Source organism: Mangifera indica, unplaced genomic scaffold (genome assembly GCF_011075055.1).
Source record: "Mangifera indica cultivar Alphonso unplaced genomic scaffold, CATAS_Mindica_2.1 Un_0003, whole genome shotgun sequence".
In the NCBI taxonomy this organism is placed as follows: Eukaryota; Viridiplantae; Streptophyta; class Magnoliopsida; order Sapindales; family Anacardiaceae; genus Mangifera; species Mangifera indica.
The window spans coordinates 1,087,596-1,231,774 of record NW_025401095.1 but is presented as its reverse complement, the minus strand read 5'-3'; the positions used below and the strand labels follow the sequence as shown (position 1 = coordinate 1,231,774).

The 144,179-nt window shown below is 32.3% G+C and overlaps 5 protein-coding genes across 13 annotated transcripts; 1 reads left to right on the top strand and 4 right to left on the bottom strand.

Moving 5' to 3' along the window:
- The first annotated feature begins 45,506 nt into the window (after nt 1-45,506).
- On the top strand, nt 45,507-51,894 carry LOC123205311 (heat shock 70 kDa protein 16-like). Of its 9 annotated transcripts, none has more exons than XM_044622249.1 (11): nt 45,507-45,699; nt 46,006-47,211; nt 47,749-47,961; nt 49,367-49,462; nt 49,614-49,721; nt 50,035-50,235; nt 50,321-50,467; nt 50,546-50,674; nt 50,739-50,890; nt 51,187-51,266; nt 51,541-51,894. In XM_044622249.1, the coding sequence occupies exons 2-11, from the start codon at nt 46,042-46,044 to the stop codon at nt 51,555-51,557; spliced, it is 2,313 nt and encodes a 770-aa protein (XP_044478184.1). In that variant the 5' UTR covers nt 45,507-45,699; nt 46,006-46,041; the 3' UTR covers nt 51,558-51,894. The 9 variants fall into 9 exon arrangements, 8 of the variants coding, with proteins under 8 accessions (XP_044478184.1, XP_044478183.1, XP_044478182.1 ...); XM_044622248.1 differs by having other exon boundaries at nt 45,507-45,910; XM_044622247.1 differs by having other exon boundaries at nt 45,508-45,699; nt 45,911-47,211.
- Nucleotides 51,895-56,999: 5,105 nt separating this feature from the next.
- Nucleotides 57,000-61,587, bottom strand: LOC123205293 (protein DETOXIFICATION 40-like). The gene is made up of 7 exons (XM_044622218.1): nt 61,216-61,587; nt 60,477-61,108; nt 58,974-59,030; nt 58,658-58,896; nt 57,785-57,903; nt 57,615-57,701; nt 57,000-57,437 (listed from the first exon to the last, which is right to left on the bottom strand). Exons 1-7 carry the CDS (start codon nt 61,516-61,518, stop codon nt 57,375-57,377), a joined length of 1,500 nt encoding a protein of 499 aa, XP_044478153.1. The 5' UTR covers nt 61,519-61,587; the 3' UTR covers nt 57,000-57,374.
- Nucleotides 61,588-64,121: 2,534 nt separating this feature from the next.
- On the bottom strand, nt 64,122-74,531 carry LOC123205292 (DNA damage-binding protein 1a-like). The gene is made up of 19 exons (XM_044622217.1): nt 74,264-74,531; nt 73,887-73,935; nt 73,606-73,665; nt 73,424-73,515; nt 73,091-73,142; nt 72,894-72,956; nt 72,704-72,753; nt 71,488-71,563; nt 70,731-70,940; nt 70,499-70,605; nt 70,169-70,277; nt 69,708-69,908; nt 69,388-69,603; nt 67,587-67,697; nt 66,687-66,962; nt 66,105-66,379; nt 65,410-65,758; nt 65,034-65,318; nt 64,122-64,861 (listed from the first exon to the last, which is right to left on the bottom strand). The coding sequence occupies exons 1-19, from the start codon at nt 74,365-74,367 to the stop codon at nt 64,280-64,282; spliced, it is 3,267 nt and encodes a 1,088-aa protein (XP_044478152.1). The 5' UTR covers nt 74,368-74,531; the 3' UTR covers nt 64,122-64,279.
- Nucleotides 74,532-92,450: 17,919 nt separating this feature from the next.
- LOC123205284 (photosystem I reaction center subunit psaK, chloroplastic-like) lies at nt 92,451-93,178 on the bottom strand. Its single transcript, XM_044622208.1, has 3 exons — nt 92,989-93,178; nt 92,819-92,899; nt 92,451-92,732 (listed from the first exon to the last, which is right to left on the bottom strand). Exons 1-3 carry the CDS (start codon nt 93,067-93,069, stop codon nt 92,505-92,507), a joined length of 390 nt encoding a protein of 129 aa, XP_044478143.1. The 5' UTR covers nt 93,070-93,178; the 3' UTR covers nt 92,451-92,504.
- Nucleotides 93,179-98,742: 5,564 nt separating this feature from the next.
- Nucleotides 98,743-100,293, bottom strand: LOC123205278 (small nuclear ribonucleoprotein-associated protein B'-like). Its single transcript, XM_044622200.1, has 2 exons — nt 99,338-100,293; nt 98,743-99,079 (listed from the first exon to the last, which is right to left on the bottom strand). The coding sequence occupies exon 1, from the start codon at nt 100,175-100,177 to the stop codon at nt 99,341-99,343; it is 837 nt and encodes a 278-aa protein (XP_044478135.1). The 5' UTR covers nt 100,178-100,293; the 3' UTR covers nt 98,743-99,079; nt 99,338-99,340.
- Between the last annotated feature and the right edge of the window lie 43,886 nt (nt 100,294-144,179).

Below are 144,179 nucleotides of genomic sequence, written 5' to 3'. Positions count from 1 at the left end.
CACTCCTTTGGAATATGGTTATGGTCAAGCGTCTTCTTAGCCTCTTGGAATGTTTCGATGTAAAGTTAAATGGACAATCTTGAGCAAGGTATTCTATAAACATAAGCAAAAAAAAAGCCATAGTTTTCACTTGCTACATCTTGTTTTGACACATCATGAACACACCTATATTATAACATTAGTGGAGTCTCTAGCGGTTAGATTTTCTTTGATGAATAAAAATTATTTTCCTTCATTAGGTATGTTAGTGTCCTCTATGGCATCATCAATTTCTTCATTCTTTCCAAGCTAATGGTATATTCGGTGAAGTCGTATATATACAATTTTCAATCGTTGATATCTAATACATCATAAACACATTATTGGTTGTTGAAGTTGATGGGAATAAATATCTACAAACCAATAAAGAGAAATAAGTACAATTATCGATAACCGTACATCCTAAACGACTTATGTTTCTAAACCACCTTATTCACACTACTTCATGGCTGAAAGTATTTATTGGATTTTACAATATGAGACACCATTAATTTGATCTAGGAAAAACAAGGGCCACTTTATATTTGTACCCAAACTTTTGAACTCATTGTAGCATAATGGGAAATCATTGCTCCTGAGTTATAATTTGGGTCCACCAAGGTTTGCTCACATTAGCTGTCATTTTGTTTGGTTCCCTAAGGAAGACACGTCAGCTATCATTATTTGAAGTACCATAGTACTACAATAAGAACTCTAAGTGGATCTTAACTAATCATAAGTCAAGAGGAATATCCTCAGGTATGGGTTATTTGTTCTTTCGTGACTTTATTGGATCTGTGAAAAGCCTTACCAACTATTTTCCTTTTCGTAGCACAAGTGCAAATGCTGAAATTTTTTTAGCTGTTAGTGGTTTCTCAATAGTTATCTGTTGGTCTTTTTATTATTGCACATCATTATTTAATGAGTCATCCAATTAAAAAAAAAATTACGGTTCTCATTATTCTATAACACAACTAATTGAAATAATTAAAAAATATAATGGATAATAACTTGTACTGATCTTGATCCTTGAACATATGAATCTTCAACTCTTGTAATTTGATGCTTTAACGAGGGCTAGAGTTCCTATATGTCCCCACAAAGCATCGATGCCTATTGTTGTCATTGCTTCTGTATCTCCCTACAAAATATTGATGTTTGCTACTGCCACTGCTTCTATATCTCCCCACGAAAAATCGATACTTATTGTTACCATTACTCTTCCATCTTTTCATAAAGCATCAATATTTGGCCTAAAATCTCGCCATAAATCGTCAATGCATGTTGCTTCCACTCTACTCATATCATCAAAGTGTGATAGTCAGGTTACTATTACATATGAAAGCTGATGGCTCTTCTATGGTCCATTAAAATTTATTAAAGATGGTCATATGATACACCACTATATGAAGTTTCGTGAATTAAGTGTCTTATAGGGGAAACCTTTTGATGCTTTCGAAGGATAGGAGGCATGGGAGATAAACATCTATAGAGGAGATACACATACATTATAAGAGGCCCTATATGACTTTCGGGGGTACACGGTGTGAGAAGATGACACTTGTGGAAAGGATGACTATCTAATACGAGAAGTGCTAGGAACAATAGGTTAGAACCTTCATTATGAAAATATCTATACAAAAGCAATGGAAACCTGAGGGTTAGCTATATAGGTAGGGAAAACTTGTATTGGAGGGATGCCATAAAGATATGAGGGATTAGAGACCTAGCAGTTGAAAATCGTGAAAACCCTTTAGAGGTTGTCTGAAAGGTAATAAAATGAATCGATTGGGTATCATTATCATCTTTGAATCTGTAGACTCATAATCTGATGATGCTTATGGTACCTCTTCTCTCATAAACTTCAGAACTTGTATGTACCATTCAAAGTTAAACTCAGTCTCATTAGATGCAATACAGTTGTAATCCACTTTTGGGACATGAAGGTAATTTATAAAAATTAATGAAATGAAAGATGAAATGATAAAATATAAATCTACCAATAAGCAACTTACCAAAGGAGCATTCCAAAATATTGATATATCATCCTAGGTCAGTAGTACAATGGTCTTTCACTTCAGGATATGAGAGACTTGATCATTTGCTTCTAGACGAACATAAGATGATAGATTGTGAATCATCTTATAAATCTAATATTGCACAATGTACAACATTTATGGTAAGTATTATAATCATCAATATGAATGTTAACTTTATCTTTTATGCAATACTTACCTAAAAATTATTGGAAGTGGACTCATGTAAAGTAGGTAATGTTAAACACAATATTGATATTTGTTATAGATACTCTTCTACATCAATTCAACTATTTTATTTCATGTCACCATCCCCCATGAGTATCGACTAAATGCATCTAAATTGTCAACTAAATGCAAAAAACAATTAGATATTTTTGTTTTGTTATGTGTCCCTAATAATCTCGTAAATACAAAATACAATACCGTGAACTTCATTGCATCCTCGTCATTGTCTCCCCAAATTTGCTCACCAACTGCTTGCTCAATCTCCTTATAGGATAACAACCTATTAATACCTAGGAAGTATTCCTCTCTTAATTGAGATGTCCTCATACAATCAATTTAGTTGGACCCCTCCATGTCCTCTCTGAAAATCAAATCAGTGACTAGCGTAAACTAAATAGGACTAAATCAAAATTTAAGACCATTTAATCTGAACCACATTTCTCTCATTGGGTTCTTGCGGTTAATCATACGAAATAACATTGCATGCATAAAAGTGACACTAAACTGTGGTTCCGCCAAATCTAATAAGTGTCTGAAACAGGTTGTCTAAAAAATAGCTCTTTGTGTAAGTGTAAATTTGTTCCTAATTATATTCACGGTGTCATCGTTGTTCGAAGCGACATGTGCACTTGAAATCTGTATGCAACATGAAATTTGTACGCCTTTTCTTTGTATTTAATTGCAAATGCGTGAAAATATATTAATTTGTTTATTATAGTAATGAAAGATTAATAAATTTTTAATTAAAGATTAATTAAACAAACTGGATTATCATTAAATTAATATGGTTGGGATCAACTTTATTTTAAAATGAATTTTTTCATGAAAACTATTAAATTTGATATGACATATCATTTATCTTCCTAATGAGTGTTTACAATATTTTCACATAACTAATTACAGTCTTAGTTTTTGATTACCATACTTAAGTATTAAATGTCATTTCAATTATGCTAATCTAAATAATTTAAAACTCAATCCCCTATACTTGATAAATTTCAGTCACTAGCATACATAAAATAAATCCTACTAAACTAACAAGCTTGAATAACATTTAAAAAAAAAATGGATAGGTGAGATGTAAAAAAATTGGATAAAAAAAGATTGATATTTCAAATTGATTGAACAAAAGAATAGATACAAAGTGGTAGAGGTTAGTGGTAGATAAGATTGGAAGTAACGCCAAGCCTTGGTGTTGCTACCAACCCCTGGCATCTCCACAAAGCCTTGGTGTTTCTGCTACCAACCCAACAACAAATTTCTATTTCAAATTAATTCATTCAAAATCAAATCGAGATTTACATTGAATTACTTAATTAAATTCAGACCAAGTAAAATTTGGTATGATACAATAATGCTTTCGTTTTTATAAGGAAACCTTACCTGTCATCCTACCATTATGTGGACACTGCTGATGATTAATGAAGCTATTCACTAAATTTTCTTCGTGTATAAGAAAGCAATCTGATGATCTATGTTATATATGTTTAATACTCTTATGTTATATGGAAGCAAGCAAACAAATACTTTTGCAAAAGCATGCACATATATAAAAGGAAGCAAGCAAATACTTTCACGTGAATGAAAAATGGAAGCAAACAGGTAAAGTCTACTGCATATTCATTAAATTCTCTATAAGAGTTCGTGCATTATATTCATATATATTCATGATAATATTCTTTGCTTGTTGAGTACATTGCATTATATTCATATTATATACAATCTCTACAAGATTCTATGCAATATTCTATGTTTTATGTCTCACATCAAGACCTTCACTGTATGTTCTTCATGGGTGGATTATTGGATTAGTTTTTCATATACTGCTTCAATATGAGATTAAAGTCAACCATAATTTAGAGAGATAAGATCAAATGAGTTTAAAATTTTATAAATTTAATATAAAAAATTTAAACTCCAAAATTTTTAAATTCATTTGATCTTATCTAACACATATAAATCTTGTTTCAAATATTGATACCAAATATCTATATATGTTCTCTCTCTCTAATGCATAAAAAGAGAGAAATAATATTGTTTCCTTTGTTTGGTTTCTCAAGGTTAAAGATAAAGGCGATTTAGGTACTCCAACATATAAAGTGGTAAAAATGTTTAGGATATCAAAAGTGTAGTATAAATGTATACGTAGGCCCAAATTAGGGTAAAAAAATTAATATCCCTTTTTTTTAGTCTTTCAAGTTTTGCATAATTGTATTTCAACCCCAAAATCAACAAAATCTCAATTTAGTCTTAGTTCAACATAACATAACCAAATTAATGGGTGTGTAGATAAAATGTTTAGCCATGCATTTGAAATTCAACAAAATTTCATAAGCATGCACAACTCAAAGTTGTGGGCACGCCTAGAAATCATGCAAAGGCATGGTTGGACTTGTACAAGGGCACGACTTGGACATGAGATATATAGTCATGCCAAGCAACACTATGTCAGGGTAGTGTCGAGGAAGGTACCACCTAGCCACCCCATGAATAGCTTAGAGCCAACCGTGCATGACATTTTCCAAGTTGAATTCTCCAAAAAAATTTTCGTGATGGAGAAACCTAAAAAATTCCCAATATTTGGCAAGCCACATCGTTAGGGTGAGGGAATATGACACATAAACCATCTTTGCACGAACAACAACCTTTGAAACACGTAACAATGCAATTCAAAGGCAATTTCATGCAACTATATGAAATCAATAGTCAATCAACTGAATTTTAAATAATTTGCATAACTCAACAATATCAAACAAAAACTCTAGAAATTAAAAATCAATAAATTTAACAAAAATTCACATTCTTTATATGACCTTAAACGTATTGCAACAACAGAATATCAACCAATAATTTTAAATTAATGATAGCATCAATCATAAAATTGCAATAATAATTTTATTGTTGACTCAATGAGTCATTATGCTTTAATTTTGATGATAACAAACTAATATGTCCCTAAGCATATTAACTAATGATTTTACTTGAGTGTGTGTTTAGATTGCAAGAATTTATCTAATGCACTTGAAGGAGTTTAAAGATAGAAATGAAAGATAAGGCACAAGTGAAGAATTCTTGAAGATTTGAAGTAAAACTCAAGTTTAGGTAGACATGTTTGTAATTTGGAGCATTCGGTTTGATTAGAATATCTATTTGCATGGGATAGCTCACTTGAAAACTTATTTTTATATCTTTTACATTTTGGGTTAAAATGTCATTTTTCAAACGTATTGGGTTAAGCCAATTTTTTCACTAAAGTTTATTAATTCATTTAAAATGATGAAGTTTTGTGAACTACATTTTCATATCTTAAAGTTGGTGTTGAAAGAATTTTCAAAAATGGGTTAAATTGTCACTTTTCAAAGTTTTAGGGGTCAAAACGATTTTTGAAAATTCAGGGGGTAAACTACAATAAAATTTGGTCGACCAAATTTTACCGACCGAATTAGCTTCCGAATTATCCAGAAGCCATGATTTTGGCTTCCAAAAATTCGGTCAACCAAATTAAATTCGGTCGACCAAATTTTGGTTTGAACTTTTCCAACGGCTAGTGCCACGTAAGCTCCACGGAACTGCCACGTCACATCCATTGATCGAATTACATCCAGTCGGCCGAATTGTGCGTTTTCTGGAAAATTAAAACGGCTATTCTTTGTGCACAACGATAACTTTTCTTATTTTCCCCTATATAAACCCAATGGAATTCGTTCTAAAAGAACTTTTGCCACCAAAAACTTTCATATATTTAAGAGCAAATTAGATTTGAGCTATTCACTTGCAAATTCTCTTCTCTAATCAAAACCCTTGCCTATACACTTTGTAATTTCATTTGTATTGGGTTGTATTAAGCTTTAACTTTCATATACATTCTTGAGAGAGATCATATTTTAATTTCGTACTAAAATTCGTGCTATAAAGGAGTGAGGTTCACTCTTGGAGAGATTAGAAAATTTCTTGTGAGAGAAATTGAGTTTCAACATTTGTAAAGGTTAATAGCACCTTGGAAGCTATTTTGGTTCTGAAGAAAAGCTTGGTTGAGGTTTAGGTCAACCAAGGATTAGTGGAATACTCTAAGGGAGAAAGCTTGGAGGAGTGGACGTAGGCCGGGTTGAGCCGAACCACTATACATCGCGTGTTTGATTTTCTCTTCCCTTAAACTCATACTTTATGTTATGTTATTTTGATTGTATTGATTATTTGGAATATTTTAGTTATTCTCATAAATTGGATTAAAAATAGGCAACATTCATTGATTTGAATAAATTGCTTTAATTCTCAAATTCGGTAAAGATTGTTTTAAAATTGCCTAATTCACCCCCCCTCTTAGGCCATTCGATCCTACAATTGGTATCAGAGCTTGGTTGCTCATTCTCATGAACTTAACCGTTTAGAGCAATGGCCATGAACCTAGGAAAATCACATACCGTTAGTGAAGGGTTTGCCCCTAATAGACTGCCATTGTTTGATGGCACCGGTTATGCCCATTGGAAAAATCGTATGTCGATTTTTCTTTAAAGTGATTATGAATTGTGGGATGTAGTGCAAGATGGACCTTTTGTTCCTATGAAAGAAGTAGATGGAAAACAAGTCCCTAAAACTAGGGAAGAAATGACCCCTCAAGATAAGAAGAATATTGCCATTAATGCTAGAGCTATGAATGTGTTATATTGTGCATTAAATGAATATAACTTTAATAAGGTACAAGCTTGTACCTTGGCTAAAGAAATTTGGGAATTATTGATGGCGTCAAATGAGGGGACTTCACAAGTCAAGGAGACCAAAATTAGCATGCTTACACACTCATACGAGTTATTTAAGATGAATGAAAATGAAACTATTAGTGACATGTTTGATAGATTTATTATTATTGTGAATGAATTGAAAAATCTTGGTAAAGTTTATACTAACCAAGAAAATGTCAAGAAACTTCTTAGATGTTTGCCTCACTCTTGGGATCCCAAAGTGACGGCAATCGAAGAAGCAAAAGATGTCAAAAGTCTACCTCTTGAAGAGCTTTTAGGTTCACTTCTCACTCATAAGCTTACTATGAAGCAACGACAAATTGAAAAAGTGGAGAAGAAGAAAAAGAGTATCACCTTCAAATCATCCATCAAAGAGAAAGAAAAGTTCCTAGAAGAGGAAGAGGAGACATCAAATGATGAAGATGAAGACATTGCACTCTTGAGTAGAAAGATTGGAAAGCTTCTAAGGAATAGAAAGCTAAGAAGAAATGAAAACTTCATAAAAAATGATGCTTCTAAAGGTGAAAGGGGAGAAAGACAAAGGAGAGAACAAGTTATGTGCTATGAATGCAAGAAGCCGAGACACATCAAATATGATTGCCCTCTCCTCAAAATTGGTAGATCGAAAAAGAAAGCAATGAAGGCTACGTGGGATGATAACAATGAAAGTGAATCCGAAAAGGAGGATAATGAAGTGGCCAACATGTGTTTCATGGCAATTACAAATAATGAGGAACCGAAAAATAAAAGGAAGAAAAGCAAATGGTTCCTCGATAGTGCTTGCTCAAGACACATGATCGGAGATATTTCACTTTTCTCGACAATAAGAAAGAAAGATGGAGGACATGTCACCTTTGGAGACAATGCGAAGGGTAAAATTATTAGCATTGGAGATATTGGTAACAACTCTCATATTATCATTGAAAATGTTCTTTTGGTAGATAGTCTTAAGCATAATCTCTTTAGCATTAGTCAACTATGTGATAAAGGATTTAAAGTCATTTTTAAGCCAAATAGTTGAACTATAGAAAATATGAATGATGGAAAAACAAGTTGTGTAGGAAATAGAGATGGAAATGTTTACACTATAGATGTAGAAAATGCATCTCATGAAAATCTATATTTCTCCGCATTGTATGAAAATAGTTGGTTATGGCATAGAAGATTAGGTCATGCTAGCATGGACTTGATTTCAAAAATCTCCAAGAAGGGGCTTGTAAAAGGTCTTCTGAAAATAGATTTTATTAAAGATAAAATTTGTGGTGCATGTCAATTTGGTAAATAAACAAAAAATTCTTTTAAAAGTAAAACTCATATTTCTATATCTAGACCTTTACAACTTCTTCATATTGATCTTTTTGGTCCTTCAAGAACCGCAAGCCTAAGTGGAAAACATTATGCTTTTGTTATTGTTGATGATTTTTCAAGATTCACTTGGGTACTTTTTCTTGCATCAAAAGATGAAGCCCTCCATGCATTTTCAAAATTTGTCAAGAAAACACAAAAAGAAAAAGAAATGCATATATCTTGCATTAGAAGTGATCATGGGGGAGAATTTGAAAATCATTTATTCGAAAACTTTTGTGATGAGCATGGTATTGAACATCAATTCTCTTGTCCTAGAACTCCCCAACAAAATGGTGTTGTTGAAAGAAAGAATAGGACAATTCAAGAGATGGCTAGAACAATGTTAAATAAAAAAACTTTACCTCAATATTTTTGGGCAGAAACCGTAAACACTGCATACTATGTTTTAAATCGTGTTTTACTAAGACCATCTTTAGATAAAACTCCATATGAACTTTGGAAAAACAAAAAACCAAATATTGGTTATTTTAAAGTTTTTGGATGCAAATGCTTTATTTTGAACACAAAAGAAAACTTAGGAAAATTTGATTCAAAATCGGACATTGGCATTTTTCTTGGATATTCATCATCTAGCAAAGCATATAGAGTGTTTAACAAAAGGACACTAGTAGTTGAGGAATCCATGCATGTTATTTTTTATAAATCTAATCCTTCAACTAGTGTGCAAGTTGATATTGATGATGATCAAGTTAAAAATGGAAACCAAATGGAAATTCATGATTCACCAAATGATGATAAGGATGAAGCAAACCAAGAGCTAAAACATGATGAAGATAAAGATAAAGATCTTCCTAAGGCTTGGAGGTATGCAAATGCTCATCCTAAAGAATTAATTATTAGTGAGGAAAATCAAGGTGTTAAAACTAGATCAACTTTTAATCTTTGCAATAATTTAGCATTTCTTTCACAATTTGAACCAAAAACATTTCATGATGCATTAAATGATGAATTTTGGATTTTAGCCATGCAAGAGGAACTAAATCAATTCGAAAGAAATAATGTTTGGAAACTAGTCCCTCGTCCGGATCATCAATCCGTTATTGGCACAAAATGGGTTTTTAGAAACAAAATGGATGAGTCCGGAGTGGTTGTTAGAAATAAAGCTAGATTAGTGGCTTAAGGCTACAACCAAGAAGAGGGAATAGATTTTGAAGAAACTTTTGCACCGGTAGCTAGACTAGAATCCATTAGGATGCTTTTGGCATTTGCATGTTCTAAAAATTTTATTTTATATCAAATGGATGTCAAAAGTGCTTTCTTAAATGGATTTATCATGGAGGAAGTTTATGTTGAACAACCTCCCGGGTTTGAAAGTCATGATTTCCCAAACCATGTTTTTAAACTTCAAAAAGCTCTTTATGGTTTAAAACAAGCACCTCGTGCATGGTATGAACGTTTGAGTAAATTCTTGCTTGAAAAAGATTTTTGCATTGGAAAAATAGATACTACATTGTTTATTAAGAGAAAAGAAAATGATATACTTTTGGTTCAAATTTATGTTGATGATATCATCTTTGGATCTACTAATGTCTCCTTGTGTGAAGAATTTTCTAACCTCATAAGCAAAGAATTTGAAATGAGCATGATGGGAGAACTCAAGTATTTTCTAGGACTTAATATCAAGCAAAGCAAAGAGGGTATCTTTATCAACCAATCTTCATACATCAAGGACTTATTAAAGAAGTTTGGCATGGAAGGACTGAAAGCTTCAAGCACACCAATGAGTTCAACTATCAAACTCATCAAAGATAAGAGTGGGCCAAATGTTGATGTTAAAATGTATAAAGATATGATTGGCTCTCTTTTATATTTAACTGCTAGTAGACCCGATATTATGTTTAGTGTGTGCTTGTGTGCTCGATTCCAATCATGTCCCAAGGAATCTCATTTAAAAGCCCTTAAAAGAATCTTCAAATATTTACATGGTACTAGATTTTTAGGGTTGTGGTATCCTAGAGAAACATTTTTTGTCCTAGTGAGCTATTCGGATGCCGACTTTGTCAGAAGCCAAGTCGATAGAAAAAGTACCAGTGGTACTTATCATTTTCTAGGTCATGCATTAGTTTCATGGTTTTCAAGGAAACAAAACTCCGTAGCTTTATCAATCGCGGAAGCGGAATATATTACCGCCGATAGTTTTTGTGCTCAAGCCTTGTGGATGCAACAAACCCTTAGAGATTATGGAGTTAGCCTATCTAAAACTCCAATCTTGTGTGACAACACAAGTGTTATTAGCTTATCCAAAAATCTCATTCAACACTCTCAAACCAAGCATATAGAAATTAAATATCATTTTATTCGAGACCATGTTCAAAAGGGTGATATTTGTCTAGACTTTGTATCCACTGAAAATCAACTTGCGGATATTTTTACAAAACCTCTTGGGGAATAACGTTTTTGCAAAATTAGAGGTGAACTTAGGATCATGGAATCACCATATTAGCATTTGCACTTACATATCATTGTGGTTATGGTGTTTTTGGATTAATTGAGAATGTCAATATATGCTTTATGCATCATTTCATGTTTGACCATCCTTGATAGTTTTCTTGTACCAATTATTCTTGCATTGATTTTTAATGTGTTTGATTTAATATTCCTCATATTTAGCATCAAATTTCATTGTACTTTATACTATTGAGTCAAAATTGCATAGTTGAATCATTTTAGCTTGTTTATACTCAATATGGGACAACAAAGTGCATAAAATATACACCAGAATTTTGCAGAATTCGACTGATGAATTGGAAAATTCGGTTGACCTAATTTGTCAAAATTCGGTTGACCGAATTTCAAAATTCGGTTGACCGTTTTCTACAGTGTTCTGCAATGTATAAGGGCAAATGTTTCTCTACGTTTTTACATCATGTTTCTTCAACTTTTTTTAATCAAATTGGTTCCTAACATATTTTCTACACTTTCTAACCAAAATTATCTTTCAAAAACATCATAGTTCACCTAAATTTTCAACAAAATCTCTAAAGACTTTAGACCCTAAAAAATTTGAATTTTGCTCCAATTCATCCAATATTCACTTTTTTGTCTTAAAATACCTTTTTTGGTCATTCTTTTTGGATTTCAACTATACCATTGGATTTCTCTCACCATTTTTAACTTGGGTGTGTATTCACATTTCAAATGTGTGAATGTTCATGTAGATTTACATTTTTTGCCCTTGTACATACATTCGAAGCCATGGTGCATTTCCTCACATTTTATTGCACTCAATATGGCATTTATACTTCTTCTCTATTTTCTATTTGAAAACTTACTCTTGTGCTTCATTTTTTTTTTTTAAGTTGATAATTATGTGATTAGTTTGTGCATAGTTAAGCACTTGTTAGTTTATGTGATATATTCGTGTATTTTACTTGAACTTACACATTATATTGTCTAAGCATTAGTACTCTTACTTGGATGATTATGATTGTTTGGACTTCTTTTTGTCATTAGTTTAGCCTTGATAATCATATCTTCTATATATATGTTAAGGTATTTTAGTCTTTCTTTTCCTTGTGGATATATATCTTGCTTATTTTCTTTTTTATAATGACAAAGGGGGAGAAGTTATACATGTTATATTATATATTTAATTACGGATGTATTTGGTTATGATTATGGATGTAATATTTAATGTATATGGACTTTCCACATGCTTTGATGTTTTATCTTGTTTGAATTGTTAATGCTCTTATTTTGATGCTCATACTTATTTAGACATTATATTTATGCACTAAGCCTTGATTATTTTTTTTGGGCCATTTTGGTGGTCATTTGCTTTTACATTATTTTGTCTCCTTGATTATATCATTTTATCCATTGCTTTATTCTTTTTGATAATGACAAAGGGGGAGAAAAGTTTGATTGACGATTGATGCTTTGATGTTGTGGATATTGTGTATATTTTGATGAGGATATATGTTGTGGATATTTTGATGAGAATATATTTGATTGATGAGATTAATGTTGAACATATTATTATTTGCATATATTCAGGGGAGGAAACTTGATTTTTTAAGGTGAACTCTTGCAAATTTTTTTAAAGATCAAGTGTTTCTTAACTTCAAGGAAATACATTCATTGATACATTTTATAAAATTCCTTGAAGTGCATATGTGTTTGTCATCATCAAAAAGGGGGAGATTGTTGACTCAAGGAGTCATTATGCTCTAATTTTGATGATAACAAACTAATATGTCCCTAAGCGTATTAACTAATGATTTTACTTGAGTGTGTGTTTAGATTGCAATAATTTATCTAATGCACTTGAAGGAGTTTAAAGATGGAAATGAAAGACAAGACTCAAGTGAAGAATTCTTGAAGATTTGAAGTAAAACTCAAGTTTAGGTAGACATGTTTGTAATTTGGAGCATTAGTTTTGATTAGAATATCTATTTGCATGGGATAGCTCACTTGAAAACTCATTTTTATATCTTTTACATTTTGGATTAAAATGTCGTTTTTCAAACTTATTGGGTTAAGCCAATTTTTCACTAAAGTTTATTAATTCATTTAAAATGATGAAGTTTTGTGAACTACATTTTCATATCTTAAAGTTGGTGTTGAAAGAATTTTCAAAAAAGGGTTAAATTATCACTTTTCAAAGTTTTAGGGGTCAAATTGTGATTTTTGAAAATTTAAGGGGTAAACTGTATTAAAATTCGGTCGACCAAATTTTACCACCGAATTAGCTTCCGAATTATCCAGAAGCCATGATTTTGGCTTCCAAAAATTTGGTCAACCGAATTAAATTCGGTCGACCGAATTTTGGTTTGAATTTTTTCAATGGCTAGTGCCACGTAAGCTCCATGGAAGTGCCACGTCACATCCGGTTGACCGAATTACATCCGGTCAACTGAATTATGCATTTTCTGAAAAACTAAAATGGCTATTCTTTGTGCACAACGGTAACTTTCCTTATTTCCCCCTATATAAACCCAATGGAATTCGTTCGAAAAGAACTTTTACCACCAAAAACTTTCATATATTTGAGAGCAAATTAGATTTGAGCTATTCACTTGCAAATTCTCTTCTCTAATCAAAACCCTTGCTTATACACTTTGTAATTTCATTTGTATTAAGTTGTATTAAACTTTAACTTTCATATACATTCTTGAGAGAGATCATATTTTAATTTCGTACTAAAATTCGTGCTATAAAGGAGTGAGGTTCACTCTTAGAGAGATTAGAAAATTTCTTGTAAGAAAAATTGAGTTTCAACATTTGTAAAGGTTAATAGCACCTTGGAAGCTATTTTGGTTGTGAAGAAAAACTTGGTTGAGGTTTAGGTCAACCGGATTAATTTATAAACATGTTATTAATATACCACAAAAACCCTTTATGGATTGCCCTTACAAGATAATTAATTTATAAACATGTTATTAATATTCATAGGATATTTATACAATGTGCCTGTGTAAAAATAGTTTCTTTGAATTTTATTGATTGAGACATATTATTAAATCACTTTTAGAACCAAATGTCAATATAACTCCATATTCATATAGAACAAAAATTGAATTAGAGTTTAAAATAATGCTCAAAGATCTACTAAAATCGAGAGAATGGTATGTGACTTTTAATGACGCCCACAGGCGGAATAATTTTTTTAAAGTAAAAGAGGTGACTTAATTTTTGTGCCTAGCCTTCTCTGCATATAATAGATAGGGAAATTATAATAAAAGGCCAAAATTAAGGGGGTCTAAGCGAAATTGCCCAAAACAACCAAGTTAAAGCAAAAATGCCCAACTTTTGTGAAATGACCAAACTACCCCTATATATAAATATGGCAAATTTTCATATTTTCCATGATAAAACTGCCACGGTACACTATGCAAATCCAAAGAAAAATCGCACTCTCTCCACTGTCCCACTGTCAAGTAGATTTTTGATGATTTTCTTGCTTTTCGACGACCAAAAATGGTCAAGAAGGTTAGTATATCTTTCGTAATCTTGTTTGAATCAAGTTATTGTTCATATTATTGAGATTTGAGTGAGATTTTGCGGTTTGAAACTTTAGGGTTTCGATTTTGAACAATGCTTAAAATGTTTTGATTTTTGGTTGTTTTCGTTGAATTTGTTAAGGGATTTTGTGTTATAGCCTATGTAGATTTGATTTGTGTTGAAATTGGAGGTTGAAATGATGAATTTTTGGTCGAAAAATGCATCTAAAGCAATTGGCAGTCCGATCGTGGGAACAATAGATCCCACGGTCATGACGAATACTCCCACTGTCAAGAGACATTAACTGTGGGTTAGGGGTTAAGTGGTTTTTTTAAAACATTAAGGAGCTAGCCGTTATAGATTAGTCCACTATGGGCGTTTCTGAAATTTGCCATGTGACAGTGGGTTGCTGCCATGAATACCATAGGTTAGGGGGAAAAGTTACTTTTTTGAAACTGCAAGGGCGGTAATAGATTCGAAAATTATTGAGGGGGCAAGGGATAAATATTGGACTTGTTTGCAATAGAAATTTTCTCAGGGGGTAAATTGATATTTTTCACATCTAAGGTTTCTCAACATGTAGTTTTCGAATTTTATATCTGTTTTTTCTGTTTTAGGGCTTTAAATATGTAGTTTTCAAGTTTGCAATGTACAACGGGTCATTATTGAAATCAATCAAGTTTTCCAAATCGTATTTTTTTTTTTACCGTACTAATTTCTTTTTCATCTTCATCTTCATCTTCATCTTCTTCCTCTTCCTCCTACCCTTCAATTGGGGTACATGTAACAAAAACAAGAATACATTCCTGTAAGTACTGAGACATATCAATAAGACCTTGACATCTTCATCATTTTGGATCTATACGGGGCAGTCGAGCTCAATTATTCTTGACTTCATTGATAGTTAAAGGCAGTTTTTCATTAGATCAATACCACACAACTCCTTCAAAAACTGAATAAATCCCTCGAATATTGTTCCATAAGGAATTTTAATCAATTGTTTGGATTCTCCAACATATTTCATTGTGTTGTTGCCACCTTGAATCCATTCTTCTTGGTAACGAACCAATGTATAACTATCCATTTTAATTATCAATCCTGCAATGACAAGTTTTTGAAAATAATTATTCATTTATAACAAAAAAATCTGTAATAACTATATAAAATAGTCTTACAATTATTAATATAAAAAAACTCATATTTTATTTAACCCCCTATAATTATTTAACAATTTATATAACACCCTCGTATGTTATTTTATATTAAAATACATCTATTTATTCTTAACGTTCCATTTAAAATGTTTTTATAATGTTTAATACCAAAATACCCCCTATATTTTTTAAAAATTTTATTTAACCCCTATATTTATATAATATTTTATTAAACATCTTTGTATAATATCTTGTATCAAAACATATCTATCTATTTTTAATATTTCATTAAAATGTTCTTACAATGTTTAATATAAAAAAACCCTTATGTTTTTCTAATATTTTTTTAAACTTCTATATTTATCTAACAATTTGTTAACAATCTTTTATGTAACATTGTATCAAAATGTATCTATATATTCTTAACATTTCATTTAAAACGTTCTTATAATGTTTAATATCAAAATACCCCCTATATTTTTTAATATTTTTTTAGCCCCCCATACTTATCTAATATTTCATGTAATACCCTCGTATGTTTCTTATTATCAAAATACATCTATTCATTCTTAACATGTTTTTAAATCCTTCATGAAATTATGAAATATCAAAAACCCCCATGTTTTTCTTAACATTTCATATAACCCCCTATAATTATCTAAACTTTCATTCGACACTATTTTATGTTCTCTTGTATCAAAAAACATCTATCCACTCTTAATCTATTATTTATTTGCTTCATGTATTATGTAATTTCAAAATACCCCTTATATTTTTTAAATATTTTTACCCCCTACAATTACCTAATATTTATTTACCCCCTATTTCAATAACATTTTATTTGACCCCTCATAATTATCTCTTTATTTATTTAACATCCTTGTATGTTGTCTTGTATCAAAGTATACATATCTATTCTAAACATGTTATTTAAATCTTTTATATATTGTATAATATCAAAATACCCTCATATTTATCTAACATTACCTTTAACCCCTCATATTTATCTAACATTGCATTTAACCCCTATATTATGACATATAAACTAGATTTAACAAATAAAATTAAGTTTTTAGGCTAAGATTAGTATAGATACTTTTTTTCCCACGAACAATCTTTTTTTGAGTTGAATTCAGACATGTGAACTTCTTTTGTCCGAACAAACCCTTACTAATTGATCTTGAATAAAAATGAGAGTAAGAGTGAGTGTTTGAGTGATATGAGAAGTGTGTGTAATAAGAGTGAGTGAGGAGAGTTTATATAGATGAAGTGAAGGGTAATGTTGGTATTTTAGAAAAAGCTATGGGCATTTTTGCTTAGGAATAGGGAATTTGGGCATTTTTACTTAAAAATAGTGAATTTGGGCATTTTTGCTTAATGGAGGAGTATTTTGGCTAATTTTTATAATTTCCCTAATATATATGTGTCCTACCGCTTGCTTCTTCTGTAAGGAAGACAAAATCGTGCGCCTCACTTTTTTTTTCCATAAAATCCACGTGAGAAAGGGTGTGTGTGTGTATACACACACAAAAAAACAACACACACACACACACACATATGAACAAACACACTTTTATGGGCCGATAATACTTGTTATGTATTATTATTATAATGTAAATTTGCTTTATTTATTTAATTTAACTTTTATTTTATTTTAAGCCCACATAAAATTATTAACAGGTTTTGAATTTCTCTAATCCAATCCAATGTTGTACTTTTTTATATACAACTTTAATCATTTGAGATTATTTCACTTTAGTTTTTAAATATCATAAAATATACTTTTAGGTCTAAAGGTCTTTTCAAGACTCAAAACTCTCAATCCAAAATCTAGATTAGATCCAATTCAAATTTAATTCAAAAACTCCTATGCCTTTAGAGTTCACTTAACTCCATTTTGTTTATGACCTATAGGTTCTCCATTAAGTCGGTAGTGACTGAACTTGCATCAAGCTCCTAACCCAGCATTTGTCTATACACAAATCAAAAGTAGCTTTTAGCAAGACATCATGACCATCCGATTAGTAGAGTGTCAACATATAACTTTTTAACCTGTCAGTGATACTATTATTCATACAATTAGTTCTTTTTGTTATAGATATCTTTTCGAGACTGAGATATAGATTAAGTGTCTCCCTTAGAGATCCTCGAGTTACATAGACTGAGTTCTATCAACGACCAAAGAAATATCGGATCAAATATCAACTCAATCCCACTATAGTCATAGATTTAATTAGTTAGTGTCATCCGTTAGAAAGACCTTAACTGAGATATTAGCTCCCATACTCGGGAGTGACGAATCCTTTGTCTATCCATCATAGCATTCGTATAGATCTCGATATAGTTAATAACCACTTTTCTAGTAATCTTCTAACTAAACTATTTTGAGTTGGTGTTAAACCATATCGATCATTGCACAAGATGGTCTAGTAACCTTAAGTCTAAGAATCGCATGTACCACTATTCATTAAGAGGATATATTTCATAGACACTAATGTAACCATCCATATAAAATCTTTTTGATGGGTTAGTCCAGTGAACAAGTCTACCTCGTGCACCCATGGGTTACACCAAGCTATCAACAAACAACTTTAACATGTGAGAATTGTCATCATTTTTTGATGAGGGCATTCAACATTATGATAACTCTATCACTATTACTTGTGCCCTTGGTCATGGCAATATCAAAGTTACAGATGTTTTAAGAATAACCATCCAATATGCATATAGAGTTCTCACAATCAGGTGTCAAACATTGATCCCCTTGTCATGGTTGAACCATTCTTAGAACATTTGTCCAAGCATATATTAATATGTTTTATAGACAAAGAATGCCACAAAAAATTACAAATATAACCTTTATTAATGAATTTATATTATTATGAAGATTAGTTTTAAGGCACCAACCCCAACAATATCATCATGTTATGTCACCAAATATGCTGCCATGTCATCCTTTATTGCCATATCATATGCCATGTCACCTTTTTGCTCTTAGCTCATTTCTTCAATGTTTTTAATGTTTTTCACCTTATCACCCTTTTATCATGGTTTTTCATTAGTCTCATCTTCATTCGCCGTTTTCACCCAACCTCCCTCTTACATCAGAACATATTTTGACATTTTTTCTCTTAATGTTTCAACCTTGTTTTCCTTCCACGAATCGAATGCCTTGGTCCCTTATTATTCACCCCTACTTAGAAAAAAAAAAAAGACTCACTTTTGAGTCGTTATCATGTAATAAACTAGCTAAATAAGGATCATACCAAGGTTTGAATCTTACCTTCCTTCAAGGAAAAAAAATTTGTTTCCAAAGATGTAACAATTCCATAATATACTTGTTAAGTTCATTGGCGGCCACATAATTGTGTTTAAGAGTTATCACAGAGTTACCATGATTAACTTTAAGATATCTTTATCAACAATGATTTTGATTTCAAAATTCTTGTGAAGGGAATGAAGATTTTCTTAAACTGAAGGTATTTTGCTCATCTTTTTGATTTTTCCATCATCCCCTATTTGCTCTTTTTCACTTAATGTAGTAAACGTAATGCCCGCCTTATTATCTTCTTTAATTGTGCAACTCTATAGATTAAACAAAACGTCATTTTCTTTTGAGTTTTTCTCTATTTCATTAACTTTTTTATCATCTTCAAATTTTACTTCATTCCCCTTCAGTGGTATAGAAATCAAAACTCTTTCTTCTTGCTTTGGAGTGTGATCTTCAACCTTGTTATATACAATGACTTGTTTTTTCCCCTACATGAAAGAGTAAGTATTGTCATCACCCTTATATGTAGCATCTACATCATATTGTCATGGATGTCTAACAAGAACATGACAAGCATCCATTTTAACTACATCACAAAAGATCTCAAATTTGTAAGTTTTACCTAAAGATAAGGGAATCCTACATTATTCAATTACTCTAACACTCAGACCATTTTTAATCCAACTAATACTATATGAAATAGGATGAGGTTCGGTTTTTAGCTTGAAGTACTCTACCAATCTTTTTGCTACAAAATTTTCACAACTTTAATTCTCAATCACGAGCTTGCACACTTTACTATTAACTGTGCACTCTCTCTGAAAGGTTCTCTTACATTGTAATTCATCAAGTTATCTAGGTGTGTAAAACAAACTCTTCTCCATATCTTCTTCATGCCTAACCATCTCAAGACAAGACTTTAACACCACTTGATGCAAGACAAGTATTGATGAGGTTATAATATTGTTCACGAAGACGCTTAGGGTTGATATCGTTCAATAGACACAAAGAGATAATAAGAATTCTTGCAACCTTTGCAAAGGAATTCTTAAAAAACTCAAATAAGAATTTTTTTTGATATCTTGAAGTGTCTTTTATATAGACTAATGACTCTCCTAATTAAAATAGAAATCCTAACTCTACTAAAATAGAAAATTATTAAATTAGGATATTAATTTAACTAGAATTAGAAATATTAATTAATTTCAAATTCTAGGGATCTATGATTATAGGAAATAATATTAATCGAACCCTAATTTAAAATTAAGTTTTCCTAAACAAATAATCCTTTGCAAAGCTCTTTATTCCTTAAATTAAAATGAGACTCTTAAAATATTAGAAAAATAACAAATAATAAAAGACTCAATTAAATAAATTGAATTGAGAAATTTGTTTTAAACCAAATTCCATAAGGAAAATTGATTTAAACCAAATTCTATTCAACTAAGAATCCTTTTCCTATATGCATAAGCCTTCCTACATGGCTCCATATTATCTTGCATGCCCATATCATCATGCCATGTCATCCTTGGTTGCTATATCATGTGTCGTGTCACCTTTTGCTCTTGGCTAATTTTTTCCATGTTTTTAATGCTTTCCACCTTACCACCCTCTTGCCATGGTCCTCAATTAATCTTCTTTTCATTTCTCTCTTCCACCCAACCTCGTTTTTACCTCGAATCATCCTTTAACATCTTTTCTCTCTATGTTTCAGCCTTGTTTTCCTTCCACAAGTCGAATGCCTTGGTCCCCCATTAAAAGCCCTCAAAGAGATACACCAACCAAGCAAAAACACAAGCCCAAGAGTTGTCCTAATAGGTGACTTGAGAGGTGAATATCTCCCAAGAAGTAACCCAAAAGATGTATTTAAAAAGAAGGGAGAGCTTTTCTTTTAGTGAGAGAATTTTTTGTTCAAATGAACTAAAAGCCTACTTTATAGTAATGGCTAATTGACAATTTTATATTTGTTATTTGGTCCCTTTAAATTCTTAATTTAGACTATGTCCATGCAAGTATGTCAAACATATATTTTAGCCACCTTAATTCAATCTCACTAACATCTTAAATTTTAAAATGTTACTTCTGCACCCAATAACACTTTATATGATTTTAATTTCATTATCCTTCAGAAGGTGCTAGCTAACCCAAATAATCAATCCGTACTTTCAAAATGTTTGGTTTATTAGTGTGACTCTTTAGGTTTAATGTGGCTAATCTTAAACCCTTTTTGGATGATTCAAAATGTATCTAGAAAACTTAATGATTATGATAAACATCTAACAATTTGTCATAGTCCCTAAACCACGATGAAGAAATACTCTATCAAACCTAATTTCTCAATTGTATGTTTCATGTAAGAAAGATCCTTTTGTTGTCTCATCCTAATTAATTTCAAGCTCATTGTTTGTCAAAACCTTAATTTTGATTCTTTATGAATTGTAGATCGATATATTCAGAACACGTCATTACGAACACCCTTCGTATGACTTATATTATACTTTGACCAGAGATTTTGGTTTCTAATATTTGTTGACATTCATTCTAGAGCTCATATCCAAGTTGAATTAGTAGATATTTTGAACCCAATATTTTTGAGTCAATGGATCCCATCTTGACCATCATTTATCTCCGCATACAAACAACATATGACCAATTTTCATACAGAATATGATTAACCTTGTATTTATACAACATATGAACCACACGCATTTGTATTGGATCCGATCATGATGTCTCAAGTTAAAGGATTACTTCATACACTAGTATAGTCATAGAACAAACCATTTGTTAGATTTAATAACCATGTGACTTATCGCGTTATTGGTCATATATGAAAAATGGTTCACTAACTGTTAATCTATACTAATGCCCTAATAACATGACCATCATCTTCACCCATACTAATATCATCTCATGATATTCAATGAGGTATTCAGTATGTCTATTATGTGATATTATTGCCTAACTCATATCACATCTATAGGGAAAATTTTGATAATTTTGTTTTATATATTAAGTGAATTATCTAGACAATTCATACATACTTTATTTTATTTCAAATAAAGGAAATAGTTTATGTATATGAATAAAAGAATTCTTTATTTTATTAATAAATCATTATATATACATACACAAAAAAAAAAAGATAAAATGTCCTGAAATCGATAACACGAATAGTTTCTAAGGCATACACTAACAATTATAAACTGTTTATAATGAATTATAACTTGAAAAAAAAAATCAAAAACACTCTTTTGGAGCTTCTAAATAAGATTTAGTAGTTCTACAAGCAAGGGGAAGGGCATGAGGAAGTCAATATTGCCTCCATTAGTGGAACAAAGAAGAAACTTGTAACCTCTCCTAACCATTGGGTGTGTTACAGAAAAACGGCATGAGTTCCCCTATTTTAGAGGGCCCGGGGAATTTTTTCTCTTTTTTTTTATTATGCCCTGTAACATTCCCAATTTGCAATTCACACAAACCAGTCCTACCAATCGACTGGATTTCCATCAACTTAATCACAATTAGTAAAATAAATACATAATAATAATAATTATAAAAATTATCACCCACAGAAACTTTATAATCAATTTTCATAACTAGCTGTATATATATATATACATATCCATCAATATCTACATCAAGTATATATATATATATATATATATATATATATATATATATATATATATATATATATATATATATATATATATATATATATATATATATATATATATATATATATATAGGCATATATTCACATATACATCAAAACATATATATATCAATAAAAATATGGTGCCTTCCTCCCTTAGCCTCATGTCTCATTAGTGCTCCCCGGGAACCTTTGCTACATTTCTTTACCTGTAAAATATTAAATTAAACGGAGTGAGCGACTATGGCTCAGTAAGAAAATCATACTAAACACTTAAAGTATTTCATGCCAGTATTAATCTCTTTTATACTCAGCGTGTCTGAGCTATTTACAACAACATAATTGACACAGAACACGCATTTAACACGTATCATAATTCTTTTCTTTCACACATTTATTCATTTTCTTACTATACAGATATGATTCACTCGTTATGATTTATGCATGTATGAGTGCCATGACATTTCTATTTTCTAATCGTACATCTTTCTCAACTCTTTATCAGCCACACAGGCTTGTATGCATAATTCTAATGCAAATGACTTTCATAAAATATTTACTAATTTGTTTCTCTCTTTTTCTTATTGACTGGTCTAGACTACATATGATAGTACTTGCAGTCACCATACAAAGTATAATTCTCTCTTACATGCATATTTTTTCTTTGCTGTCCACACAGTACAGCTAATATTTTTCTTTTGCTGTCCACACAGTACAACTGATATTTTTCTTTGTTGTCCACACAGTACAGCTGATTGTCCACACAGTACAACCGATTATTTTATTTGCTGTCCACACAGTACAGCTGATATTTTTTCTTTGCTGTCCACACAGTACAGCTGGTTGTCCACACAGTACAACCGATTATTTTATTTGCTGTCCACACAGTACAACTGATATTTTTTCTTTGCTGTCCACACAGTACAGCTGGTTGTCCACACAGTACAACCGATTATTTTATTTGCTGTCCACACAGTACAGTTCGCGTGTAAAGATTGTAAGTATGTTTTCTGCTTTCCTGTATCATATGAGTCATTATGAAACCAAAAGTACTTATTTTCCATTTTCTGAAAGCATGCATGACTTAGAAAATATCTTTCCTCTTTCTTTATTTTTTTCTAAATCATGCATATGTTATGATTCCTCATGTATGCATATATAACCATAATATGAAATATGCACATTTGTTATTTTCCCTTATTCTTTTCATTCCTTCTCAAACATTATATTATTTTCTCATGCATTTATATATATATATATATATATATATATATATATATATATGTATCCTGCCTCAAATTAATTTCAATTATACAATATAGGCTTAATATAAGGGTTATTTCACACATTTTATGCACATAATTAAGCAAAATTAACCTATATCACATAAAATGACATTTTTACCCTTATGGCCAAAATTACCTTTTTACCCTTATGACCAAAAATTACATCTCCTAATGAATTTCTTTATCCTTTTAAGCATAAATCACTCTAATTCTAATACCTTACACACTTACATAAGTAAAGGTTATTTAAATAACCTAACTCAAATTTACTTCAAGTATGTAAAGTATGAAATTCTTACCTTTTATTGGCTATATAGATGATTTAAGCTTATTCACCTTCTTTTCTTCTTTCTGGCAACCGTAATCAACCAAAAATATGATCATCCATCAAACTCCCAAATTTCACATATCTTAAAAATTAAATTTCTTACCTTAGAACTGATCAGAATTGACAGATCTACACTTTTTATAACTGGGGCCTCTGGAAATTAGGTGGTTTAGCTAGGTTTTTGGATGAATTTTGGTTAAAGGAAAAAGCTTAGCTATAAAGAATGGAGGTCTCGGCTAAAAATGGTGAAGAATGAATAGGGTATATGTTTTATAAACCTTTTGGACTATTTTGCCCTTAATCTTTTCCATAAATTACTATTTTATCCTTAGCCAATTACCAAAAACCCTTAGCACCACCATATAATTTCAAGTGTGCCCTTCAATTTTAATTCCCACTTTGTCCCTTGAATCTTTATAAAATGACCATTTTACCCCCTTTGAAAAATATTGCTCATTTAGTAGTTTTCTATAATTCTTTTGCCATTTCTTTACACAACAAGTTATAAAATCAACTCTAGGGGTAATTTTAGAAGTGGAGTTTACTGACACACCTGAATTTGGATGTTACATTTCTTCCCCCCTTAAAAGAATTTCGTCCTCGAAATTTAAACAAATAAGTTGGGAAATCTCTCTCTCATTTATTGCTCAACCTCCCATGTGGCTTCTTCCACCTTATGATTCCTCCATAATACTTTCACTAATGGAATTGTTTTATTTCGGAGCTCTTTTATTTTTCTGTCTAGTATCTGCACCGGTTGCTCCTCATAAGCTAAATTTTCTTTTAATTCCACATCATCTGGTTTCAAGACATGCAAAGGATCGCTAATGTACTTTCTCAATAAAGAAATATGAAATACATTATGAACTCGATCCATACTAGGTGGAAGTGCAAGTCTATAAGCCACCTTGCCCACTCTTTCTAAAATTTCAAATGGGCCAATAAATCTTGGAGAAAGTTTCCCTTTTCTTCCAAATCTCATCACGTGCTTGTAAGGCGCTACTTTCACAAAAACTTTATCACCCGATTGAAACTCTACTTCTTTCCTTTTCAAATCTGCATAACTCTTTTGTCTGTCCTGAGCTTGCTTTAATCTAGTTTTGATAGTCTTTATATCTTCCACCATCCTTTGGGTTAACTCAGGCCCAAGAACTTGACTCAAATCATCTCGCTCTCCTATATCATCCCAATGTAATGGGGATCTACACTTTCGTCCATAAAGAGCCTCATATGAGGCCATTTTAATGGTGGACTGGTAACTATTATTATATGCAAATTCGATCAATGGAATCATTTCATGCCAAGTCATTTTGTAATCTAAACAACAGGCCCTCAACATATCCTCTAGTATTTGATTCACCCTCTCTGTTTGGCCATCTGTTTGAGGATGATATGTTGTGCTAAATGTCAGCCTCGTACCCAATGCTCTTTGTAAACTACCCCAAAAAGCTGAAACAAATTTGGGGTCTCTATCTGACACAATAGTTTTGGGTACACCATGTAATCTCACAATCTCCCGTATATAAATCTGGACCAGTTGATCTGAAGCAAAACTATCTTTCACTGGAATAAAATGGGTCGATTTAGTCAATCTATCTATAATCACCCATAATGCATTATAGCCTTTTTGTACTCGAGGTAAACCAATGATGAAATCCATTGAAATATCTTCCCATTTCCATTTAGGAATACTAAGTGGGTGAAGCAAACCTGAAGGTCTCTGATGCTCGGCCTTGACCTGTTGACATACCAAGCACTTAGCTACATAGTCACCAATATCTTTCTTCATACCTATCCACCAATAAGTTTTCTTTAAATCCTGATACATCTTTACTCCCCCAGGATGAGCAGTGTAAAGTGTATCATGTGCTTCACTTAGGATTTTCTTTCTCAACTCCAGATTTCGGGGAATACACACCCTGTTTCTGAACTTGAGCACTCCATCTATCATTTGAAACTCAGTTGTTTTCCCTTCGCATATCTGTTGACTTATTTTCTGGCACCATAAATCTTCTATTTGCTTTTCTTTTATTTCATTGAAGAGATTAGGTTGAATTTCCAATCTGGCCACTTGACTTCTTATCACCTCAATCTGTTCCCTCTGAAACTCTTTTTGTAACTCTATCTGAATGGTGAGATGAGTTATGGCAATCTTTCTACTCAAGGCATCGGTTACCACATTTGCTTTACCCGGCTGATATTTAATATCACATTCATAATCTTTGACTAGCTGCAACCATCTCCTTTGTCTCATATTCAAGTCTTTCTGAGTGAAGAAATATTTTAGACTTTTATGGTCGGTGTAGATATTGCATTTAACTCCATATAAATAATGCCTCCAAATTTTTAAAGCAAAAACCACTGCTGCTAACTCTAAATCATGGGTAGGGTAGCGTGTTTCATAATCTTTTAACTGCCGAGAGGCATACGCTATCACTTTACCCCTTTGCATTAGCACGGCTCCCAGGCCATTATGCGAGGCATCACAATAAATATCATAATCTACACCTTCCTCTGGTAATACTAAAATAGGAGTTGTAGTCAACCGTCTTTTTAGCTCTTGGAAACTTTTCTCACAAGCTTCAGTCCATAGAAAAGGAGTTCCTTGTCTGGTAAGAGTTGTAAGTGGTTTGGCCAATCGAGCAAAACCTTGTACAAATCTTCTGTAATAGCCCGCTAGCCCTAAAAAGCTTCTAATCTCTTTCACAGTCTTCGGCCTCACCCATTCAAGTATTGTTTCCACTTTACTGGGGTCTACAGCTATACCTTCCTTAGTAACCACATGTCCCAAAAATACTACTCGATCCAACCAGAATTCACACTTAGAGAATTTGGCATACAATTTCTTTTCTCTCAATCTTTGTAGCACAAATCTCAAGTGTTCAGCATGTTCTTCTTCTGATTTAGAATATATCAAGATATCATCAATAAATACCACCAGGAATTTCTCAAGGCAATCATGAAATACTCGATTCATTAAATCCATAAAGATTGCTGGAGCATTAGTCAATCCAAAGGGCATCACCACAAACTCGTAGTGCCCGTAGCGAGTCTGAAAAGCTGTCTTTGGAATATCTTACTCTGCAATCCTCACCTGGTGATAACCCGATCTCAAATCATTTTTGGAGAACATAGAAGCTCATTTCAATTGATCAAATAAATCATCAATTCGAGGCAACGGGTATTTATTCTTCACTGTTAATTTATTCAACTCTCTGTAATCTATGCACATACAGAGCAACCCATCTTTCTTTTTGACAAATAGTATGGGTGCTCCCCAAGGAGAGTGGCTAAGTCTACTAAAACCCTTATCTAAAAGTTCTTGCAACTGTTTCTTTAATTCTTGCAATTCAACTGGAGCCATTCGGTAAGGGGCTTTTGAAATTGGGGCTGAGCCAGGTTCTAACTCGATACTAAACTCTAACTCTCTCTCTGGAGGTAAACCTGGTAGTTCATCAGGAAAGATATCTGGGAAATCTTGTACTATTGGGACATCTTGAACACCCAATCTTTGAACATCATGCTCATGCACCATATGAGCTAAATATCCCGTACACCCCTTTTTCAATAATTTTTTCGCCTTTACACTACTGATCATCATACTAGGCTGATAACCCTCTCCGAAATTAAAGTAATCCCCATTGTCAAGTTGGAATCGAGCCTTTTTCTTTCTACAGTCAATCTCAACTCCATATCTTTCTAAGAAATCCATGCCTAAAATAACATCAAAATCAGGCATATCAAAGACAATCAAGTCCACCTTTAACTCTCTCTTATGTATCACTACCCTCTGGTCTTTTAACATCTTATCAGTAATCACACTCCCACCATCTGGCATTTCAATTTTAATGGAATGGGTAGATCTAACAGGCACTAAACCTACCCTTTCAATAACCCCTGGTACAATAAAGGAGTGTGTAGCTCCTGAATCAATCAATGCATATAAAGAAACAGAGTGGAAAAAGAGCTGACCAGTAACTGCAGATGGACTAGCCTCCGCCTGACTATGGGTAGCTGTATAGACCCGTGCATTAGTACCTCTACCTGGTTGCACTGGTGGAATTAGGCTTTGTTATGGTTGTATCTGAACTGGCACTTCGGTACTTTGGCAATCCTTTGCTATATGCCCTGGCTGTCGGCATCTATAACAAATCACCTGTTTTTGCTGGTACCAACATTCCCCACTATGACGTCTCCCACAAATCTGACATTGGGGAATATTTTCTTTTCTAGGCTTCTTGTCACTCTTCCAGCCTTTTCTACTTGCTTTTGACTGGAATTTTCTTTTTCCTCTATTGTTTCTAAAACTGGAGCCAATTGAGCTACCCCCTGATGCTGTAGCAGGTGCTGAAATAGTCAATGAAGCAGGTAAAGCTGACTGACTTGGCATCACTATCTGGGGTATTGTCACTGATGGAGGTGTTGACATGGAAGGTGCATTCCTGGGTAGCTTATTAACATATACCTCCAACCTTAATGCTCTCTCCAATGCCTCTTCATAAGTTTGAGGAGGTTGTGGTCCAGCTAGCACATGCAAGGCTATCTCCGGTCTAAGGCCCTGAAGAAATCTGTCCAGCCGGAGACTAGGGGTACTCACCATACCTGGAGCAAAACTGGCTAAGACATCAAAACGGGTAGAGTAATCCTTTACTGAACTCTCTCCTTGTTGTAAAGAAATGAACTCCTGAACTTTGACTGCTACCACATCAGCTGTTCTGTATTGGGCCTCAAATACCCTTCTAAAGTCTTTCCAGGTCATCAGATCCACATTTCTGGTTTCTTTAACTAGGTCCCACCATACGCGGGCCTCTCCCCTCATCAAGAAACTGGCGTACCGAACTTTTTCTCTATCAGTCATAGAAAATAAATCCATAGTACTTTCCACCTGCTTGATCCATTCATCAGCCACTAAAGGATCTTTAGTACCTTTAAATTCAGGAGGGGTATGCTGATTAGGTAAGGAATAAATGGGCTCAAGTCGCCTTTGAGCTCTAATTTCTCCTCTCCCTTCATTCCTCATTTCATTTCTGATTTCTTCTATGACTTCCTCACGAATCTCACTTCTAATCTCATCTCGGATGGCATCTCTGGCTATATTTTCAGGTGTGGGTCTATCTTGACTCTCAGTCAACACCTGACGGATTATATCTCTTATTTCTGCTAGCCCAAATCTTGAACCAATTGACGGGACAGGGTTAGACGGTTCTCCCGTCTCTCTCTAAATACCTCTTCCACGACCCCGTCCTCGTCCTCGTCCTCGTCTTGTGGTACTCATCATCTAATAACTGCATAAGTGTAATTACATAATATTCTATTATTTGAATACAGGTAAAGAAAACAACTTACTGCAGTCGATTCTCGGGAGCTGATCTGTGAGACATGAGGGGCACCTGTGCAATATTAGAATGCAAAACCATAGATATATTGTACTATATTATCACACATTATATTATATCTTCCTTTAAGCGCCCAAAATCGCGCTCTGATACCAAAAATGTAACCTCTCCTAACCATTGGGTGTGTTACAAAAAAACGGCATGAGTTCCCCTATTTTAGAGGGCCCGGGGAATTTTTTCTCTTTTTTTTTATTATGCCCTGTAACATTCCCAATTTGCAATTCACACAAACCAGTCCTACCAATCAACTGGATTTCCATCAACTTAATCACAATTAGTAAAATAAATACATAATAATAATAATTATAAAAATTATCACCCACAGAAACTTTATAATCAATTTTCATAACTAGCTGTATATATATATATACATATCCATCAATATCTACATCAAGTATATATATATATATATATATATATATATATATAGGCATATATTCACATATACATCAAAACATATATATATCAATAAAAATATGGTGCCTTCCTCCCTTAGCCTCATGTCTCATTAGTGCTCCCCGGGAACCTTTGCTACATTTCTTTACCTGTAAAATATTAAATTAAACGGAGTGAGCGACTATGGCTCAGTAAGAAAATCATACTAAACACTTAAAGTATTTCATGCCAGTATTAATCTCTTTTATACTCAGCGTGTCTGAGCTATTTACAACAACATAATTGACACAGAACACGCATTTAACACGTATCATAATTCTTTTCTTTCACACATTTATTCATTTTCTTACTTTACAGATATGATTCACTCGTTATGATTTATGCATGTATGAGTGCCATGACATTTCTATTTTCTAATCGTACATCTTTCTCAACTTTTTATCAGCCACACAGGCTTGTATGCATAATTCTAATGCAAATAACTTTCACAAAATATTTACTAATTTGTTTCTCTCTCTTTCTCATTGACTGGTCTAGACTACATATGATAGTACTTGCAGTCACCATACAAAGTATAATTCTCTCTTACACGCATATTTTTTCTTTGCTGTCCACACAGTACAACTAATATTTTTCTTTTGCTGTCCACACAGTACAACTGATATTTTTCTTTGCTGTCCACACAGTACAGCTGGTTGTCCACACAGTACAACCGATTATTTTATTTGCTGTCCACACAGTACAGCTGATATTTTTTCTTTGCTGTCCACACAGTACAGCTGGTTGTCCACACAGTACAACCGATTATTTTATTTGTTGTCCACACAGTACAGCTGATATTTTTTCTTTGCTGTCCACACAGTACAACCGATTATTTTATTTGCTGTCCACACAGTACAGCTCGCGTGTAAGGATTGTAAGTATGTTTTCTGCTTTCCTGTATCATATGAGTCATTATGAAACCAAAAGTACTTATTTTCCATTTTCTGAAAGCATGCATGACTTAGAAAATATCTTTCCTCTTTCTTTATTTTTTTCTAAATCATGCATATGTTATGATTCCTCATGTATGCATATATAACCATAATATGAAATATGCACATTTGTTATTTTCCCTTATTCTTTTCATTCCTTCTCAAACATCATATTATTTTCTCATGCATTTATATATATATATATATATATATATATATATATATATATATATATATATATATATATATATATATATATATCCTGCCTCAAATTAATTTCAATTATACAATATAGGCTTAATATAAGGGTTATTTCACACATTTTATGCACATAATTAAGCAAAATTAACCTATATCACATAAAATGACATTTTTACCCTTATGGCCAAAATTACCTTTTTACCCTTATGACCAAAAATTACATCTCCTAATGAATTTCTTTATCCTTTTAAGCATAAATAACTCTAATTCTAATACCTTACACACTTATATAAGTAAAGGTTATTTAAATAACCTAACTCAAATTTACTTCAAGTATGTAAAGTATAAAATTCTTACCTTTTATTGGCTATATAGATGATTTAAGCTTATTCACCTTCTTTTCTTCTTTCTGACAACCGTAATCAACCAAAAATATGATCATTCATTAAACTCCCAAATTTCACATATCTTAAAAATTAAATTTCTTACCTTAGAACTGATCAGAATTAACAGATCTACACTTTTTATAACTGGGGCCTCTGGAAATTAGGTGGTTTAGCTAGATTTTTGGACGAATTTTGGTTAAGGGAAAAAGCTTAGCTATAAAGAATGGAGGTCTCGGCTAAAAATGGTGAAGAATGAATAGGGTATATGTTTTATAAACCTTTTGGACTATTTTGCCCTTAATCTTTTCCATAAATTACTATTTTATCCTTAGCCAATTACCAAAAACCCTTAGCACCACCATATAATTTCAAGTGTGCCCTTCAATTTTAATTCCCACTTTGTCCCTTGAATCTTTATAAAATGACCATTTTACCCCTTTTGAAAAATATTGCTCATTTAGTAGTTTTCTATAATTCTTTTGCCATTTCTTTACACAACAAGTTATAAAATCAACTCTAGGGGTAATTTTAGAAGTGGAGTTTACTGACACACCTGAATTTGGATGTTACAAAACTGAAACAACCTTGGAAAGATCCAAAGGTTGGACCAAAGAAAAAAAATATCAAGAAAAGTGAAACCAATATAGAGAAGGCTAGGGCCAAAGGGCAATGCTTCCACTATAAGAGGAACATACATTGAAAGAGGAATTAAAATCTTTACCTTTAGAACTTGAAGGAAAAGAAAGCAAGTATAATTTCTTTATTTGTGATAGAATTTGAGTTAAATGTTAATTCAAATGATCAATCTTGGATATTAGATTCAACAACTACATCTCACATTAGTGTATCATTGCAAGACCTGCAAAATAGTTATGTATTGTCCAGTGAACTCATTTTGAAGATAGCAAACAAAGCAAGAGTTACAATTGAAATCATGGGAAACTATTCTCTGACACTCTCATTTGGACATGTTTTATGACTGTAAAGAGTTCTTCATTTTACTAAAGCCACTAGAAATATAATTTACATATTTGTCTTATGTAAAAATGGTTATAATATACAGTTTAATGAAAATGAATGTTTAATTCATTTTGAAAAATCTTTAGTTGGCAAAGTAGTAAATATAAATGGTTTATATGTTTTAAAGCTGAATGGTCTAAGTATTATGAATGCTATCACAAATAAATGATTTTGAGAAGAAATCAACCCAAGGTTACTTTGGCATTGTCGATTAGGTCATATAAGAGACAATAGAATAATAAGATTGGAAACAAATAAAATTTTGAATTCATTGGAATTTGAACCTTATCCCACTTATGAATCATGTCTTTAAGGAAAGATGATCAAATTGCCCTCTAAAAATAAAGACAAAGATCTAAAGAACTACTAGAACTGGTACATCAGATGCATGTAAGTCATTTACTGAAATGACAAAAGGTGGTTTCCAAAACTTCATCACCTTTACCAACAATTATTCAAGGAATAGATATCTGTATTTAATGAAATACAACTCTAAATCCTTCAAAAAGTTCAAGGAATTTAAGAATAAAGTAGAGAAACAATCTAAAAAGAATACTAAGACCCTACAATCAGATTATAAAGGCAAATATTTAAGTATGAAATTTTGAGATTATGTTAAAAAAGTAAAATCATATCCAAAATGACTCATTCGTATACACCACAACACAATGGTGTATTAGAAATGAGGAATTATACCCTATTAGATATGGTACGGTCTATGGTAAGTTTTATAAACCTACCAATGTCATTATGGGGATATGCATTGCTTACTACTACACATGTTTTGAATAGAGCACCATCCAAATCTATTAAAAAAACACCATATGAGATGTGGTATGGCAAGCCTCCCAGTATTAATTATCTTAAAATTTGGGAATGTCCAACTTATGTTAAATTAGTTAAAACTAATAAATTAGATTTTAAGTCTAAAAAGGGTTGATTCATAAGATATCATAAAGATTTTTTGAGATATTATTTCTACTTTCTAGCTGATCAAAGAATTTTGATCAACAGAAATACGTACTTTTTGGAGAAAGAGTTTTTGCAAGAAAGAGGTACGAAAAAAATAATAGAACTCAAAAAAGAGTTTGATAAGCCTCAGATCAAATGAGTTAAGCCAAAAGAGTCCTCTTAGTAGACCTTTGCATATGATGTACCAATTCGAGTTCAAAGATCTTCTAGAATATCGAAACCTCCAAATTAATATGGATTTCATCATGAGCAGAGCTTTGAATCATTCTTAGTAAGAGAAATAGATCATGAGAATGATCCTAGAAGTTATGAAGAAGCTATATTAGATATTGATTTAGGCAAATGGTTGGAAGCAATGAATTATGAAGAAAAATAGATGCATGCTAATCAAGTATGGACACTTGTTGATCCAACAAAAGGAATTGTTCCTATAAGCTGTAAGTGGGTCTTCAAGAGAAACATTGATAAGGATGGACAAGTAGAGACCTATAAAGTTTGGCTGGTAGCAAAAGTCTATACTTAGGAACAAGAGTTGGATTATGAGGAAACCTTTTTACCCATAGCTATGAACAAATCCATCTACATAATGTTAGCCATTACTGTATGCCATAATTATGAGATTTGAGAAATGATGTCAAGATTGCATTCCTCAATTGATTCATTGAGAAAACAAATATATAGAACAACCCATAGATTTTGTATTCGTTATCAAAAGACATAAGGTATGTAAGTTACATTGATTTATTTATGGATTGAAACAAGCTTCAAGGAGCTAAAACATTCGATTTGATAAAATAATCAAATTGTTTAGTTTCATAAAGAATCTAGATGAATTTTGTGTTTACAAATGGGTAAAGGATCATGTTATTACTTTTCTGATATTGTATGTAGATAACATACTTTTGATGATTAATAATGATATTGACATGATGAATGAGGTTAAGATTTGGTTATCTAGAACATTTTCAATGAAATATTTGAGAGATGTTACATACGTCCTTGGAATTCATATTTATAGAAAAAGAACAAAAAAGATAATTGGATTATCCTAGAAATTGTATATAGAAAAATTTTTGAAAATGTTCGACATGGAAAACTCAAAGAAGGGACTTTTGTCCTTCACTCATGGTCTTCATCTTTCTTATATTATATGTAGATGACACTCGCAAATGCATAATGTGCCTTATGCTTTAGTTATAGGTGAACTTATATACATAATGCTCTATACATGACTTGATATAACATATGTTGGAAGTGTTATGAGTAGATATTAGGCTAATCCAGAGGAAAAAAATTAGTCGATTGTAAAATCAATCCTTAAGAACTTGAGAAGGATTGATAATCTTGTTTTGAGTTATTGATGGTTATAGTTAAACATTCAAGGATACTTAGACTCTGATTTCCAGTCAAATGTTATATCAAGGTTCATTTTTATTTGTAATGGGGGTGCAGTTAGTTAGAAGAGTTTCAAACAATCAAACACAACTAACTCCACTATAAAGGCTAAATATATCACTACTTCAGAAGTAGTAAATGAGGTTGTACGGATACACAAGTTTGCATTCGAACTCGATATGACTCCAAATATGGTTTATCTAATAATATTCTATAACAATACTAGTGTTATTGCACAGATAAAGGAACCAAGGTAGCATTAGAAGTCTAAACATATTCAATAAAAATATTACATTTTAAGAGAATTTATTGGAATTGGAAAGATATTAGTATAAAAGATACTGTCAATAGAGAATGTTGTTGACTTACTGATTAAGGCGATGACACTAAAATGGTTAAACCATCATTTTGAGAAGATGGGTATGAGATATAACAATGAATGACTTTAGTACAAGTGATAGTTTTGTTAGTGTATACCTTAGGAACCATTTGTGTTGTTGGTTACAAGGTATTTTATCTAGTATATATATATGTGTGTAATAACTCATTAATAAAAGAAAGAGTTTTTTTTTTTATATACATAAACTACTTCCTTTATTTGTATTAATATATGTATGTAGACTGTCTGAATAATTCATTCAATCTATAAAACTAAATTATCGAATTGTTTCATATGAACGTGGCACAAGTTGGACAATAATATCACATAATAGACATATTGAATGCCTTTGTTAAATATCATGAGATAATATTAGTGTAGTGACAATAATGGTCACGCCATTAGAGCATTAGTGTGGATTAACAGTTAGTGAACCGTTTTTCTAATATGGCCATTAACTAGACATGTCAAATAGGTTGCGCTAGCTCATAGCCTGACATAAAGCACATAAATTAAGAATAGGCCTGTGGGCCTATCGAGTTGGGTTATGGACTTGGGCATCAGGCTTGCAGGTCGGTTTAGCACTATTTAGACATAATTAAAAAGATTATAATATAATTAATTAATTAATAATTATAATATAAAAATTATAAATATTTATAAGAAAATGAATTTAGACTTAAAAAAAGAGTTGAGTTCTTTGGATAAATCTCATATGTATGAGATAACCAAAATTTTAGTTTGGTTGAAACATATTGCTTAACCTTTAATTATAGTAGGTGCAGAAAGTGAATGATTTTATTTTTTTAGATGTAAGGCTCTTTGCAAAGTGTAAAAATGTCATACATCTAAAAGAATACAATCACTCACTTCCATTCATCCACTATAAATAAAGGCAAAGCAAAGTAGAAAGTTTAACAAAATTCAAGTTTTGGATCTCACATTAGTGAAATTGATCATAAGAATTCAACTCACCTATTATAAATAAATTTACCTTCTTTTTAATCACAATTTAATTTCCCAACATGTTTTCTTTTATTAGAAAACATAATTTTAAAAAATTATTTTTAATTAAAATTAATGGCCCGGTCTGGTATTGTAATAGCTCGATACAACCCTATATACATAGTCATGGGCCTTATATTTCTTTTGGGTTGGCTCAGCCCAAAAGGCCTAACTTATTGATGCCTTTACCAATAATGATAAGTCATGTGGTCATTAAATCATAGTCAATGACTTATCGTATAATTATACTAGCGTATGAAATAATCTTTTGACCTAAGACATCACAATCGAATCTGATGTGGGTGTGGATGATTCATATGGTATTAAATATGGGGCCAACCACGTTCCATACGAAAAACCCTATTGGTTATACATTGTTTGCATAAGGAAACAAATGATAATCAAGATGAGATATGTTAACTCAGAAATATTGGATTTATAATATTCCCTAATTCTACCTAAATCTGAGTTTTGGAACTAATGTTGATAAATATTGGAAACTGAAATCTCTAGGCAGAGTATAATATAAGTCATACAAACGGTGATCGTGATGACATGTTTCGAATATATCGATTGCCAATTTGTAGAGAATTGAAGTTAGGGTTTTAATGAACTATGAGTTCGAAGTCGATTAAGATTAGAAAATATAAGGATCTTACCTATACGAAAAGTACAATTAGGAAATTAGGTTTGATGGAGTATTTCTTTACCATGGTTTTGGGGTTATAACACATTACTAGATATTTACTATAGTTATTAAGTTTTCGAATGTAGTTTTGGATCGTCCAAAAAGGGCTCACAACTATGACACAGTAAATCTAAAGGGTCACACCAATAAACTAAACATTTATATAGACGAGATTAATTATTCGGGGTTAGCTAGCACCTTTCAAAGAATAATGAAAATTAAGATCATATAAAGTGTTATATGGGTGAAAAAGTAACATTTTAAAAGTTAAGATGTTAGTACTAAAGTATATGTTTGATATACTTGCATGGTCATATTTTAAATCAAAAATTTAAAAAGAACAAATAACAATTACAGAATTGTTAATTAACCATTACTATATAAATGGACATTTAGTTCATTTCAGAGGTATTATCTCATTTTAAACCAAACTAATTCTCTTACAAACATAAAAAACTCTCCCTTCTCTCTACATCTCATGGGTTTAGTAGGCTTTTGGCTTAGTGGTGCAATCTTTTGAGGTTCTTTCATGTGAGAGGCTTTCTTCATCATCCTACATCAAAGAAAGTAAGGAGTAGGTAATACATTAAACCTCTTTATACTTGTTTTTTTGTTGCATTAATTTGTTCTTGATTTTAACATGCATGACATCGTTGCTTCATTTTCTTCCCTATTCTCTTTCACAGCTTTTACCATTTCTTTAATTTTTATATAATTAGCTACTCATATATTGACTTGCAGTTTATGTTTTATGGATTGGATATTTTTTGTACGCTTTCGACTTTTGTTTTCATAAGGGTATTTTAATAAGTTTGCAAAGATTAATAAATGAGTTTTTATTTAAATATTTTACAAGTTTTATTATATGTTTTTAAAATAATGCATACTCTAATAATCAATCTAATGACATCTTCCATTGGAGGACAGTACCTTTGGTAAGGGATGTTACAAGTTAGTATAAAAGAATGGTTTTGGTACCTAAAAGATGTCCTATGTTTTTTCAAATAAAGTGGAATGTAAGTCTCTCATGTCATGATGACTGCATTTACAGTTAATCATTGTAAGTAAAAATTTTATTATGCCTCCTAAGTTTATATGGAGACTCATAGTTGTGGGTTTTTCAAGAAAAATGAGATGAACCAAAATTAGCACCAAAAACAATCAGACTAAGAACTCATAAGGGACTCATAGTAAGGGGGTAGTACCCTAAGTTCTTCAAGTAAGTTTAAGTGCTAATGACATCAAAAACATATTCAAAGTGAAGTTCAAAGAGTAGGGAAATGCCCTAACTCAGGTTAATGAGTCAATTAAAACGGTATCTGCACAAGCTGAAGCCTCAATTGAAGTGACTTTAACACCAATGGCAGCACCAATAAAGACTCAGCTTCATCTTGTCTTTAATCTACCCAATATGCACTAACCTTAGAAATTTGATGGTGCAAAGGACCCAATTATAGTTGAGGATTGGTTAGAATCGTTAGAGAGTGTAATAACCCTATTTGACATGATAGATCAGGAGAGAATCAGATATGTCACCTATTTCTTCAAGTCTAGTGTCAGAACATGGTGGAACCTAGTCTTGGAGACAACAAAGATTTTAGAGATGTCTTGGTTAGAATTTAGGAAAGATTTGAGGTTGAGTACAAAGGAATAGATATGGTATGCATTAAGGCTTAAGAGTTCCTCACCTTGACTTAGGACATAGACTTCGTAGAGGAGTACTATAACAAGTTCAACCATTTGGCATGATATGCTCCTAAGATAGGGCTAATGAAAACGTTTGTGTAGAAGTTCGATCTAGCCATAGCTTAAGATGTCATAACAGGTACATAACCATCCCAAACTTATAGTGAGGTCCTAAGTAGACTCTTAAAGGTTGAGGTTTTTGTTAAAAAGATGTATGGCCAAACCCTGACTTATTTAGCACTAATACCAGTATAAACCCTAGGACTATAGTCAAGCGACAACAATGCCTTGATTTAAATGGGCTTTTTTTTAGAAAAAGAGGAAAGAGGTCATTTTAGCCCAAAGGGAACAGAAGGGTTGAAAGAGTAGTAAGAAGCAAAGAGGGCCAGAGAATCTAACTATTAGAGGCATGGCCAGCATCATAAAGGAGAGTGTCAACTAGGCAAGGTAATTTGTTACAAGTGTTGTCAACCAAGGCAAATGGTAAGAAAAATGTTAAGTAAGGGGTGTATAAGTTTCTTAGCTTATATGGTAAGTAAGGTGGAGCTAGGCTCGAGTATAGATGAGATGCTAGTCATTTAGGAGTTTCCAAATGTATTCTTGAAGGATTTACAGGGATTTGCTCTTAAGCAAAAGATCAAGTTCAACAAAGAACTGGTGTCAAACATAACACTTATTTTTAGGACACCTTACAGAATGACCCTAACCAAATTATAAGAATTAAAGAAGTGGTTCTAGGAGTTACTTGAAAATGGTTTCATCTAATTAAGTTACTCTTCTTAGGGTGCTCTCATCTTGTTCATAAAAAAGAAAGATATGTTTATAAGAATGTGTATAAATTATAGAGAGTTGATCAAAGTAATAGTAAAAAACATATACTTGTTTTAAATTAACGGTATTTTAGTCTTTTTTCTAGTTTTAAATTCCATGCTTAATGTTTTTTAGAAGTATACATTCATGTATGGAAGCATATATGGTCATATTTGGTCAACAATAAGTCAAATTAATGGATCTGATTGCAATCGTGATGAACTAGGAAGTTACCTTAGTTATGTAACTAGATACACGGTTGTGTATGGCCTATACATGCCCATGTGTCGTATCTTGGAATTAAAATAAAAGGATGATAACTCTAATTCTCTAACATTATCATTCATAATCATAAAAAGTAGAGAGAGTGAGAGAAAGAGAAAAAGGTAATTTCATCTCCTGATGAGTTGTTGATGATCAATGAAATCATCGTAGCTACACAAGGAAAGCATTTTTGTTGGAATCCAAGTAAGTGGCATGACTTCCCTTGCTTGATCATGAAATCTTAGAAGTTTTTCTTGTTATTCACATGATCTAGAGTTGTTTAGATATGATAATAATGATATATGTGATGTATTTGACTTCATATACAAATATGATGAGCCATTTGCATGTATAGTCTTTTGAGTGTATGAATTGGCAAAAATTAGGGTTTATATTAATATGAGCTATGAGTTGGGCATATGTCCTTGCATGTGTGTGATGGATGTTAAGAGAGTTGGTGCCAAATAGACTGTTTGATTAATGTATACATATCAAAGAATAGAAACAACATGATTATGGCATGGATGTGATGTGTTTTGGTTGATAATATGATAATGCGTAAAAGCAATTGTGTATAAATCGTATTACATGTTTTTCCAATGTGCATACCTATCTAAGACTTTTTAAAGATATGGTCGGAATTGGTTGGTATGGTTCTAGTGCTTATGTTGCGTCTTTACAATGTAAAAAACCCTTAGGACATGATTTCCAAATCATGACACATGGTTATGTATAATCTTATACATATCTTTATGTTGTTCCAGAAATTTCAAAAGCCTGAAAATCTCATGCTTATTTTAAAGGAAGGTATGCATAGTTGTGTGGTATAAGACACACGCCCGTGTATGGCTTTCCAAAAGTGGACAATGTGTAGCAAATGACCTGTGGTAGGTGCACGTGGATCTCTGCCCATAGGGGTGCGTCTAGGTTAACTCCCCGTGTACACCTGTTCTATGCATGACCATGTCATAATTGTCACACGTCTGTGTATATGGGTCAGAAGGCACATAGGCATAGATAGAAAAATACATAACTGTGTACCCTTGGACAAAGACAAAAGATAATTATACCCTTAAGCTGTGTGCATAGAAAGAGAGAGTTAAGCAAGAAGAATAAAGAGCCATTAGAGGATAAAAAATTCAAGAAAGGCATAAATTAGGTGTCCGACTATATGAATGACAACGTAACCTTGGACGAAGTTAAATTTGGGTCAAAAGTTAGCAACCTTAAGGCTAGAGTCACACCTTTAGATAATTACCAGCTATGTGCATAAATGATGATAATTGTGAAAGCAATAAGGCTAGATACCAATAAGATACATCACACACTTGGTGCCAAGGTTCATAGCCACCCAATTTAGTTTAGGTGTGCGTGGTAAGAATATGACTTTTAGATGTTCCTCATGTGATCAACAAGATGCACCATATATATACCCGAGGTAGGGGTCATCTTCAGATAGTTAGTTAGCAGTTTTGATCAGTTTATGTGATAAAGAAATGAGCTACTATTAGAGATTTTCCTATATGATCAAGGTGTCCCAGTTAGTTAGCTCAATAGACCATTTGACATATGTGTAAGGCACAATAATAACTTTTACCAAAATATTAAATATGTTGATTCCAGTTTGGATCTCCCTACGTTTCGTGGAGGATCTATGTTAGGGCACCGAGGTGTCGTATTATGACCTTATTTAGATTACTAATGAACACAAGTTTTATGGCCAGTTATTTTAATAACTAGGGATGTCGAAAGGTCTCCACTTATTAAGTTTTACTCGTGTTTCCTTTCATTTGTTTTATAGGTAGGTATGAGTAGTGGGGTAGACGAGAGATCTAGTGGTCCAATGAGCAACTATACGATATTAGACATGTAGTTATTATTATTATTATTGTACTATTTTCAAACACCTGTCATTTTATGAGTATTGATTTATAAAACAGTTATTTTAATTATATTGCTTTTTTGCACGTTTTATAATTATGATCATGCATTAAAATTTTTAAATAGTATAACTATGCATGTCTCTTTAAGTATATTCCTTTTATGGGTATGCATCTGAAAAAAGGTGCTATAATATCCAAAACAACTTTTCATACAACGTATGGTCACTTTGAGTTTGCTATTATGTCATTCATATTGACAAATGCCCCTATAGTATTCATGGATTTGATTAACCAAGTATTCCATGATTGCTTAGATAAGTTCATTGTGGTCTTCATAGGTGACATTCTAGTGTATTCTATGAGTCATGAGGAATATGAGCAACACCTAAGATTTACCTTGTAGAGCCTAAAAGAGAAGCAGTTGTATGTAAAGTTCATGAAATGTGAATTTTGGCTTGATAAAGTGACTTTCTTGGAGGTATGTATTCTCAGCAAAGGGTGAATCAGTTGACCTAAGCAAAATTGAAGTAATGTTAAACCAGTAAAGGCCAAAAACTATCAAAAAGATTCATAGTTTTCTAGGCTTAGCAAGGTACTATACAAAATTTGTTAAGGGGTTTGCTAAGTTAGCAAGGCCTCTCACAACTCTCATGAAGAAGAAAATTCACTGAGTGATCAAATGCATGCGAAAAAGGTTTCTAGGAATTAAAGAAAATATTAATTCAACTCTAATATTGACCCTACTAAAAAAAGGGGTTGGTATAATTTGTATACCGATGCATCTCATAGTGGTTTGAGAGCCATATTAATGTAATGAGATAAGGTAATAACATATGCCTCGAGAATGTTAAAGGATTTCAAGACCAGATATCTCTTGCATGATTTGGAGTTTGCAATGGTGGTGTTTGCCCTTAAAATTTAAAGGCACTACTTGTATAGATTGAGATGTATACATTTACAATGATAAGAAGAGCTTTAGGTGCGTTTTCACTTAGAAGGAGCTAAATATAAGACAGAGGAGTTGACTCGAGCTAGTGAAAGACTATAACTATGACATTAAGTACCCTCTAGGTAAGACAAATGTAGTAACAGATACCCTTAGTAGAAAGGTATTTCTATCACAGTTGACAGTTTAGAGAGAAATCTAGACATATTTGGACCAAGAGCAAAATAAGTTAGTGATTGGGGCTCTAGCTAGATTAGAGATAAAATCCATGTCAATAGAGGAGATCAAGACAGCTTATATAATACCTACAAGTATGTCCAAGGTTATCTTCATCTTTTGGCTTTGTTTATGTGTAATTATGCTCAAGTAATTAAACATGTATGAATTTGGTGATGCATGATTGTGTAGGAAGGCCATATGCTCATGTATGGGATGAAAAAGGGCAAAATAGCCTTTGATACGTGAAAATTAGTTAAGTTTGGATAACATGCACACTTGTGCATGAGGGTGTACATGCCCAAGCATGGTCAGCATGTTTGAATATTTATAAGGATGCATTTCGTTAGGATTTTGAAAAATGTCTTTAATGTTTAATGACATGCACAATTGTATATGAATAATTCTTACCCATGTGTGTCGTTATTTTTGAAAAATAAAAATAGTTATGAACGCATATGGAATATGATTATAATGACTACCTGATGAATTTAAAGAGATGTTAGGAGTATGGAATTTGATTTGTTAATATATCTAAAGTTGTTATTGTGTTTGGTTGATTTTTATTAAGATTGGTAATCTAAGAGCTAATGTAGAGTGAAGTTGTGCCTTTAGGACCTCTTTCACATATTAGATTAATTGTTATTGAAATTCCAATGTTTATGAGGTCGATAAGGTGATGTTGTTTTGTTTGGTTATATGTTTTATGTTCATGATTGTGTTAGGGCTAAGTAGAATGCAAAAATTAGGTCTTCCGCCTTGTTATCTAGGAATGTCACACGATTGTATGGTATGAGACACATGCTCATGTACACAGGTTTTAGAATTCAAGTTAAGTTTCTAGCATTTGGTGATCGTTGGATGTAGTTGACTGGTAAGCTGTCAACTAGGACACATGCACTATCCATGTGTAGCTTTAGCATGACTACGTGTGAAGGTGAAATGATTGAAATACTCTTGCAAAGTGGCATGGTTGATATGAATTTTAGTAAGGAAAGTGCAATAAATATCTAAAGGGGCACACACTTGTGTGTCTAAGACACACCCCTGTGTGTATAAGAAAAATACCACACAGGGAAAAGCTACAAAGAAAGTTGGCTATAAGCAAGTGATATGAGGAAACACCACCATCTGTTAAGAAACACATACCTTTGTGTTTAAAACATAATAAAGAATGGAGAACGAGAATTAGTCTAAGGATCTATGGGTTGTCTTAAGAGTCAGTATAGAGATCTCAGGTACGTAGTAGTATCCTATATGCCTAAGAAATAAGTTTTAATGGGCACAAGGTGTATATTTAAGTAGAAGCAAGAACGAGTCGAGTTAAGTGAAGACTTGAGATACGTGCATGCTAGACATCATAGGATTGTTACGAGAGGGCATCGTGAGTACATATTCCTTACATCATACCTGTAATGGGGTACATGCTCATAATATAGCCTAATTGAGATATACTTTGTGTAGTGGAACTGAGAGATAGCTCACACGACTAAGCTGTCAAATCTCTATATTTGATTTAGTTTGATTGGCCTAGTATACAGTTTTAGTTTAGCTTCTAGATATAGATGCTTGCATCGAGTAAAATTATGGTCATGTTAGATAAGGATCCGAGGAATGGTTTCTGAGTGATTGAGTAGAATATAGTTCGATCCGAGAATTAAGATATGTAGCCTAGACATTTCCTAAGTTGAGCATGGAGTTGATAAATCGAACCCATTATCATCTTTATGGGAGTTTAATGTCGACTTTGGATGACAAAAATAGTATAGGTCAAGATCAAAGGTAGTTTGGAGATTTAAATAAAAGTTAACAAGAAAGTCTCCTACTTACTAAGTGTTTTAGCACTCACTCTCATACTTTCATATGTGTAGGTGAAAATGATCATGACGGCTACAGGATAAACGATAGTTAACAGGCGTAGAGTAGCAAGGGTGTTTCTGTCATTTTTATTTATTCAATTTTACCCTTTTTTTTATTTGTAAGTAATTGGCTACTCATATATTGACTAGCAATTTATGTTTTATGGATTGGATATCTTTTGCACGCTTTCGACTTTTGCTTTCATAAGGGTATTTTAATAAGTTTGTAAAGATTAATAAATGAATTTTTATTTAAAGACTAACGCTATGTGTACAATTTTTGTGCATAACTACTCAATCACATGATGACACATCATTATTTATGCACAAAATTATGTACATAGTATTAATGTTATTTAAATATTTTATGAGTTTTATTATATATTTTTAAAATAATGCATGCTTAAATAGTCAATCTAATGATATTTTCCTTTAGAGGATAATACTTCTAGTAGGGAGTGTTATAGATAGGGGTTGACAATAGTGATATTATGGTGTTGGTGAAGTAGCAATGTCAACAGTTAGTGTTTCAAAAAAATTTCAAAGATGATTTGTGATTTTTTAAAGGTTTTTAAAGACTAAACTATAATGTTTAAAACGTTTGTGTCTAAACAAATCACTTTATTTTTAATTTTTATCAAAATTAATAGATGAAAAATTACTATTTTACCCTTACACTTTCATTTTTTTTAAATAGAGTTTAATTTTGAGTGAAAAAGTGTTATTTATGAGATCTAAGGATAGAAATGTGTTTTTAGGTCAAACATTCTATGGGAAGAGTTTGATTTTGGATAAAAAGTGGTATTATTGCCATTTAGGGTTGGAAAAGGTTTTCAAGTCAAACCTTGGGTGGAAAAATGTGATTTACTTTTTTTAAAAATTACTAATTTTGCATTGAAGCTCCAGAAGTTTGATTTTTAATATCATTTCCTTAATTTAAAAAAAAAAAAAAAGAAATCCAGTGAAACGTCCAAGAAACCTCTCTCTCTTAAGTTCCTCGTTGGTAACGTGGGTATCTTCGTTGCAAAAACCCGCTTTTAAAAGCACTAGCACTATTCGTCAAATAATCTTATTACATAAAAAATCATGTCTTCTCTTCTTAAATGAACATTGGCAATTGATAGATACAACCTTGGTTTACTACCAGAGTGAGGCAGATCTTCCAAAACTCTCCTTTTCCCATCATTTAATGAGGTTGGTTTTCAATCTCTTAAGTTTCTCTTACCTCTTTGTTTGGTTCCCGAGAAACCCTGAAGAAAATTTTGGTGGGCTTTGGCTTATTTTAACTGAGATCATTATATCTGCCTCCTTATAGTCGTTTTAATTTGAGGCTGTATAGTCTAACGATTTCGCTCATATTGATTCTTTTACACTTGGGATAACTTAGTCCTTTGAATCGCTGTAGGTGGGTTCATTTTGATGCCAAAAGTTAAAGCTTGGTTTCTGCGATTTTTACATTGAAGTTTTGAAAATGGGTACTTATGTATGCTTTTTTAACAGTTAATCTTCGGGGGAATTTGCCTTGAATTAGTGAAAATGAGTGTGCTGGGGTTTGATATTGGAAATGAGAATTGTGTGATTGCCGTTGTAAAGGAACGTGGGGTTGATGTTTTGTTGAATGATGAATCAAAGCGTGAGACTCTGGCTGTGGTGTCATTTAGTGAGAAGCAGAGGTTACTGGGCTCAGCTGGAGCTGCTTCTGCTTTGATGAACCCAAGATCAACAATTTCTCAGGTTAAGAGATTGATTGGTAGGAAATTTAGGGAAGTTGATGTGCAAAAGGACCTAAAACTTTTACCTTTTGAAACTTGTGATAGTTGTGATGGCGGAATTTTGATTAGGTTGGAGTACTTGGGGGAAACTCATATGTTTACTCCAGTTCAATTATTAGGAATGCTGCTTTCAAATTTGAAGCAAATAGCGGCGAAGAATACACATATGCCTGCATCAGATTGTGTGATTGGTATACCGTGCTACTTCACAGATCAGCAGAGACGTGCTTATCTGGATGCAGCAACAATTGCTGGGTTGAAGCCATTGAGATTGATGCATGACTGTACCGCCACTGCCCTTGGATATGGTATTTACAAGGCTGATTTTCCCAACACAGATCCAACTTATGTTGTTTTTGTTGACATTGGTCATTGTGACAGTCAGGTTTGCATTGCATCATTTGAGAGTGGGCAAATGAAGATACTTTCTCATGCTTTTGACAGTAGCTTGGGAGGGAGAGACTTCGATGAGGTTTTGTTTAGTTATTTTGCGGCACAGTTCAAGGAACAGTATAACATAGATGTTTATACAAATATCAAGGCAACCATTCGGCTGAGGGCATATTGTGAGAAAATGAAGAAGGTCTTGAGTGCAAATGCAGGAGCACCATTAAATATAGAGTGCTTGATGAATGGGAAAGATGTTAATGGCTTTATTAAGAGGGAAGAGTTTGAGAAGCTGTCTTCAGTTTTGCTGGAGAGGATAAGAATTCCATGTCAGAAGGCTTTGGCTGATTCTCATCTGTCTGTGGACAAAATCCATTCGGTTGAGCTTGTTGGTTCAGGTTCTCGGATACCTTCTATTACTAGGATGCTAGCTTCACTGTTCAATAGGGAGCCAAGCAGGACAATAAATGCTAGTGAGTGTGTGGCTCGTGGTTGTGCTCTTCAGTGTGCAATGCTGAGTTCCGTATTTCGTGTTAGAGAGTATGAGGTTTGTGTTTTTCTTTCAGAAAGTACACATTGTTTTTGCACAGTTTTTGGTTCTTCTCTTTTTACTCGCATGATAATTTGTATTTTGGTTGCTTTTTTTCTTTTTGCAATTTCTGCTTCCATTGCTTCTCCTTGAGCAGATACAGATAGGTATTCCTGGTAATTGATTGCCAGTTACGACAATCTAGGTAATTCATTTACCTACAGAGGTTGAGAGTTTATTGTCAGTCCTTTTTTTCCTTTTTATTTTCTGTTAGAAAATAATTAAGAATCTTTACATCATTAAATAAATAGATGTCATTAAATCCATTCAACTTTTGGTTCTACGTAAGTGCATGTGAGTGTTAGTGTTTAGTTATAAAAACCAGTTGGCTTTAATGTGATGCAATATTCTTTTCACCAAAATAAATTTGTTGTGAAAGTGCCTGCTGCAACAATCACTAAGTTCGTCTTTCTGTTCTTATTCCTGCCTTGTTTATACATGCATGGTGGTATTTTCTTTACAGGACTTAATGTTATCAAAACTTATCATTTTCAGGTTCAAGATTCATTCCCTTTCTCCATTGGATTCTCTTCTGATAAAGGTCCAATTTGCACAGAGTCAAATGCTACACTTTTCTGCAAAGGCCAACCATTTCCCAGTCTTAAGATACTTACTTTTAATAGGACTAATGACTTCCATCTAGAAGCCTTCTATGTAGATCAACATGGATTACCATCTGGCGTATCTCCTCAAATCAGTAGTTGTATGGTATGTTTTTGTTCATACATGCTTCTTTTCCTAGATATGTGCAGATCATGTAAATGTATTTCTTAATGCATGTTGATTTAACTTATGCATTGTAGTGGTTTGGACATACAGTCTCTCTCTTTTGGGCCTTCATAGTGCTCAGCTTTTTGTTCTGAATAATGCAAGATGTTGATTTTGTAATACAACTTCTTGAAATTTTATTTATAACAAACCAAGCTAATACAATTTTACGCCCATCTTCTCTCTCTCACTCTAATGTTTATGATATTGATCATACATTCATGTATTTATATACATTAAATCTTCCTTTCTATTAATGTTAGGAAGTAACGTGGAACCATATAAACATTGCTTTTAAAAAAATACATGAAATAAATTTATATCACAAAAAAGAAAATAATCTCATGTGATTCTGCCTCAAATAACATGGTATCAAACATGAAATGTGAAAGAGTTAAGAGATTATTCCTCCTTTTATCACTCAACCCAAGTGTTTAAACCACTCTTCTCACATCTAGATAGAGAACACAGCTTAAGTAATCCTTTATTCTCCCATATCCTATGTATGATTCTCATCCCTATATTAATAGTTACTTTAAGATATCTTTTGTTCCTAATAGAGGTAGTACGTCTACTCTCAGTACGAGCCATATTCCTATTCCTTGTAAAGTGTTAAACTTGGAAGGAAACAAACAAAAGAAGAAAAAGAAAAAGGTGCCACCAGATCTCAACTAATTGTAAATAATTAATATGATTTTTTTTTCTTTTACAACTGTGTACATTGAACTTCCTGCAACAACCTGCTTGCAGACTTGGTTAATTGGTGACTATTATGAAAATTCTCTAGATTGTTGCTAGCATTGAGATAGGAAAGTAAAGTATGTCTAATAAATGTATGGGGGAATACCAATTAGGTATTCTTTTGAGTCATAATATCTTTATGTGTAGTTTTGTCGGAGTGCATAGCTGCACAAGATCTAGGTAGATTGTTTGATGCTAGAAAATGTGAGTGGCGATATACGTTCTCATCTCATGGCTTTTTAGTAAATTTACAAAAATTTTGAAGTTTATCTATCTATAATGCTTAAGGACGGTGTCCAAGAAAACTTTGATCATGTGCATTATAATGCCATAACTGGAGCTAACTGTTATATTTCTACTGCTGTTGGGATAGGCTTTGGTTTATAGGTGTAGCTAACTTTAAGCAGCAGAAAGGAAAAGAAAAAAATAAAAGAGAGGAGCTTTTGTATCTTTCTAAGTCAATGATTAAGGGCATGAAACGTGTTATCTTTTCTTGCCCATTGTATGCCTTTGTATTTCAGTTGTATTTTCTCCTTTGGCTTTCTGACTTTGAGTTTCAAATTTGGTTTTATATTATTGAATTTATTATTTAATGTTCCTGTAGATCGGGCCTTTCCAAACTTCTCATAATGAAACAGCTAAAGTAAAGGTCAAAGTACTGCTAGATCTTCATGGGGTGGTGAATATACAGTCAGCATCTGTAAGTACATAATCTTATTGATTCTTGTGTCAGACTATTTGCTGTTTGTTATTTTTCTGGTCATTGAGCCATTTTACTTTCCTTTTTCTCTCTTTTTGGATGCTATAAGTAATTATACAAATTTGTTCCTAATGTTTTCTAATGGATTCAGTTAATAGAAGAATACTTGGATGTTGTTGAGACGAGGAGAGATGCTCATTCACCTTCAGAAGTAGAGGCCAAACTTGATGATGTGCCTGCAGAAGGAAGTGATACTGAAGTCTGTAATCTTGTGCATTATGCACTCTTCAGTTACCTTATTATAAGTGTTGCATCTCAACACATGTTTACATTTACATCCATGTTAAAGCAAACAAATAAAAGGGAAAAATAAGTTAGGGGGAAACAGAAAAGAATATCAAGAAATTCTTGCCCTAACTACAATTGTCCTAACTAGGAGTGTTTTTCTGTATTGTATTCTGGATCAATTAATCACTTGTATCTTATGTTGTTGAGAACTGATTTTTTTTTTAAACACAGAATTATGTGTTACGTTGTTAGGTTTAGATGATGGGATTAACTTCCTTATGCAGATAAATAAAGTGAGAAATGGCAAAGTCATCAAAAGGCTTGATATTCCAATTCATCAGAGCTGCTATGGTGGAATAACTAAGAGTGAGCTTATGGAATCCGTTGAGAAAGAAAATCAGTTGGCCCAACAGGATTTGAAGATGGAGCGAACCAAAGATAAGAAAAATGCCCTGGAGTCCTATGTCTATGAGATGCGTGATAAGGTACATTTCACATTTAATTGCTTTATTATCCTCCCAATATTACAAGCTCTAAGGACACAGCTGAATAACACTATTATGCAAGCAGATTCTGAGTATGTACCAGAGTTTTGCTTCTGTGGAAGACAGGGAAGAAATCTCTAGAATTCTTCAAGAAACTGAGGACTGGCTTTATGAGGATGGAGTTGATGAATCTGAAAATATTTATGTTGAGAAACTAAAGGATCTTAAAAAGGTGATTATGAAGAACTTTGGGAAATCACTTGGTTAAGTTCTTAACCAAAACAACTAACTAATTTGAAAGGTTTAATAGTTTGTTGATCCTATTGAAAATCGATACAAAGAGGAAGGGGCCAGAGCACAAGCAACTGGGGATCTCCTGAGGTGTTCATCGGATTACAGGAAGGTTGTAGGATCACTTCCATCTAATGTGAGAGATGCGGTAAGATCCTTATGTACTTAAGTGATGTAACAGGGATGGTGATGATTTGTAAATCAGTTTGTAGTATGCCTTCTCTCCTTTTCAGATCATTGATGAGTGCAATAAAGCAGAGCAGTGGCTACAAGAGAAAACCAGACAGCAGGACTTGCTACCAAAGGATGCTGATCCAATATTATGGTCAAGTGAAATCATGAGAAAATCAGAGGCACTTGACTTGTAATGTTTACCTATCTCTAACCTCTACTAGGATATTTATCATTCAAGTATTCACAAATATATAATCCATACTGGCTGTTCAAAGAGCAGACTTCTTTCTACTTTGAATGTCCAGTTTACCATAATAAACTCTGATTTTTGCACTCAGAACCTATTTTTAAATCTGATTACATGAGACAAAAAATCACTATACTGGGCAGTTTATACGCATAGCCAAAAAGTTACTTGTCTTTTTAAAATCCAGCATTGACCAATCCAAGCTTGGAATAAACCTTTGGATATGATGTGCTTCGTAGGCGATCCACAGGATCTCAGCTCACCTTGTTGACAACTGGACCCATAACATTCAACTCACCCTTTAAGCTTACTGTTACCGGTAAATTGTTGCATCAGCTCTTTGCTATTGAGATTCAGATAGGATTTTGCATCCACAGCTTATGATGTCAAATCCTATGCGTAGAAGGTTCCCATGGTTTTTTTTTTTTTTAACTTTTTAACTAGTGTGCATGAATCTATGTTAGCTATGTACCCTGGAAATGTAAAACAGATGATATTGATTGGATCTTTTTGTTTCTTTTTATTTCCTATTTCAAATATATACTATGGTCTTTTCTTTTTGGTTCACTAAGATTATGTGAATTGTATGTCAGGACTTGCAAATACATGATGAGATCCAACCCATCTCCCTCAGAAAGAGAAGATTCAAAAGACTTGGAGGCAGACATGCAGTTAGATTGATGTGGCTTTGCATAGATTTGTGACATTAAAGACCAACAGCAGGAGGAAACCTCACCTTGTTTGAATTACATAGATTTTCACTGACCCATTCAAAATTTTGTTAACTCTTATTCATTTGTATAATCTCAGACTTTAAGTAGCAGTATGAACATCTTTCCACAAGGTGAATGCCAGTTTCCGTTATTTCCTACCCAGTCTTCACTATATTGTCTGATGATTATTTGGTACTATGATAATGATCAGGTATGACCATTGTGTTCCTCTAATTTTTAGCTCATTTCTTTGATTTCCAATCTTCCAACATAAAATTTTGTTTGTTTTTATTGTGTTGCGATTTACTTGATCTGTATAGACACTCAGAAAGATGTTATTATTCTGATTTCTGTTGGTAAATGGAAAGTACTTTAGTGTGTGATGCCCTCTATCTTGTCATTTGTATCCTCCCCTCAGGTTTCGGGTTTTGTTAGTCATACCCTATAGTCGTGCATAATTACCAAGTGTTTTAAGAATTTTAGATTTTAAGGCGTAAGGTTGGTAAACATCGTTTTCGTTCCCAGATAGAAAGTTCAACCATGTCAAACCGGTTGAATAGTGGTCGAATTGGTGAACTCTTTGAATATATGTTAGAAATAATATTCAAAATAATATATATAATTAATCATTAAATATAAAATTTGAATTGTATATATATCAAATGAATTTAACTTGACTACTCACATGTTATGTCAATTGATAGAGTGTGTGGATTCAATTCAAGTCTTAGCAAATATAAAATTTTTTATTAAAGTGGTACTTTCCGATTTATGTAAAGCCCTAACAATTAAAAAATTGCAATTTTTATGTTCATGGCAGCATAGGGGTTTGATAAGGTAGATCATTGGCTGAATTGTGAATGGCCAAAGTATTCTCTATTTTCAAATTTTCATTCTTTAATTAAGAAAATCTTAAATACCTACTCATAGAAAGTTAAATCTGTTAATTTTAAGAGTAAAATTATCATTTTATTTACAATAATAAAAATGAATTAAAACTTAATCTTCTTTTCATCACAAAACTTTAAAAACTAAAAGTTTGTCATTCTAAGTAAAATTTTAAAAAATAACATTTCTCTTCTTAGGATTCAGTTTTCAAACTCTGGCGTTATCTCTAGTGTTATTGCTAGTGGTCTTTCCCTCCTGAAGTTTTCTCTCCCTCCAGTTATCTCTCTTCATTCAGCTGGACACTTGATCGACATTGAATGAAGCTTGAGAAACAAAGAGCTTCGTCAAGAGATCGTCAGAGAGAGAGGAAACTTTGAAAAGAAAAGGTTACCGATAATAGTGCTAAAGTTTGAAAACTAAACTCTATGAGAGAAATATTATTTTTTAAAACTTGGTATATAGGAAAAATAGTTAGCTTTTACAGTTTAAGAGGGTGGGAGAGAGATAAAATTTTAAAGAGTTAGGATTCTGTTAAATTTAACTGTTTATAAGTAGGTAAATAAGATTTCAAAATTAAAATATGAAAACTTGAGATTAGAATACATTTTTGGGTGGGAAATACTCCTTTGGCCATTGTGAATCAGTGGGTTTGGGTTGGTTTAAAGTCTATTCGCTTTCAATTCACAGTCATTCTAAATGGTTTTTAAAACCATGGCAGTGAATGTTATTTATTTAATTAGTATAATACTAAAATAAAACCTTAAAGGAGTGTTCGGCTCATGATAATATTTAATTATGTTAGTAATCTATATTTTATTATTAACATTATATTATTTGATTTGTTAGTTAATAATTATAGTAATATTAAGATAATTCTAATTTTATTACAAATTTTGCCTTCATTTACAAAATTTTTAGGGCAAAACTATTTTTATTTTCAATTAAAATAATATACAACATGACAACCAAATTTAATTAATTCCATTATTTGATAATACAGTTTTAATAATAACAGATTACCCAATTCAAAGGCGAAATTGACCCTATTTTATCACGCTTAAGCTGTAGGATTTTTGGCCATGAAGTCACGCTCTTGTTACTGATCCATTTTATGTCTAATTGAAAGTACTACAATCGAATACTTTAGTCCAATTCCTCTTAAGAACACAACGATGTAAAGCTTGGCGGCTAGAATAATGCTTAACACCGATTCACTGTTGGGTTTTCATTGATTACAGTCCACCTTAGGATTACCTTGTACAATTATAACAGATATTTAGAAAACAATAAAACTATATCTTATATTTAAATAATATACTATCATACAATTGAGTAATTTTAAATTAAAGATAAACTAACATATAATATAACACATAATCTAAACATATAATGGAATACTTAATTTGTTGCACATAGCATTGTTGTTTATTAATTATGTTTGTGCACAAGAATCTCTTGGGCAAAGTCTAAAATACATGCACAATCTTTCTATAGGAAGACTTAAATAGCCCTAAACTCTCACTTTCTCTCCATCTTTCATCTCAAGCAACTTGATACAGATATACGTAATATTTTTCTGAAAATTATTATTATTTTCTTAGAAAACAAGGAGTATAAATTACAGTTTCGCATAATTCATGGGTCTTTGTGATTTAGGTTTAGAGATTTGGTATATTGTATTTATGTATAATAATAGGTTTTTCCATGTTTTAGTAACTTGAAGATACAAGCAAAGCAATTATTGGTTGATGATGTTTTAATTGATTTGATTGAAAATGTCTTTACATATTATATTCTTGTGGAGTGACAAATTTTATAAACTAATGTTAGTGCATTTGTTGTGTTCACTTGTAAAATAAATGAAATATTAAAAAATAAGCAATTTTTAATGTAATTGAAAAAGTAGATGAATGAACATTTACCATTTTCTTTTTGGGATAACAATACTCTAAAATGTCAAACTATCACTTTTTTTTTATTGAAATGAGCAATTTTTTTTTTTTCTAATTGAAGAGTCTCAGATTTTTCTATTGAATGAATTAAAATTTTAAATTAATCTATTAAAAAGACCAAACTTTTAATATTTCTTATTAAATGTACTAGACAAATACAATTAAAATAGTTTATTTTGTTTTGTTTTAAAGATAAAGTAATTAGTTTAATGTATTCAATAGAAAATATTAAAAGTTTAGTATTTTTTTATTAAAAAACAATCTAAAAGTTGGTCTATTTAATAGGATAATTTGAAATTTTAAGTTAGAATTTTTAATTTAGAAAAAAGTGATAGCTCAATAACTGTGGTTGTTATTATTATTATTATTTTTAATACATAAATGCCTCTTAAGTCTCTTGTGTAAGAGAAAAAATTATGTTCATGTTGAAATAGTAATTAATTTTGAAAATATTTTTTTATGCATTTTCTTCCTATCAATGAGTAGGAAAATTATTAATCATAAATTGATTGTAATGGTTGTATTTTAGGAATCCTGTTCTTATATTTTGGATGTACACCATTCAATAAATATATGTGAAAAAATAAAATAAAATTTTCCGTGAAAATTTATGTTGGAATCAGAGTCTGCGATACCTTGAGCACCCATTTGAGAAGCCAAAAATTATTTTCTGACGTAGTATTGTGCCAACAAACACTATAAGCTTATTGGTAATGACCACCAGAGCTAAGAACTTGTCAATTTATGTATTTACGTGTATTCTTCAAAAGGCGTATAAGTGCTGTCATCCCCCAACTCATCAAATATTTATCACAATAGATGTGACATTTCATGAAAGTTTAATGTATTTTTCCTTTGAGGTTGAAGTTGAAGGGAAGTATCATGGGGAGATTCAGACTCTAGAAAATGAAACTCATCACATCTGTAAGGAAATAAAATCTTAAAAAATGATTAATCAAAATGTGAATACATTGAATGAATATGGTATAACTTTGTACCACTCAAATGGCCATGAACATTTTGAAGTAGAGGACCTAATTTCTTCTCCAACAACTACTGAATCTTCTAAGTCAAAGGCTCTCACAGATACACCAGCCAAACCAATCATCTATAAAGAATGCTTTGATTAACTTCTTGTGTCATCTAAAAGACATTACCATAATATCATACATACTAGGGGTATTCCTAATACCATATATGAGGCTAATCTTTTTAAAAAAGTTAAATATTCTATAAATAATTTTGTGTCATATCAGCGTTTGTCTAAATTAAAGAAGTCATTTTAAAACAATTATTTACTATAGCTAAAACTAACAGTGTGCATGCCCAAGTGGAAAGTTGCTATGCATGAAGAGATGATGTCAGTACATAAATTCCGAACCTAACTTTTTAGATGTTAGTATTTAAATCCTTGAATTGAGATCTAAAACTCTTAATATTTCCTCGCAACAAATAGTACTTGTTCATTTACTGCCAAAAATAAAATATGTTCATCATCACTTATGTCATTTTCACTGCATCTTCATTGGATTTGTCAAATCTTCACCAAGTTTCCGTATTTGATAGTTAATAGAAATCTATGAATAGCCAAACCTCGTCTTCAACACTTAAAATCATCTAAACTCATTTTTTCATAACTACGATCTCTAATGGATATTTATGTATATGAGTGATTAATATTGGCTGCTTAAATTAGCTTTGGGATGATGATGTTGATAACTGAAGATTTTTGAAAGGTTAGGATTACATATTGGCTGAATTTGCCTAGATTTGATTGTTTTGGCAACCCAAAATTGAAGACGAGGAAAAATGGTTAAAATTAGGCAAAAATTAAAAAGTTGATTGAATACTATGTTGTAGTCAAATTTAACCTAGAGGAAGATGAAGTTGGTTAAAATATATGATTTGATTAGATTTGACCAAAAAAAAAGTTGACTGAAACTGTGAAGTTATTTGGAATTCCACCAAACTGGAATAATCAACAAATAGGATATCAAATGTTTTTTTTTTAATTATTGCCAAAAGGGGGTATTTGTAATTTATTTAACTAACACTACTTTGGATGTAAGGAAATATTATAATTTTATCTATTTGGCACCTCATTTGGACAGTATAAAATTATCTTTATGCAAAATTACCTTATCCATTATATGCATGAAAAGTGTCCAATACCCCCTATCGGTTAGTTTGGGTTGATTTTAGGTATTTACGTCGTCTACAACCTTAGACTCATAAACATGCCAAATTTGGCTAATATGTACTCTTAGCTTTTGAAAAAAAAATATCAAAATCTCTCAATTTTCAACATTCCTCCAAAAAGTTAATCCACAAAACTAATATAAAGCACTCGTTTACATAAATATCATTAGAGCTTGTAGTTATGGAGAATAAATTAGATAAGTTTTAAGTGTTGAAGATGAGTTTTACTAGTCATAGTATTCAAAAATACCAAAAATAAATTGGAGAAAACTTGATGAATTCAACGAATATGAAGACAAGTGAAGATAAAAATTGTCTATATTAGTAGATCCAAAAGGTATATTAAAAATACAACTACCTGAAGGTAGAAAAGTGTTATTCACTCATAGGAAAAATTACAAATGCTGATTTTCAATTCAAAAGTAATCTAATATGGTTCCTCAAAATCATTTTGAAGTCAAATTAGCTACATTATTTTGTGAGTTGTGACAATTAAAACAATTGAAAGGCAGCACTGATTTAAAATGGACCCAGGCCGGCATAGTTTTGATCATTAGGGTTTTTTATTTTATTTTATTTATTGTTTATGGCAGAAAGTTGGTGGGCGAAAAGTCTTGGCGTTTATGGCTCATCTATAACAAAACTACTTCGACCCAGAATTTGTCGCCTCTCCAGCTAGAATTCATCTGGCTCTTTTTTGTCCTCCCATTTATCCAACCGCATCTTTGCTTTCTCCACCTGAAAGTCCAACCTCCTCGTTAATGCTTATTTATAATATATATATTGAAGTGTTTGGCATTTGTTCTGGCTCATCACATGCTTGAAAGGCATATACGTGAATTCAGGATTCTCAACAACTTTGAGAATTAAAGCAGCACATGCATCTAAGGTTGTTAATTCATATATAGAACTTGCCTCTGCGTTCCAGTCGGTGCGAAACGTTACCCACAGCAAAATGATAGTCTGCATGGCAGTTCCTCCAATCATCCCAGACCATATTCCCTGCTTATTTGGTTTCATTAATCAGCTAGTTTTCTGGGAAAAAAAAATGTTGGTGGCAAGAGAAGGATTTAATATTATTGTACCTGTACGCCCAGTTGGAACTTGAAGCCAAGAAGACAGCCCAATGGAATCCCAACAACGTAATAACATCCTATGTTCACCCGTGCCACAAAAGCTTGCCATCCACATCCAACCGCCACCCCTTTGTCAATATAAATTATTAAGATATGATATGAATGTACAAGGCTTAATGATTTGTATTAGTTAATTAATTGTGTCTCTGATCTGATGTGAAATTGTTATGGAAAATAATTAATTTATGATGGCAGTCCAAATACATAAACCTTGTACAACTCATGCAAAGACAACCTAAGCATGCACTTATAATTAGGGTTTGACAGCATAAAACAGTATTAGGTTACCTACTTTTCTTGGCATTTAATTATAAATAAATAAAATTTAAGTTTCTTAGTCTTGATCTTCTTACACTAAAACAAGAAAACACAGCCTTAGATCTGAAAAAGAGTTGATTTTCTCCTCTACTTTCTTCAAATAATAAATTACCCCTTTTGTATAGCAAAAACAATAAAATTATGTACAGTCTATTTTATATGCATAATTATATATTTAAATAATATTTTATTATGTAATTGAATAATTTTAAATTAAAAATAAAGTCACATCCAATCACATAAAGATATATTATTTGAGTACTTAATTGAATACTTAAAACTAGATATACATATCATTATTCTATCATAAATAATAATTTTCCTCTTTTACAACTATTCTCATAAGCTTGTAACACACTTTACATTTTAGGGAGTAAATTGTTATTTCTGACACTTAAGAAGCCCTTAAAAAATTGCATGAAAGGGGGATTCAAGTAGGTTTCTGAAACAAAAACCAGAAGAGCAGAGCCTTGGATTTAATAATGAGAGTAGTTAATTACATACCTGACAAGACTGGTTGAACACCATTAAGAATAAGAGTAATAGCCAAGTAAGGGCAGAGGCGTGAAACTGCGTCGGCCACTGTCTCGCCACTTGTGAAGGCGTAGCTGATGACATGACGTAGAGCAAGAACCACCACAGCTTCTATTACAGCAATTATCAAAGAGACCAAGTTCACCATTACCACTGAAAATGCTGCTGACTTGGGGTTCCCAGCTCCCAGCTCGTTGCTCACTCTCACACTAGTGTTACATCATTACTTATTATTATCAAATTCAAGTTAACTAATAAAAGAAACACATTCAATTAATTAATTAACCTTGCCGCAGCATTGAACCCAACTGAAACCATGAACAACAACCCCATCACCGCCATGCTGCAGATGCATCCAATATTTAATCAATTTGCTTAGCTCAACCATAAGAATTTGCTATATTCACTTGTACAAAAAAGATTGAATTTATTTGATAACAGAAAATCATCAAATGTAAGATAATTAAACAATATTTACTAAATAATTTCTTTAGTCATTATGAGCCAGCCAGGTAGATAGAGAATATTTACATGATTTTCTTTTGGTTTAACATTTACACTGTTATAAACAAATAAGTAATTAATTAAGAAATAATTAAACAGATTTATAAGGTTGATAAATTTGAAACTGTTTTTTAAATAAAAAGAACAAATAAGTTTGTATACGAATAATAATATATCATTGTATAATCAGTTATTGTAAATTCAAATCTAAGGTTTACATAATAAGCCTGAGTTTTTTGGGCAGAACCCATGAATTCTATCAAACTTTGAGTTTCGGTCATAAAATATAGAAAGGGTAAGAAGAAGGTTGGTTGATAGGGTGGTGTCGATCCATTTTTATATCCAATCGCAGATCAAACTTGGCACCATGAACATGACTCAATTTGCGATTGGGTGGACTAACCTAGTGTCCTTGAATTCTACTTTGTCTTCTACCATGTGAATTAGTCTCCTGTAAAAGACTAAGTTTGAAGATTAAAAGATATTCAGGAACACTAGTGAGTCCGTCCATTCACTCAACAAGAAGTCGTAAACAAAGATGCTCTTGTGAGATTAAATTTGGTGACATGGAACGCAACTGTCTCATTGCTCATGGAACATTAGTTAATTTACATTAACAACTTTTTACAGTAAGCAATTACTTTGAGGTGAATTTTTGTCTTAAATGAAAAAAATTTGGCAAACGTGATCCAATTTACCTAAAATATAGGAATGTTCAATTACTCTAAGCAAATTGGACAATCAAGAGGATCTACACTACTCCTTCATAAGGGATGCGGAGGTTTGGATAGGTCTAATTACGTGTCACTATAAGAATTCTCTACTCAACACAAGAATAGAATTTGATACCTCTAGTCATGTGTCAATCTATGCAACATAGGTCGTACCCATTCAAAAGAATTTGTCTAAGTGGATGAATTTTTAAGATACAATTGCACCAATTTGGCCAAAAAATGGTGATAATACAGCAATTTCGGGAGAGAATTTCTTGGTACAGAGTGACTAATTTGGATACAATTGACACCTCCTTATATCCAAAAAAACTCACTTGATACCAAGAAATTTTCTTCAGAAACAGTTGACCTCTTCTTATATGCTCTTTGCTAATGACTAAAATTTAAAGGTGTTTGCAGTAGTGTTTAGCATAAGATTGTATGTAACCCCTTACTCTTCTGGAAAAAAATATATGTAATAATGCATAAGGATGAGATTAAGGATTTGATGTGGTTTCAAATATATGTGCAGTGAAATTAAAGAAGGAAAAAGTAATATAATGAATTGTTACCAAACGGCAAGAGAGTCCAATGCAAGCTGAGGATTGTCGAGCAGGCCAGCAATCAAAACTAGTATTTGAAAGTACCATGTTTCTAAGCATAACATAACAGCCGATCCAGCTGAGAGTTTGAGAAATTCCCAAAGCCCAGAAAATGCCATCACATTAAACCCAGTCCACGTGTGCTTACACTCACCGCTTATCAGGATGTATCCAAATTGAGCTCCCACAATTATCCACCATGATAAGCTCAACACCAGTGATGCGCCTATCAATCCCAATCCCAACTTGTAAATAGCCACCCAGCTAAGCAACAAGTGCACCACAAGAGTTGCAGCTGATATGTATGAACTTGGAGCCACAATGCGTTGTGCTTGCAGGAACTTTTGTATGGGAAAGTTGACAGCATATGCAAAGATTTGTGGGATCAGACCCCAAACAAACACTGCAGCTGCAGATGCCAACTCCTCCGTTTGACCAAGTAGGATCAAGATGGGTTTACAAAATATGTAAATCATCATCAGTGGGAGGCCAGTTAGGACAAGGATGATTGTTGCTCTTTGGAGATATATCCCTAGCATTTCATACCTCTGAGCACCATAGGCTTGCCCACATAGAGTCTCCACTGCACTTCCCATGCCAAGCTGCGCGCATCAGTTTAGCCACATAAGTGAAATATGAATACATACGGTATTAACTTCTCACACCCAATTAGATCGATTAGTATGATTTTCCTAGTTTTAGTTATTACCATGAGGCCATAGGATAAGAGTTGAATTCCACTGTTGCCAAGGGAAGCAGCAGCAAGCTGAAGATTCCCAAGATGACCACAGAAGACACGGGTAGAAAGGGACATGAAGTTGTTGATTAAGTAAACCAGGACGGCTGGTGCAGCCAACGGGAAGAGTAGCTTTAATTCCAGCCATGAAGCCAACTGCAGACGCTTAAAATATGACAACTGGGGGTCAGATAACACCTTCTCAAGTCTATGGTTCAATCCAGGATGCCCTTCAATCAAGATGGGTTCATGGACACCTTCTTCTCCAGACTCCATGGCTTAGTCTGCACTAGCACTACTGGTTGTTCTGGTATTGATGGAGTTTTTGTTTTTTTCTTAATTGCAAGAGATAATATCTATCTTTCACTCAGAATATATATATATATGTGTGTGTGTGTGTGTGTGTGTGTGTATCTATGTATGTATGTATGTATGTATGTATGTATGTATCAAACTTTTGCTTCCCATGTTGATTGGATGTCATGCCTTGGTTTGTGCACTCAAGGACCTTTCGTGCAAACTCATTAATTTTGTTTCTTAACATAGAAGAGACCTTTTCTGAGACTGAAATAAAAAAAATTATAGCTAAAGGTCTGATTGTTGTAAAATTTAAACGCAATTTTTTGTTTTTGGAAATAAGTATTAAAAAAAAAAAGGCCCTTGGGAGTTAGTTAGAATGTCAATATTAGAGTGTCCAAGCAATAAATTATGAGTTGGAAACTCCCTCAAGAGACAATCAAGTTAAATTCTTAAATTATTTGATAATTGTGAAATTAATCACCAAATCCATAAAACAATCCGACCGTAAAAATGCTTTTGGTAGAGATGAATCAAGTAAAACAGTTCTACAAATTATGTGAAACACATTTTCAAATGTTAAAAACATTAAAATATACACATCTAAAATATTTTGAAAACATTTTAATAATAAAGAAATATGATTGCCTAAGTGGATCATTTTCAAGGATATTATAGCACGGGATATTATGTTTTAGGAATATTAATATTTTTTTGTGTAATAAAAATAAAGTTGTATAAATAATACTTGACTAAATTAATGATAGGAATGTAAGACCTTAAATAAAGGGGAAAAAAAGTGTTCATCTATTGAAAATTTATGATTTATTAAAGTCTAAAGTTAGTTCACAACTCATTAATATGTTAGGATGTTTTATATCCCAAATAATTAGTAGCAGAATTGACATAATTTATTTGTTCTCCATTATAGGTTGATTAATAAATGGATAAATTTTTGTTTTTGTATCAAAATCTCGCAATTAAATCTTGGGATATTAATTAAAATCGGTAAAAAAATTTTCGCATAAACTTTTTTAGATAAATGTGCAGCGATTTTATCTTTATGGGCAAATTTACTTTTAATTCTAAAAATACCCTCTTCCAGCTTATTACGTCACTCTCAGCGATTTACGTCACGTTCGGCTGCTTAAAATTTTTTTAACATATTTGATAATTTCTTATTTGAACTATCACTAATTCACGTTCTAAAGATTAAAAACATACTTAAAAATTGATAAATTTTTGTTTAGGTTTCAAATATAGATAGTAACGAAAAAATAGCATAAATGAGGAGAATGATAAATGCAAACCGACGTTGTATCATAGTGCGTATAGGGCGTAAAGGGTGCGTAGAGTACGTATAGGGTGCGAAGGATGCATAGAGTGCGTAAATGGTGCAGGGTGCGTAAAAAGTGCAAGGTGCGTAAAACTCATTTTAAAATCTAACACATAGGGGTGCGAAGAGAGTGCGCACCCTCATCGCACCTCTGTCTTATATATATTTATATATAATAATATAATATAATATTTAAAAAATATAATAAATATATATTTTATTATTATATATATTTATTATATTTTTTAAATATTATATTATATTATTATATATAAATATATATATAAAAGAGTGGTGCGATGAGCGTGCGCACTCTTTGCACCCCCCATATATATATATATATAAATTTTAAAATGAGTTTTACGCACCCCGCACCTTTTACGCATCCCACACCCTTTACGCATTTTACACATCCTGCACGTACCTTACACACCTTGTACGTACCATATACGCACCTTTTACGCCCCATACACACCGTGATACAACATCGATTCGTACTTATTATTCTCCTCATCTATACTATTTTTTCGTTACTATCTATATTTGAAATCTAAGCAAAAATTTATCAATTTTTAGGTATATTTTTAATCCTTAGAACGTAAATTAGTAATAATTCGAATAAGAAATTATCAAATCTGTTAAGAAAATTTTAGACGATCGAACGTGACGTAAATCACTGAGAGTGACGTAATAAACTGGAAGAGGATATTTTTGAAATTAAAAGTAAATTTACCTATAAAAGTGAAACCATTGCACGTTTGCCTAAAAAAGTTTACGCAAAATTTTTTTTATCGATTTTAATTAATATCCCTTAAATCTTTGTTCTAATAAAATTTGATTGAAATTGAAATATATATGGATACAGTTTATTGATATTTTCCTCACAATAGTTATATTAACTGATTTTACATAGGAACTAACATTTATAAATCATATTATTATATTTTACTCTGAGAAATGTTACAAGTGATTTTTTTTTTTAAATTAAAAAATCTTTATTTTAGTTGGATGGTTTTTTAGGTTTAAACTGATGACACTAAATAAACAAAACCTACCTACTAATCGACCATAGTTGTTGACATGTGTTGTGTACATCGCATAAGGTCCGTGTAGGCATCCAATTAATGTTGTATGCCTATGGATGGTAGGTTCACAAATACTGGACACTTAGGTTGTCACTCAACATGTCCTTGCCCTTGCCCTTGGGGTCAATATCGCCGACCAATGCAACAATCACTACAAAGCCTTACAGATGAAGAAATGTGTTATAAACCGTTTCACTACCTGAATTCCATACAAAGCCAGAAGCCCCAAAACATTTCTTATCTCTAATTCCAAACCATAACAAATCTCCTCAATGATATTACCAAATACAAAGGGCTAAACGAATTTCATTACCAAATATCAATGCAACCTTGTGAGTTCCTCAACTCTCTTACACAGCTCCTCTACTGAAACATTCATCGTCTTCGAAATTTCATCCATCCGACTACGGCTCAGATCAAGGAACGACTCTATTAAATCACCATCCAGGAAATTTTTTGCATCCACTGTTTTCTTCTCATTGTTGAATGATCTCCATTGCTCATGATTCAACCCTCCCACACCCTTTATCACCTTCCTTAAGTTTGACTGCAGCTTCTCTAAGAAAAGGTACTGCTCGTGAGGAAGTGAAGCAATAACCCCAATAACACCATTCACCGTCCCAAATATCACAGTTGGAATCTGACCCACATCAGAATCTGGCAATCGCATCACAAGGGAACCATGCCGAAATCGATTCACAAATTCTCCCAGGTGGTATTCACCAACCACCTCAAGGCGGCCTCGCTCCTCATCAGTGGCACCTTCACTATTCTTCCTAACTGTAAAGAGGTTAAAGTTGTTTTCAGCACCAAGGTATATGTCATCATCAACAATTTCAACGGCTGACATCCAATTTGCGTTGTAGTCACGAGCCCGTTCTTCAATGGCACCTTCTTCATGCTGAAAATGATTTCATTGTTAGCTAACAGTTGAGAAAACAAAGTTACCTTATGCAGCACATGTAAAATTAATTTCTTGATCATAATACAACAAATATGAAAACTACCAAGCAGAAAACTATCAAAATAAATGCACAGTGGGATGCAATACAGAATTTTTTAAAAAAAAAAACCTTGTAGATTAGCAAGGAAATAGATTTCATCAAATCACCAACAACAATGAAATCTCCACGAGTTTGTACATAGAGGGCAAGTATGTGACCATGATGACCGCATTCAGATTGCAATTCCCGACTACCATCATCTCGGAGCATCCACTTGTATAACTGGATTTTTTGATTGATAGCCGCAAGCAATTTACCATTGAAGGCATTCAATGAATAAACTGCTCCCTTAGTTTCCTTCTCTGCAATCAGCTGTAACTTCCCATCTTCCACTATGAAAACCAATATCCTCCCCTACAAAGAGAAAAGACATAATCAAAATAGGAACATTGCTACAATGTGTCATTCTCAAACTGAAAACAAAGATAACCTGCATCTAGTCTACCTTGGTAGGCTCATTTTCTTCTGGCAGAACATAGGCAGTCCCAACACAGTAATAAACATTACTATCATCAGAGAAAGAGCAGCTGAGGATGGAGCAACCGTACTCAAATGTGTCAAGTGGGTAAGTTGACATAAACTCAAATGTTTGGTCATCTAACAGGCGGATGAAGTGCATTTCAGATTCATCCGCACTAGACTGGTTCTTCAAACTACAGATAGCAAAAGTCCGGGACTGCTCTTGATGACAGATACGGCGTGCATGCTCCCCAAGAGGTATAGAGCGGATATGAAGCTTCTGGATATCATCAATTGTGCCAATAGTAAGCTCACCTTCTTTTGCAATTGCAAGGCTGTTGATAAAAAGAACCATTAAACAAATCCTCCAGAAAATTAATCTTTAAAATAAGATACGTTGAAAAACACTCAGCTATGGTCATGTTCAAATATAGTCTTTGGATAAGTTTCATGCAGAAAGCAGTCAAGAAGAAAGTGTTTTTGATGTCTAGCTCTGTTAACATTACAGATTAGCCCCAATTAGTCCAACCTAATGAATTTGTATATATATGGGATAACTAAATTACAACCACCCTAATAATGCGATATGTATCATAAATGTAAATAAGATCAGAGTCACTTTATGAATAATAACTTTTCATTCTACAAGGCTCAGATAGTAAAGGATGAAGGGTGGGGTACCTGTCTGGAAAGGCAGCAGAGTTGAAAGGGCACATATGACTGACTTCTTTCAAATTTACATTACTATAAAGTAGCTTTTTGTTACTGCTATAAATCACCGTCGGTCTGTCTGATGCAGCAAATACATGAGTGGTACTCTTGGATGAGAAAGTACGGAGTGTAATAGGTTGGGTTCCCAGCGACACTTTTTTCCTATCCGTCAACTCACCAGTATTCATGTTCAACAAAAAATTTAAAAGATGACCATCTCCAAGTGCACATAACAAGTAAGATATCTGAAAAGAAATTGCAACACATATTTAGCAATGAGAGACAGCAAAATGGAATATTATGACAACACAGTAAAGATGAAAGCAGCAGGCACATTTACTTCGTATCCCCCATCTAAGCTAAAATTTGTATTCATATTCATTCTAAGCTGAATGTCAGGAACGACCACGTTTTTAGTGATACTAAAGCGAAGATTCATTTTAATATGATGCGTGAAACAGGACATGACACATTTTCCAATTTGGTGCGGAAGTCTCATCATAAGAAAAAATTGACAAGTATAAACTGAAGAAATCTCAAGCGCAAGCATACCCCTTCAAAGGCACAGAGAAGAACAGATCGAGGTATGATTTCTCCACCCAGATGCTCCTTAGTGATCAGATTTAGGTCAGGAAGTGAGAATATCCTAACACTTATATCTGTCCACATTCCAACTGCAGCTATCTGACTATAGTTGGGGTTCTCACCAATTGGATTAATGTCAAGGCATGATATCTCATACTCCAGTTGTGCATGTTTTATTTCTGTCAATGTTCCATCATCAATTTCTAAATAAACCAAATGCCCACCTCCGGTTGCCAGTAAAACCTGTCTCAAGCAGCAGTTCAATATATATGTCAGGTACTGAAACTACAACATCCAAAACTGGATGTTAATGTAGAAATCTCCAATAGGCAGTTGATGCATCCAGAGTTTCTAACAGATGTCTTAGCTACGTCACACTATAAATGAAAATGATAATGGTTTACCTTTCCCTTTTTTCTTTAAAAAACTTTAAGTTATTATTAAAGTTAGCTATTATTATCAAAGTTATTATTATTAAAGTTATTATTAAAGTTGTTATTATTAAAGTTATTATTATTGAAGTTATTATTATTAAAGTAATCATCATCTTAGCTGGAATGCCCAGTCAATCGACTGAGGTTAAAATTCATATACAGAGAAAACTACCGATAGAATGTTAATACATGATTATGCTACATATATTGTCTACCTAATTGTATTTCTAATACTAATTCATTATTTTCTTTGGATTATATATTTGTATTTGGAATTAAAATTTTCGTTTATTCAGTTGAATTGTTATCTAACATTACAGAGCAAATAGACCAATTTAAAGCAATGCTATATAAGGATGTGCAATATCACATTTGTGTAAGAACCAGTGAAACCAGACATACATTTATACTAAGTAAAGGGACGGAAACAAACCTGAGTAGCGTTGGCAGTTGCAACATTAACTGAATATCCTGCTGGAGCTTTCCATTCATGGCGCAGCTCCCTAGATGTCGAACTTACAAGTCTTACAGAGCTAGAAGTAACCTGTCCAAGTAGTTTGATGAGCCAGTGCTTTCTAAAAATAATAACTGGAAAAAATTGGGCTTATTGAACAAGACTTTGCAAAAGAATGCCTTGCATAATACCAAAAAATACAAAAACAATGAAATAATTGAATAACAACAAAACAATACAATAACACCGAAGAAGAAAATAACAGAATCAAATTACTAAAGCAGCCACACAATTTTAGTTACAACAGATGATTTCTTTGATTTTTCATGTTCAATAAAAAGAGGACCTCAAATCTTTCACCCCTGTAACCACTTCAAGTTACAATTAACCATTTAAAGCTTAGTGATGTGGTAATGTCTGCAGCAACTAAGACAGAGATAAATACAGCCAAGCCCCAAATGTAAGTTTATGGGAGTCCATTCCTGTTGCTAAATAAAATATTGGAGAAAACTCCCTTATCACTATAGCCCCAAGCCCATCGAATTATTTAAAGAAGATTAAGCATCATACATAGCAAGGTGGTCAGGTTGATTCATTTTCAAAATTTGGGAAATTTTAATTTTTCACCTTTTTCTTTATAGGCAAATTAAGATATGTATTAATTTTATGAGGCTACAAAACAGGAGGTCATTATTCCAAGCACCAGATTAATTTACTTTTTTATTTTTTTATAAAATCCCATTAAATTAAAATAAACATTGTTCTTGATTTCCTCCTACCAAAAAACAACTCAAATATGAATTAACTACATTGCATAGTTAAAACTAAAATTCAATAACAACCCATCTATGTGCATTTATTACACAGAATTTAACACCTAAGAATTGACCAATGAACTGTGCATAGGTAATTTTATTTCAATATATATGTATGCACACACACATGCATACATACATATATTCAAAACCTCAGTTAAATTATACATACGCATGTACAGACAGTTTGTTATTACAAAATAGAGATCAACATTTCAATATCTAATTAGTAAATGTTTTGAACTTCGTTTTTATTAATTTTTCACACTTTTTCATGTTGCATATGCAAATTCTCACAGTTGAACCATCACTACTACCTCCAAAAAACTGCAGGTTCAACCACATTAGAGCTAATGATTAAGCACACAAACTCGACCACCATACGATCATCATGCTACCAGCATCATCATAATTATTTCCCCTATTGTTATCACTGCACAAACCAAATTCATTGTCACAGTTTCCAGTATCAAAATTGGCTACCATAACCACTATTATCACACCAAACAGCCCCTATGACAACCGTCATGCCTTTTCACTCACATTTTTTTATCACAAAACTTTTCAAATCTCAGTTATTATAAAAACAAATACTTAATTTATTTATTATCACCACATTTCAACGCTTACCTCCCAAAATCTATAGTTTACTGCTTTAAATATTAACAAACAAAACCTAATCATGAGTAACAGCCATTTCTTATTTAAGACAGGTAATTATGACTAATGCATAGAAGAGCATATCTGAGACAGCACCAGGACAGTTTACTCTGGTAAAAGAATTGGTTCCTGATGTCCACATCATCAAATCGGATAGTAAATCAATACATTAGCAGCAAATAAAAAATCTACACTAAAGTGAACATCCCATTAATTCTAACCAATTTATTAAAAAAGATTGCAAGCATTTAACATCCATAAAAGGAAGAGAACATAAGGAGAAAAAAAAAAAGGAAAAAAAATACCTGAACAAGTTGATTGTAAACAGCATCATGGCAAAACAAAGTCTGTGCTTGAGAACAAAAACCCTCTATCTCAGTCTCTTCCAGCTCATCCTCCAGATTCATTGCTAAAATCCGTGTTTCACTGATAAAACTAACCACCAGGAAGGTATCAAATGGATCATCGGTGGATGATCTCAAAGACCACATCCCTTTAATACCTTGCAATTCCACTGATGCCTATAATGTCACATATACATAAACCAATAAGTGTGTTACGTGACCTAAGTATATTACTAGAAAAATCCTGGAAATAAAAGAAAATCTTTTTATTTCTAAGATACCTGTTCATTTATTCCAATCCCATTTCGAACTATGCGAAGAGAACCATCCTTGTAAGCTCCAGAGCATGTTACAACCTGACCTTGGCCTTGCCTCTCAAGGTCAACCACACAGAAGTCAACAATGGGCCCCAAGTTGACATACCTTTCTAATACTTCCACATATGAACCCTTTGCATCAGGTTGTAGATTTAGCTTTATAAGCTGGATTGGAACCATTAGAGTGACAGCAGTTAGTGTCGTAAATCCATCTTAAAATTACAACAAAGTCTATTATTTAGCTAAAAGCTGCAAGACTCAGCATGAGCATAAGATTAGAACTATTGATTTCGAAGGTTCTTATGAACTTTTTTTGGGTCAAATTTCAATAAAAGCTGTTAAAAGTTCACATAAGTACTAAAGAATTTACAACATATAAATCAAAAAATGAACAATCAACAACAAATTATTTCAGTCCACCAAACCTGTGAATCTCCATAGCTTGAGCCAATATACACAAATGCATTATCCAAATATGATATAGTAGATGCAATAGATGTTTCGCCCAACAGCTCGATTTTTAGTCCAGTGACCCTGAAAGATAAGCATATATAACACAATCATAAGAGATCCTACTATAACAAACTGCAAAAGATTAAAACTAAGCTTCAAGTCTTTCTCTATTTGACATTTATTTGATTACAACATTTTTTCTTTCTCTCTCTCTCTCTCTTTTTTTTTTGGGGGGGGTGGGATAGAAATTCAAGATATATTGCTTGAGAGTAAATATGCAACCAAATTGAATGACCACTTACTTCTCTTTCTCATGGGTTATAACCAGCAGGTGAAGCAGGCCAGCATGGTCACCAAGTAGATACCTAGAACCATCAGCATCAACTCTTCCATAGGCTTTTGTGATAGACTAGTTTATCAAAGTGATGAAGAAAATAACCCAAGGCACATTTATAAGAAATTGCAACTTGTTATCTTTCAGAAAAAACGAAGCAGCACAACACATAACTGGTAGCAAGTCTAGAAGTAACTTACTGGTCTTATTGGAATTGCTTTAAAAGTATTAGCACTACAATAGACAATTGTTTCTTCTCCAATTATAAGAACACCACAGAGAGGTGGAGGTACTGGTATCAATAAATCAGCTCCATTGTCCAAATTATTCTGGTACCACGGGCCCTCAGCAAAATCTTTATCTTTCAGAGCAACCTCGTACGTTTTGACATGACGAGCATCTTTATTATCCTACAATGAAAACAGTGCAATGGTAAGACCATATAAACTATTCCGTCAAATATACTTCTACTAGAATACACAAAGAATACCTAGCACGGTCCAATAAAAGACTAACATTTAACAAGATGGATATATCTGACAATCAAAATAGTAAGGAAATGCCAAAAGAAGGTGCTTCTTTGACACTCCAAAATGGGGTGAATCGATTACAAGGAAATTATAAAGTTTTAGTAATAAAACTAATATGGATCACATCTTATATGCAAAAGCACAGTTTACAAAAGCATTGTGGGGGGGGGGGGGGGGGGGGGGGGGGGGGGGAGAGTGGGGGGTGTTCCTCAACTAAAGTATGTCTAAAAATCCTAGAATTTTGCCTCACAATAAAATCATCTTATATTGGGAATGTTGACAACCTCTTTCTTTGAAAGGTCTAGAAGTAATTGCACCACAAAAGCAATATTAACGGAATTAAATTATTAATCTGAGCCATAGGTTTAAAAAGAGTGTAAGGAACAATTCCTTTAAAAACATAAGTATGCACTAATAAATTAAGGACCTGGTAGAGCACTACAATTGTTGGTTTTGAACAACCATAAAGAAACTTGATATCCAAGACCTGAAGCTCCTCAAGCCTGAAAAGAAGATAGCATCGAATATGTTACACTTGGTGTTATATTTTGGCTATATAAGTGAAACATAAAATATCTGTTCCACTGAGAATATAAAAACACCTACATAGGGAGGAGTAAAATGGATGTATATCAAAAGATGGAATTCTTATGCTAAAAATTTTTATGGTTATACTCAATGACCCATTTGTTCAAATGTCACAAATTGCATACTGAAAAACAGTAGATGAATATCTATGAGAAATAAAAGAACAAAAGAAAAAAACCAAGTAGTCTAAACAAGCTGTCACCACCACAATTTTGTAATAAAACAGAAAATTATCAATAAGAGAGCACTTAAAATTTCAAATCCACAAGCAACCAGCAATTCAATTAGGATAAACAAAGAAGATGAGTTCCTCTATATTTATTTGTGTAATGAGTTCAAAGTGCTGCCCTGAATGAAACTCAATCACATAAAAATAACAAATTCATTAATAAACCAACATAAAGTTCACATTAACCACTTCCTTAAACAAAAGAAGAGGCTAATTAACTCAGTGTTTTAAAGGAGAAAGGAAGTGACATTTGAGAATGCAACAAAATGAATGATTGTAGGTCAAACAAACATGCTGAACATGAACAGTCAGAATGAGTTCCACAATTAACTTTTCTTTTTATCACGTCCCAAACCATATGCAATCGATACAAGAACATTGACCTCCATCAACGGCTTTGTACAGTTGAATTTTCTCTACTTCCCAAAGTCCTAATTGCAAGAATACTATTACCAAAGATTTGAAAAATTTTGGAAATAAAAAGATGGGTATCCACTCATTAATTTCTTGTCTCTACAAAGTAAAAGTAAATCCTTTGCCAATGGTTAATAAGCTAATGTACAATGACTACATTGAGATACTCCAGAACCCTAATGTCTATAGCAACTGTTCAAAAGTTAAGAACAAAATGGAGGGGGGAAATCCATTTCTTAGAGAAATGACACAAAAGTTAAGCCAAAATCCATAATAATTCTGCATAGAAACATAGAATACGGTGAACACATAAACTATTGGCCCAGGAAGACATGCATTTAAGTGTCAAATATAGCATTCAACACACCAGAAATTATATCATAGCTGAAGTTTCTAAGGACTCAAGGAATACCTAATATTAAAGGCTTCCTTTAGCTGTCCTTTACTATCGAAAGGAATAACCTGCAAAACAGTAAACCATGAAAGTTAGTATTTAAAGTAATGATTAATAGCAATGCAGGAAATTTTTTTAACATGGAAAGCAAAAATCAACACACACACACACACAGAAAACGTGGAGGAATGCACATCAAACTACATACCTTGAACAACCCATCATACAGATGGAGTCCAATCAATCTACAATCAGGATCAATTATGCCAATCTGGAGCCAACGAAAAAGGAAAAATAGAAGATAAAAGATCAACTGGGATAACTTAGAAAGGAAAACATGTGAAGAGAACTTTCAGCAAAATAATAAGTGAAACCACCACAAGAATTCATGAAGAGATTTATTACCTGACCATTATCTGTAGGACGGCCTATACGATCAAAGACATCTCCCATTGCTCTACATGACAAATGTATAACTTCATCATGCAAGAATGTTATAAGTCAATTACATAAACAAATAACAAAAATTTCAGAGATCTATCTAGTTATATACACAAACTCTTTACAAGGCAAGATCTACCTTTTGCACAGATTGATTAAGCGTAAGATTACTATATCCTACTATAACAGTTTCATGAGATAAGTTTAAAACTGACACACAAGCAAAAAAACATGAACAATGTCAAGCATTGCAGTAAACAGAATGACTGGTTGTTTCTATTTGTGTAGAACTTAAACCTTGTAATAAGCTCAGAGGACTCAGCATCCCACTGGAGAACACAGAATTTGTATCTTTCAGTTGCAATGAATAGAAAATCCTGTGCTTCACCCTGATATGAGCAAAATTTATAAACAAAACCATGAACAGAATTTACATCACAATGCAACTATGTAGAACTTAGAAACAATAAATAACTCACATGAGGGCGAAAAAGTTCAAGAGTTGCAATTCTTCCGTATATGGGTACATCCAACATAGGCTGCACAAGAACATTATTACTTATTCTCATGTTCTTGATACCAAATTACAACCAGAGCATACATCTTAAAATTTCAAATTCTTCTTTATTTCCTTCTTGTACATTTAAAAAAAAAAGAAAGAAAGAAAGAAAGAACCCAGTTCATGCTGGATTCAAACATAATATCAAATAGAAAATTTACATTCATAGAAAGAGAACTTGTAAAAAAATGTAGAAAATACCTGCAGTCCCTGAGGAGTAAGCAAATGTATTTCAATACGAGTGCATTTCCTGAAAGGAGATAGGAATAGAATTTAATAATACACTTCAGTTACACAAAAAGGACTGACTGAACAATAAATTAAGCTTGAACTAAAAGAAAATCAGACATATCGAAATTATTTTCAGCATAAGCAACACAAGAAAGCAATTAACACAGGAAAAAGAAGGCAAATCCTCATAATCATGCCAACACAACTTCAATTAGCGAGAAATATATTACTAAAATAGACGAAACGAAACCCTAGCAGAAGGAAACAACATTAGAAAGTGAAAAAAATGGGAAAGAAAACGGTAAAATGTTAAATAAGGAGGCATAGAAGACGAAGAACAATCGTACGCAATAATGAGATTGAGCTCCTGAGGGCTGGTGAAATTGCCGACAGAAGAGTGAGTAACATTGGTGGGCTTGTGAGCCGTAACGACGTAGTTCCAAATACTCATTTTGGTAGAGTTAAAAGAGAGTGTTTCCTGGTGCTGTTGCCAAAATTTATCTGGAATTTTGAGGGTTTCCTTTTATATTCTTGGCTTCAGTTTGTAGTAATCTGTGTTGTGGCTCTCTCTCGTTGGAAAGAGGTGCTGCCGCTACTGAACCTAGACAAGGGCACACGTGTTTTCTTTCTCGATTTTCTTAAATAATATTAAAATTGTTTTTATCCCTATCTTTTGAACCGTTTAAATAATTTAACATTGTTTACCGAATCTTTTTTTCAATCAAAAACTATATAATTAAGCTAGAAACTTTAATAAATCGAGATATTAATGATAAGATAAATATTTGACTATCATATTATTGATATTAATTATTTAAAAGATTTTAAAGGTAACAACGGATTCAATCGGGAATTGAAGAAAAATTAATAGATAGGAACGCCAGAAAACTATTTTCCATTCAAGTTTTAATTTAATCTAAAAAGTATATTTACAACAGATAAAAAACTAAAACACTCACCCATTTTAAACTTTTGTTAAAATTATCGTTAAATAAAAAGACAAAACTATTATTTAATAATAATATTAAAAAATATATAATTTTATCTCATTTACTCACGGGTTTTAAAAATTAATATTTTACCTCATATCTCAACTTTGAAAAATGACTTCCCACCCCCAAATCCCTATGTTTTTCTTCACATCTCTGACTATCAGTGAATAACAGTAGTTGGAGGCCCTAAACTTTGGTGGACAACACTAATCATTCTTTACTGGACAACGAAGCATTGTCCATTCTAGATGACGCTTGTTATTCAAATAAGGCGATAAAGCATCGTCCAGATTTGGATGATGTTCATCATCTTCTGGAAAATAATGTCTTTTGGCATGATAATATAAGTCTTTTGAAAGGTTTGACTATCAAAAAGTCAAACTGTGAGACACTCATCCTTGACTGTGGGACGCTCGTCCTTGTCTATGGGACACCCATCCCTATGAGCTGACAATTTCAAAATCATGCTTGTGCAATTTTTAAGATGCACATCTTAGGGATGTCTGTCCCATTTGAAAGGACAACTATCCCAAATGTGTTTTCCAATGGTTATGAAACTCCACTTTGTGTCACATTTAGGGTTATGTATTCTAAACCTAAACTCATTTTTCACAAAGAGCATAGTAAGGATTGGGAGTCTTGGAGAGCTACTGGATGCCTGCCACTTAAAGACTAAGCACCATCAGAGGAGAGGTAGGCGCACTTTCCCTTTTCTCTAGTTATTTTGGCATGGTATATACACACACACACACACACATATGTGTTTATGTGTGTGTGTGTGTGTGTGTGTGTAGATTTGTCTTGTTGTTGCATGTGAATATTCATAATGCAGTATAATGGCATAGAATTTTGAAAACGTGATGATTAGGTTGATGAGTAATATATTTATTCTCTGACTTCATATGATTTTCGTTTGATGATGATTGATGAGGGATGGTCTGATGAATAGGATAAGTAAAGAAGTGTTAGGAAGAGTCTAGGGGTTAGATTACTGAATCGTTGGCAAAGTCAATGCAATTTTGAAAGTTACAGAGGTGGAGGATGCTCGTCCCAACAAGAATGGTGCGGTTGTCCCATCGTGAAGTAAAAGATGACATTTGTGGTCAGGCATAAGGGTAGATTGGTAATTTAATAGTGAGGAATATTGGGCACGTAGGAATTAGGTTAGAAGGGACTGGTCATCCTTCATAAAGGGGAGGATGACCATCCTCTAGGGTAGAACAATCGTCCTTTATGGTAAAAAAGGGTATGTTGTACTAAGGGCTAGTGAATAGACTTGTTGTCCTCTATACGATGTTAAAGGATGTAAGAGACATTCAAGACATCTATTCTAATCGAGTTCAAATAAGAGGCATCTGGGACATCTGTTTCATTGGTATATAAGTTATAAGAGGAGTTTGGGATGTCCAACCCAATTCTCAATAAAGTGTAAGAGACATCTGGGATGTCCTACTTGAGAGAATACGAGCAATGAGTTATGGCAAGCATCCAAGACGCTAGATTATATGAATATATTGATAGTTGGGTTGTCAATAGATATCCTAGGAATGCTCAATTGATTGCATGTTTGCTAGGTGTATTATCACTCATGTGTTTTGCTTTGGCTGGCTGGTAAATGTGAGGACAGAGTCGACGGGGAGGCTAGTAGAGCAACTAAGTGATGGCACAACCACCATCATAGACGTTTCATTTCATTTAATTAGTTAAATTGTTTTGGGATTCTTTTATACATTATTATGGTTTTATAAATTATGGATTTTAGTTGGCTATCTACCATCTTATGACATATTTGGACCTTAGATTTTATTAAAATCATCGAGGTATTTCATGAAATTGTTTTCTTGTAATGCATATATATGAGAATCTTTATTACATACGTGACACGTCATCCCAATAAATTACTCCTAAGGGTATGATATGGAGATGAGGTGTTACCTATAACACCCCATTCCAAAAGTCATATCCTTCAGGATAAAGTTGTATTAAATCTATGTCATGCATGTTCATTTATATCAATGCATATTAAATATTTTAAGTAAACATACACAACTCTCAATAAACTAAATAACATCAAGGCTTATTATTAATAGAAAATAATAACATATCTCATCATAAATTTCATCCTAAGCATTATAATAAAATCTCCAGTTCTCAAACTTTGTTATGGAATCAACCACTACACTTTACTTAGAGCTTTTATAGCTAACTATATCACCATTCAAACAAAACACAAAACCTAATTGGGATTTGTAATCATCTCAATTAGTTTAAAAACTTATGTCACTATAACCTTTTATAGTAAGTTCATATTCCCCTTAATTAATCAAGAATGCATCCTTAGTCTTTCTTAGGTATTTTAGGATGTTTTTGACAACCATTTAGTGTTTTTCATTTGGATCAAATCTATATCTACTATTAACACTTAAGTTGTATGAGACATCAATCCTTGTACATAACATGACATACGTGATTGATCCTACAGCTGAAGCATATGGGATCCTATTCATCTTATCTATTTTAGATTGCATACATAGACATATCTCTTTCGAAAGATATACACTATGAGACCTGGGTAGAAATCCTAACCTAGATTCTTCCATATTGAATCTAGTAATACTTTATCTATATATGTGTTTTGACTTAAGCCTAACAGTTTGTATTCTCTATCTTGGTAAATTTTAATCTTAAGAATGTAAACTGCTTCTCTTAAGTCTTTCATGGAGAAATACTTGGATAACTAAGCTTTTATCGATTACAAGTTCAATATGTCATTTTCAATAATCAAGATGTTATCGATATACAATACCATAAATATAATCATACTCTTATTGACTTTCTTGTACACACATGGTTCATCTTCATTTTTTATGAATCTAAACTCATGAACAACTTCATCAAAATAAATATTTTAGCTTCTTAAAGCTTGTTTAAGTCCATAAATGGACTTTTCCAACCTGCATACTTTGTTTGCCTATCCAATAAGAACAAAACCATCGGATTGTGTCATATTGACATCCTCTACAAGGTTTCCATTCAGGAAGACAATCTTTACATCCATTTGAAAATTTTCATAGTCGTAATATGCAACTATAGCAAATATAATCCTAATAGACTTAAGCATAATGACTGGCGAAAAGGTTTCATCATAGTCAATGCCATATTTCTGAGTGAAACTTTTGGCAACCAATCATGCTTTATAGGTATGCAAGTTACCTCTTATGTCAGTTTTCCTTTTGAAAACCCATTTGTACCCTAAAGGTTTTGTCCCTTTAAGTGCATTTATCAAAGTCCATACTTAGGTCTGATACATAAAGTTTATTTTAGATTTCATGATAACTAACAATTTATTAGAATTTGGATTTGAAACAGTCTTGTAGTAGGTTTTAGGTTTGTTATTATTGATGACAAATACATCACTGTGTAAGTTAGAAGAAAACCAAATCTCTCTAGCTCGTGATGTACTCATGTAAATCTATATAGCTTTTGTATGTGTTGAGGTTGTTCCACTAGAAATAAAGGAACTTTCTCATCATAATCATCTATCTATGATAACATATCATCGTAGCTAACATTTATGGTATCTTGTGGTATAGGAACTTCATTAAACTCCAACCTTCTCCCACTGGTTCTCTTAAGAATAAACTTTTTCTCAATGAACACATCGGTGCCAGTAACAAAGATCTTTTGCTTATTTGAGTGGTAGAAGTAGCATCTTTTAGATACCTTCGAGTACTCTACAAAGATACACTTTTAGACTTAGCACTTATCTTATTCAAAGTAAAATTCTTGACATAAGCTTTACAACCTCAAATCCTCAAGTATTCTAGATTGGGCTTTCGTCTACTCCACAACGATATAACATAGTTCAATGTAAAGGTAGCAGTTTATAAGCATGACTTTAGAAAAACATGGTTAGATTGGTAAATCTTGTTATGGACTTGACTATTTTCATCAAGGTCTTATTCTTCTATTCAAATACACCATTATATTATGGAGTACTAAGAAGAGTGAGTTGAGATACTATCCTAGTTTTCTTTAGGTATTGTCTGAATTTAGCATTCAGGTGTTCACCTCCTCGACAATTTGAGAATATTTTAGTTTGTTTCCCAAGTTGCTTTTCTATTTTGTTCTTGAATTCTTTGAATTTATAAAAGCATTCAGACTTATATTTCATAAAAAACACAAAGCCAGATCTACTGAAATCATCAGTAAATGTAAGTAGGTTTCTCTATATCTACTATGCACTATCATGGCCTACACATATCATTGTGAATGATCCTTAATAGTTTGGTCACCCTTTCACTATGTCCAATGAAGGGTGTTTTGGCCATCTTACCCAATAAACACGATTTGCATTTATCATATGATTGGAAGTCAAATGATTGTAAGACTCCTTATTTAAGAAGTCTTGATATATGTTTTGATCTTATGTGGCCTAGCTTGTAACGCCACAAATATGTGGTATTCAGATCATTCAATTTTAATCATTTATTGTGTTACATATTAAGAATTTCATTATCTAGTTTTAGAATATATAAACCATTATGCAATTCAGTTGTTCCAAATAGAATATTATTTAAGCTAATGGTTATAATATCACTAGTAATAAAAAATGAATATAACTCTTTGTCCAAACAGACACAAAAACTAAGTTTCTAGAAATAGAAAGAATATAATAACAATATTTTAATTCTAAAACTAGCCCAATGGGTAACCTAAGATAATAAACACTTACGTCTAATATAGCAACATGTGTTCCATTTGTAATATGCAGGTCAACCTCTCTTTTGACGAGCAATCTACTTTGTTGTAATCCTTGCATATCAGAACAAATATAAGAACCATATCCTATGTCTACAACCCAAGATGAACAAAAAGAGTAATTTATCGCAATGACAAATATATCTGGTAAAGGCTTTAATTATCTTTTTCTTCTTGTTTTCTAGAAAGGTTTTGCAATGTTTCCTCTATTGACTTGTCTTGCCACGATAGAAACATACAACTTTTCCCTTTCCCACACCACTTGTAGGGTGAGTAATAATATTAGGTTGCTTTTTCGTTTTAGGCTTGAGTTTAGCCTTAACCTTGCCTTTGCCCTTAGCCTTGCCTTTGTCCTTAGCCTTGACTTTTAATGCTTAGGTTTGAACTACAAGTAGATTAGTCAAAGCTACCTTTCATATTGCTTATTCAGTCTACCTGAGTGTATACAACAACTCTTTAAGGGTTTTCTCCTTTTCGTGCAGGTTAAAATTCATGATAAAATTAGCCTATGATTTGGGGAGGGATTTCAACACGAGATCAATGGTAAACTCATTGCCCATGCTTGCTAACCACTAAATGTAGCCAATCATCTTGACCATATAAGGGCTAACTTGTTCTTCTTCAGAGAGTTTGCAATCAAACAACACACTTGACACCTCATATTATTCAACCTTTGCATAAGTGTCATAGAACTCTTAAAAATGTGCAAGTATGGATTGCACATCATTTTCTCATGTTGTTGTTGATGCTTAGCTAATATGGAAGTCAACATGAGACATTTAACTTTCATAAAGTCATCAAGATACTTATTAAAAGTATCTTTTTGCTCTTGGGTGGCATCAGGACCAAACTTAGAGGATGACGATCCCTGATCTGAAGATTTTTATACCAATAAGTAAAGTTACTTCTAATGAGCTTATTTTCTTTTTTGAGAATTGATCGATATGTTGGGTTTAACATGGTGATTATATGATCTGTAATTTATAGATAAAAGAATCAGTTATTTTATTTTATTTATTAATATTCATTTCAATTATGGATTTAATAATTAAAATACTCATACTATTTTCCTCAATCCAATAACCCTCACTATTGTATTCAAGAAGTTCCGGTGAACTTTCTAATGGATAGAAACCCTATTGCATTAATTTTCTCCTTCGCTTTTAGTGAACAAGTTTGAATTAATCGAATAGGTAAATTTTAGATTAATTACCAAAAACCCATGATCTCAAGTTAAGTGTTACCCCTAGAAATCATGTAAACGGAAATGTGACTCTCGGTATTAGTAGGGTGGATACTACATATCTCTTTGTATCGACAAATGCATTTCTACTCATGCCCTTAACATATTTCACCTTCGCTTTGACGAACAAGCAAAGTACATTAGTTAGGTTGGACCTGACATGATTATCACCTAATTTTTCACTTAGTAGAAGTGTACCCTTCGCTTTGACGAAAAAGATTCCAATGAATAAAGACTTAATTAAAGTGTCATGTTGGAAGACATTAATTAAATCTTAGATTAATATTAAATTGTGGGTATTATTATTTACTCTCATTAGGTTTTAAGGCATATGTTAAGTGATATTTGCAAAATAATGTAGGATCGAATAGCCTAAGAGGGGGGGTGAATTAGGCAATTTTAAAACTATCTTTACCAAATTTGATAATTAAAGCAATTTATTCAAATTAAATTATGTTGCCTATTTTTAATCCAATATATGAAAATAACTAAAATATTTCAAATAATCAATACAATCAAAATAACATAACATAAAATATAAGTTTAAGGGAAGAGAAAATCAAACACGCGATGTATAGTGGTTCGGCTCAACCCGGCCTACGTCCACTCCTCCAAGTTTTCTCCCTTGGAGTATTCCACTAATCCTTGGTTGACTAAAACCTCAACCAAGCTTTTCTTCACAACCAAAATAGCTTCCAAGGTGCTATTAACCTTTACAAATATTGAAACTCAATTTCTCTCACAAGAAATTTTCTAATCTCTCCAAGAGTGAATCTCACTCTTTTATAACACGAATTTTAGTATGAAATTGAAATATGATCTCTCTCAAGAGTGTATATGAAAGTTAAAGCTTAGTACAACCAAATGCAAATGAAATTACAAAGTGTATGAGCAAGGGTTTTGATTAGAGAGAAGAATTTGCAAGTAAATAGCTCAAAATTAATTTGCTCTCAAATATATGAAAGTTCTTGGTGGCAAAAGTTATTTTCGAACGAAATTGATTGGGTTTATATAGAGGAAAATAAGGAAAGTTACCATCGTGCACAAAGATAGCCGTTTTAGTTTTCCAGAAAACGCACAATTCGATCGACCGGATGGAATTCGATCAACCGGATGGAATTCGGTCAACCGGATGTGACGTGGCACTAGCCGTTGGAAAAATTCAAACCAAAATTCGGTCGATCGAATTTCTAAAACCAAAATACATGGCTTCTGGACAATTCGGAAACTGATTCGGTCGGTCAAATTCGGTCGATCGAATTTTATTGCATTTTACCCCCTGAATTTTCAAAAATCATATTTGACCCTTAAAACTTTGAAAAGTGACAATTTAACCCTTTTTTGAAAATTCTTTCAAAACCAACTTTAAGATATGAAAATGTAGTTCACAAAACTTCATCATTTTAAAAGAATTGATAAACTTTGGTGAAAGAATTGGCTTAAACCAATAAGTTTGAAAAACAACATTTTAACCCAAAATGTGAAAGATATGAAAATGAGTTTTCAAGTGAGCTATCACATGCAAATAAATATTCTAATCAAAACGAATGCTCTAAATTACAAATATATCTACCTAACACTTGAGTTTTTCTTCAAATCTTCACTAATTCTTCAATTGACTCTTCTCTTTCATTTCCATCTTGAAACTCCTTCAAGTGCATTAGATAAATCCTTGCAATCTAAGCTTGCACTCAAGTAAAATCATTAGTCAATATGTTTAGGGACATATTAGTTTGTTATCATCAAAATAAGAGCATAATGACTCATTGAGTCAACAAATAAAACCTACACATATATTCTACAACGTAAAATTAAAATGTACCAGTACACAACCATAATAATGTCAAACCCTTCGAGCTAAGAAGAGTTTGATTGGTCAATCTAGGTGAATCTTCATGCTTGTCTTTTTGTCTCTAATCTTCAATTATTATATGACTAGATTTTCTAGTTATAGAATTCTAAGGAAATAAAAATAGCCTAATCTAAAAGAAGAATGGGGATAAAGGCAGAACGTGCAAGCCTAGTTTAGAAATTATAACCCAAAAATGAAATAGAGAATTTAATAAACATTCACAAAGGTTCTTTTACTTTGTACTAGGCATCATGTATACATACATCCATACATATACATATCAATTAAAAATTAAATTTTTCATTATTATTATCCCAAGTGTTAAATTATTTTTGGTCCTTGAAGTTTTACAAACCCTTAAAGCTCAAGAAACTCCCAATTTAGTCCAAATTCAACAAAACATGACTAAATTGGAATTTTCAACTTTTTCAAGTGTGTAGGTGTGTAGTTTAACTATGCATATGGAATTCAACCAAATTCCAGAATGTAGCACGACAAAAGTCATAGCTTGGGCATGACTAGAATGCAACCAAGGTGAAAGGCACCACGCACAAGGAGGCATAACTAGACCAAAATTGATCCAATCATGCACCTTGTGCACACATGCCTTAAAGCCATGAAAATGTCATGGTTGGACCAAATTATGGTTTAGCCATGCTGTGTTTTAATGTCATGCACCATGAGACAGTCACAACTAAACCAAATAAATGGTTTAGTTGTGCACCACTTATGGTGCAAAGGTTTGTCCACTTGGCACCTTCATGCATAGTTTAGAAGATGTCGTGCATGGATGGTTTTCTAGACCAAATTTTTTGGGTTTTCTAATGACGAACAATCCAGAAGACTCTTGTTCTTCCAAGCCAGTCATCAAGGTGAGGGAATGCAACATATAAATTGTACTCACACTAACAATAACCTTCAAATCATACAATCAACAAGATTCGTGCAATAACGCAAAACTTACAACTTTTAACCAAAATTCAATATGCAAATTTCAATAAAACTTAAACAAAAATTTAGATACCATCACTCAATAATTTTACATAATTTACGTTATACATGATACTTAACAAATCATGCAGCAACACGATTTGCAAATCATCGTTACCAGTTTTAGTCTTAATAAATTTGATTACATGTAGTCAACACATAAAATTAATCAAAACAAATAGTAGGTATATATTGTCATGAAAATATGTTAAACGATGTCCCTGATACCACTGTAAGGTTTTCATGGTCCCCCTGATCAGCAGCATAGTAGAATTAAAAATTTTAAAAAAATCTTAAAAACTCTAACCAGGATACCTGTTTCATGAATCATGCAAAACACTCATAAGGTGTTTCAGGTTTATACCTGTATTGGTTTCTCCTCCAAATCTTCACATGGCTTGAGACTGAATGTTATCCAACCCTTAAGAAGTGGTGCCTTGGTATCCATGCGGAACATAAACACATAAGAAACAATCAAGGGAGAAGGCTACTAAGGCTTCTTATTTGGATTAAGTGTGTTCACAGGAAGAAGGAGAGAAAAACAGAAAACTTGCAGCTAAAGTTGTTGTTGTGTATGTGTTCTTGTGTTATTTTAATTCTAACGCATGCTTTAAATATGTGCAGGTGTCCGAATATAGCAAGGATTTCATCCAAACTTGACACCCTCAATTTACATGTATGGTTGACATGTAACATGTACAACTAGCTTGTTTTATGACTTGTATGTATAATTCAATCATTTCTTTAACCAATATCTCTCAAGACTAAGACATATAAAAGTGTTTATCTCACTAGTTCCTTGATAAGAATTTATATATATCAATGACTAACATGGATTAGACAATAACCTCATCACATTGTGGTCACAAATTCAAATAGTTATAAATGTCATTTAGTATTCTCATGTGAGATATCTTCTCTTATGTTCAAGAGCAATGAATCTTTTATCAATCAATCGTAGCCTCCATGTATTTTCACAATATGATCGATTACTACTTTTATAGTTCCCCCAATTACGATATTACGTTAGATAGTGTCAAACTATACTGATCCTTACACGAGATTGTCTACTGACCTTAAGTCGACGGATCACATGCACCCTTGGTACTCAGAGGATTTATTTCATAGACATTAGAGTAATAATCCATATGAATATCCTCTGAGTAGTTCAGTTTGATAAACACGTCTATAATGTATACCTATGTATTACACCAAACTATCTACAACAGCTTTGACACTTGAGAATTGTCGCCACTTTTGGTGATGTCGCTTAACACTATGATAATCTCATCATTATTACATACACCCTCGTTCATTACAGACGTTTCTAAAATGCCATTGAATATATACATAGGGTTCTTTCGATCAGTCGTTTGATTCCCTTGTCATAGTTCTACCATTCTAAGAGCATGTTATTCATACAATCATATAAACAGATAAAATATGAATTGAATAACAATAAATTATTTATTCATTATTAATATAAAATTACATCCATAAATATCAAATTTGATTAGCTTTATGACATTTACCCTAACACTGACAAAATACATTAATTCATATAAATTAATTTATTCAATCCAAACATTTTAAGAACCTAGAAGTTATTTTTCATTATTTTAATACACCAACAAATTTGAAAAGCCATCATTAGTCAATTTTTTATTACATTTCTAAATTGGTTAAATTTATAGTTAAAAAAAAAGTCAAATGGCTATTTCCTATTTGAACTTCAGTGTAACAATGGTTTTTATCTTTTAAATTTAAAAAAATTCATTTTTCTACTTATTAATTAAAACTAAACGTTAGTTTTAATTGTTAAATGACATTTTGTCACTTTTACCATTTATAAGAGAAACAATATGATTTACACCCTTCCTAATACAAATATATTCCAATTTCACTCTAACAACCTCTATATATATATATATATATATATATATATATATATATTCCATCTTTTGTCTTTTCCTTTTTCTTCTTTCTCTCTTTTTTTTTTTTTTTCGGTTAAATAACTATATACATTGCACGAAGAAATGAGTTAATAGTAATACAACTAAAAGCTTATCCTCACGGATGGAGGATAGCACAAGCTCTAGAGTACAAAGAATCATCCCAATAACATGCCTGATAATTTCATCAGTGTCAATTCAAACATAAATTTCTCTAGTGCTAACTCACAAAACAATAATTATTAACATCCCAGGAGAATGAAACCCACAGACCACAATGGAAGCCAGCATTCAAAAGGAAAACTCAAAACAAAATAATTGAAAAATGCATATCTACATGTTATCCAACACGTAGATCCCATTGGAAGTGCCCAAGCAGTTTTGTTCACCAATGAACCAACAACATCCTTCATTCCAACCCAAAATGGAGCAGCACTTCAGAATTCGAAAGGCAGATCCAGGCAGCAACAGCAGGAAAGCAGGCTAACACCTAAGCAGAACCACAGCAAGCACAAGAAGGCACCAGTAACTATAATTGTGCTTGCTGCAAACAGACAAGCAGCACAAAAACAGAGAACGGGCAGAGAACCATACAGAACCAAGGTAGGGCTCACCGCACCAGACATGAGGAGCAGAGACTCCACAGCTTACAGATTATTCTCAACTACTGCACCAACACCGGGAAGGAGATCACACAACAGGCAACGAACTGAAATCTAAATTATGTTGAAGACTAGATGCACCACACTAGAAGAGAGAAACAACTCTCCACGACAAGTAAAACTTGAAATGCAAACCAAATGGATCCAGACACCAAAGGAGCTAACGAACACATAAATTGAATTAAGGTCTTCGACATGGATCAACACAAATGGGAATCGCCACAAGCAAGCACATTCAGAACCAAGAGAGCAGAACCTGCAGAAACCAAAGCAAGGGAACAGAAGGGCAACAACCAGAAAAGCAAAGAAATAAAGAGTATCAACGCCATCAACAACAAATAACAAGAGCCTAGGAGACACAAGAAAGCTACTAGAATCTATGCATTTGACACCCTATACTCAAGAAAACCACAACAAAGCAGACTCTCAATGACGACAATATTTGAAGCAGCAGTTAGGGAGACTCCAAACATCATGAATCAGGACAGAAAGATTAGTGAACCTTAAGTTCAACCAAAAGAAACTACGCATAAATTGAGGAAATCTTTCTATGTATGGATTGCCATCTTTCTATTTCATTGATAACGTTCTTTCGCTTTTTTTGAAAAGGATTTATGAGCCCTTACCTTACTCTTAAATATTTAACATCGAGTATCAATAATTCCTTCCAATATCTTTATCAATATACTGCTTCTTCTACACATTCATCTCCAACCCATAAAAGGGATTAACTAATAGTTAGGACTCATTAAAAAAATCGATAATCTACTAATGAGAAAACCTTTTCCTGCATTAGGAACTAATATCTATTTCTATTGATTTTTATCAGAATTCTATTTGAATCTATTTATTCAAATTATCTAATTTCGATTATTATTTTAATATCATTTTTTTTTCATTCTAGTTCCAGAAGTTTGACCCCTCCCTCTAACTTTTTTGTTTTCTTTGACAAATACGATAGTAACCATTGGTGTTTTTTCAGAATTTTCTGTAGACCTCTCTGAGATAAATAGACATCTCTGCGTCTTTGTCTCTCATAAGTCGTCTGATCCTCTCTATAATGACTTCTTTGGGCAAACTTTTCTTAGCAAAAATTCTAATATTTCTCTCATTCCAGATTTCGTAGACCGTGGCACCCAAGCAAAATTTTCCCATAACAAATTTCAAATGGTCACCTTTCCATTCCAAAGCTATTTCTTATTTTTCGGTCATTGAAAAACACCAAAAAAGAAGCCAACAGATAGATTCTAGATTCAAGATGTGAGTTGTGGGTTTAGGGCTTCAATAGTTATTTGAGTGTTGAATCCTACATCAATCATGTCTCAAGCATCCAACTCCTGCTTTGATGATTCTCCATGCATCTCCTCATTGAATCCTTTAACAGAATTATAATACTCTAGGTTTGATTTAGATACATGTTATATCCTACAAGTCTCTTTTGAATTGTATCGTGCAAACCTTGAATCTAAATGAGTTGAAAACAATATGTCCTTGTGAAGGTTCAAAATCTCTTTCTTCTTTCCAATCTTATTAACTGACTTGTTACCTTTTTAACTGTTAAGATGCCTAGTCTTGTGGCCTTTCATAACAGTTCTCTAGCTAAACCCTCCAAATTCAAAGCTAAAGGCATCATTGTCTACCAGTTGATCAGTGGCAACCAATTAAGAGGTCTCAAATTCTCATCATCACTATTGTAAGTGAACAATACCGAGGAGGCTCATTTTGCTCATAACTCTTCTCAACATGAACTCCACATCTTTGTTCCCTTAGAGTAATTATACAGTGTAATTAGTTCGAACAGATTCATATTAACTGTCAAAAGCAAGAATCATGGAAGCCTTATCATACAGTGAATCTATCAAAGAAGAAATCAATGGAAGAAGACAATGCGGTAAGGTGGGAGCAATTGTTAGTGTAATCTTCGAAGGAGACATCATACATAGTCATTGACTGAGTAATTGACGGGGGCAAGCAGACTGAGAACAAGATTCTAGTCTTGCCCGTCACATTTATAATTTTTGGTTTTATAATTATTAAAAGCTAAGAAGCACGAAAATGTAGTGTGCATTTTCACGAATCCGAAACGTTTCGATTTTTGAAACGGCTCGAAACTGGTACGAAACATTTTGGGGCCGTTTCGATAATTTTAGATAAAAGGGAAATGCATTTCTTTAACAGAAAGAGTTTCCTATGCATACCAGAATTCTGAAAGTGTATCATAAATGGATTCTGAAAGGATTTTGAAAGTAAATAACAAAAATAGTTTCCTGTACGTAATAGTCTTCTGGGCGTCTTCTCTTATTTGTTGTCAATCTCCTTTGTCGTCAATCTGCTGGGCGTCTTCTTCTTTTGCTGGGCGTCTTCTTCTCTTCTTTGTTATCAATCTCTTGGGCATCTTCTTCTTCTTTGAACAATGGCTGGAAGAAAGAAAACTCTGTGAAAAAAGTGTGCGTTTTCTTGCCCTTCTATGATACAAATTAGTTTATATAGATTTGAATTTAATGCATCTCAATCCCCAAGATTATAATTCTGCATGCCTCTCCCAGATTTGTTAGCTTTCCAAGATTTGTTAGTTTTCGAAGATTTTTATTTTTTTATAAAACATATATTAAATTATTATATATATACTCCATTAGCCTGTCTTTTGCTCAGTCAATGCATGCTTTCTTCCAGATGTGTCAACGTTGGAATTTTAATTTGTTATAAAATATATTTTAAAACATTAAATTATTTTATATGCTCTATTCCCCCTGATATATATATATATATATATATATATATATATATATATATATATATCATGAATATAATTTGTAATTATAATCCATAATTTATTTTATTAATAATTATTGAATATTTGATTTTATATAATTTAATCGAATAATTTTATAGTCTATAATTTAGTTATTCTTGTTTGATTTGAATATTATTTATAGATAAAAGTTTTCCTATAATTAAATTGATTTATTTATGTTTTCAATTTGTGCGTTTATTTCAGTTGTGTAGTAAGCTGTCAAGAAGAATAGTCGGTGATTTATGTGATTTTGTTGATTTTTTTGATAAATTCGAGCAAATTGTTAGTGATACTGAATTTGAGTTAATCATTAATGGATTCTGCTACTAGTAAGGAAAATTCTAATTCTAAAAGTAATAGTAGTAGTATGGGTTTTGCAAAAAAGAATAATGATGAAGACCAAAATCCATTGTGGAAATATGTCACAAAAATTCAGAAACTTGGAGAATCAGGGGGTACATGCAAATGGGTTTGTAATTTTTGTCATAAAGAAAGGCAAGGGACTTATACTAGAGTTAAAGCTCACCTATTAAAAATTACGGGGAAAGGAATCGGTGCTTGTTCTAAAGTGAAATTCGAAGATTTAGTAGAAATGAGAAAATTAGATGATGAAGCTACCAATAAGGTTTATAATTCTCAACCTAAGGAAGTGTCATTGCCTAGCAATACTACTAATGTAAATCAATCATTGTCTTTATCCTTACTGTTACCGAGTGGGTCAAATCTTTTTTTAAAGAAGAGAAAAGTTGATGATTCTCCTATTGCTAAATCTTTTGACATACAAACTAGAGCTCAATTAGATGAGAAAATTGTTAGAATGTTTTACACTAGTGGTCTTCCTTTTAATTTTGCTAGGAATCCAAACTATATTAGTGTCTTTTCATTTACAGCTAATCATTCATTGGGTGGTTATGTGCCTCCTAGGTACAATAAATTAAGAACTACACTACTTCAGTAAGAGAAAACAAATGTGGAAAGGTTATTGGAACTTATTAAAAGCACTTGGATGGAAAAAGGGGTTAGTATTGTTAGTGATGGATGGAGTGACCCACAAAGGAGACCTTTAATTAACTTCATGGTTGTTTGTGAATCAGGCCTGATGTTTATTAAAGCTGTTAATTGTGCAGGTGAAGTTAAAGATAAATATTTCATTGCTAATTTATTGAAGGAGATAATTGATGAGGTTGGTCATCAAAAAGTAGTTCAAGTAATAACTGATAATGCAAAAAATTGTAAAGATGCTGGGGAAATCATTGAAGATATGTTTCCACATATTTATTGGACTCCATGTGTTGTGCATACTTTGAATCTAGCTTTGAAAAATATATGTGCAGCTAAAAATGTGGAATCTAATCAAGAGACATATGATGAATGTCATTGGATAACTGACGTTTATGGTGATGTTATGGTAATTAAAAACTTCATAATGAACCATTCAATGCGATTGACTATGTTTAATCGACTTAGTCCTTTGAAATTATTTTCAGTTGCGGACACTTGTTTTGCTTTTGTTGTTGTTATGCTCAAAAGATTTAAATTAATTAATGGTGCTCTAGAATCAATGATCGTAAGTGAACAATGGGGACAATATAGAAAAGATGATCAAGGCAAAGCAAGATTTGTTCGTGATAAGGTGTTGGATGAGAATTGGTGGGCGAAGGTCAATTACATTCTTGCTTTTACTGCACCGATTTATGATATGATTCGAATGTGTGATATAAATAAGTCGTGTCTTCATTTGATTTATGAGAATTGAGATTCTATGATTAAAAAAGTTAAATCAGTTATTTATGAACATGAAGGAAAGTTTCCTACCCAAAATTCTCCTTTCTATTCAATGATCTATAGTATTCTTTATGATCGTTGGGCAAAAAGTAATACTCCACTCCATTGTCTAGCTCATTCATTGAATCCAAGGTAAATATCTAATTGAATTATATATTTCTTTCATACTTATTTGATATATTTATTTATTAAATTGGATATTAATTTGTTAACTATTTGATATATCTATTATTTGTGAAGGTTTTATAGTGAACAATGGCTTGAAGGAGGTGACGGTAGAGTGTCTCCTCATATGGATGAGGAAGTATCTATTGAGAGGAACAAATGTTTTAAAATGATCTTTTCTGAAGATGAGCGTGTTAAAGCATTGGATGAGTATGCTAACTTCTCCCTCAAAAGTGGACTGTTTGAAGATCCTGACTCAATTGATGCTAGATTTAATACAGAATCGATGAAGTGGTAAACATGTTTTGGTTCAAATGCTCCATTGCTTCAAAAGTTAGCATTCAGAGTACTTGGACAACCTAGTTCCTCCTCTTGTTGTGAAAGAAATTGGAGTACTTATTCCTTCATTCATTCAATTAGAAGGAATAAATTAATTCCAAAACATGCAGAAGATTTGGTTTTTCTTCATAACAATCTTCGTTTATTGTTAAAGGTTAACTCTAAGTATTATGATGGTAAGGAGAAGATGTGAAATGTTGGTAGAAATGACTTTGGGAGTATGGAAGATGTGGGAGTTCTTCAATTAGCCAACCTGTTATTAGATAAACCAGAATTGGAGTCTGTTTTTTTCGATGAAGATGCAAATGACATAATGGATAAGGAGAATGATCAAATAGAGAAAATACAATAAATATTTTACTATTTTTAAAATTTTTTTCATTATATTTTATTTGATGACTTTGATATTGACCCTTGGAAATTATTATTTTGATGAAATAATATTGAGTTTGTAGGTTGATTTATTTACATTTTGATAAAATATATGGATTTATATACATGTTTATTTTCCATTTTAAAATATGAATATATAAGTATTGATTTAATTTATATATACATGTTTCAAGAACTTGAATTTGTAATTTATTTTTGGTATAAAATTATTTTGTTATATGTTATTTTAAATTGGTTGAAAAAAATCAATTGTTGTATTTTTTTAATTAAAATATAGATTATTGTATTTTTTATAAAAATTTCATATTTATAAAAAAAACTCTATATTTTTTATATTTACACGTTTCTCCACGTTTCTGTTTCCTACTTTTTTAAGAAAATACGTTTCCACATTTTCGTCAAATGCTACATAGATTACAAGGGGTGGAAAAAAATTAACCAGCGTTGAATGTCGATGACATTTTTGCCTTGTCCCCAACTTTATTAAAAGTAACCTACTGTTTATTTTTTTACTCATTTCACTGTGTTTCTTTGTCCAGTCTTAATGATAAATAATGGATCGTCCAAAACAAAGTTGAAACGGAGCAATTATACAGGAAATAAAAATGGCGGAACAGAAGAATAATCATTAACTAATTACATTAAAACCCTTGGAGAAATTTACAGAGCACCTATGTTCTTGAGGCCAAGAACAACCCCAACCCCAATTATGTGACCAACCGAACCACAAGCCAAGGTGTCAGCCAGTGTGAACCCAGCTGGGTCACCTGTTTGCAGCCCTGAATCCCTCACTTCAAGCTTCAATCCTGCCGTCGCCTTCCTGTTTGCCGACGGTGCCAACCCAAATCTTCCTGCAAACAGCATTAGGCTTGTAGTTGTCACCATTATCTGTTCCCAAACCAAACAATCAATCACTAAAAAAATTTTGTAAAATAATCTTGTACTGTTACTTATATAATGACACTCTTACTTACCAAGTTTGTGGGTGATCCGATAAAGTCACAGCGTGCACCCAAAGCTCCCTTCCCCTTCTGCCTCATTGGTTGAACTGCCACCTACATAATCACAATTGAAAAAAAGACAAATAAAAGGGCATGGCTAAAGGACATTGCTGACTGACCAAGTAAAGAGAAGAAGCACTGACCAGACTTTGCTCTGGAGCGGCTGAGACTTGGGGTCTTAGCCCACTGAACTGGGGAAGAGTGGTCATAACAGAAGTGGCCATTTTCTGCTTCTGGGAAGAATTGATCTAAGAAGAAATGTGATGGATTGGCAATTTAGTTTGTTATATTTAGAATATTTTACCCAAAAAGGTTTGTAGGGTTATAAAATGAGCAGTTTGGCAAATTTTCATGGTGTCCACATGAGAAATTTGTGGCCTCAGAATGCTAGAATTGGATACACTTGGATACTGGTTTCTGACTTGGCATTTTGTCATTGGGGTTCACTTCACTGGATAAGATTTTGTGTTTTCCTAATATTTTGCTGGGCTGGATCTGTAAGGATTTATTGGGCTTATATGTGATATCATCCGTCTCATTGGATGGAAAAAAAGTAAGGTTGCTAAGAAAGTTTAGGGGCTCACAAACTATTCATTGTTCAACTCGTATTGGGCTACATTTGATTCAGTTATTATCAAGTCAAACTCAAAGTTGGCCAATTCTTGCACAACTTGATGATCTTGTAAGCTGTAATAATAATATTAATAAATTTCTAAAAGTTTAAAATATTGTACTTATATATTTAAATTCTTATATCTTGACTTTGAATATATAAGATAATTTATTAATATATATATGCTACAAAGTTTAACTGTAATTTCTCGAATCTAATTAGAGTTAATCGTTTATATCTTGAGCTCAAACTCGAACATGTTACTTCTGAACTAGTTAAACTCAAACTTAAGCTTAAGTATTGTGTAAACCTAAAGAGTTAATATTTCATTTCCTTCGCTTATGTTATACACCCACTATCATTATTCCTAAAATTAAAATTTAGATAATTAAATTTAAAATTCGGGAAAAAAATGAATATTCACAATGTAAGGTCTTGCTTGATTTCTAAGAAATCAGAAAGTGAAGTTAATACTTAAAGAAAGCAACATACTGTTTGTAATAGAAAAAATTACCTATCATTGAGCCTTTCCATAATGATTCTTCTAATTCCCACAAGCATTGTCAAAAATTATGTTTATGTGCATTGACATCAAATTTCTTGATTTCTTTCATCTTTGCTCTAAAGCACATGACTGTTGGTACTCCGAAAGCCTTCCAAAATAGGTTCCTCAACACTAGGGTAGACATGTCCAACATAATTTCTTTTTGTGTGCACAAGGCTACAATTCATTCAAGGTAGCCAAGTCATAAGCCCCAAGGCCCCAAGGAATAGATTGAGTGAAAAAAAGAGAATGTTTGATATATAAAAGAGTATGAGTTTAAATCTCTTTTGATAATATATCAAGTTTAAACTCTTGATTTATTTGATTAATAGGAAGTTCAAGGAATTATCCCTAAGTTTTCAAGTTATAACTACCAATACCACCTCTTTATATAAACATTTTAATGATAACCATTCAACTCTAAAAAGATTAGACCTTAATATAAATCCAAACGTTCATGTTTTAAAATATGCTTAAAAAAAAAAAATCTCTAAAATTGTGGTGGAGCCTTGACCTTTTCTTCTTCCTCTAACAAATCAATCATACCACCCAAAGTTAATATATAAATTGAACTGAGTAAAAGTATTTGTATTAAGTTGTGCAAAATAAAAGAATCGATTCTTAACTAGAAACAAAAAGATCTTACAAAGTAGTTAGAAGATACTCAAAACCTTAAGTTATCACAAGCAACAATATTTAAAACACTTACTCGATCAATCAACCTCTTTCAAGAAGAAGTATTGTTAAATCCAAATGCAAAATGGTCAAAGATGGTAAGGTACCTAATGATGAAGCACACACCTTCCAAATGGTTTGTATGTCATCATGAACATGTCAATATGAGTGACGAATTATTAAAAGAAAAGAGAAATATTTTTATAAGAAACTTTTGTTTCGAAGCTAACTCATTTGAATTTTCAAATGGATGGTTGGAAAATTTTAAGCATGACACATGCAATCCATTCTTTCCATCATTTTGGTGAGAGTCATTCATTAGAAAAAATTACTATTTTGCCATCAATAAGAAAATAATTAAACAAATGGCCAAAGGACTCTTTCCCACCCAAAGTATGTTATTATCTCAAAGTTCGTCTTGTTAACTTTGAAAATCTCATTTATCCACTCATGAACAGTTAAAATTAACAGAATCCTAACCCCTTAAAATTTTATCTCTTTTTCCCCCCTAACCTCTAAAAACTAACCATTTCCCCTAGTTTAAGTTTTAAAAAATTGCATTCCCCCCCCCTAGGATTTAGCTTTCCATCTTCGGTGCCAAATTCGGCTCAATCACCGACAACGAAGCTTTCCAAAGGCATCACCATACTTCGGTGATCTCTCTTTTCTCCTCTGGAATGCCGATGGTCCGAGATTTGACCTGAAAAGTCAAAGAGCTTCGTTAGACAATTTTTAGGGGTTAGGGGGGAAAACTATATTAAATTTTAATTTATTTTTAATATTATAGATAAAATAATGATTTTACTCTTTAAACTGTTAATTTTAATAACCCATGGATGGGTAAATGAGATTTTTAAAGTTAACAAATAAAAAGTTAAGATAAGAGTATACTTTGGGTGAGAAATAGTCCTTTGGCCTAAACAAATAGGTTCAGGAGGAGATTCACAATATGGATGATATTAACTTATTTTATTGTATCCAACCTAATAGCTCTCTTGCAACAAAGCAGTTACAATATCGAAAGCAAAATAAAGAGAGGTATATAATTGTAACTTATCTGTTGTGATGGTGATGACTTTGACAAACTCCGACTTGGGGTCATCAATAAGTTTCTTTATTCAACATCTTTTAAGAATGTTAAATATGATCATTTCAATTACAGCCATTGAACGAATTCAAATGCATGGTTTGATAGTCGTTTGAATAGCAATGTCTTCCTTATTATATTAGATAATTGTACTGCATATGGCAAAAAGGAAAATCTCCCCTACTTCATCACACAATTGTTTTGTTCCTACCACTAAATAATAGCACTTCCAAAACCTAGTTTTATCAAAGGTTATTATTGTCAACATATAAGCACCTACTTTTAAAACAAATAGAGGAGCGGATCATAAACAATTGCCTCTTATTTAGAACACTGCAAAATTAGGATTTTTCGATACGGATGAATTGCTAGTTAAAAATGAAATGGATAAGAGAAATTAAATGAACAAATTCACAACTTCACTAATAAAATTGAATTACGGGTATTTTTAACGATAAGAACAAATTCACAAATGAAGAATAGTAAGCTAAATTTCAGGCTCATGTTTAACGAAAAATAGTGGGCTAAATTTTTTGCCCAATCAATTAAAATTTCCATTAATATTTTTATTAATAATAAAACTATATATATTCATATTATTGAATACATAAAATAAGTATATAAATAATATATTATCTAAATAATATATTATCTGATGATTAAATAATTTTAAATTAATATTAAAATAAATACTTTTAACATCGCACTTCTATCTCAAAAATCCTGAAATCTTATATGTCATTTAAAATGATATTAATAACTAAAATAAAATTATATATGTCTAATTTTGAAAATTCAATTGGGTGATTTTCAATTAAAAATAAAGTATCATCAAATCACTTGATGACACATTGTCTAAATATTCAATTAGATACTTAAAATTAAGTACACATAATATTGCTCAACTAAAGATAGTGTAATGGAAATAAAAGTTTTTGTATTGAGATACAAAGGATTCAAGGAAGACAAAATTGAAAGCTTTCAATTGCTCTTCAAATTTTGCATTAAAATATAAAGGTTACAAGCATTATAAATTTGAAAATCCTTGCTTTTTAATTCAAGCTTTATTTTTGTTGAAAATCTAGTTTGAAAAAGTAGAAATTACATGTTAAAAACTGCAAAACAAGAAAACGAATTATGTTCTTGAATTAACCATATTTCTTATGGCCTTTTTGGTCTATTATTAGGAAAACAATAAATTTATTAAACCATACAAAGACCAAATCTTTTTTTTCAAAAAATTACTGTGGGAAGCCAGAAGGAAAATTGGTGATACTAAAATCTGAATGGATAATTTGGTTAATATATTTATTTTTTACTATTTTTAAATGGTGTCATAAAAAATGTTAAGCTTTTTATTTTGTTTCTACAAAGCAAAACATATGAAAATTAACGTTTTCCAAGTATTTGTCTAATATTTTTTATTTAATATTTTAAGTTTATATACTGAAAAATAAATATAAACATCTTGCTGAAATTAAATGTTTGATAGAAATGTTAAAATGATATGAAAAAGCATACAATTGAAAGTAACCCAAAAAAAATAAAATTATTAGCATACAAAATTGAAATAAATATGTATAATTGTTGGCATTAACAGAGAACAACTAAAAAAAAAAAAATTGAAACATCTTTTATTAAATGAAAACTTTAACAAAAAATAAATTTTCCAATATACTTAATTTTAGCAAAAAAGGCATGATTAAGATATAAGTTTACCCCTAGGATTACCCAAATACCCTTGGTTTAATCGGCTTTAAAATGCTGGTTTAAGGGGGCCTTTTTAAATACTTTCCATAATTCTCAATCTGCTTTGAATTAGTTAATCAGTCCCATGACACCAAAGGAACAAAATGAATCTTACCCTGAAATATGGCCTTCATAGAACAAAGACTATCAGAATAGGTCAGAAGGATATGATGCAACAAGCTGGACTTAACATACAATAAGAATTGATATAAGAAGTTGACCTTGTGAAATCTTAGCAATCAAGGCCCACGGTGGCAAAAATAATCAACAATATGGTTGTGTTAGTGAAAAAAAAAAGAGAAAACTGGACTTCCATATTACAAAGAACATAAGCAAGAGAGGACTGAGTATAGACATGGCCATCAGCTTACCAGAGCAAATCAGTCATCTAGAGAAGATGAATATATATGTGTGTGACAAACGAGGCTCTATTGACTGATATTCACTGGAATAACTAACACTTCAGCAGGACAGAGGCCAAAAGTTTATAAATTTTGGAGCTCCTCATTGTCTGTACCTACACTTAAATTTCCTAGGTGATCTTGTATCTACACTTATATTTTTGACATATGGTCCTATAACTACCGATACATTTTCGAGTATGATCCTATATACACACTAGCATTTCAATATTTGAACAGAAATTAGTTCGGCCATGAAATAACATTGAACCAGTGACTAACTTACCAAAATCAAACCATGATAATAAAAATGCTCCTAAAGTCTCCTAAAATTGTAATTTAGTCACTGCATGTCTATAGGATGGATGACACCTGAGGAAAAAAATGCTTAGAAGAATGTTTGAAGCATCCACATAAACCGCAATATAGACTTTTCTGACTAGAAACCCTACTTTCCGCTTAATGAAATACAAACCATAAAGTTCCATCAAGAGAAAACAGTAATATACAAGTTATTTCAGCCTTATCCTACAATGTTGTAACATATTTAAAGCAGAACAGAGATAATTATAAAAGCTTGGTAAAACTAAGGAAAAATAAATGCCAACGTCAAACAAATGGTCAAAGGTCAGAAGATGACAGAAAGCGAATGACTCAGATTGTAACAATAAAATCAAGGCAATATAGAACAAAAATAGACATATCTTGACCCATTTGAATAGGAATGCAATTAGAAGGCATGCATTAATCTAACCTAACTATTGTTAGGAAAAAAAATTAAAGAAGCTGCTGTCACAATATGGCAACATACAGATATGTAGTCTCCAATAGGATGAATGCAGCATATTCATTATATAGTGCAACAAGTCAAACAATGCGACAGAAAGAGAAAACTCCTAACAAAAACACAATAATAGGATAATAATAAGTTGCTTAAAACACCTACATGGCAAGACTATTTGTCTGAAAAACCCTTTTTGTTTCCATTGGCCAAAACTATGAAAACAATACATATTGTTCTATTATAATACCGTCAACAAATTCCTCAACTAGGGGAGGAAGAGAATCATGTGATTCTAAATCACTGCCAAACTCAAGGCAAGCTTACGCGTGACAAGAACATTGGGTTGAGATCAAGGTCTTCACTACAAAAGTTTCACAACACCTGCCACAAGGAAGAAATGAAAGTCAATTTACAGCTAAATCCACAACTACCAAACAGAATACTAGTTCCAATGCCAGAGGTAAGCCCAGCTTCACATAACTAAATGCTTAGTTTGGCTATATAATCATCAAACAGTAACACAATACTAAATCTTCAATCCAATAAATAGTTTCCTTCCAACAACAATAACCTTAGACCACAAACATAATAATTCAATCAACAAATCCAATAAAATTAACAATCAAGAAGTGGGCATACCCATCACTGTTGCTGCCGTGGAGGATTTCCGGGGGGTGGTGGCATCCCAGGACGAGGTGCAAAACCAGGAATTGAAGCACCAGGCGGTGGAGGCATCCCCGGACGAGGAGGTGCACCCGGCATTCCCGGACGAGCTGGCGGAGGAGCAGGAGGCCCTCTCATCATTGGCCCAGGTGGAGGCGGCACCATTGGTCTCTGAGCCCCAAACTGCTGTGGAGGCATCGGGAACTGCTGGGGTGGCGGCCGAACCCCAAAAGGAGATGGGACCGGCTGCGGAGGGCCCCGTGCCATTGGTGGTGTAGCCTGTCCCGGAAACATTCCAGCTGGAGGCATCTGACCAGGCGGACGAATCACAGATGGGGCAGCTGGCGGGTAACTGACAGGTGGTCTGGCGATCTGTGGCTGCATCATGGCAGGAGCAGGACCACCAACGCCACGAACGGGTCCAGCGAGACCCGGCTGGGCTTGGACAAGCGGAGCAGTGGGGACTCCGCGGCCAGCGGCACGGCCAATACCGGGACCAGCAACAGCAGAGGCGGAGACGGCCTTTGCACGTGACTCTTCAGGAGGAGGAGGACCTTCAACGGTCATGGAAATGACTTCTTCACCCCTGAGAAGGACGAGACCCAGAGTGCGACGGTCCTCACGTTCCTCATTGTTGTTATTTTTCTTGCCCTTAGCTGGGGGAAGCTTACGAAACTCTTCAGTGTCACCGAGAACGAGATTCATGTGACGGTCAAAGGCCATGAATTTTCCGATCAGCTGGCGACCGTCTTGGATGGTCACGCGCATCCGGTAGTTTATGAATTGAAGCATCTTCGAACTCTTTGACAACGACATTATAAAATTGTTGGTACTTACTGTTGACTCTTAGGGTTCTTGGATTTAGCCTTTCAGGCCTTTCAGGTCGTCTTCGTCTTCAAATCGAAGACCCGTAAAAAGTCTGAGGTTTCGATTTTAGGGTTTTATCAGTCTGGTCTTACTAGAACTATTTGAATGTTCCGGTTTTCGGGCGGAGTAGCGAACCGGATTTTATGGACGGGCTTGGGCTTACTTGGATTCCTCAAATTGGGCAGGTCTAAAGCCCTAAACGTTAGTAAAATTTCACACAACCTTTAACTTTACACAATCGAATAAAAAAAAAGATTGGAAAAAAAATATGATTTCGATATAAAAAGTAATGTAGGTTAGGTTGACTCTAAAAAAAATCGAGTCATATTTGGATTGACATAAAACTAACTTGATTTGATCTGAATTAATTTGAAAATTTTAAATAAAATATTGTATAATATCATAATAGTAAAAATTCACTAATATCTTTTATTTTCTTTAATCTTTATTCCCTAATTCGAATAAAAAAAGAAATTTTTGTTGTATCACTAAAATCTGCATCATTCAAAGATAATCATTTTAATTTAAGAATTATTTTTGGCAGACTTATAAAAAATTATTTGTAATTTATTTATTTTATTGGTATGTTATAAGTACTACTTGTTTAAACTTATTAAGTTTGGTGTATCATATTCGTATATTTGTTAATGGTTTTAATATTTATTATAATAGTTATATTCATCGTATATATTGAAAATTAAAATTTTTAAATATTTGATAAATAGTTGTTAATTTCATTGGTTATTAATTGTATTATTTTGAAATTAAATTTGTCAATTTATCTGGATTATTGATTATGATATTATGTTTTTTTATCCCTACAATTAATCATATAAAGAGACAATGAATAAACTATTAGTATTAACTTAAAATAGAATAATATTCTTTTAACAAAATATTGTTTCACGTCAAACTATCATTTTATGTATTATGTTGTAACAAATCATGTTATTCATTGACATTTGATAAAGTGTATTGTTTTCTGACAAATTATGTTATTACATATTATGTTTTGACACGATTTTATTTGTTACATAGTTTAAATTAATTCGAATCAGATTAGGTTAGCTTAATAATATTCTAATTTAGTTTAAGGTTAAAAATTTTTAATACAATTTTATTTTGATGGCATCAATGGTTATATTATTCAATTTTGATAAGTTAAAGTACATTATTTAAGAGATTTAATATTTTTATATTCCAAAATTTTTATCAATATCTTTTACTTTATTTTTAAAATTTTAAATGATTAAATATTTCACTTCTTAAATTTATGCCAAGTATAGTCTATCAATGGTTGGAGACTTATACTTTATAAATGAGTGATCTTTACGAATAAAAACTTTTGGTTTAAACTTGGATTGACTATAAAAATAAAAATAAACTCCACATTATAATTTTTTACAAATTAGTAATTTTATCAATACGTATGATGATATGTAGTTAGCTAAAAATAATTTAAAGTAATTAATGATCATCAAAGGATGATTATCTATACATTTGATCTGTAAGATATTGAAAAGTAGATTACATATTAGAAATTAAAATCCATAAGGATTACTTAAAGAAACTTTTGATTCTATTACAAGAGCATAATATTCAAAAAAATTTAAAATAATCCAATATGGTAAGCTATGAACCTATTGATACTTTTGTATCAAATGACAAATTATTGAAACTAGAGATATGTCTCAAAATTTAAAATGATTCAAATGTCATTGGATATATTATGTATGTTAGGGTGCGTACATACCTAGATATTTGTTTTTTTTGTCAAGCTGGTTAGTCGATATAAGTCAATATTGAGAAGAGCGCTGAAATGTTGTCTATAGAATGTTGATATATTTAACAGGCTTTATGGATTTTTTTAAAGATTAAATTTGCGTTTGATTGGCTATTTAAACGTCAGTTGGGAAAGTAATTTAGACCAATACAAATCAATTTCTAGGTATATTTTCTTACTCTAAAAGAGCCCATATCTTAGAGCAATAAGAAATAAACATGCATAACATTATCCACAACGGAGGCTGAGTATATAGCTTGTTCAGTGATTATGCAAGAGAATGCTTGGTTAAGAAGATACTTCATGAATCTGGGTAAACAAAACGATATTATCGGAGCAATGGTTATCTGTTGAAATAAAAGATTCTAAATTTTTATAGGATAACCAAACATATCGACACTAGACACAATAGTTTAAGAGACATAATTTTTAAGAGGAAAATGAGCATACAATATAATTTTATACATTGTATGATCACTAATCCTTTAACCAAGATCGTTCCAATAAAAGTATATTTTGCACATGTTAAATTTCTTGGATTATATAAACTATGATTGATAAGTAGTTGAACTTATATATTGTACTGGTGACACAATATTGAAAACCATGAATTCAAGTTTATTTTGTATTTGAACTTGCATCTCAAAATTCTTGGGTTTTCATTACATACATATAATTTTTAGCTTAATATGATTGTAATGTCACACAAGTTAGATATTGACTCACTCACATGAGCAGTTGCCTTTGGCGTTGAGAGTGCATACAAAGATGAGACATTATTCTTGAGAAAAGTGATACTGAAAAAACGTACCAATGAGAGACAAATTTCTTAAGAAAAAATTCATCTTGATGGTCAATCAAGATGAGATCATAGATAAATACATTTGAAAATTATCAGTTTGGATTCCTCATGTCTAAATAACTTATGAATGTCATATGTGAGTTCTTAATATGGATACATACTGTAAGTGTAAAGATAATTAAAAACTCAGGCTAGGCGTTGAGTGTAGCGGTTGAACTAAGATCTGTATAGTATTGGTAATGATGTTTGATAAAATACACATTATAACACATGATTCATACCATGTGTGCATAAGTAAGACGAATAGTTAAAGTAATAAGATGATGAATCCCTGCTATTTTATTGTGTGAGACTTTATAAGGATTACCTCATCTTGGTACCCTTTAACTCTTTTTTATTATTTGATATTTACTCATACTATTGCAATCTTAGCTTAGTACCTATGGCCACACATGATTTGGTCTATAGAATATGACTAAAAAAACAACTAAGTTTAAATTAAGAATTTCGAGTAGAAGAAGAAGAAGAAGACTTATATATTACGTGTGCCCATTAGTTGGTCGATCATGTCATTCATATAGGAGAATGGACTTGATCATGGATACATAGGAAAATAACATAATGATAAATAAGGGATTAAAGAGAGCTAGTGTTATTGAACAATTTTGAGGTGCTGTGAGCCTAATGCTTTATTTTGTTTTTATTTGGATTGAAGCAGTTATGTTATTCTTAATAGATGCATAGTATTTAGCTCTCAAATATAGGTTACTCGTGAGGTCACACCACACATTTGCAAGCATGAAACGTACTATTATATGAGATCTCTATAGATAAGTATTTGGTTTAAGTTTTTTGTCATTTGTGAGTGGAAGATATTAGGTCTGGGTTTACCCATGATAGGTTGACCCGACTTGGTTTACTTTAACTGCCAAGGACAGTTGGTGTAAGAGAGTTATTAGTAGTTAGACATCTAGTTAAATATCCAAACTACCTCCCTAAAAAACGTGATGACACTATTTTCAATAATAAAAGAAAAAATTCTTCTTCTCTTGGAATCTAAAACACAAAGAGATTAAGTCTCCCAAAAGAAATGAAGTACGAGGGTAAGTGGGGTCATGGAAATAACTCACATCAACACCTTTTGCTGTGTATGAATTGCGTTTGTCATGAAATAAAAGCCAAGTATGCCGAATTTATATTTACATAATTGATTTTTGGCATGTTAAATGTTTCCAATAGGATGTAATTTTATATTACTCATTAATAAAAGGATTTATTGTGACTGAATTGATATGTTGTTTGTTTATATGATTGTATGAATAACATACCCTTAAAATAGTGGAACTGTGGCAAGAGGATCAGAAAACTGATTATGAGAATCCTATGTATGTATTAAGTGGTCATTCTAAAAACGTTCATAAACCTGACATTGCAATGAATAAAGACACCTGTAATGATGATGAAATTATCATAGTGTTGTGTGATCCCACCAAAAGTGACGATAATTCTTATATGTCAAAATTGTTGTAGACAACTTAGTGTAATATATGAGTGCATCTTATAGATGTGTTTATCAGACTAATACGACTCGATGATATCTACATAAATGGTTGCTCTAGTGTCTACAAAATAAATCCTTTGAACACCATAGGCTTATGTGATCTTTTAATTTAAGGTTGCTAGACTGTCTTATATAAGGATCAATATGGTTTAATGCTATTTAACGTCCTACCATAATTGGGGTAACTGTAAAAATAGTAATCGGTCATATTATGAGATACATGAAAGTTATGGCTAATCAATAAAGGATTCATCACTCTTCAATGCAAAAAAAAAAAAAAAAATCTCACATGAGAATACTAAACGATATCTATGATTGCTTGAATCTATGGTCACAGTGGAATAAGATTGTAGCCTAATCCGTATTAGTTATTGATGTGTATTAGTTTATCTCTCAAGGTTGAAACATTTTTATGTCTCAACCTCGAGAGATATTGATTGACAAAATGATTGAATTGCACATCACTATGATGTTGTAAAAACTTAAGAGATGTCAATTGACACTCTATCATCTAAGTGACTATGATACTTTGCTAGAGACCAATCTTGGTTTTTGTTCGAATTCGCCTTGAATCCAAACACTATTGACTTGATAAAGAGTTATGGGTCATACGCATAAGAGAGCTGACTCGAACTTAGATAAGTGGATTGTTTGTTGGCAATCTAGACATTTAGGGTCGAGAGAGAGACCTATAACTCTTTGTTGACAGCCATGCACTTGGTGTGATAGTGTTTGCCATACAAGTGCATGATGCCTGTTGGCACTTTATAACACAATTGCGTGCCATTCATGTAATTTTAAATCCACAGACATACATGTGTGCCAATCATGCAAGGCTTGGGCATGCTAGCCAACATACATATGTGTGCCAACTGTGTAAGCCTTAGTAATATCGATCGGCACATATATGTGTGCTAGTCATGCAATTGGCCTTGGGAATGCTGACTGTGCACTTCACATGCCAACCGTGCATGTGTGTTAAAGGTGTCATGCACGCTTGGAATTCCAATCGTTCTCAGATACCTATACATATATAAAAGGCATGTTTTTCATGTAAAAAGAATACAAATAGACAAAGAAAAACCCTAGCCGCCAATTATGCATTCTATCTTCTGTTTATGTTAGTGCTCTAAGTGGATACCAAGGTGTTGTCTTGTGAGAGTTGGATAATATACTTTCTTTAGCCACCTGAAGGTCGAAGGAGCTATAACGCAAATATAATTCTAAAACACCCAATGAGTGTTTCACATGTTTTATGATTATTATATTTAAAACGAGTATCCTGACTAGGTTTTTAGGATTGTTTTAGTTTTTAAATTTTTAATTATACTGTGCTACTAGTTATTGACGTCTTGAAAACCCTACAATGGTATCAAAACCAACGTTTAGCATAATCTTTATGAAAATTATACCTGTATTATTTTGATTAATTTTATGTGTTAGTTTCATGTAATTGAATTAATCAAAACTGGACATAAAATTGATAAATATGACTTTTAGTTGTATTATTGCATAATTTTTTGAGTATCATATACAATATAAATTGTGTTAAATTATTGAATAATGATTCGTGATTTTTGCTTGAGTTTTGTTAACATATTAAGGTTAATCTTGGTTGAATGCCATGGGTTTTGTGTTGTTGCACGAAATCGCCTTCGAATCAAGCTGTTTTCATGATTTTAGGTTGTCACCAGTGTGAGTATGGTTAACGTACTGTATTTCCTCCCCCAACAATTTGCTTGCCAAATACTAAGAGGTTTTCTGGATTTTTTGTCACTAGACAAGATCCAAAAAACAGGTTCTGGAAAAATCAACTCTGCACGGCTAGAAGCAAACCATGCATGATAGGTGTCGAGTGCACACACTCGGTACCACATGAATATTAGATGAAATTACTAATTTTTTTAAAATAGTAAGAGTTATCAGTTTAAGGAAAATAGTAGGAATATTTTAATTATTACTTATATAATTAAAATAAATATTAGATAAAATTATTAATTCTTTTATTTGTAAATTATAAATAACAAAACCGCCATGTCATACCCTATGTATCAATCAATTTTCAAAAAAGAAAATAGACTCATTGTACCACATGAATATTAGATAAAATTACTAATTCTTTTAACATAGTAAGGGTTATTAGTTTGAGAAAAATAATAGAAATATTTTAATTATTAAATATGTAAATAAAATAAATATTAAATAAAATTATTAATTCTTTTATTTATAAATTATATATTACAAAACCATCATGTCAAATCTAATATATCAATCAATTTTTGAAAAAGAAAATAGGTTCACTGTACCGCATGAATATTAGATAAAATTACTAATTCTTTTGAAATAGCGAGGGTTATTAGCTTGAGAAAAATAGTTGAAGTATTTTAATTATTAAATTTGTAATTAAAATGAACATTAGATAAAATTACTAATTCTTTTATTTGTAAATTGTAGAACACAAAATTGTCATGTTAAACCTAACGTATTCATCAATTTTTGAGAAAGAAAATAACTCATTGGAAGCAATTTCATTGATTGATATATAAATTTTTGGATTATTCTATGTTAGGAGAAGAGGTTATAGATCCTCGAAAGGTCATTATCCCTTAAATCTGGTCCTGATGCCATCTAAGAGCAAAAAAATATTTTTAATAAGTATCTTAATGACTCTGTGGAAGTTCAGTACCTTATGCTGACTTTTATGTCACCTAAACTTAAAAAACAACATGAGGAAATAGATGTGCAACCATACTTGCATACCTTCGAGAGTTATATGACACTTGTATGAGAGCTAAACGATATGAGGTGTCCAATGCACTATTTGATTGCAAATTCTCTAAGGGAGGATAAGTTGGCCTTCATGTGGTTCAAATGATTGGCTATATTGAGCGGTTCATAAGCTTGGGTTTTATCATACACAATGAGCTTGCCATTAACCTAGTATTGAAATCCCTCCTTCAATCATGGGCTAATTTTATTATGAATTTTAAACTGAATAAAAAGGAGAAAACCTTTGAGGAGTTGTTGTATATGCTTAGGCAAGCTGAACAAGAACTATGAAAGAGAGTTTTGACTAATCTATGTGTGGTTAAAGACAATGTTTTAATAATCGGACCGGGACATAAATCGTTTTGAATACTAGTTTCGGTCAAACTAGTTAGACCGTTTTGACCGGTCGGTCCAACTGAAGATTTAAAATCCCAAGTAGCCACTAAGAGACCAGTAGAAGGTAATTGGGCCTAGGCAACTAGTAGAAGACATGACACCCAAGAAAATCTGGAAAATTCATAAACAAATCAGTAGAAAACTTGGCAAAGAACCACAGAGAGTAGCAGTAGGAAGAGGGCAAATGGACAGGAGACAAGTAGCAACAAGGAAAGGCTTCTCCAAAATCCCCAGGCGCAGGCAAGGAGAGGTAAAGAAAACTGACTTCAATGTACTGCACCAGCTTAAGAAAAGGCCACGAAAGCACACTTCGGCTGAAACAGACATAAGCAACATACTAGAAAGCATCCAAAGCATCACCTAAAAACAGCTCCTTGACAGGAAAATGCAGCCAAAGAGGAAGGGAACCCAACAACAAAAAGCTCTAGGAAGTAGCAGAAACCACTGAGAGAAGGAGGAAGCGAAGCATTGGCAGGAAAATATTAATGCAAAAACCGGTCCGCCCGCGGTTTAAACTATGAAATCATTAAACTGTCGATCCGCCCGCAGTTTACTCCAAAAATTAATTAAAAACGGTTTTGTCTATTACAGAAACTGCTACAGTACCCGGTTCAACGACTGGCCGGTCCGGTCCGATTCTGTAATCCATGGTTAAAGACCAAGCATCAAAAGTCAAAGCTAAGGCTAAGGCTAAACTTAAGCCTAAAACGAAGAAGCAACTTGATACAGCTACTCATCGTATAGGTGGTGTGGGGAAAGGAATGGTTACCTACTTCTATTGTAGTAAGACAAGTCATTAGAGGAGACATTGCAAGGCCTTTCTAAAGAACAAAAAGAAAAATACAACTAAAGCCTTTACTTCAAGTATGTTTTTCATTAAGATAAACTATTTTTCTTGTTCAATCTGGGTTGTAGACACAAGATGTGGTTTTCATATTTGTTCTGATATGCAAAGATTATGGCAGAGTAGGTTAGTTGCCAACGGAGAGCTTGACCTATATATTGGAAATGAAACACATGTTACTATATTAGCTGTGAAGATTTATTATCTTAGATTGTTGACTAGGCTAGTTTTAGAATTAAGAAATTGTTATTATATTCCTTTCGTTTCTATAAACTCGGTTTCTGTGTTTATTTTAGATAAAAAAGGTTATTTATTTTTTATTGCTATTGATATTATAACCATCAATTTGAATAATATTCTTTATGGAATAGTTGAATTGCATAATGGTTTATATATTCTAAAATTGGGCAACGAATTTCTTAATGCACAAAATAATAAACGATGAAAATCAAATGATCTGAATATTACATATTTGTGGCATTATAAGTTAGACCACATAGGATTGAAACGTATATCAAAACTTTTTGAACAAAAAATCTTGCAATCATTTGACTTTCAGTCATATAATGAATGCAAATTATGTCTATTGGGTAAGATGGGCAAATCACCCTTCACTGGACATAGTGAAAGGGTGATTGAACTGTTAAAGATCATACATAACAATATGTATGGGTTTATGACAGTGCATAACAGATATAGGAAAACTCACTTCACCATATTTACTAATGACTTCAACAAATATGATATGTGTTTGTGATGAAGCATAAATTTGAATATTTTGATAAATTCAAAGAAATCAAGAATAAAGTAAAAAAGAAACTTGGAAAATAAATTAAAGTCCTCCAAAGTAATTGAAGAGGTGAATACTCGAGTGCTAAATTCAGACAATACCTAAAAGGAAATGAGATAGTATCTCAACTCACTCCTCTTGGTTCAGATATAGGAAAACTCATTTCACCACATTTACTAATGACTTTAGTAAATATGATATGTATTTGTGATGAAGCATAAATTTGAATATTTTGATAAATTCAAAGAAATCAAGAATAAAGTAGAAAAGAAACTTAGAAAATTAATTAAAGTCCTCCAAAGTAATTGAAGAGGTGAATACTCGAGTGCTAAATTCAGACAATACCTAAAAGGAAATAAGATAGTATCTCAACTCACTCCTCTTGGTACTTTACAACATAATGATGTATCTGAATGGAAGAATAGGACTTTGATGAAAATAGTTATGTCTATGACGAGTTTTACCTACCTACCAATGTTTCTTCGGGCTCATACCTAGAAACTACTACCTATACACTGAATCGTGTTCCATCTAAATCTATGGATAAAATTCCATATGAGTTGTAGATTGAGCAAAAGCCCAATCTAGATTACTTAAGGATTTGGGGCTGTGAAGTTTATATCAAGAAATAAACTTCAAACAAGCTGAGCATTACGTCTAAAAAGTGTATCTTTGTAAGATACCCAAAGGTTACTAAGAGATACTACTTTTTACCACTTGGATGAGCAAAAGTCTTTGTTGTTTGTACCAATGTGTTCCTAAATCATAAGATACCATAAATGTTAGACAAGATGATATGTTGTCATAAATGGTTGATCATGATGAGGAAGTTCCTCCACTTAAGATAGAACAATCTCTATGTACACAAGAGCTACATAAGTTTATACAAGTACGACACCACCCAAAGAAATTTGGTTTTTTCCTAACTATGACTTATAATCTTTTGAGTTCCAAATACATGTTTTGATACCAACAAATGTAACACATATTTCCAAAAGCATACCCCTAGATGGAATATGACTTTAAAATATGTGTATGACCTAACTTCTTAAATAATTCAATGGAAAATAATGAACATGTAATATGACACTTAACTCTTACATGTGCAAAAGATGTAACAAATAAAAATCCTTAATTTATAATTAGGCATAGTAAAAATTTATAAATATAAATCCACCATTAACTAAAATTCTATGTCCAAAGAATATCTAAATCCTTAAATAAGTGCATAACAAGAGCAATTGTTTAAAATAAAATGTCTAATCCATAACATATAAAATTGATGATCTTGCCCTTTCTGCCTTATGTAACAAATTAAGTTAGACTATTAAATCCTCTATATGTCTCACTACCCACCTTTACTGAGTGAAAAACATATAACATATCTGATGCCTTATAAAAGCAAGTGACATATCTCGAGTTTACTAACTATCTATTATGCCTTGTGTACATGTCGATCAGATTATTAGTCTAACTAACTATGATGATACCCTAACCACATAAGAAACTAAAAGTAACCCCTCACTTACAAAATATACATAATTATAAGACCACTAACTTAAAAATACCTTTGGGTGGCCCCTACTATAGTTATGTATGTGATACCTTCCACTGACCATGTGAAGAACTAATTATGAAGCTACTCCCTTATCATGCACCCTTAAATTAAACTATATAGCTAATGCACCTTAACACTAAATCTATGATGCATCTTATGGGTATTTATCCCTCATATAGCCTTATTGCTTTCACATAACTCCCCATAACTAGTAGCTATTGTATAACTCTCTTTTTAAGACTTTTGCTATTTTTTACTCAAGTATGACTTGAATAGGATCTGGTGCCATCATTTACACAATCAAGCAGTTTTACTTGGCTAACTATCTTTTTCTTTCTTTTATAGACTTTTCTAGTTTAATTCCTCATCATGCACTTAACTTAGAGGTAAAAAGGTAATCTTGTCTATCTTAAATGGTGTTAGGTACCTTTTCCCTCATTTGCTAATTGTTATCACAAATATATGCTCATTTATACCAAATTTTCATTTTCCTTAAAACTCCAAAGCGAATATCTTATGTTTAAAATGCATGAAGTCGTTTCACAAGGTACCATTTAACAGAGCTTGTCAACGTCCCCAAGAGACAAAATTACATAACGTAAACTTGGCCCATGCTTGTTAGACTTTTCTAGCCAAGAGAATAATACCTAATATCTCATATAATTCTCAACTGCACCATGTAATTTTCCTAAAAAAGATCTCACGACATGCACCTACAAATTCCTCTATGCAAGCCACCTTAAACTTTCATCACATGCATGCAAATTTTAATGATTCGACATAAGATTTTCAAGAATTTCTTTATGCAATACTACCTCATAGCAAGCTTTCAATCTCAACTTAAGCCATTCCTATTGAGTTAGCAACTTTCTAGGTTCAAAAACACAACTCCTTGAACAACATGGAAATTTTTGAAATTTCTAGCCATAAAAATTATCAAAACAGTCTACAAGCCATTCGAGAACACATCCAAGATTTAAGGATAACAAACTAACAATAATCTCATACCAAATATCAAATAAACTCAATCACGATGCAATGACTTGAAGGAAGAAGACTACTTTACTTACCTAAAATTTTAGCCACGTGTTAACACAGATAATAGGTTACTGCAAAAACAAAACAAGATTTCCACCATTCAAAGGGAAACACAATGAGTCTTCTACTAGCAGTCTAAAAATTAGATAGATCCAACAGTGGAATTGGGAGAACACAAAAATCTTTTACAGACATGCATTGAAAATTTGGGCACAACATTTTTCTCTCTTTTTTTTTTTTTCTTTGGCTTGTCAGCATAACCTTTTTTGGACTACTGTCTCTTTCTTTTCTCCCTTAACATTCTCTTTTCTTTTCTCTAGCAAGATGGCTAGAAAAACCTAAAGTTTGGGTAAAAGAAATCTTATATAGGCGGCTAACGCGTAGTGTGCTTAGGACTCCTAATTAATGGAGTCTTTAATGAAGTTTAGCTAAGGAAAAATCCATCTCTTGGGATTTACTTATATGGATCAACCATTAGGTCCAAACAAAACTACCCTATTTTATTTTTGCACAATAAAAGTAATATCTTTGATTCTGACTCGGTTTAGATTTGAAATTTATAAAAAAAACATTAATACCTTTAAAATTTATTTGTAAGTATTACATTTTACCCCCTTATATGAATTTTATCCTCAAAATTAACTCAAAGAGTTATGAGAACCTTTTCCTCATGTCTTCCTTGACCTTTCATATGGCCTCTTGGATTTAGTGATTCCTCAAAAGGACCTTGACCAGGGGAATCTGTTTGTTTGTAAGCTTCTCATAGACTATATTTTCCTTGAGCTCAACATCTTCAACTTTTGGCACATAGGTCGGGGCACTAATATGCTTGCATAATAATGGCACATGGAACACGTTATGAATGCAATCCATGCTCGTTGACAACACAAACTGGTAGGCTACCTTACCTATATGCTTCAATACTTTGAATAGTCCTACAAACTTTGGCACTAGCTTCCTTTTCTATCAAATCTCATAACATGCTTATATTGGGCTACTTTCACAAAGACCTTATCACCTAATGTAAACTCAAAATCTTTCCTCTTGTAAGCGTAACTCTTCTAATGCTCTTAAGCTTGCTTAATTCTTTCTTACATTTGCCTAGTGTCTTTTATCATTCTCTAAGTCATCTTGGGCCCTAATGCTTAAGTTAGAGCATCTCTCTCACTTATCTTATCCTAATGAAAAGGTGATTTACAATTTCTACCAAAAGATGTTACATACGAAACCATCTTAATGGTTGCTAATAGTTATTATCATCAACACCTCTATCTAATTTGTCCATTTTATCTAAGAAACTTGTCCTTATTGTGTCCTTGATCACCCAATTGTCTATTTCAGTTTGTCCATTTGTCTAAGGATGGTGGGCTATGCTACAAGCTAAGTTAGTACCCAATGACTTATACAAACTTTGCCAAAATACTAAGATAAATCTTATGTCTTGATCTAACACTATTGTCTTAGGTATTTCATGGGGTTTGATTATCTCCTTGATGTATAACTAACCTAACTGATTTATACTTATGGTAGCCTTTACTACTATAAATTGCACTAATTTGGTCAAACAACCAACTATAACCCATAAAACATTATATTCATATCTAACCTTTGGTAACCTAACCACGAAAATCCATCGAGATGTGTTCCCACTTCTATTTAAGGACACTAAGAGGCTGCAAAAGTTTTGATTGTTTCTGATGTTCTACTTTAACTTGCTAGAAGACTAAAAATCTAGCCATAAACTCTACTACACCTTTTTTCATACCTGACCACCAGAAAGATCTCTTTAAATCTTGATACATCTTTACATTGTTAGGATAAGTATTGTAAAAGGAACTATACACCTCTGTGAGGATCCTATTCCTCAAATTCTAATTCTAAGGGACATAGACTTAACTTCTAAACCTTAAAATGTTATCTACTATATTGAAATTTGCCGCACTATTCTCAATAACTCTTTGTCTCATTTAAGCACACCATTTGTCTACTACTTGGCCCACACCGATCTCGTTTAAAAGGGTCAATTGAATATATAAATTGGCTAACTACCCTAATAGTACCTCAGTTTGTTCTCTGACCAACTCTATTTGGGAAGTGAGCTATAATTTGGGACAAGACTACTTTCCTACTCAGGGCATTTACTACTATGTTGGCCTTGCCTAGGTAGTATCTTATCTAACTTTCATAATCCTTAACAAATTCTAACCACTGCCTCTATCTTATTTTGAGCTTTTTTTGGGTAAAGAAATACTTGAGACTTTTGTGATCCATGTAAATATTACTTTTAACCCCATAAAAATAATTTCGTCATATCTTTAAGGCAAACATGGCTATTGTCAACTCTAAGTCATGTAAAAGGCACCGGTCTTGTGCTCTTTTATTTATTTGGAGGCATAAGCTATTACTAGACCTCTCTACGTTAATACCACTTCCAATCTTTGATATGATGTGTCTGTATAAATGTCATATTCCTCACCCTATGTTAGTAAGGCCAATATAGAAGTTGAGGTCAACCTCCTCTTCAACTCTTGAAAGCTCTACTTGCATGCATCAAATAATATAAACAACAAATCTCTATGAGTCAATTTTGTGAACGATCGGGCTAACTTGGCAAAGCCCTCTACAAACTATTTATAGTACTTTACCAACCCAAGGAGGCTTCTTACCTTTTTAAATGTCTTAGGCCACTAGCATTCTAATATTACCTCTATTTTACTTGTGTCTACTGAGATACCATCTACCGAGACCACTTGTCTAACAAAAACCACTATATCTAGCCAAAACTTGCACTTAGAAAACTTAGCATAAAGTTGTTTTCTTTTAACCTTTATAACACAATCCCTAAATGCTACTCATGCTTTTCTTGAGTTCTGAAGTATACTAGGGTATCATTTATAAAACCACAATAAACTTATCTAAGCAATCCCAGAACATTATTTTCATAAGATTCGTAAATACTGTTGAGGCATTTGTAAGCTTGAAAGGCATAACTAACTTACAATGCCCATATCTTATTATGAAAGTTATCTTAGGTATGTCTCTTTTAGTTACCCAAACCGATGATATATTGAGCTTAGGTTAATCTTAGTTAAAATTGAGGCACTCTTAAGTTAGTCAAATTAATCATTTATCCTCAGAAGTAGGTACTTGTTCTTTGCCATGACTTTGTTTACCTCTCAATAGTTGATGCACATTCTTATCATCCATCTTAGTTGATGCACAAGTAGGATCGATGCACTTCATGATAAATAACTAGGTCTAATGAAACCATTTTCTAACAACTCTTGCAGTTGTTTCTTTGATTCTTGAAGTTTGGTTGAGACCATGTTATACCATGCCTTAAAGATTGAAATTATCCCAAAAGCTAACTCTATGTTGAACTTTAATTTTTTTCTTTTTTTAGTGTTAACTCTGGGAGACTATTAATAGAGACATTTAGAAATTCTTACACAATTATAGTATCCTTTACACTTAGGACTACCTCATATATCTTTTTCATTATATTTGCCAAGTACCTTATACAATCCTTACACAACATTTTTCTAACCTTGACACTATTGATCATAAAGTTGAGCAGTTAGCTCTCTCCAAAGGAGAGCTTATCTTTATTATCAAGATTAAATCAAACTTTTTTCTTTCTATAGTCTATCTTTGTCCCAAATTTGCTTAAGAAATCTATGTCAAGTATCATATCAATATTTGGCATGTCAATCATTACTAAGTCTATGACCAACTCTCGACGACTTAAGGTAATTGTCTTTCTTTTTGGCTATTCTTAACCTCATGACCTTTGACTTTTGTGTTCTACTCAAAGCTTTTGAATAAGTATTGGGGGCATGGTTTTCTATTATGACATCATTGGTTATGCCTGATTTAAGGCTACTCATGAAAACCTTTATATTGTCTTTATTTATGCTAGCTACTTTAGGGATTACTTAGTTAAAACACTCAATCTAGTGGAAAACTCTTTTACTGTCATAATACCCTTCTTTAAATTGATGAACTCTTGTAACCTCATATACATGATGTTAACCCAAGTTATGTCTTTTACTTAACGTGTCTCACACAACATCTGCTACCATATTTTTGGCATCTCCTTTTAACAAAAAATTAGCATACTAATCTTTTCTTTTTCAATAATTTCAAATAGCCCTATGGTATTTTTAACTACTTCCAACCACTTGTCTGCTAGTACTACCCTTGGAACTAAGTTGTGCTTAAACTTGAAAGGTTGCTAGACTATCGATGAGGTGAAGTGGACCCTTATCCACTTACTACTGTAACTAGAAACCTTTGTGCCTCCAGCCCTCTCTATTTTGTTAAAGAGACAACTCAACCACTAAAAACAATTGCTTAACAATTGGTGAGGCTAGAACTAATTACTCAACATTCTCAAATGTTAGTTTATTCTTTTTGAAAACTTACATAAACTTACATAATTTTCTTGATAACTGTAAGATCAACTAGTGATGGTGTTATACCATCAGAGGCTTCTCCTTAAGCTTCTACTTGGCTTCTTTCTTGGGTAGGGACCTTTAAAGTATATCTAATAAGCCTCTTAGATTTTCTCTTTCTAAACTAAAATTTAACTCAAGCAAATACATCATTTAGCTTAATGCAACAATGATAAATCTGTAGGAACGGTTAACATTGCATAAAGGGCCACTTTCTTCACTTAACTAACTTATGCATTTTTTAGACATTATGACTTAACACCTTTTAAGTTCCAAGAAAATGCTCTGATACTAACAAATGTAACACCTCTCTCTAAAAGCATACCCCTAGATAGAATATGACTAGAAGATACGTGCATAAGTTAACTTATTAAATAATATAGCGAAAAAAAATGAGCTTGTAATATGAAATTTAACTTTTACTCATGCAAAAGATGTAACAAATTAAAGTCCTTAACTTATAAATAGTCATAGTAAAACTTCATAAATATAAATCCATTATAACTAAAAATATTGTCTGAAAAATATCTAAATCCCCAAATTAGGGCATAACATGAGCAACTATCTAGAATAAAATATCTAATCCATAACACAGGAAATTAACAATCTTGCCCCTTTACCTCATGCAACAAACTAAGCTAGACCGCTGACTTTTCCACATGCCTTGCTATTTGCCTTTATCTAAAAAACCATAAAAAAGGAACGTATGAGTGAAAAACAGTCAATAGCTAGATGACCTTTCAACACCTAGCAAAAACATAATTGGCATCCCACTACTAAAGAATCTGTACGGTCATAACTTGGCACCTTTATGCCCTAATCATAGGTCATCTCACATATTCTAATAAGGCCTAAACTGAACTCGGTGTATTTGATTCCTCATGAAAGCAATTGACATTTTTTATGTCTACTAATAATCTATTATGCCTCACACACATCCTGATTAGACTATTGGGCTAAGTAACTATGATGAAACCCTAATCTCATGGAGAACTAAGTGCAATCCCTCTCTTAACATATATGCATTGCTACAAGATCACTAATTGAAAACCACCATTGGGTCGTTCTTACCATGGGCATGTATGTCATATATCCCACTAACCATATAAGAAGCTAACTATGAAGCTACTCTCTTACCATGAACCCTTGAATTTGACTGTATGGCTAATATACCTCAGCTTGAGTGCATGATGCATCTCATAAGTATTTATCCCTCATATAGCCTTATTTCTTTCACATACCTTGCCATAGCTAGTGGTTATCTATGTATACCTCTTTTTTCTAGACTTTTACTATTTTTTACCTAAATCAAACTCAAATCGAGTCTAGTGTCATCTTTCACATAGTCAAGAACCTCTATTTGGCTACCTATCCTTTTCCTCATTTTCTAAAATTTTCTAAGTTTTACTATTTTAATTCTCTATCATGTGTTTAACTTAGAGGTAAAAGGGTAATTTTATCTACCTCAAACAGTGTTAGGTGTCTTTTCTCTCGTTTACTAATTTCTACCACAAGAAGACGGTTGTCCTATACCAAACGTTCACTCGCCCTAAAACTTTAAAAAAAATATCTCATATTTAAAAAGTATGAAGTTGACTTATATGGTACTATCCGAAAGCTTGTCAGTGTCCCCAAGACTTAAAATTTCATGACCTAAACTTGGCCCATGCTTGCTAGTATTTTCCAGCTAAGAGAACAATTCTTATTATCTCACATAACTCTCAATTTTACCATGCTATTTTCCTAAAAAAAAGATCTCATAGCATGCACCTACAAATTCCTCCTTGCAAGTCGCCCTAAACCTTTATCATATGCATGCAAATCTTGGTGATTCAGCACAAGATTTTCAAGAATTTCTTTCTTGGCTAGTTGTAAGCTGAGAAAATATAGCCTACAATGCTCCCTCACAACAAGCTTAATGCTAACCCATCTCAACCTAAGCCATTCCTTTTACACTAGCAACTTTCTAGCTTCAAGAATGCGACTTCTTGAAAAACATGGGAATTTTCTAGGTTTTCAACCATAAAAATTATCAAAATAATTTACAAACCATTCAAAAACATATCCAAGATTCAAGGATAACAAACTAACTATTATCATATACCAAATATCTAAGAAAACTCAATCAAGATATGATAACTTGAGAGAAGAAGTCTACTCTACTTGCATGCATTTTCAACGATGTTTTAACATAGATAACAGGTTACTGGAGAAACAAAACATGATCTTTAATGTTAGGAATGAAGAACAATGAGTCTTATACAAACAATCCAAAAATAAGAGAGATTAAATGATGGAATTGGGAGAACACATAAATCTCCCATAGATGTGCATTGACAATTTGGGTGCAATGTTTTTCTCCTTTATTCTTCATTTTTTTTTTTCTTTGGCTTGTTAGCACTATCTTTTTTAGATTGTTGTTTGTTTTGGTTCTCTTTCAATACTATTTTTCTTTTCTATAGCAAGGTGGCTAAAAAACCCTAGAGTTTGGGTAGAAGATATGTTATATAGACCATAAACTCTTAATATACTTAGGACTCCTAATCAATAGAGTCTTTGATGAATTTTAACTAAGTAAAAATCCATCTTTTGGGATTTGCTTATATAAACCAACCATTAGGCCCTAACAAAACTTCGTTATCTAATTTTGGCCAATAAAAATAATATTTTCAATTCCAACCAGATTCAGAATTGAAATTTCTAGAAAAGACATTAATACACTTATAATTTACTTACGAATATTACAGTCTAGGTTTACACTACTTTCTTTAACTTTTCTTATTTTTAACTCATATTCAAATCAGTCAAGGTTTTTGTCATCTTTCACTCAGTCGGACACCTTTACTATGGTTAATAATCTTAACTAAATTTGTTAAAGCTTTTATATTCTTTTTCTTTTATTTACTTGTCCTTGCACACAACTTAGAGGTAAATGGGTTTTTCATTTTTCTTGGTATACACAAGCGTGTCTTAACCTGGCATCCTTATATTCCTCATGTAACTTGCATATGAGTGTGTTATAGTTTTACATCCTAATGTTCAACACTTATATATGAGTTTAATATATAATTCTAACATGGTCGTTCATTATTAGGGAAACCACACATGGGCTTGTTTCCCATACCATAAGGTCGTGTGAGTTTCTCCTTAAAATGAATATGTTTTTATTTGCAAACCATTCCTATATAAAAGTGATACACAGACATGTGAGCTATCACAGATGGCCGTGTATCGTGACATAGAATTTGTACCCTAATGGTTTTTACATATTTCAACCAGACTTTGGTGATCCATTTACTCACCACATAAACATCAATCTCTAAACACCTTAATAATCACATACATACATCGAACAACACCATGTCAACTCCAATTCTTAGATCATGGCAAACTGTCAATGTTAACCCTTATCTTGAAAGAGAAATCACTTAAATAAGTGACCAATCATGCTTTATCAATCTTTTAACACAAGAATAATTACTTTAAATCATCATGAACACCATAGAACATACCGTAATTCATCAACACACCAAACAATCCATATAAATACCATAAATAAACTTAAAAGTAAAAAATGACACCATGCTTAATGGTCCTCCAAAGTTTTTGCTAATCTCGACATGGTTATGGTAATTTTAGCAGTCTAAGGCTCCTCAAATTTCTTTACTCTCTATGTGCTTGAGAGCTGCTTTTGGGTTTTGGAAGAATAAATGTGCAAAATAACACACATTAGCCTTATGCCTTTTTTTATTTTACCTACAAAACACACACGACACACGGGTGTGTGTTGCACTATTCATAAAAGGCAATATTTGATTTGTCGCGAAGTTAATCTTATCTGCAAATTCAAATTTCAGATGACATATGGACGTGTGTTTTTACACACATATTTGTATGCCCTTTTGTTGCTTAGCCATTTTCACCTACTCAACATGAAATAACTTTTTTTATCCTTCTAAGGCATAGGGCGTCACCTTTATAGTACAGAACCATTTACACAAAAAATTCATCTTAACTAAACAATCTTCAAAATTAAATCAAGGGAAAAGATTGAAATGCTCTTGAACTTACCTAGTGGTGTTACAATCCTACAATAAATCATTGATCACATATTAAGTGTCCATGTGACTTGGTCATGTTTGAAAAATAGTTTTTTTACCGTTAATCCGTAGTAATACTCTAATGATATGATTTTCATATCACCCACACTAATATTATTTCATGATATTCAACAAAAAAATATTTAGTATGCTTTCAATGTGATGTCATTGCTCAATTGACATCACGTACATGGAGACACTTTGATGATTTGAACACTTCACATATGCATAATTTATTTAATAAGAAAATAAATTGACAAATGAAAATTAAAGCAGCATACGGATGTGAAAAAGGAACTCTTTCTTTTATTATTACATATATATATTATTACAAGATTAAATACCTTGAAACCAACAACATGATTGATTTCTATGGCATATACTGATAGTACAAATATGCACTACACCATGCATAATTATACATCCTTCAAAACTTAACATTTCATGCGCCATGCATGAAATGACCATTATGCCCTTTATTAATCATGTAGGGGTGCACACTCCTAATGTGCATGATTGTACAACTCTTTAAAATAAAATAATTAAATAATTCAATGCCAACTAAGAAAATGACCAAAATACCCTTAGGCTTACATATGCGTATGACAAAGGGATACAATGGTCTAGTGAAAATTAGAGTTGCATAAAAAAGGATCATTCATGTCATGTTTATATTATCAATTTTTAGTATATCTATGTTATCAATTTAGACATGTTATTGTATTTAGATAATGCATATATCCAGTTGTTATAGGTTTTGGTGCATCACAAACTTGACCTTATTGATTATAATGTGATATACGGATCTCTTTAAAAAATTACATTAACCCCCTCCCCTATTAGCATAAAATTTTGGCGTTTACCTATTGAACGACACTGTAAGTGTATGCCCTAGGAACCATTCATGTTGTCAGTTTCATGGCGTTTTATCATGTATATACATTTGTAATAATTTATTAATAAAAGAAATAGTTCTTTTATTTATATGCATGAAATTACTTCCTTTACTTGTGTTAAGATAAAGTATTTGAACTATATGGATGACTCACTTAATATATTAACTGAATCATCAAATTGTTTCCTACGGACATGACATAAGTTAGGCAATAATTTTATATAATAGGTATATTGAATGCCTCTGTTAAATGTCATGAGATGACATTAGTACAGGTGATGATGATGGTTATGTCATTAAAGCATTAGCATGGATTAACAATTAGATAACCATTTTTCAAACGTGATCAATAATGATAAGTCACATGGTCATTAAATTATAGTCAATGACTTATCGTATGATTATATTAATATATGAAGTAATTTTTTACCTGAGATGTCATGGTCGGATTGATTATATTAGTATATCAAATTGTTTCCTACGGACATGACATAAGTTGGGCAATAATTTTATATAGTAGGTATATTGAATGCCTCTGTTAAATGTCATGAGATGACATTAGTACAAGTGATGATGATGGTTATGTCATTAAAGCATTAACATGGATTAACAATTAGATAACCATTTTTCAAACGTGACCAATAATGATAAGTCACATGGTCATTAAATTATAGTCAATGACTTATCGTATGATTATATTAGTATATGAAGTAATTTTTTACCTGAGATGTCATGGTCGGATTGATACAAATGTGTGTGATTCATATAGTGTATAAATACAGGGCTAACCATATTTCATACGAGAAACCATATTGGTAATATGTTATTTTATACAAAGACAAATAATGATCAAGATGGGATCCATTAACTCAAAAATTGTTAGGCTCTGAATATCTCCTAATTCAACCCAGATGTGAGCTTCAAAATGAATGTCGATAAACATTGGAAATCAAAATCTCTGACAGAGTATAATATAAGTCAAATGAAGGATGTTCGTGATGACATGTTCTAAATATATAAATTGACAATTCGTATAAAATCAAAATTTGGGCTTTGATGATCTATGAGCATGAAATCGATTTGGATTAGACAACAGAGGATATCACTTACATAGAATGACACAATAAGGGATATTTGGTTCGATAGAGCATTTTTTTATCATGGTTTAAAGGTTATGGTATAAAGGGTACTGATAACCGGCAATGCAGTGAAATTAAAAAATATTTAAAACAAACAATCTTGAAAAAGTCTAACTAGGTTGTCTGTTTTAAACATAAAATTCATGAAACATGCAAAGCACTAATAGAGTGTCTTAAATTTTATACGTGCGTTGATGGCTCCTTCAAACTTCACGTGGCTTGAGATAGTACGCTATCTAACCTTCACAAGGTGGTGCCTTGGTATCCATGTAAAGTATAAACACAAAAGAGAGGAAATCTAGGCGAAGAGGCTATTAAGGCTTTTTGGTTGGACAGATGTATTCACAGGAAGGTGAAAATAGAACGAGTGGTTGATAAGGTTCTTTGTGTTTTATGTTGTATATATTTGTCAAACTCATACTTTAATTTTATATATGCAAATGTCCAATCATGATTGTAATTTCAACCAAACACAACATTCATCAACACACACATGCATGACTGGCATGTAAAATGCACAGTTGGTATTTCACCAAAACACTTGCATAGTTGGCATCACATATGTGGTGGTTGACATAACCAAACGCTTACACAACTGATACCACAAATGTCTACTGATTAGCATGTTTTTTACTTATGGTGTTTACCAGCATCATGCATTTGCATGGTTGACACTTGATGCTGGTTGACACCATCCCACCTAGTGCATAGTTGGCACATTAAGGTGTATGTCTATGCACTTGGTCAAAGAATGGTCCATTAGGTTTTTCAACTCCAATAAGTAAACCCAGTCCATTCGCAACCCCTTTCTCGACCTTAAACACCAAGATTGTTAACAAATAATCCTTACCTCTGAGTTCAATTCAACTTTTTTGTGTGTAACTTATAAGCTTTTTATTAATTCAGTAGTGTTTGGATTTAGGTTGAATCCAAACACATATCAAGATAGGCCTTTAGTAAAACATCATGACCACCTAGATGATAGTATGTCAACATACATCTCTTAAGCTTTTATAACATCACAGTTACGTGTAATTCAATCCATTTGTCAACCAACATCTCTCGAGGTTGAGATATAGAAATGTATCTATTTAAGTAGATTCTTTGTATGAATTGATACACATCAATAACCAACACAAATTAGGTTGTAACTTTATCCTATTATGGTCATAGATTCAAGTAGTCATAGATGTCATTCAATATTCCAATGTGAAATACTTTTCTTGTGCTCAAAAGTGATGAATCCTTTATTGATCAGTCATATGGTGGCACGTTGGATAATGTCAAACCACAACAATCCTTACACAAAATGATTTGACGACCTTAAGTCAAAGGATTATATGCATTCGTGATATTTAGAGGATTCATTTATAGACACTAGAGCAACCATCTGTATGGATATTCTTTGGTTAGGTTAATCTGGTGAACATGTTTACAACATGCACTTATGTATTGTACTAAGCTATCTATAACAACTTTGACACATGAGAAATATTGCCACTTTTAGTAGGGTCACTTAATATTATGATAATTCTATCATTATTACATATGGCCTTGTTCATTACAATGTAGGGATTACAAATGTTTCTAAAATAGTCACTTAATGTGTACGTAGGGTTCCCACAATCAGTCATCTGATTCCTTTGTCACAGTTCAACTATCCTAAAGGTATATTATTCCTATAATTATATAATTAAACATATATGAATAGAATAATAATAAATCCTTTTATTAATGATTAATATAAAATTACATCCACGTATGTTAAATACAATTGGCTCTAAGGCATCTGCCCTAACAATTTTCTACTTGCACTATAGTCAATCAGTTATATATCTAATATCAAATTCAACTACATGTCTATCATGTTTCTACTATGATAAACACTTTATCAATGAGTAAGCAAACTATCATCTATATCAATCCTTTCTATTTGTATGTTACCTTATTGAATAATCTCTTAGATTTGCTGATATTGTCTTAATATGTGTCTGGACTTCTAATGAGACTACGACTTCATTGCTTGAGAAATCACTTTATTGTTGTCACAATGGAGCTCAACTAGCTTAACAATACTCAGAACTATTTCAAGTTTAGTTATGAACTTTTTGATCAATATAACTTCTTTTGTCATTTCTGAGAGGGTAATATAGTTAAACTTGATTGTAAAATCAACCATTATACTCTGCTCAAAGTTTTTCCAACTAACTACACCATCATTCAAACACAACACAAACCATGATTAGGATTTATAATCATCTCAATTAGTTTAGAAACTATCATTTTTGTAACCTTTAATAGTGAGTTCAGTTTACCCTTCATAAACCAAGAACGCATACTTAGTTCTTCTCAAGTACTTTAAGATGTTCTTGATAGTCATTTAGTAATTTTTACCTGGATTAGATTGATATCTACTATAAACACTCAAGGAGTATGAGACATTAATCCTCGTACATAGCATGGTGTACATGATTGATCTTATAACCGAGGTATTTGGGATCCTACTTAGCTTATCTTTATCAAATTATATACTTGGACACATATCTTTTGAAAGATATATACCATGGGACATGGGTAGAAATCCTTTCTTGGATTCTTACATATAGAATATAGTAAATACCTTATCTATGTATATGTTTTAACTTAGACCCAATAGTTTACACTCTCTATCTTGGTAAATTTTAATCCCAATAATTTAGGTTGTTTTTCCTAAATCTTTTATGAAGAAGCACTTGGATAACCAAGCCTTTACCGATTGCAAGTTTGGTATGTCATTTCTAATAATCAAGATGTCATCAACATATAATACCATAAATGCAATGATAGTCCCATTGACCTTTTTATACACACACGGTCTATCTTCAATTTTTATAAATCTAAACTCACAAGTAGTTTTATCAAAACAAATGTTCCAACTTCTCAAAGCCTACTTAAATCCATAAATGAACTTTTCCAGCTTGCAAACTTTATCTACTTGTCTATCAAGAAAAAAACCATTAGGTTTTACCATATAACATCTTCTACATGGTTACCATTTAAAAAGATAGTGTTGACATCCATCTGAAAGATTTCATAGTCATAGTAAACAGTTATAGTAAGTATAATCCTAATAGACTTAAGCATAGCAACTGGCGAAAAGGTTTCATCATAGTCAATGTCATACTTCTCAATGAAACCTTTAACAATCAATTGTGCTTTATAAGTACACGTTACTTTCTATGTCAGTTTTCCTTTTGAAAACCATATGCACCATATAGGTTTTACCCTTTCAAGTGCATCTACCAAAGTCCATACTTGATTCTAGTACATAAAGTCTATTTTAGATTTCACGACATCCAACCATTTGTCAAATTTGGACTTAAAGTAGCTTTGTTGTAAGTCTTTGCTTTATCATTATGGATGACTAATACATGAACGTGCTGAGTTAAGAGAAAAGCAAATCTCTCTGACTTGTGATAGACTTATGTGCATTAAGGTTGTTCCACAAGAGATGAAGGAACTTTTTCATCATAATTAACCATTTGTGATGACACATTTCTTAGGGTTGGTGCCCTAAAGCCCATTGAATTCGGCATTTGTGGATATAATTTTATATTAATCATTAACAAAAGAATTTATTGTTATTCAATTCATATGTTATTTATTTCTATGAATAATATGCTCTTAGAATAATATAACTATGACAAAAGGATCATACGACTGATTGTGAGAACCTTATATTCGCATTAAGTGGCAATTTTAGACATGCTTGCAATCTCGACATTACAATGAATAAAAGCACATGCAATGATAACGGGATTATCATAATGTTGAGTGACCCTACTAATAATGGTGATTATTCTCATGTGTCGAATCTATTATAGACAACTTGGTGTAACACATAAAAGGACATTATAACTATTCATCGGACTGACTTGACTAGAGGATATCCATATGGATAGTTGCTTCAGTGTCTAAGAAATAAATCCTTTGAACACTACAGGTTCACGTGATCCTTTTATTTAAGGTCCTAAACCATTTTGTATGAAGATCAATATAGTTTGATGCTATCCAACATGTCATCGTAATTGGGATAACTATAAAGATAGTAATCAACCATATTGTGAGATACATATAGGCTATACTAGATCGATAAATGATTCATCACTCTTGAGAATACGAAAAGATACCTTACATGAGAATACTAAATAACATTCATGACTATTTAAATCTGCGGCCACAGTAGGATAAGGTTGTAACCTAATATGAGTCAGTTATTGATTTATCAATTCATACTAAAGAACTATTGAGATAAACACATTTCTATATCTCAACCTTAAGAGATATTGGTTAATGAAAGGATTGATTTGCATGTAATTGTGATATTGTGAAAGCTTAAGAGATGTCCACTAACACTCTATCATCTTGATGGCTATAATGTTTTGTTAGAGGTCAACATTGGTTTGTGTCTAGATTCACCTTGAATCCAAACACTATTGACTCGATAAAGAGCTTATAGGTCATATACATAAAGGAGTTAACTCGAACTCAAAGGAGTGGATTATTTTTTTATAGTTTTGGCATTCATGCTGAGAGAGTGAGAATATGAATAGACCAAGTTTGCTTGATGGATTGAGAGGACTCAATTTGAATATGCCTTGACCAAGTGCAAGTTGTGCACTTAGTGAGAGAGGTGTAAACTATGCAAATACATATGCCTACTAGAACACATATGTGTGTTAGCCGTGCAAGTTTGTAGCCATGCAGGTTGACACATATTTGTGTGCCAATTGTGTAAGCTTTGGCTATGCTAGCTGGCACACATATGTGTGCTAACCATGCAAATGGCCAGATGATGTTGATTAGACAATCTTTAATGCCAATCATGCATCTGTGTGTTAAAGGTGTCGTGCATACTTAGAATTCCAATTGTGCTCAGATACCTACATGCACACACACATATATATAAGGAATAATTTTCACCTAAAGAAACTAAGCATACATAGAACACAAAACCCTAGCCACTGGTTTTTTACTCTCTTATTCTCTCGTGAATAATAATTCCAATCAAGAGCCCTAAAAGTCTTTTCACCTGAATTTCCTCTTTCGTGTTCGTGCTGTGTATGGATACTAAGGTGTCACCTCGTGAGGATTGGATAACATACTTTCTCTAGACATGTGAAGTTTAAAGGAGCTATCAACACATAAATTAATTCTAAAACACCCTAAAAGTGTTTTGTATGTTCCATGATTATTATGTTTAAAACAGGTATCTTGATTAGGATTTTCAAGATTGTTTTATTTTTTAAAATTTAAATTCTATCGCGCAACTAGTTTTAGACCCTACAGTGGTATCAAAACCAAAGTTTAGTATAATTTTCATGAAAATTATACTTGCATTGTTTTGATTAATTTTATATGTTCATTGTATGTAATTAGCTTAATCAAAACTAGGCAAAAAAATTAGTAAAGATAATTTGTAATTGTGTTCATTGCATAATTTGTTAAGCATCATATACAACATAAACTGTGTTAAATTATTGAATAATGATTCCTGGTTTTTATTTGAGTTTTGTTGATATATGCCAGTTAACTTTGGTTAAATGTCATAAGTTTCTTGTTGTTGCATGAAATCTTCTTCGAGTCATGTTGTTTTCATGATTTGAAGGTTGTTGCCGATGTGAGTATAGTTTACATGTGGTATTTACTCACCCCGACAATTGGCTTGCTGAATATTAAGAGATTTTCTAAAATTTTTTGTTGTTGAAAAAATCCAAAAAATAGGTTTTGAAAAACCATATCGTGCTTGGCTAGAACTAAATCATGCATGGTGAGTGTCGAGTGGACCCTGTTTGGCCCCATGTGTTAGTGTACGATTAGACTATTTTTGTCTAATTGTGACTTGATAAGGAGCCAGTCTTGCACCTTGGTTGAACTTCAGCTATGCCCAATATTTTTTCCTATGCCTTTTAGTTGTGCATTATTCTAGAATTTTGGTGAATTTCATAAGCATGACTAGACACCTCACAAGCACGTCTGACAAAGTTGAAAATATCAATTTAGTCATATTTTGTTGAATTTGGAATAAATTGAAATTTTCTTAAGTTTTCGGGTTAAATTATAACTTTACAAAATTTCAAGAGTTAAAAGAATTTGACACTTGGGATAATAATAATTAAAATTTAATTTTAATTGGTTTGTATATGTATGGATGTATGTATGCATAGTACCTAGTACATAGCTAATGAACCTTTGTGGATGATTTTATTTTTATTTTTAGGTTGTAATTCTTAAATAGGGTTTGTGCATTTTGCCTTTATCCCATTTCCTTTTTATATTAGGTTTTTTTTTTTAATTTTCCTTAGAAATATGTAATTAGGAAACAAAGCTATATAATAATTGAAGACTAAAAACAAAAGGACAAACGCGAAGACCCGAAGATGAAAGATTCACCTAAGTTGACTAGTCAAACTTTTTTTGGCTTGAAGGGCTTAACATTGTTATGAATATGTATTGGCACATTTTATTTTTACATTGTAAAATTTATGTATAGATTTTATTTTGCAAATATCACCTGACATGTGCTAAAATCTGATAAGACTAAATAATAAAACATTCAATTTAAATATTAAGTATAAGATTGAATTAGTCTCTTCTAGTATGATACATAAATTAATCCCCCATTCATTGAAAGTTTTTTTCACCAAAACGAAGGGTACACTTCTATTAAGTAGAAAATTAGGTGATGATCATATTAGGTCCGACTTAGCTAATATCCTTTGCTTGTTCACTAAAGTGAAAGTGAAGTATATTAGAGGCATGAGTAGGGAATGTATTTGTCGATGCAAAGAGATATATACTATCCACCCTACTGATGTTGGGAGTTACATTTGAGGTCGTATGATTTGTTAGGTTAACACCTCGCTTGACATATGGGCTTTTGGTGATTAATTTGAAATTTATCCATTCGATTAATTTGAACTTGTTCGCTAAAGCAAATGGAAGAATTAATACAATCGGGTTTTAATCCACTAGGATTAATTAGAACACCCCAAGTTCAATAGTGATGGCTATTGACTTAATGAAAATAGTGAGTGCATTTTAATTATTAATTCCATAATTAAAATGGATATTAAATAAAATTACTAATTTTTTCATTTGTAAATTATAGATCACAAAATCACCATGTCAAACCCAATGTATTGATCAATTCTCGAAAAAGAAAATAGATTTACTAGAAGAAACTTAACTAATTGGTACAAAAATCTTCAAATTATTTTACGTTAGAAGAAGAGGTTGTATATCTTTGAGGGGTTATTACCCTTTGAGTTTGATCCCAATGCCATGCATGAGTTAAATGGTACTTTTAATAAGTATCTTGATGACTCCATAGAAGTTCAATGCCTCATGCTGACTTTTATGTCACCTGAGCTTCAAAAACAACATAAGAAAAATGGATGCATAATCTATACTTGCACACATTTGAGAGTTATATGATACTTGTGTGAGGGATAAATGATATGAGGTATCAAATGTGTTGTTTGATTGCAAACTCTCTAAGAGAGGACAAGTTAGCCCTAATATGGTCAAGATAATTAGCTATATTAAGTGGTTAGCAAGCTTAGGTTTCATCATGGATAATAAGTTTGTCATTGATCTGATGCTAAAATCCCTTCTTAAATCATGACTTAATTTCATTATGAATTTTAACCTAAACGAAAAGGATAAAACCCTTGAGTAATTGTTGTAGATCCTCAAACAAGCTAAACAAGAAATACAAAAGGTAGTTTTGACTACTGTACTTGTGGTTGATACGTAAGCATTAAAATTCAAAGCTAAGGACAAAGACAACGCTAAGCCAAGCCCAAGCCTAAAGCAAAAAAGCAACTTGATTGACTACTTCACTTATAGGTGGTGTAAGGAAATGAAAGGTTGTTTACTTCTATTAAGGCAAGTGAGGTCACTAGAAGAGACATTGCAAGGCCTTTCTAGAAAATAAGAAGAATAAGGCAATTGAAGCTCCTACTTCATGTATGTTTGCCATTAAGATAAACTATTCTTTTTATTCATCTATAGTTCTCGTATTTGTTCTTATATGTAGGGATTGCAATATAGTAGATTGTTCATCAAAGGAGAGGTTAACCTACATGTTAGAAATAAAGCATAAGTTGTTGCATTAGTCGTAAGGACTACAATATAGTCGAATTAAGAAATTGTTATTATGTTTCTTATGTTTCTAGAAATTTAGTTTTTATATCTATTTTAGAAAAAAGGGATATTTATAATATTCTTTATGGAATAACTAAATTGTATAATGGTTTATATATTTTAAAACTGGACAACGAAATTCTCAATATACAAATAATAAACGATTAAAATCAAATAATTTGAATACCACATATCAATGGCATTGCAGGCTAAGCCATATAGAACCGAGACATATATAAAGACTTTTTGAACAAATAATCTTGTAATCATCTAACTATCATTCATATGATGAATGCGAATCGTGTCTATTAGGTAAAATGACCAAAACACCATTTACTAAACATAGTGAAAGGTTATGAATCATACACAACGATGTGTGTGGGTCTATAACAGTGCATAACAAATATAAGGAAACCTATTACATCATATTTACTAATAACTTTAGTATATATGACTATGTGTTTTTTATCAAACACAAGTCTGAATGTTTTGATGAATTCAAATAACTAAAAAATTAAGTAGAAAAACAACTTGGGAAACAAATTAAAGTCTTTCAAAATGATAAAAAAAGGTGACAAATTAAAATCCTTTGAAACGATCGAAAAGGGGAATACCTCAGTACTAAATTTAGACAATACCTAAAGGAAAATAAGATAGTATTTCAACTTACTTTTCCTCGTATTCTATAGCATAATGATGTAACTAAAAGAAGGAATAAGACCTTGATGGAAATAGTTAGGTCTATGATGAGTTTTACCAATCTATCCATGTCTTTCTAAGGTCATACCCTATAAACTACTGCCTATACACTGAACTATGTCCTATTTAAATCTATGGATAAAATTTCATATGAGTTGTGGACTAGGCAAAAGCCTAATCTAGATTACTTGAGGATTTAGGACTATGAAGCTTATGTTAAAAAATTGACTTTTAATAAGTTGAACGCTAAGTCTAAAAAATGCATCTTGTGAGGTATTCTAAGGTTACTAAAGGATACTGCTTTTACAATCCAAAGAAGCAAAAATTCTTTGTTGCTTGCACCAATATGTTCTTCGAGAAAAAATTTATTCTCAAGAAAACTAGTCGAAAAAGGGTAAAACTCAATAAATTTCTTGAACCATAAGATACCATAGATGTTAGACATGAAGATATGTCATTATAGATGGTTGATCATAATGAGGAAATTCCTCTACTTCAAGTAGAATAACCTAAACATACACAAGAGCTAATAAATCTACATGAGTACATTATAAGCTAGAGAGATTTTGTTTCCTTCTGACTCAGCACGGTGATTTATTAGTCATCAATGATGATAAACCTAAGACCTATGATAAGGCTATTTCAAGTCCAAAATCTAATAAATGGTTGGATGCCATGAAATCTAAAATAGATTTTATGTATTAGAACTGAGTATATATTCTAGTGGATGCACTTGAATAGGTCAAATTCATAGGGTGCAAATGGGTTTTCAAAAGAAAAACTAACATTGAAGGTAACATGTATACCTATAATACATAACTAGTTGTCAAAGGTTTCACTTAGAAGTATGGTATCAACTATGATAAAACTTTTTTGTCGATCGTTTTAAGTCTATTAGGATTATACTTATTATAGTTGTGTACTATGACTATGAAATCTTTTAGTTAGATGTCAATATTACCTTCCTAAATGGTAACCTTGTAAAGGACGCCTATATAGTTCAACCCGATGGTTTCATTCTTATCGGACAAGGAGACGAAGTATGCAAGCAAGAAAAGTTCGTTTATGGACTTAAGTAAGCTTCAAAAAAGTGGAATATTCATTTTGATAAAGTTGTTCATAAGTTTAGATTCATCAAAAATAAAGATGAACCATTTGTGCATAAGAAGGTTAGTGGGAGTATGATTATATTTTTGGTATTATATGTCGATCACATCTTGATTATTGGAAATAAGATACCAAACTTGCAATCGGTGAAGGCTTGGTTATCTATGTGTTTCTCCATGAAAGACTCAAGAGAAGCAGTCTATATTCTTAGAAATAAAATTTACTAAGATAGAGAACATAGACTACTGGGCCTAAGTTAAAACATGTACATAAACAAGGTTTTGACCAAAATAGAAGAATCCAAGAAAGGATTTCTACCCATGTCCCATGATGTATACCTTTTAAAAAATATGTATCCTAGGACATAATTTGAGAGAGATAATGTAACAACCCTTCTCAAATACATACCTCTAATAGAAATATACTAAAAAAGATGTGCATAACTTTATTATTTGAAAACTTTAATGCATGATCATAATTATAAAACTTGCCAAAAGGCAATATAATTAGAATAACCCATAAACACGCTGATCATGTGAGGAAATATCTAAAAGCCATATCATTACCATGGACACTTGAACTGAACTAGGTGGCTATACGCCTTGGCGCTGAGTGCATGATTCATTTCATGGGTGTTTGGCCTTATCGTTATCATAATTATTGTCACTTCCGTATATAGATGATAACTATCTAAATAAGTGACATAATCTTTAAAGTTATTGACTTTTGACATAGATTCAACTTAGTCTGAGCTTGTGCCATTGTCCATGTAGTCAGACATCTAATCAATGTCTTTCTTGAATTTTTTATCCTTTGATGGCTTTTTATTCTTTTGCTTAACTCTTCCTCCATACATACAACCTAGGAGGTATAATCGTTCTTTGCTTTTGTCTAGGGTACATGGTCGTGTTCTTTTCTATCCATGTCTATGTACCTTTTAACTCCATATATACGAGTTTGTGGCACTTATCATTAAGTTGTGCATAAAATAAGTGCACAAGGGAGTTAACTTGGACACACCCCTATGCACAAAGATCCTCTTATAGCTACCATGTGTCTTTTACTACATACCGTCCAGTTTTAGAAAGCTATACATGGGTATGTGTCTCATACCATATGATCATGTATACTTTTCCTCAAAACTAGCATAAGATTCTTAGACTTTCAAATTTTCTAGAATGACACATGAACGTGTATAGGAATATACACAGTCGTATGTCACATTTTGGAAATCATGTCTTAAGGGTTTCTATGTTATACAAATGCAACATAAGCATTAAAACCACACCAACTAGTTCCAACCATGTCTCTAAAAAGTCTTAAACAAGTATACACAATGGAAAACATGCAATATGATTTATACATGATCACTTCTAAGGCATTATCATATTATCAAGCCAAAACATATCATATCCATGCCATAATCATGTTGTTACTGTTCTTTGATATGTATACATTAATCAAACAACCTATTTTGCACCAACTCTTTTAACATCCATCACACACATGTAAGGACATACACCCACATCACAATTCATATTAATATAAACCCTAATTTTTACTAATTTCATACACTCAAGAGACTAGGCATGCACATGGCTTATCATATTTACATGCGAAGTCAAATACATCACTATCATCTTTAAACATCTCTAGATCATGTGTCTAACAAGAAAAAAATTCTAAAATTTTATGATCAAATAAAGGAAGTCATGTCACTTACTTGGATTTTAACTAAAATGTTTCCCTTGCATGGCTATGGTGTTCTAGTTATCAATAACAACTCTTCAGGTGACAAAATTGCTTTTTCTCTCTCTCTTACTCTTTGTTTTCTATGACTGTGAATGATAATGTTAGAGAATTAGGGTTATCACACTTTTATTTTAATTCCAAGATATTATACACGGGCATGTATAGGTCATACACAGTCGTGTATCTAATTTTATAACTAAAGCAACTTTTTATTTTGTTATGATCATAATTTGATCCACTTATTTGACTTCTTGTTAACCAAACACAGTCATGTATGCCTATATACATGAGCATTTATATATGAAATTCATTAACTATTGAATTTAAAACTAGGAAAAAGACTAAAATGCTTTTAGACTTATCTACTAGTGTTTCAATCTTCCCCCTTAATATGAATTTTGTCTTCGAAACTCAAACAAATGTGAAAACCTTTGTTACATATCTTACTTAACCTCTTATATAGTCTCCTCAACTCAGTGGTTCCTCTAAAAAATTTTTACTAAGGAAATTTACTTATGTTTAAGCTTTTTAACTTGCCAATCTAATATTTGAACTAGACATTCCTCGTAGACCAAATCATCCTCTAACTCAATATCCCCAACACTGAGCATATAAATGGAGTCATTAATTTATGCTCACTAGTAAAGCAAACCAATAGGCAACTTTACCTACACACTTTAATATTTTAAAGGGTTTCACAAATCTCAGTGCTAACTTGTTATTCCTACTAAATCTCATAACATGTATTTAGGGGGCTACTCTGACGAACACCTTATCATTTAACTGAAACTCAAGATCAGGTCTCCTTTAATCTATGTAACTTTTCTGAGGGTCTTAAGCTTGCTTCATCCTTTTTTTTATTATCCTCACATCTTTAATCATCATCTAAGTTAGCTCGAATCCAAATGATTAAGTTAGGGCATCTTTCTCTTTTATCTCATCCCAGTGCAACGATGATCTACATCTCTTACCATACAAAGCCTCATAAGGAGTCATCCTGATGTTTGTTTGATAACTATTATTATAAGCAAGTTCCATCACGCATCCATCTAACTTATTTTTCTATCTAAGCAACAAACCCTTAACATGTCCTCAATCACCTAATTGACTTTTTTAGTCTTTCTATCGGTCTGCAGATGATATGTTATGCTAAATACCAATCTTATACCTAAGGATTTCTATATACTCTACCAAAATACTAAGAGAAACATAGTGTTTTGATCTGATACTATCATCCTAGGTACTTCATGAGTTTAACAATCTCCTTCACATAGATTTGACCTAATTAATCTATACTCATAGTGTTTTTAGATGTTATCAAATGTGCTAACTTGGTCAACCAGTCAACTATGACCCATAATACATTATAACCACCTTTGACCCTCAACAATCTAACCATGAAGTCCATCGATATGTATTCCCATTTTTACTTAAGAATACTAAGAGATTATAAAAGTTCAGATGGTCTTTGATGTTCACCCTTTACTTGTTGACACACAAGGCGTTTAGCCACAAAGTTTGCAATGTTTTTCTTCATTCCTAGCCACCAAAACATCTTTTTCAAATCCTCTAATACATCTTTACACTTTTATGATAGATAGTGTAAAGGGAATCGTATGCCTCTACAAGGATCTTATCTCTCAAGCTTTGTTCTCATGGAACACATATCCATCCTTGAAACCTTATGATGTCTTCTAACATAATGAACTCTATCTCTACCTCTTCAATCATTTTCTATTTGATTTATAGACATCCTTTATCTGAAGTCTGTGTTATATAGATATCATCTAAAAGGGTTGACTGAATCTGGAGACCTACCAAATGCCTTGTAATTACCTCAATTTGGTCTTTCACCAACTCTTATTGTAGCTCACAGTAAGCGATAATCTGTGATAAGTTATTTTCTTATTCCAAGTATCTACAACTATGTTGGTTTTGCCCTGAGTGATACTTAATATCGCAATCACAGTCTTTTACTATTTCCAACCACCATTTTTGTCTTATATTCTATTATTTTTAGGTGAAAAAATACTTAAGGTTCTTATGATTTGTGTAAATGTTGCTCTTTACCGCACATATCTAGTATTGTTATATCTTAAGTGTAAACACCACAGTTGCTAACTTAAAGTTGTAAGTAAGGTATCTAGTCTTATACTCTTTTAACTAGTGGGAAATATAAGCTATCACCTTTCCTTTTTACATCAGTATTACTCCAAAATCATGGTGTGAGGAATTTATGTATAAATCATATTCCTCACCCTCATTTGGCTTGGCAAAGCAAGGATAGGAATCGAGGTTAATCTTTTTTTCAATTTTTGAAAACTATATTCATAAGCCTTTGACTATCTAAAAGGAAGCTCTCTACATGTTAACTCTATGAGGGGTCAAGCTAACTTGGTGAATCCCTCAATAAAATATCTATAATAGCCTATTAATCTTAGAAACCTCTTGCTCATCTTATTTGTCTCAGGCATCTGGCACTCTAGTACTACCTCAATTTTGTTAGGATCCACTGATATACCATCTGCTCAAATGACATGACCTAGAAATGCCACGTTATCCAGCTAAAACTCACACTTAAAGACCTTTTCTAATGATTTCCTCTCTTTTAGCTTTTAGAGCACAAATCTCAAATATTGTTCATACTTATCTCGAGTTCTAAAGTAAACCAGGATGTCATTGATGAATACTACCAAGAACTTATTCAGACAATCTTGAAACACCCTATTCATGAGATCTATAAATACTACCAAGACATTGGTCAATTCGAAAGGCATGACCACAAACTCATAATGCCTATATTTGGTTTTGAAGGTAGTCTTAGACATATCTTGCCTTACCATTATGACTTGATGATACCCTGACCTCAAATCTATTTTAAAGAACACCAAGACACCCTTGAGCTAGTCAAATAAATCATCAATCCTTAAGAGTAGGTACTTATTCTTCACTATCACCTTGCTAAACTTTTTATAGTCAATGCACATCTTCATTGATCCATCTTTCTTCTTTACAAAGAGGATCGGTGCACCTTATAATAAATGGCTCAGTCTAATGAATCCACTATCTAGCAGTTCTTGTAATTATTTCTTTAACTCGTAAAATTTAGCTAGGGTCATTCTATATGGGGTTTTAGAAATTGGTGTTATGCCTAAGGTAAACTCGATGCTAAACTTTAACTTTCTTTCAGGTATTAACCTTGGAAGGTTATTAGGGAATACATTTAGAAATTTTTGCACCATTATAATATCTTTTATGCCTAAAACTATCTCTACTAATTTTTGAACCACATGCACCAAGTACGCCATACACCTCATACTTAGCATCTTCTTAGCCTTAATGATGTTTATAATTATGCTGAGGATTTGACCCTCTTTGAATGTGAATTACTCACTATTATCCATATTGAATCTAACTTTCTTCTTCTTATAGTATATTTCTGCTTCATATCTACTTAGGAAATCAATGCCAAGTATCACATTAAAGTCTAGCATGTCTATGATTATCAGGCCCCATCTCACAACCTTTCAGAAAATGTTTCTCTCATAAAACACTGAATTGTTGTAAACCTGGTCCCTATCTAGCATCTTTATTATGATCTAAGGATTACTGAAGGCTCTAGTCCTAATCTCTCAATTATACCTCTAGCAATAAAACAATGTATGGCATTAGAGTCAATTAAAGTATATAAAGGACAAGTGTGAAATAATAACTGACCTCTGCTATGTCTATTAGGACCATATCTTCTGCCTCTCTCTTGATTGCCTCTAATAGTTAACTGAGTTTGTCTTTGCACCAGGGCTAGTGGTGTAGGCTCATTTAACAATTCTCTGTCTTTAGTCATATGCTACCTCTTGGTCTTAGATCTTAGTGCTCAACTAAAGGCCTTTGAAAAAGTATTACGAGGATTATTCCCTATTATAACAATTTTGGCTATGTCTAGTCTCAACCCTCTCATAAACACATCAAGCTTGTGTCTCTTTAAATTAGCCACACCAAAAGTATATTTGGCTAATGAGTTTAGCTTAGTCAAGAACTCCCTGACCTAGATGTTCCTATGTTTAAGATGGATGAACTCATGTGCCTTTACATACACGACACTAGCTAAAAAATACTCTGACTCAAAGGTTTATTTGAAGTTAGCCCATGTCATCTCTAAAACTTGATAGGCCCCACACAGCGTCTATAACCAAACCTTAGTGTCATCTTTCAATATGAGGTTGGCATATTATATCTTATCAACATCTATCATAGAGTAGATCCTTATGGCATCCTTTACTGCCTCTAGCCACTCCTCAACTAGTAATCCCCCTATCATTGAACAACCTCTAAACTCTAGGGTCTAATGATAACTAGACAGGTTATAAATAAGATGTGTTTGTTATCTGCTACTGCCACTAAACTCTACTCAAGATGCCCCTACACTCCCTCTATTTTATTAAAAGGGTAAATTAGTATCTGAATGTTGATCTAGCATCTATAGGGCTTGAACTAGGTGTACAACACTAGCCGACACCTTTCTATTCTATCTTAGAACCTCCTCTATAACCTAATAGATGGCAACACTATTAATAGAGGGTGTAACTGGCACTCCAGTTGCTTGTCCATGAGCCTCTACTTGGATCATTCCATTTGTAAGCTAAATAAGTTTATACTATAACACCTCAGTGCCCTAACATAGATCCTCCACCAAAACCAGTGTTCCATTCATAAACTAAATAAGATTACATTATGGCACCTTGGTGCCCTGACATGAATCAGCATATCTGAAACTCTGGTGAAAGCTATTATTGTGTATTGTGCACATGTCAAACGACCTATTGGGCTATCTAATTGGGACACCTTGATCACATAGAAAAATCTCTGATAGTAGTTCATTCCTTTACCATATAAATTGATCGAAACTACTAAACTACCATCTAGAGATAGCCCTTACCTTAAGTACATATGTGGTGCATCCCACCGATCAAGTGAGGAAATATCCAAAAACTACATCTTTATCACACATACTTGAACTGAACTAGATGGCTATGTGCCTTGGTGCTGAGTATGTGATATATCTCATTGGTATTCGGCCTTATCGTTGTCATGATTATTGTCACTTACAGATGTTTCTGGAATAGCGATTTAATAAGTACATAAGGTTCTCATGATTAGTCGTATGATCCCTTTGTCACAGTTCTACAATTCTAAAGGCATATTATTCATACTATCATACAAGTAAACACATATGAATAGAATAATCGTAAATCTTTTTATTAATAATTAATATAAAATTGCATCAACAAATGTCAAATACGATGGACTCTAGGGCACTCACCCTAACATATGCCACATTGTTATATGTTTACCATAGTTATTGAGTTTTTGAATGTATTTTCAAATCATCTAAAAAAAGGACTCATGACTATGCCACAATAAACGTAAAGGGTCGCACCAACAAACCAAACCTTTGAGATTGAGGATTAATTATCCAAGGTTAGCTAGCACATTTCAAAGGATAATAAAAATCATATAAAATGTTATATGGGCACAAAAGTAACATTTTAAAAGTTAAGATGTTAGTAAAATGAAATTAGGGTAGATATGGTATATAATGGATAAACATGCATAACAATACTTTAAATTGAGAATTTAGTAGGCCAAAAAAGAATTTTAAAAATATAAATTGGCCACCATTGTAAAAGAAGGGTTTTAGTTCATTTTATATGAACTAATTTATTTTAACCATTTTATTTCTCTCACATACCAAAAAAATAATCCTCTCACTTTCACTCTTAAGGCTCTCGGCCAAGGAAGATTTGTTGCTTGGTGGTGGACTTTTTTTGGAGGTCTTACACTTATAGGACTACATCTATCATCCTATACCAATATAGGAAGCAAAGGAGTAGGTATAAATCTATGACCTTTTCTCATGTTTATTTTCTATGCCTTGATTCATGCTTTTTTCTGCATGCATGTTGTTTTTGCATCCTTCTTTTCACTTTTTTTTTCAAATGGCTCCTTGCATGTTGATTTTAAAGCCAAATATATGATTTTTGTGTGTAAGATTATGTATATGTATCACATGTATGCATGCATGTTATAGATTTGCCTTAGAATCAATTTTTCAAGCATGTTCTCTTGTTGAAGCTCTCGACTGAACCTGCTTAGCTGGGTTTTTTATTTTCATTCCATGTTCTAATGATTTTAAGATGAAGAACATGTGATATATGACATGTATATGATGAAATGTCCATGGGATGCATGAGAATATGTTTGATTTAGACATGCATGTGCTTTTTGGCTTATGGAATGAATTTTTGAGTCATAGATGATGGATGCATGATGATAAACATGCTAATTTTTATGTCAATTTTATGTGTAGTACATGAAATACATGAATTAGGGCCATGCATGTATGGTATGTTATGTGATTTTAGCTTGAATATTAAAGTTTGAATCTTGATGAATGAGATGCATGTTTCAGCCTCCTAGTGTATATGATATACATTGTGATTTTTCTTGATGTTATTTTATGTATTGTGCATGAAATGCATGAATTAGAGGAATGCATCTATAGTATATGCATAGACAACATTAATATATGGTGATATGTTAATGTATGTGCACATATATACTGAATTGTTTATATTAAAAATTCTAGATTTTCAAACTTTAATTTAAACATGTTAAAGAATCGTTTTAATGATGATAAAGCTTTTTGGGCAAATATTATATTTTAAGAGATTAATGTAATTCCATATAAACTAAAATTATGATGCATGGTAAAAGAATATTCATGATATGTTGAATGGTAATGGACATATATGTGTTGTGAACGGTTAATGTATAATTTAGTTTAATTTGATTAAATAATAAATTTCGCATATTTATCAACTTGTATTTAATGTGATTAAGTGTTAGATATGATCATATGTTGACATGAACTTGAATATATTCATATTATAAAAGTGGTGGCACATCAAATGTTGTATGTACCTTTATATAATCATAATGCAAATAAATAAATGATTTAAAATAGGCATGATATTGATATATTCATAAAATAAAGATTAGAAATGTAAAATATTGCATGTGCCCTTTTTCTTTTATTCATGGTTTTGAATTAAAATTAAATATTATGAATATTTGGATTTTATATATATGCATACTTTGTCATTTATGCTTGAATCATTGCATGATGTTAATTCAATATTTGATTATGTCATTTTTGATAGATTAATGTTTAATTGGTTATGAATAAGTTCATAAGTTAAATTAAATGTTAATTTAAATGATGCATGGATTATTTAGGAATGATCATGGATGTAATCTGTCATTTTTCAAAGTTTAAATAATTGAGTTGTAATATTTTTTAATTATGGGGTTGTATTAAATAACCTCATCCTATTTATTTAATTTTATTTCAAACCCGTGTACCAAAGTTTGGGATATAATCTAAGCACCTAGACCCGAAGGTGATTTAAAAGGTGATCCGAAAGAAGATATGAACTTAGATAAATAGTTTGCCACTAAAATGTATTTCGAAAACCTCATGATGGTCTCACCATGTTTTATATTATGCATATATGAGAAGTATATATATCATGCTAAAATGAACTTAATTAAACGTAAATCTCTCTAATTGAAATTATTAAATTAATTTCTCCTATCATAGAATAACTAAATTCTATAATATAAATTTTAATATCTCAATATTTATATTATGTGAGGGATATGAAATTTATATCATGAAATTAAGTTTATTTTGTTTTTAGATGGTTATTTTTATCATAACCAAGATTTCTATTATGTGAGAACATGATAAAAATTATCATTTTAGGAAAATATAATAGTTCGGATTTAATTAGCCACGGATACCAAAATTTATATTATGTGAGGTATCCAAAGCAAAAAGCATGAAAAATGAATCGAGATTTATATAAAGATATAAATGAAAAAGGGTTTCCTACTTATGAAATTTAATTAACTAAGATTTATATTATATAAAGTTAATTAAGTTTAATAAGAATTTGATTCCCTACTAGAAATTTAATCTAATGAAATTTTTGGATCCTATATAAGTACAAGATTTGAATAAAATAGTCGGAGGTAATGAGATTATGTAATAAAAGGTTTAAATTGGTATATATATGAGATACTAACAAAAACTAATTTTTCTATGCAATGCTTTTTTCAATATTTATGATAAAAAACGAAAATGGCCAGAATGTGCTCCTAAGAATAATGGACAACAACATTTTTTACTAGATCGAATTTCAAATACTAGTTAAAAAACATTTGAATAATTCTGGACTTTGAAAAAATCGCTTACATCTTAGAAGCATCGTTTCCCATCAAGATAGCTCTAAATGCCTCCGACAAGAAATGTAAGACATTCAAAGCATAGGTTGAAAATAATAGGAGAGCTCAAGGCTACATGTTAGCCTCATTGAATAAGGATCTCTAAACTAAAGAAAAACTCAAGAGTGGTAAAATACGAGTTATGTGCTTCGTTTTTCAATATAGCTTAAAGAAGGATTGCCTTGCAGAATTGGACAATTCGACATATAAGGCATGGTTCTGCTAGACCACGTCAAAGTGAATTTGATTTTGCAGTTCTTCCTATCGAGTTACAAACCATTTATAACCAATTATAATTTGAATAGAATAGAGTGAACATTTCCCAAGTTATTAATAAGCTTCAAGAATATTATAAGCAAGGGAAGAAAGATTCAAGACACATGGATGTCTACATGGCTTATACCAGCAAAGCAAACAAAAAGCCCCAAAAGCAATAGAAAAAGGGTTCAAATGTTAGACTGAAGAAGAGGAATTTTAAGAAGGGTACCACCAAGGCAGAAAAGGCAAAGGCTAAACAGAATTGTTTCCATTGTCAGTAGGATGGACATTGAAAAAAGAACTGCCCTTAATACTTGGAGAGTCTTAAGAAGAACAAAATAGGTATAATCCATTATCAAGTTATTGAATTTGAATTAAGTTTGGATTCAGATAATCCTTCTTGCATTCAAATTAAGTTTGGATTCAAATCATCATTCTTGGATTCTAGATTCAACAGCTAAATCTCATGTGTGTGTTTCCACGCAAGCACTTTTGAATAGTTGTACTTTCTTACAAGGCGAGATCATTTTGAAGATGACAAAAGGCGTAAGAGTTGTAGTCGAGGCCATGGAGGCGTGCCATATATAACTACCATCAAGACATGTTTTGAGACTATAATTTTGTATTTTGTAAAAACCATTAAAAACATCATTTTTGTTTATGCATTGTGTAAACTTGGTTATAATGTCCAGTTTAATGGAAATGAATGTTTAATATTTTTTGAAAATGTTTTAGTGGGCAAAGTTGTAAATACAAATGGTTTGTATGTATTGAAACTGAATTATTATCATATAATAAATTATATTACTAATGAAAGAATTCGAAGTGAAACAGACCCCAAGGTTTTATGGCACTATAGATTAGGTCACATTAGAGAAAAAAATTGATTCAACTTGGAAAAAAGTAGGCTTTTAAGTTCGCAAGGTTCTAAAGCCTATCCTGCATATGAATCATATCCCAAAGGAAATATGATCAAATCTTCCTTTAAGAATAAAGGGGAACATACCAAAAAATTACTAAAGTTAATACATACAGATGTATATGGACCATTTAATAATATGGCCAAGGGAGGTTTTCATTACTTTATTACCTTCACCAATGATTATTCTTTGTATGGGTATGTGTATTTAATGAAATACAAATTATAATCCTTTGAAAAGTTCAGAGAATTCAATAATGAAGTAGAAAAAAAACTAGAAAGAGTATTAAAATTTTACGATCAAATCGTGAAGAAGAATACTTGAGTGCAGATTTTAGGAGTTCTTGAAGGACAATAGAATAATTTTCCTAAATGACTCCTTCATATACATCTCAACATAATAGTATATCTGAAACGAGGGATAATATCTTATTAGATATGGTAAGCTTTACATACTTATTGATGTCGTTGTGAGGATATGCCCTCCAAATTGCTGTGCACATCCTAAATTAGGTATTGCCAAAATCTATCCAGAAAACATCATATAAGTTATA

What these genes read in the sequence shown, in the direction of transcription:
- LOC123205293 (XM_044622218.1), bottom strand. Translation starts at nt 61,518, where the DNA reads ATGGAGTCTGGAGAAGAAGGTGTCCATGAACCCATCTTGATTGAAGGG. An exon ending in TCTTATCCTATGGCCTCATG is followed by an intron (nt 61,109 to 61,215) that starts GTAATAACTAAA and finishes TGATGCGCGCAG; the next exon opens with CTTGGCATGGGAAGTGCAGT. An exon ending in GGGTTCAATGCTGCGGCAAG is followed by an intron (nt 58,897 to 58,973) that starts GTTAATTAATTA and finishes ATGTAACACTAG; the next exon opens with TGTGAGAGTGAGCAACGAGC.
- LOC123205278 (XM_044622200.1), bottom strand. Translation starts at nt 100,177, where the DNA reads ATGTCGTTGTCAAAGAGTTCGAAGATGCTTCAATTCATAAACTACCGG.
- LOC123205311 (XM_044622249.1), top strand. Translation starts at nt 46,042, where the DNA reads ATGAGTGTGCTGGGGTTTGATATTGGAAATGAGAATTGTGTGATTGCC. An exon ending in CAGAAGGAAGTGATACTGAA is followed by an intron (nt 49,722 to 50,034) that starts GTCTGTAATCTT and finishes TTCCTTATGCAG; the next exon opens with ATAAATAAAGTGAGAAATGG. An exon ending in CATCTAATGTGAGAGATGCG is followed by an intron (nt 50,675 to 50,738) that starts GTAAGATCCTTA and finishes ATCAGTTTGTAG; the next exon opens with TATGCCTTCTCTCCTTTTCA.
- LOC123205284 (XM_044622208.1), bottom strand. Translation starts at nt 93,069, where the DNA reads ATGGCCACTTCTGTTATGACCACTCTTCCCCAGTTCAGTGGGCTAAGA. An exon ending in CCGCTCCAGAGCAAAGTCTG is followed by an intron (nt 92,900 to 92,988) that starts GTCAGTGCTTCT and finishes GTGATTATGTAG; the next exon opens with GTGGCAGTTCAACCAATGAG. An exon ending in TCGGATCACCCACAAACTTG is followed by an intron (nt 92,733 to 92,818) that starts GTAAGTAAGAGT and finishes GTTTGGGAACAG; the next exon opens with ATAATGGTGACAACTACAAG.
- LOC123205292 (XM_044622217.1), bottom strand. Translation starts at nt 74,367, where the DNA reads ATGAGTATTTGGAACTACGTCGTTACGGCTCACAAGCCCACCAATGTT. An exon ending in GTCCTACAGATAATGGTCAG is followed by an intron (nt 72,957 to 73,090) that starts GTAATAAATCTC and finishes CGTTGGCTCCAG; the next exon opens with ATTGGCATAATTGATCCTGA. An exon ending in AAGAAAATGAGCCTACCAAG is followed by an intron (nt 65,319 to 65,409) that starts GTAGACTAGATG and finishes TTCTCTTTGTAG; the next exon opens with GGGAGGATATTGGTTTTCAT.